The sequence below is a fragment of the Triticum aestivum genome, chromosome 7A (genome assembly GCF_018294505.1).
Source record: "Triticum aestivum cultivar Chinese Spring chromosome 7A, IWGSC CS RefSeq v2.1, whole genome shotgun sequence".
In the NCBI taxonomy this organism is placed as follows: Eukaryota; Viridiplantae; Streptophyta; class Magnoliopsida; order Poales; family Poaceae; genus Triticum; species Triticum aestivum.
Window position 1 is genome coordinate 456,166,252 of NC_057812.1, and position 144,179 is coordinate 456,310,430.

Below are 144,179 nucleotides of genomic sequence, written 5' to 3' on the forward strand. Positions count from 1 at the left end.
CTCACTCGAGTCCTTATGGACAGCGGCAACAGCCTGAACCTGCTTTATTAGGATATAGTGCGAAAAATGGGTATCGATCCCTCGAGGATCAAACCCGGCAAAACCACCTTTAAAGGCGTCATCCCAGGTGTAGAGGCCCATTGCACAGGCTCAATCACACTGGAAGTGGTCTTCAGATCACCGGACAACTTCCGAAGCGAAGAGTTAATTTCGACATCGTCCCGTTTCGCAGTGGCTATCATGCACTGCCCGGACGGACATCATTTGCAAAATTCAATGCAGTGCCGCATTACGCATACCTCAAGCTCAAGATGCCAGGACCTCACGGGGTCATAACAGTAAATTGAAACACAGAACGCTTGCTTCGTACGAAAGAGCACACTGTGGCCCTTGCAGAAGAAGCACAAAGCAGCCTGTTTACGCAGACCACTCATTCGGCGTCACAGCCCCCGGACACCTTCAAGCGAGTCCAGAACAAGCTACAACAGGATCGCCTGGCACGATCAGAGCTCGCCTAGAAATTCGGCCCCCGTCCCAGTCCTAGTGAAGAGGCAAAATCCGTGCCGCGCGTACATAACTACGCATTAAAAATACCATGGACATAGGCGGGGGCACGATGAGGACACGCCCCGCATTGTGGCTTAACCGCACTAGGGGCTGTATACCTTTGTCATTCCTTTTATCTTTCAGGGCCTAACTCTCTGGAAGCCCTTTCCGGCAGTATGATTGCCAGACACATTCCGGAAGCAACAACCAAGGCGGCAAGAAGCTAAGACGAACACGGGAACCGCCACGTGGTCTCTAGTAATAATTGATATACCTGCTTTTCACTATTTATGCATACCTTGCCCTGGAATAGGACATTTCAAATTGTCCTACTTTATGCTTATTGCACTACTTGTACCAAGTATGCTTCGACGTATTATTTAAATAACAATGCATATCATTAATCTGTCATTGCATTGTTTAAGTTTTTCTCTTTCTCTTATATGTCCATTTATGACAATCCGCACCCGCACGTTCGGGTACGGTCAGTTCGCCAGGGGTTCTCGTTTACCCCATAATACGACGCAAGAAGTCCGAAAACTTTCGACAGTGCGGCACCCCAAACTTATAGCATTATATGCATCAGCTCCGAATCATGTCTTTGGTCAAATGTTGGGTTGCCCGGCTCCCATGCTTTGGTACCTTACATTCCGCTATATCGGCTAAGGTAGCGGTGGGAGAACTACTGCGATTGTGTCCCGGATCTTCCGGATGAGCACCTCAGTAGAGAAAGCCAAAAACTGACTGTCATGATAAGGCGAGAGACTGGTCGCTATTCGAGAGGTCTCAAGTCCTTAAAGACTTTTTTCGCTTTGGGCGAGGAGTCGGCCTTGTCCGGCTTAGGAGTGTATAGCGCCCCAAATTCGGCCCTCCGAATACCAGGGGCTTCGCCAAAATTTAAAATCATAGACTTCTATGGCTAAGTGAGAGTGATAAAGCATTATAGTCCGATTGCCTGGTTCGTTGCGCTGAACACCTCCCTTGAAGGACCCAAAATTGGGGTAAAGAGTGTTCAGGTTTATCCCGAACACCCCAGTACTAGTTACATGGGGATAGAAGCCGATGACTGGCCAACTCTCAGATTTTATAAATGGCAGCACAGAAGGTAATATTTTAAATTAAGAAAGCGTCGCATGGCGCAAATGAACTTGTTTCATATTATAGGATCACATGAGCATGTTCATTCAAAAATTACATCCTTGGCACACTCATCTGCCACTAGGCGGGAACCCTTCAGGACACTCTCATAATAATTCTCGGGGCAGCGATGCCCCTTGCCCTCCGGCGGCCCCTCCTTCACCAGCTTCACGGCGTCCAGCTTCGCCCAGTGCACCTTCGCCCGGGCAAAAGCCCTGCGTGCACCCTCGATGCAGATGGACCGCTTGATGACTTCAAGCCGTGGACAGGCTTCCACAAGTCGCCTCACCAGACCGAAGTAGCTGCCGGATAGGGGCTCGCCAGGCCACATCTGGACTATAAGGCCCCTCATGGCCTGTTCGGCCTCCTTGTGAAGCTCGACCAACTGCTTCAGCTAGTCTCTCAAGGGCACGGGGTGTTCGGTCCTAGTATACTGAGACCAAAACAACTTCTCCGTCGAGCTCCCCTCCTTAGCCCGGTAAAACTCAGCGGCATCTAGTACACTGCGGGGAAGATCTGCAGGCACTCCTGGAGAGCTCCGAACTCGGGTAAGAAAAAGAAAAGTCTCCTTCACGTGCTTGCTTTGCATAATGAATGCCTTACCCGCTACTATCTTCTTCACCGCATCAATCTCCTGGAGGGCCTTGTGTGCTTCAGCCTTGGCGCTCCGGACGCTTTCAAGCGCCTGCGCGGGCTCGGACTCTTGCGTCTTAGAGTCAAGCTCCAAGGACTCATGCTTTTTTTGCGAGAGCCGCGAGCTCTTGCTGCACCTCGCCTACTCGGGCTTCTTGCTTCTCCCGCTCAATACGCTCCTTGGCTACTTTGTCTTCGGCCTTGGACAGCGCTTTCCTCAGGGTCGCCACTTCAGTCGTGGCCCCTGGAAAACGCATGATGATCCTATTATTTTATAACTGAATTTCTTTTTAACTATATAGACAGGGGTATTTCTTACCTTTGCTCTCTTCAAGCTGCCTCTTGGTAAGGCCGAGCTCGTCCTTGAACCGCTTTAGGTCCTGCTTCAGTGCAGAGACCTCCATAGTACGTGCGGCAGTGGCCAGCAGTGAAGCCTGCACATACACATAGACATACTCTAATTAGACTCCTGAGTTACCATTTGATCCTCTATTCGGATTTTCTTCGCGAACGCCGAACAGAGCATCAGGGGCTACTATCTATGCGGTAATATTTTCTTATATTTTGATTTCTTACCTCAAAGCCTGTTAGGAGGCTGGCGCAAGCTTCGGTCAGTCCGTTTTTGGCGGCCTGAACCTTCTCGACCACCGCACTCATGATAGTGCGGTGCTCTTCATTGATGGAAGCGCTGCGAAGCGCTTCCAGCAAGTTGTCCGGTGCCTCTGGGTGGACAGAGGACACCGGCACGGATGGTTGGCCCCCCTTAATGGGGGACCTCCTACCGGAGTCTGGAACCATCGAAGGTCCTGGCATAGTGTTCGGCTGAGGGCCGAACTCGGAGCCCGTAGGAGCCTCCCTCCCTTGGTACCCAGGGTCCGGGAAGTCACCTCGAGGCGCCCCCAGGACCACCTCCCCTTGGCTCGGTGCCTTTTGAGACAACACCTCGGTGTTGCCCGTAGGGCGAGGGGTGGTAGCGGTCGGGAGAGAACCGCTGTTCATATCCGACGAGTCTAGAGAGTCGCTCGACGAGGATACATCGAGACGAGCTCGGGAAGGACTGCATAATCATGTTCGGCATGAGGAGATGCAGTGTAATAAAGCATACCATGAAGTACTGTGGTGCCCGGACACTTACGATTTTGCCAGGGGCTTGACCCTGGGTAGCCACTTGTCGCCGCAGTCAGCGGCTGTCGTGGCGCAGTCCGGAGGGAGGGTCCTTCCCTTCTTGGACCCTTCGGCCTCCCTGGTTTGGTCGGCCTTCCTTTTCTTGTCTCCCCCGGCTGGGGGGTGGGGGAGAACTTTCCTCTTCCTCCTCCTCGTCTTCATGGGAGGAGTGCGCGTCGGAGTCATCAAACGATGAGTCCGATACAACCTTGCGCCGGAGACCCTTTCGGGTCCCCGGAGCCTTCTTCTTCATCTTCTTCACCGGCACCTTGTAAGGTGCCGGAGTCAGCATCTCCGTTAGGAGAGCGCCTGCAGGATCTTCGGGCAGGGGGGCTGGGCAATCAAGCCGCTCCGCTGTCTTTATCCAGTCATGTTAATGTCATAGAAGCTTAGATCCTGCATATGACTAAACCAGGGCAAATAAATACCCTGAGAGATATAAAAACTTACCGGATTGGCGCAACATTTTGCGCTGAGTCCGCGGTCCTTGGTGAGGGAAGGAGGAATCTTGGCGCCCTTGAGCAGCACCCTCCAGACATCCTCGTGCGTCGTGTCATAGACCTCTTGCAGCGTCTGGTGCTTGGCCGAGTCGAACTCCCACAAATCGAATGCCCGTCGTTGACATGGGAGGATCCGGCAGAAGAGCATGACCTGGACCATGTTGACGAGCTTGATTTTCTTGCTCGTAATGTTTCGGATACAGGTCTGGAGTCCGGTCAACTCTACCGAAGAACCCCAGGACAGGCCCTTCTCTTTCCAGGAGGTGAGTCGCGTGGGGATTCCAGATCAAAATTTGGGGGCCGCCACCCAGTTGGAGTCGCGCGGATCGGTGATGTAGAACCACCCCGATTGCCACCCTTTATGTTATCCACATAGGTACCCTCGAGCCAGGTGACATTAGGCATCTTGCCCACCATGGCGCCTCCGCACTCTACTTGCTGGCCACCCACCACCTTCGGCTTCACATTGAAGGTTTTCAGCCATAGGCCGAAGTGGGGCCTGATGCGGAGGAAGGCCTCGCACACGATGATAAACGCCGAGATGTTGAGGATGAAATTGGGGGCCAGATCATGAAAATCCATCCCATAGTAGAACATGAGCCCGTGGACAAACGGGTGCAGGGGAAATCCCAGTCCGCGGACAAAATGGGTAAGAAAAACTACCCTCTCATGGGGTTCGGGCGTTGGGATGATCTGCTGTAACACCCACGATGCGGCTATATCTCCCACGTGTCGGAGCATGACTTAGAGGCATAACCTCATTGTAGGCATGTCGCAAGAGGGGTAATCTTTACACATCCCATGTACTGAATAAGAAAGATGTATAGAGTTGGCTTACAATCGCCACTTCACACAATACATAAATATAACATTACATCATCCAGATACAATCAAGGTCCGACTACGAAACAAAAATAAAGACAACCCCAAATGCATAAGATCCCCGATCGCCCCAACTGGGCTCCTCTACTAATCGTCTGGAAAGGAAACGTAGTAACGTCCTGAGTCCTTGTCGAACTCCCACTTGAGTTCAGTCGCATCTCCTGGAATGACATCATCGGCACCTGCATCTGGTTTTGGAAGTAATATGTGAGTCACGGGGACTCAGCAATCTCACACCCTCGCGATCAAGACTATTTAATTCATGGGTCGGAAAAGGTATGAGGTGGAGCTGCAGCAAGCACTAGCATATATGGTGGCTAACTTACACAAATGAGAGCGAGAAGAGAAGGCAAAGCACGTTCGAGAATCTATGATCAAGAAGTGATCCTAGAACTACTTACGTTCAAACATAACACGAGACTGTGTTCTCTTCCCAGACTCCGCCGAAAAGAGACCATCACGGCTACACACGGGTTGATTCATTTTAGTTAAGTTAAGTTTCAGGTTCTCTACACCCGGACATTAACAAATTCCCATCTGTCCATAACTGCGGGCACGGCTTTCGAAAGTTCAAGTCCCTGCAGGGGTGGCCCAACTTAGCCCATCACAAGCTCTCATGGTCGACGAAGGATATTCCTTCTCCCAGGACGACCCGATCAGACTCGGAATCCCGGTTACAAGACATTTCGACAATGGTAAAACAAGACCAGCAAAGCCACCCGAATGTGCCGACAAATCCCAATAGGAGCTGCACATATCTCGTTCTCAGGGCACACCAGATGGGCAAGACGTCGGGTTGGCATAGACCCTGGTTGCCCAGGGGGCACCGGACATCACCCAGTTTGGACCAACACTTTGAGAAGCACTGGCCGGGGGGGGGGGGGAGGTTAAAATAAAGATGACCCTTGAGTCCATGAAACCCAAGGGAAAAAGGCTAGGTGGCAAATAGTAAAACCAAGGTTGGGCCTTGCTGGAGGAGTTTTATTCAAGGCGAACTGTCAAGGGGTTCCCATTATAACCCAACCGCGTAAGGAACGCAATATCAAGGAACATAACACCGGTATGACGGAAACTAGGGCGACAAGAGTGGAACAAAACACCAGGCATAAGGCCGAGCCTTCCACCCTTTATCAAGTATATAGGTGCATTAAAGAAAACAAGATATAATAATGATATCCCAACAATAAACATGTTCCAACAAGGAACAAACTCTAATCTTCACCTGCAACTAGCAACGCTTAAGAGGGGCTGAGCAAAGCGGTAACATAGCCAAACAACGGTTTGCTAGGACAAGGTGGGTTAGAGCTTTGACATGGCAATATGGGAGGCATGATATAGCAAGTGGTAGGTATCGCGGCATAGGCATAGCAATAGAGCGAGCAACTAGCATGGGAAAGATAGAAGTGATTTCGAGGGTATGGTCATCTTGCCTGCAAAGTTCTCCGAGTTGACGTAAGCTTGATCCTCGTAAGCGTACTCAACGGGTTCCTCGATCACGTACTTATCTCCCGGCTCTAACCAAAGCAAGAACACAAGCAAAGGGAACCACAATCAACCATGGTGCAATGCGCAAGCAACATGATGCAAAACATGGCATGATATGCGAGGTGTAAAATGCAATGCATATGCGTGCTCCAGAAGGAAAAGATTGAACCGGGCCTCAACTTGTCAAACCAAGAGCGCTGCTGGAAAGATTAGTTGATTTCGGTCAAAATCGATATAAAGATCACCGGCATCGGATGCACCGTTTGCAAATGGCAAGCGAAACAATAATGGCACTATTTTGCGATTAACAGCACGATGCCATCTAGAATGCAACAAGAAACTAAGCTACTGCACTCCAACATAGCAACAAAGCACATGGCAGTGATCTACTCGAGATGCTTGACAAAAGATGAACACTGAGCTATGGCTAAATCACATAATAGCAGGTTCAAACAAGCATGGCAAAAGTGCAAAAGATATCAGGTACTCAGACTTAGTGAAAATAACAACATGCCAGGAATTAACATCAGGAAGCAATGTTTAGAGCAAGATAACAACATGCTACAGGAAACTATCATGGCAAATCAAGGCATGACATGCAACTACTCAAAGCATATAACAAAAGTCCCTTACTGACAATAAGCCATAAGGGATCAGAAGATATGATGGCACCCATGTAAACATAGCAAGTTTCGTTAACAGATTCAGACTTAGCAGAAAACTGGACATGTCAAAAACAGAGTTACGTAGGCATGTTTGCGAGCTCGATGCACTCACCACAAGGAATTGCATGACAAACTAAGCCTACACACAGCAAGAAGACATGATCAAGTAGCTAACCATGGCAAGAACAATCTCATAGCATGCATGGATCAACTATAACAACCTTGGCAAAATTGAATAACATGTAAACAATCTACCAGGAACATTTTATAGCAAAAGTAGAGACAGATTGAGTCATGCTAGTGTACTCCATAATTGCAAACAAAGACATGGATGTATACAACATAACAATATCTCAAAATCAGCTTACTGAACATGCTCAAAAGAGGCATGGATCACTCTGTAGCAACATGAATGCATGGCATAAAAATAACATCAGGGAAATGACTTAGAATAATTCTAAGTCCCTGAAATCAGCAACATCACGAGGGCTACTTTGCAGGCATGTGCTAGTCACAACATTTATCACACGAATACATGGCATACACCCCTGTAAAGATGGCATGACATAGCCCGAAACACATGTAGGGCTCAAGTTCATAGGAGGCACACATTAAACATGGCAAAAATGACAAATGTCCATAACCTGTTAAGAAACAGAAACTAACATTCTATAGCACTCTTGCGACAACATTTTAGGCATCAAGATGAACTCAAACAAGCATGGTGCAATGGAATGAAATGAAGACGACATCCAGACGAACAATTTGATATATCACACGCGCAAAACAGAGCTACGGATGATGAGATATGATGCAATGAACAATGCTGGAAAAAATACCACAAAAAGACTTGGAGGGGAAAACAGGGGTCAACCCTCTCTGGATCTGGATCTGGGCACGGTTCCCGAAGTTCACCGGAGTTGCGGTCAGTCGGAGAGGAAGAAGGAGAGGCCGGACGGAGGAGCTCGCCGGCGAGGAGGCGCGTGCGGTGGCCGGCGGAGCTGCGGTGGCGCGCACGGTGGCCGGCGGAGCTTCAGGCAGCAGCGCGGTGGAGCTCGCGGCGAGGGAGTGTGAGCGGCGCGGCCAGACGGCGGTGAGGCAGCACAGGCGACGAGGCGGAGCGGCGATGGCGGCGGGGCTGACGCGGGGCTGCACGGGGCGCGAGCCCGGTCGGTGGAGCGGGAGGGCTGGCCGTGGGCTCGCAGGCCGGCGCGGCGGGTGGAGGCGGCGGCGACACATGGCAGGCGGCGATTGGTCGGGCGCGGCGGCGGACCTGTCCGGCCAGATCCGGACGTGTCCGGCAGCGCGAGGAGAGGGGGAGCTAGGGTTTCGCCCGAAAATTTCGGAGGGGGCCTATATTTATAGATAGATGGAGCTAGGCGAGTCCAAATGAGGTGCGGTTTCCAGCCACGCGATCATGATCGAACGACCGAGAGGATGGAGGGAGTTTGGATGGGTTTTGGGCCACTTTGGAGGGGTGTTGGGCTGCAACACACACGAGGCCTTTACGGTTCCTCGGTTAACCGTTGGAGTATCAAACGAAGTCCAAATGGCACGAAACTTGACAGGCGGTCTACAGGCAGTGAACCAAGGCCGCTTGGCAAGTCTCGGTCCAATCCGGGAACGTTTAACACCTGCACACGAAAAGAGGCAAAAGGACGCGCCGGAGGACATAGGAGTGCCGGAATGCAAAACGGACAACGGGGAAAATGCTCGGATGCATGAGGCGAACATGTATGCAAATACGATGCACATGATGACATGATATGAGATGCATGACATGGACAAAATGAAAAATGAAGACAAAAGCCAACCATGAGGGAATATCATAACTTAGTGCCGAAAATGGCAAGAGTTGGAATACAAATATGGCAAGTTACATACGGCGCGTTACAACACTCCACCACTACGAAAGGATCTCGTCCTGAGATCTAGGACTGGAAAAACTCCGGATATTCGGAACGGAGGTGGTCCTCGCATTCCCAGGTGGCTTCACGGTCGGAATGATGTGACCACTTCACTTTCAGGAATTTGATAGCCTTGTTGCGAGTCTTGCGCTCAGTTTCTTCAAGAATAGCAACGAGATGCTCATGATAAGACATGTCTTCTTGGAGATCAATCTCTTCGAAGTTGATGGTGTGGTCAGGAGTCTTGAAACACTTGCGAAGCTGAGACACGTGAAACACGTCATGCACGTTTGCAAAGTTGGATGGAAGCTCAAGTTGATAGGCGAGATCGCCTCTTTTGCCAATGATCTTGTAAGGACCCACGTATCTAGGGGCAAGCTTCCCTTTGATACCGAAGCGACGAGTACCTTTCATTGAAGAGACACGGAGGTAGACATGGTCTTCGATCTTGAAAGCCAAGTCACGATGCTTGATATCATAGTAACTCTTCTGGCGTGATTGCGCGGCTTTGATATTTTCACGAATGACTTTGCACATTTCTTCAGCCTCTGTGATCAAGTCATTGCCAAGAAGTTGGCGTTCACCGGTCTCTGACCAATTAAGAGGAGTACGGCACTTTCTTCATAGAGAATCTCAAATGGGGCCTTGCCCGAACTCGCTTGGAAGCTGTTGTTGTAGGAGAACTCGGCATATGGAAGACAATCTTCCCACTTCATACCGAAAGAAATGACACAAGCCCTGAGCATATCTTCAAGAATTTGGTTTACTCGCTCGACTTGTCCACTAGTTTGAGGATGAAAGGCTATGCTGAAGCGAATGTTGGTGCCCATGGCCTTCTGGAAGGAATCCCAAAACTTAGAAGTGAAGATGCTTCCACGATCTGAAGATATCAACTACGGAATGCCGTGCAAGGAGACAATCCTAGAGGTATATAGCTTTGCCAACTGAGCTGCTGTGATAGATTCTTTGATAGGAAGAAAATGAGCCACTTTAGTGAGCTTGTCGATGACAACATAGATAGCATCATTGCCATGCTTGGACTTGGGAAATCCCGTCACGAAGTCCATCTCAATATGGTCAAACTTCCATTCTGGAATGGCAAGAGGTTGTAGGAGACCAGCTAGCTGTTGGTGTTCTGCTTTCACTCTTCTGCAGACATCACATTCATTCACGAACTGAGCAATCTCGCGCTTCATTCGAGTCCACCAATACGACTGATTGAGGTCATGGTACATCTTTGTACTTCCAGGATGAATAGAAAGGAGTGAATTGTGAGCCTCGTTCATAATGACTTTACAAAGGTCACCCTTAGGAACAACAATGCGATCCTCGAAAAATAGAGTATCTTTGTCATCAAGGCGACATCACTTGTACTTGGGTTGGCTCTTGGCAATCCCAATCTTCACCTTTTTCACCATTGCATCAAGAAGTTGAGCCTCGCGAATCTGATCTTCCAAAGTAGGAGAGACTTGGAGGTTGGCAAGGATTCCTTGAGGAACAACTTGGAGATTAAGTTCGCGGAAAGCTTCACAAAGATCCGGTTGGAAGGGCTTGAGAATCAAACTGTTGCAGTAAGCCTTCCTGCTCAAAGCGTCAGCAATGACATTGGCCTTGCCTGGAGTATATTCAATACTCGGATTATAATCTTGAATTATTTCGACCCAACGAGTTTGCCTGAGGTTGAGGTTGGGCTGAGTGAAGATGTACTTGAGACTCTTATGATCAGTGAAGATGTCCACTTTCCTTCCCAACAATATATGTCTCCATGTTAAAAGAGCATGGACAACTGCCGCCAACTCGAGGTCATGAGTGGGGTAGTTCTTTTTGTTGGGCTTCAACTGGCGAGAGGTATATGCCACAACTTTCTTCTCTTGCATTAACACAGCACCGAGACCTTGAAGGGAAGCATCACAGAAAATCTCGAATGGTTTGGATTCATCAGGAGGAGTCAGAACTGGAGCGGTGAAGAACTTCTCTTTGAGGGTGTTGAAAGCGATGTCACATTCAGGCGTCCAGACATACTTCACATGCTTCTGGAGGAGGTTGGAAAGAGGCTTCGTGATCTTAGAGAAATTCTCAATGAATATTTGAGAATAGCTTGTGAGCCCAAGGAAGCTGTGGGGTTGCTTCACATTCTGAGGCGGTTCAAAATTCACAATTGCAGACACCTTCTCAGGATTAACAGCTATGCCCTTGGCGGAGATGATATGCCCAAGGTAGAGAACCTCATCGAGCCAAAACTCGCACTTTGAAAAACTTCGCATAGAACTGATGTTCTCTGAGTTTGTCCAACACCAATCTCAAGTGCTTGGCATGATCCTCTTTGTTCTTGGAAAAGACCAAAATGTCATCGAGATAGACCAAAACAAAGTCATTTGTGTAAGGGTTGAAGATGAAGTTCATCATGCGAGAGAATGTTGGAGGAGCGTTGACAAGGCCGAAAGACATGACAGTGTATTCATAGGAACCACAGCTTGTTCTGAATGTTGTCTTGGGGATATCTTGTTCACGAATGCGAATCTGATGATAGCCCATACATAGGTCAAGCTTGGTGAATACTTGAGCACCTTTGAGTTGTTTGAAAAGCTCATTGATGTTGGGAAGTGGGTACTTGTTCTTTATGGTCTTCTTGTTCAATGGACGGTAGTCGACACAAAGTCGGTCCATGCGATCCTTCTTCTTGACAAAAAGAACACCACAACCCCAAGGAGAAGAACTCGGTCGGATCAGACCCATACGCTCTTGTTCATCGAGTTGTTTCTTCAGCTCCTTCAACTCTTTCGGTCCAAGCTTGTAAGGATGTTTACAAATAGGTTCTGTGCCAGGCTCAAGATCGATGACGAATTCAACTGGCCGGTGAGGAGGCATTCCTGGAAGCTCTTCTGGAAAGACGTCTTGATATTCACAAAGGACTGGAATCTGAGAGATGGCATCCAACTCGCCCTTCTTGTTGAGAGAAAACAGTCGAATGGTCTCGTCACGAGCTGCATAGATGATCACATCCTCAGACGAGTGTGTCAATTGAATCTGCCTAGCAGCACAATCAAGTTGAGCCTTGTGCTTAGAAAGCCAGTCCATGCCGAGAATTAGATCAATATCCGAGTTACCAAGGACCAATGGAGAGGACAGAAATTTATAGTCACCCATCGTGATAGAAACATCCGGAGCCATCATTTTGGTGTTCATGAACAATCCCGGAGAGGAAACAGCTATCGGCTTAGGCAAATCGACAGTATGCAAATCGTGCATGGATGCAAAAGGCTTCGATATGAATGACAAAGATGCACCAATATAAAAAGGACTCTTGCAGGAATATCATTAATAGGAAGGTTACCCATGATCACTTCAGAAGAGTCCTCTGCCTGAGCTGCGTTCATCATGTTAACCTTTGCAGACTTGGGATTATGCTTGACCACTGCATTGCTGGCAGATCTCACAGGAGGAGGAGGCGGAAGACGCCTCTGCTTGAAGCATTTGTTTGCGTAGTGACCCTTCTGCTGACACTTGTTGCACGTAACCTCTGAGAGCGGCCGGTGATACAGAGCACTTGACCTTGGAGCATGAGACGAAGCTTTGTTCTGAAAGCCTGGGTTGGGTGGGTGGGAAGATCCATTGCCACCTTTGCTCTTCTGCTAATAAGGCTGACTGAATGGAGGAGGAGGAGGCAACCAGTACTTTTGCTGCTTAGCTGCCACTTGAGTTGAAGAAGAAGAAGGACTTGCATCCCTGACTCTCTTCTTGGAAGCATCGCACTTGAGCTGAGCAGCCTCTTTCTTTAATGCCATGTTGTAAAACTCATCATTCTTTTCGGCTCAAAAAGCATAAGAGCTAGTTGCAGATCTTCTCTGAGGCCACCTCTGAATTGATAAATCATGCTCTTCTCATCAGGGACGTCTTGCTTGGCAAAGCGAGCGAGCGTCTGGAACATGATGTTGTATTGGTAAACAGACAAGCTGCTTTGCTTCAGATTGCAGAACTCCTCACGCTTACTCTCAACAACACTCTGAGGAATGTGGTGAGCTTTGAAGTCTCGGCGGAAGTCATCCCAGGTAATCACACGACCTCCTCTGGAATCTTTGTATTGTTTATACCACTCAGCAGCTTGGTCTTTGAGTTGGAACGAAGCAAACTTGACAAAGTCCTCAGGCCTGATGTTGCTACACTCAAAATGTTTGTAGATATCCACGAGCCAATCGTCAGTGTCTGTGGCCTCGACACAGTTACTAAAGGTCTTCGGCTGGTTTGCGAGGAACTGGTAGAGGGTAGCAAACTGAGTTTGAGTGTTGCCATGGCCTTGATTTCCTTGGTTGTGCTCTTGCAAGAGTTGCATAATCAACTCCGTGTTGGCGTTGGTAGTGGCCATCACAGCTTGCCATACCTCCGGAGGTGGAGGTGGTGGTGGTGGTTCTGGATTCTGACGCGTTGGAGGAGCCATCCTAAAGAGGGTGACATCCGTCAGCATCTTGAAAGACATATATTCAAGCTGAATCAAATGGATCGAAATTGCAACATATAGCCTTAACATTCGAACAGGAATGAACAAAGGAATTCCAAATTAAATGATCACACTTCCATAATGTCAGGACCCCGATTCCAAGTCACATCGATCTAGCCGGTAACACATCATATCACTTTGCGGCCTCACGCACGGTATCCAACGGGCGTCGCCTTACCATGGCCCGGGACCGTTTGCGCCTTTTGGCTCACGTATAAGATAGTGTCGCTAGCATCTATATGACAGAGAACCCGGGCCGACATGGCTAGTCGTGAACCCAAAGCGGCACAGACCTATGGAGACAGGCATACATGAATCACATCGAGCATGTCGGTCATCAGCGAGTGATTCCGGGCTGTAGCACTGGGCTAACAGGACTCCGGGGAACCCGGGCTGTAGCAGGCTAGGCAGGACTCCAGATATCATCGCGTGACATTTCCCCGAAGGGACAAACATAGGAACGAAGTGAAACACATGCCGGCCAGTCAAGTGTCCTGAGCGGTAGTTCTGGGCTAACAGGACTCCGGTGAACCGGGCTGTAGCGGACTACTATGGCTCGAGGAACACTAGACTACATTTCCCCATAAGAAAGGCTGCCAAGGATAAATAACTAGATTGTCGGATCCCACTCATACCAGGCATTTCAATCATACACACAATATGCCCGATATGAGTACATACAACATGGCATCACAACAAAACCCTACAACTCAAGTACTTTATTTAAAGGCTCCAGAGAGCCATACATAACAAGTTCATACAGATAGGGGTCACATGACCCGACACTCAAGTCATACAATCGTACAAGCACATGCGGAAGCAACTAGTCTGAGTATAGACTCTAGAAAGAAAGAAGGCTTCTCAAAGCCTGTCTATCTACATAGGGCCCTCCATGGCCAGGATCACCACCTGGGTGGCTAGTCACTCATTGACGTCAAGGTCTACGTAGAACCCATCGGAGGGGGCGGTGTTGTCGTCTGAAAACAGTAATTAAGAAAACATGAGTACAAAGGTACTCAGCAAGTCTTACATCAGAACCTACTATACATGCTTATTCCCAAGAAGGTGGTGGGGTTAATGCAGCAAGCCAGCTTTGACTCTTGGCTAAGCTATCCTATGGAACTTCACCAGTAAAATAGTTTTCGCACACGAGTCCACTACTCACCAACACAATACTCCACCGGGGATCCTCCCTCATCATCCTACGAGAGGGCCATCCTCGGTACTCACACTTAACTTGAGTCTTTTAGTAGTAACCATTAACTTGTCTATGAACTGTATAGGCAACCAAGTAGTCCTTTACCGCGGACGCGGCTATTCGAATAGTTTTATACCCTACAGGGGTGTACTTCTTCATACACGCTTTCACCACTTACCACCGTTTACACGACATGTACTCGGCAACCTTCAAGCGGAAGCCTAGCAAGGGTGTCGACCATGGCCTACCTAAACACTTAAGTCTCTAGTCCAGGTTCATTGCCTATCCAGGTTCCATCCGCAGGGAGTCCGGCCGAGGTTTCCACATACGGCCCCGAACAATGTGAACAGGGTCCCGAGACGCCTATCGGGTGCCCGGCATACCCGACCACGGTGTATCTACCGCAACATAGCCCACCCCTAGGGTCAGGGCTACACACGGCCGCCAACACATAATCTACAAACAGCAGAAACTAGTTGCAACTCCTGGACAGAGTACTAGGGTGACTAAGAAGCCGAGAGGGTCCATTGGTTTCGGGCCCAATGTACGGTAGTAACTGCATCTTAAATCACACATACAGATCTCAGTTCTTAGGGACGGCCTCAATGAAACAACCCACCATGTACTCCTACATGGCCTCTCATCGATACCTTTACCAAAACATGTTCAACACATCCCTCACATTACCGGCATAAGCATTTCACTCTGGCCCATCTCCCAGATGAACCAGACCTGACACAACTCTAAGCATAGCAGGCATAGCAAGGTAGGAATCACATACATGGCTCAATCAACTCCTACACATGCTAGTGGGTTTCATCTAGTTATTGTGGCAATGACAAGTCATGCAGAGGATAAGGGTTCAACTACCGTAGCACACAGCAGTTTGAATCGTGTTGTCTTAATGTAGTAAACAAGAGCAGAAGCGAGAACATGGGTTGTATCGGAATGATCAATGGTTGCTTGCCTGATGGAGTGGTAGTGGGATACTGCCCTTCAGTTGGATACTCGTGAATATCCTCAGAGGCAGAACCTACCACGAAGAACACATCGGAACACAATCAACACATGACGATATGCAACAATATGATGCATGCTATGACATGTCAATATGAATGTGTCTTGGCCTAATGCAAGCTATAACAGAAAGGAATGAACTCATTTGAATCAAAGATTCAAATATTAGCTCATTAAACATGGCCTTAATAGTGCATTTCCTTATTCTGCTTAAACAGCAAGGTAAACTTGTTTTGTCATGCATGAAACCATTACAGATCAATAGATTGATTTTTTCTGATCATTTTTCATATATAAATCTTTGCATTTGGAGCTATGGTTGATTTTCTATGATTTTTAGAAGTTTTAACTATTTTCTGGAAATTCCTGGATAAAAATAAATCCAGAAAATGCATTACTGCGTCAGCATTGAGTCATGCTGACCTCAGCAGGTCAAAGGCGCTAGCCCAGGTCAAACCTGACTGGTGGGCCCCTTCTGTCAGCCTCTCAGCTAATTAACAGGATTAGATTAACACTAATTAGCTGTCAGTGGGGCCTGGACCCACATGTCAGTGACTAATTTAACTAAAATTAATTAAAACTAATCCTAAATTAGTTAGCAGACCGGCCCCACCTGTCATAGACTCAGGGGGGTCTACCTGGGCCCACCCAGGAGTCAAACTGGGTCAAACTCGCCGGCGACTCGACGCCGGCGAGGCCCGAGACGGCGGAGGGCTTCGGATTTGGTCCTCCGGTGATCAAGTCGACGGCGGAGACGTGCTACGCGTAGCTGGGGAGCTGCCGCATCCAGTGGTGCAAGTGGTTGGACACGGGGACACCAGAAACGACGCCGGCGGCGACCTTGGCGGTCGCCGGAGTTCGGCCGTGGACGGATTCGACGCTACGGTGCACGGGAGAAGGAGCTGGTGGTGGCTACGGGTTCCTGGTGCTGCGCTGAGCACAACGGCGAGCTTGGCCTCGAGCCACTGTGGCTCTAGCCACGATGGCGCCATGGTCGGCGGCGGGGAGCTCTCGGGTGCGGTAGGAATGGCGGCTACGGAGGCCGACCGAGCACGGAAGCTAGGGAGAAAGGAAGAGGAGCTCACAGTGGGGTCGGAGAGGGGGTCAGCGAGCTCGGGGAGGACTTGAGGCCGGCGAATTGAACGACGGCGTCTGGCGGCCATGGACGGGGGAGAAGGGCACCACGTCATCTTGGGGTCGTCCGAGCTTGCGTGGGTCGACGGAGAGGTCCAGGGTGACGGGGCGGAGCGATTGGGCTCGTCGGAGGGGCGAGGGAGTGGCTTTGGTGGCAACTACGACGGTCGGCAGCGAGGGACGCGCTCGGCCATCGCGGGAGAGAGTGAGGGAGACGAGGGGGAGAGTGAGCGAGGATGAGAGGGGGACGTGGGGGTCGCGTGGCACCCCTAGGCGTCTCCAGGCGTCGGCGGAAGCAGGAGGTGGCCGGCGTGTGGCCGCGGGCGCCGGCCACGCGCTCCGCGTCCTTCTGGCGCGAGGAGGACGACGACTGGGAGGGCCAGTCGGCTGGGCCGAGCCAGGTGGGCTGGCCAGCACAGGTAAGGCCCAGGTGGGCTTCCTCTCTCTTTTTTTTATTTGTTTCTGTTTTTCTATTTAACTGCTACTGTTGGGCTTTATTAAAAATACTAAAACGTTTCCAAAAATCCTGAAAATAATTGTGGGCTCTTTTTAGAATATTTCCAACATCAAACATTTATTTCCAGAATTATTTGAGCATTTAATTTATTTTATAGCATTTAAATGCCCAAATTCAAATACTTATGATTTAATTCAATGACCTTCTGTTGACCTAGAAAATTGTGCACCAATTTTTCCAGAGGTTTTAACCCAAGACAAAGAGGGTGAACTTTTTAGAAGGGCATTTCAGGTTCATTGAAAATAATTTTAGTAAACCCTAGTTGTTTCCAGGGGGGTGTTGGGGTTTCTGCCTTCCCCATTTCAAATTTAAGAGAAATTTAAACATGATGCACACTCTAATGCTTGAACTAGCTAGGGTGTGACAACTCACCCCCACTCAAAAGAATCTCGTCCCGAGATTTAGGATCCTCCGGGAAGAAGGTGGGGTACTCAAGTCAAAGACGATCCTGCCTTTCCCAAGTGGCTTCTTTCTCGGAATGGTGTGACCATTGAACCTTGAGAAACTTGATATTCTGACGTCGAGTGGTACGCTCGGCTTGATCAAGGATACGAACGGGATATTCCCGATAGGAGAGGTTATCTTGTAGATCAAGCGTTTCGTGGTCCACTCCACGGATAGGATCCGCGAAGCAACGCCTGAGTTGTGAAACGTGGAAGACATCGTGAACTCTGGAAAGATGCGGAGGTAGTTCCAATTGGTAGGCAACATCTCCTCGTTTGGCAAGAATGCGAAAGGGTCCAATGTAACGAGGGGCCAATTTGCCTTTGATACCAAAACGATGGGTTCCCTTTAACGGAGTAACCCGAAGGTAAGCCTTCTCGTCGACTTCATAAGTCATAGGCTTATGTTTACGATCATATTGACTCTTTTGACGAGATTGGGCTGTTTTCAATTTCTCACGAATAACGCGAACCTGCTCTTCTGCTTCCTGAATCATATCTGGGCCAAAGAGTTGTCTTTCCCCGGTTTCTGACCAGTTAAGAGGCGTTCGGCATTTTCGTCCATAGAGAACTTCAAAAGGAGCCTTGCCCAAGCTGGCTTGATAACTATTGTTATAAGCAAACTCCGCGAATGGAAGGCATTTCTCCCAACTCATTCCGAACGAGATGACAGAAGCTCGGAGCATATCTTCCAGAATTTGATTGACTCGCTCTACTTGACCACTTGATTGAGGATGGAAGGCAGTACTAAAAGAGAGACGAGTTCCCATAGCATTTTGGAAACTTTCCCAAAATCGAGAGGTGAAGAGACTCCCACGGTCTGAGTTAATTTCAAATGGAACACCATGAAGAGACACTATTCGGGAGATGTATAAATCGGCTAGCTGGCTAGCGGTGATACTCTCATGAACAGGTAGAAAGTGGGCTACTTTGGAAAGGCGGTCGATCACAACGAAGATGGCATTATTCCCTCTCTTGGTCCTGGGAAACCTAGTGATGAAATCCATACTGATTTTATCCCATTTCCATTCGGGAATAGCCAAAGGTTGAAGGGTGCCAGCAGGCCGTTGATGCTCTGCTTTAACACGACGACAAACATCGCAATTAGCAATGTATTGAGCGATCTCTCTTCATCCTAGTCCACCAAAACCTCTGGCATAGTTCTTGATACATTTTAGTACTACCGGGATGAATGGTGAGAGGGGATTCATGAGCTTCCTTAAGGATCAGCCGCCTTAGGTTTCGTGCCTTTGGAACCACTAGGCAATTCCCAAAGTATACGACACCTTGATCATCAATGGAGAAACAATTCGCGACTCCTTTCTTAATGTTTCTCTTAATACAGGAGATTCCCGGATCTACCTTCTGTGCCTTGATGATCTGATCCATAAGGGTAGGTTTCGCCACCAGGGTGGATAGGAATCCTCGAGGAACAATGTGAAGATTAAGCTTATGAAATTCCTCATGGAGAAGTGGTTGACTTTGTTGTAACATCAGGTTGTTACAATAGGACTTACGGCTTAGCGCATCAGCCATGACATTGGCTTTGCCCGGGGTGTAAGTTATTCCTAAGTCGTAATCCAAGATCAACTCAACCCAACGTCTTTGCCTGAGATTCAAGTCTGGTTAGGTGAAGATATATTTCAAACTTTGGTGATCGGTGAAGATCTCGCAACGATTACCGAGAAGGTAATGTCGCCAAGTTTTAAGTGCATGGACTACAGCTGCAAGCTCTAGATCACGTGTGGGATAATTTTCCTCATGTGGGTGTAATTGCCATGAAGCATAGGCAATTACCTGATGATCCTGCATGAGTATGCAACCTAGTCCTTGTCGCGAGGCATCGCAATAGATAATAAAGTCCTTGGAGAAATCTGGTGGTACCAGTATGGGAGCAGATGTCAGGCGTCTTTTCAGTTCTTGAAAGCTGAACTCGCACTGTGGAGTCCACTCGAACCTTTTATCTTTCTTGAGGAGTTCAGTTAGAGGTTTAGCAACCTTGGAGAAATTCTCGACGAAGCGGCGGCAATAGCTCGCTAAGCCAAGGAAGCTCCGAACTTGCTTGACCGTCTCAGGTGGAGTCCAATCAAGGACGGCTTGAACTCACTCGGGATTGATAGCAATACCCTTACCAGAGATTACATGGCCTAGATAGGTCACTTCTGGCAACCAAAATTCACACTTGGAGAATTTGGCATAAAGGCGATGCTCTCGAAGTTTCATCAATACCAGCCTTAGATGTTCGGCATGTTCCTCTTCATTCTTGGAGTAGATGAGTATGTCATCGAGGTATACTATGACGAATTTATCCAAGTACTCCATGAAAACCGAGTTCATTAACCGGGAGAAGGTGGCTGGGGCATTGGTTAAACCGAAGGACATCACGGTGTACTCGTATTGGCCATAACGAGTAACAAAGGCCGTTTTGGGAATGTCCCTGTTTCTGATTTTGATTTGATGGTAGCCCAACCTCAAATCCATCTTGGAAATGACTGAGGATCCAGTGAGCTGATCATACATATCGTTAATCCTGGGAAGCGGGTATTTGTTCTTGATGGTGACCTGGTTGACAGGGTGGTAATCCACAATCATTCGATCCGTTCCATCCTTCTTCTTAACTAAGAGGATGGGGCAAGCCCAAGGAGAGGAACTAGGACGGATGAAACCCTTTTTCAAGGACTCATCGAGTTGGTTCTTAAGCTCGGCTAGTTCTAAGGGTGCCATCTTGTAGGGTCTTCTAGAAATTGGAACGGTTCCTGGAACAAGGTCTATCACAAACTCGACATCCCTGTCAGGTGGAACACCTGGCAATTCTTCTGGAAAGACATCCGGAAAGTCTCGGACTACCGGAACATCCTCAAGGTCTGGAAGGGGGTTGGCATTTAAGGAGTAAAGCTGGCGCTTGGCCACTTGAGTTAAGACATTGACTGTCTTGCCCGATGGGTGAGTAAGTTGAACGGTTCTAGTGGCACAATCGATCTTAGCATAATGAGCTGACATCCAGTCCATACCCAAGATGATGTTTATGTCCGAGGACTTGAGAGCTATTAAGGATGCAAGGAAGACAAGTCTATCGACAAGGATTTCGTTCCCATGGCTTACTCTAGAAGTTTGCCATCTAGAGCCAGGAGTTTGAATTTCCATGGTAGAGGGCATGTCACAGAATGTCGTGTTGTGCAATCGAGTATAGTTCTCGGATATGAATGAATGAGATGCTCCAGTATCGAAAAGAACAGATGCCAGATGGCAGTTAACAAGGAGCGTACCAAGGACGACGTTGGGATCCTCATGAGCCTCCTCGGCTGAAACATAGTTGACATGGCCACATGCAGTGGTGGACGGCTTGGCGTAGAATGTTTTTCCCATGGGCTTACCACGGCCAATGGACTTTCCAGTTTGATTGGGGTTGTTGTTCTGGGGACACTCTCGGCTATAGTGACCCGGCTCTCCACACTTAAAGCATGTCACCACATTGGGGCGTGGAGCAGCATTAGCAGCGGGGCCACCATAGGGCTTGGGCGGTGCAAATTGCTGGTTGGGACGAGGCGCCTCAAAGGATGGCCTCGGGATGAACCTGGGTGGCAGTGCCGTGCTTGGGATCCACACCCGGCGCTTCTGAGCTCCAGAGCCGGATGAAGAGCCAAAGTCATGGGAGTGCTTGCGTGAAGCGTCATAATCAGTCTGGCCTGTCTCAGCACTGATGGCTTTATTGACCAACTTCTAAAAGGAGGTGCACTCGTGCAGACGAAGATAGCGGTGAAGCTCAGGGCTAAGTCCCTTGTGGAACCTTGCTTGCTTCTTAGCGTCATTAGATACCTCTTCGGGAGCATAGCGTGCCAGATTTCCAAATTCACGACTATAAGCATCCACAGTCAGTCTTCCTTGGGTGAAGTTGCAGAACTCCTCCCTCTTGTGATCCATGAGACCTTCCGGAATGTGATGCTCGCGGAAAGCCTCACTAAACTCAGCCCAAGTAGTAACTTGGCCGGCCGGGCGCATAGCTTCGAAGTTTTCCGACCAAAGGCTAGCAGGGCCTTCGAGGTGATAGGCAGCATAGGTAACCTTGTCGGCTTTGGCTACGTTGGCACAACGTAGCTTGTGAGTGATGCTGCGAAGCCAATCATCCGCGTCGAGGGGTTCGACGGAATGGTTAAACTTTGGTGGGTACAGCTTGATAAAGTCATTGATTGACACCAAGTCATTTCGTGGTTGGTGTGCAGTGTTCTGCTCAATCCGCTCTAGCAGGCGGTTAGTCTCACGCTTGTTTCTTTCCGCCTCCAGCATTACTTCGGCCAGAGAAGGCGGGTGAGGCAGATTTTCACCTCTAGCTGCACTGGCTTCCCCCTGCTCCGAGGCAGCAGGGTTGCTGCGGGTGTTGACCATCCTAGGAGAAAACAAGACAATGGTTTAGATAAGGATGGCTCAAACTTAGCAAGGAAGTGCAGAATGTAATGGATAACATGGAATGCAGAGATGTTCATCCGTATGTCATGGTAATATAAAACTGCCATATATATATACCAATGGTCATACACATCATACATATTTTAGTACAAGCCCATGCTACAGTACAACTATGATGAAAGACATTACAACTCATCGGAAGCATTCCAAGCTCCTATACATTATTTGTCTACACCTCCGGAATTGACTACACACTGAGTCGTATTCCACGAGTCACGCCAGACAGTGAAGATACAACTACTACAATACTAGTGGTACTACTACTAACTCAGACAGCTCCGTAGTAGTCCTCATAGAAGTCACCTCCGTAGCCTGGAAGTTCAACATGCCCATCCGGAAACAGACGGTCCTGAGGAGCCTGTGAACCAAAGGGGCTAGGATGAGGTCTTGGACCAACAAACGGTGGCCTGCGGGGACCACGGGGTGGGGTGATGCCTCCCACATCACGCCAATCCACCATGTCTGGCAGAGCTGATCTCACAGGATACAGATCCCTTGTATCCATACATCCAGCTTGAATCGCAGGTGCAAACCGAGTCAATGTGGCCCAATGATCAGCACGCGTATTGAAAATCTCCAGCTTCAAGGCCCGATTCTCTCGGTCCTTATCTTCGAACATCTCGGCAGTGGTACGAGTTAATGAGTCCTCCTGAGTGGAGTCAGCATAGATAGCCTGAAGATACCCTTGCGCTCCTGGAAGTGAAGCTGGCATGTAACAGAAGTCGGTGTTCCAAAGCAGGCCAGTCCGGACTCGCAAGATGGTCATCATGGAATAGGCAGCATCCTGCACAGCCATCTCAACACTAACCCCGAGTCCATAGGAACAGTGAAGGGGCTCGGTAGATCCAGGATAAGAAGGAAATATCCTGACGGTGCAGAGATATTGGCTTTGATTAAAGTCGCGGAACTGCTCTTCGACGGTGTATTCGGGATACCAACGGTAGCCCATCTCGATCATTACCCGGACTAACATAGCAGTATGACCGGGCACGTCGAGGCACCGGGTCAGGCGAACTACTTGGTTTTGAACACGAGTGGCCATCTGAAAGCACAACCACAATGCAAAGACATCAGAATTTCTAGGGAAAATTGGACAGCATAACAGCTGTAATTGCTCAGAAAAAGATTTGAGACATCCACAACAGTTCGCAATACCACTCAACATCATCATATCAAGGTTATGATCCAATTAGCAACATACTAAGAATAGTAGAAACTGAACTAGGACTTGTAACAACAATCCTATAAGCTACTATGGATTAGTAACACGTGAACCTGATAGAAGAAGAGAGCCTAATCCTTAACCCACGTTGAATGAGAAGAGAATGACTCAGATCAGAGACATAGGGTAAAGGAGTAAAAGAGCCTTACGTTCCCTCCCACAATCAATTCCCCTACATATAACTAAAGCATTTCTAGACTCGACATCGACCAGTTTGGCTCAACGAACCTACAGGCAGTCCAGCTCTGATACCAACGCTATCAGGACCCCGATTCCAAGTCACATCGATCTAGCCGGTAACACATCATATCACTTTGCGGCCTCACGCACGGTATCCCACGGGTGTCGCCTTACCATGGCCCGGGACCGTTTGCGCCTTTTGGCTCACATATATGATAGTGTCGCTAGCATCTATATGACAGAGAACCCGGGCCGACATGGCTAGTCGTGAACCCAAAGCGGCACAGACCTATGGAGACAGGCATACATGAATCACATCGAGCATGTCGGTCATCAGCGAGTGATTCCGGGCTGTAGCACTGGGCTAACAGGACTCCAGGGAACCCGGGCTGTAGCAGGCTAGGCAGGACTCTGGATATCACTGCGTGACATTTTCCCGAAGGGACAGACATAGGAACGAAGTGAAACACATTCCGGCCAGTCAAGTGTCCTGAGCGGTAGTGCTGGGCTAACAGGACTCCGGTGAACCGGGCTATAGCGGACTACTATGGCTCGAGGAACACTAGACTGCATTTCCCCATAAGAAAGGCTGCCAAGGATAAACAACTAGATTGTCGGATCCCACTCATACCAGGCATTTCAATCATACACACAATATGCCCGATATGAGTACATACAACATGGCATCACAACAAAACCCTACAACTCAAGTACTTTATTTAAAGGCTCCAGAGAGCCATACATAACAAGTTCAGACAGATAGGGGTCACATGACCCGACACTCAAGTCATACAATCGTACAAGCACATGCGGAAGCAACTAGTCTGAGTACAGACTCTAGAAAGAAAGAAGGCTTCTCGAAGCCTGTCTATCTACATAGGGCCCTCCATGGCCAGGATCACCACCTGGGTGGCTAGTCACTCGTCGACGTCAAGGTCTACGTAGAACCCATCGGAGGGGGCGGTGTTGTCGTCTAAAAACAGTAATTAAGCAAACATGAGTACAAAGGTACTCAGCAAGTCTTACATCAGAACCTACTATACATGCTTATTCCCAAGAAGGTGGTGGGGTTAATGCAGCAAGCCAGCTTTGACTCTTGGCTAAGCTATCCTATGGAACTTCACCAGTAAAATAGTTTTCGCACACGAGTCCACTACTCACCAACACAATACTCCACCGGGGATCCTCCCTCGTCATCCTACGAGAGGGCCATCCTCGGTACTCACACTTAACTTGAGTCTTTTAGTAGTAACCATTAACTTGTCTATGAACTGTATAGGCAACCAAGTAGTCCTTTACCGCGGACGTGGCTATTCGAATAGTTTTATACCCTGCATGGGTGTACTTCTTCATACACGCTTTAACCACTTACCGCCGTTTACACGACATGTACTCGACAACTTTCAAGCGGAAGCCCAGCGAGGGTGTCGGCCACGGCCTACATAAACACTTAAGTCTCTAGTCCAGGTTCATCGCCTATCCAGGTTCCATCCGCAGGGAGTCCGGCCGAGGTTTCCACATACGGCCCCGAACGATGTGAACAGGGTCCCGAGATGCCTATCGGGCACCCGGCATACCCGGCCACGGTGTATCTACCGCAACATAGCCCACCCCTAGGGTCAGCGCTACGCACGGCCGCCAACACATAATCTACAAACACCAAAAACTAGTTGCAACTCCTGGACAGAGTACTAGGCTGACTAAGAAGCCGAGAGGGTCCATTGGTTTTGGGCCCAATGTACGGTAGTAACTGCATCTTAAATCACACATACAGATCTCAGTTCTTAGGTATGGCCTCAATGAAACAACCCACCATGTACTCCTACATGGCCTCTCATCGATACCTTTACCAAAACATGTTCAACACATCCCTCACATTACCAGCATAAGCATTTCACTCTGGCCCATCTCCCAGATGAACCAGACCTGACACAACTCTAAGCATAGCAGGCATAGCAAGGTAGGAATCACATACATGGCTCAATCAACTCCTACACATGCTAGTGGGTTTCATCTAGTTACTGTGGCAATGACAGGTCATGCAGAGGATAAGGGTTTAACTACCGTAGCACACAGCAGTTTGAATCGTGTTGTCTTAATGCAGTAAACAAGAGCAGAAGCGAGAACATGGGTTGTATCGGAATGATCAATGGTTGCTTGCCTAATGGAGTGGTAGTGGGATACTGCCCTTTAGTTGGATACTCGTGATGATCCTCGGAGGCAGAACCTACCACGAAGAACACATCTGAACACAATCAACACATGACGATATGCAACAATATGATGCATGCTATGACATGGCAATATGAATGTGTCTTGGCCTAATGCAAGCTATAACAGAAAGGAATGAACTCATTTGAATCAAAGATTCAAATATTAGCTCATTAAACATGGCCTTAATAGTGCATTTCCTTATTCTGCTTAAACAGCACGGTAAACTTGTTTTGTCATGCACGAAACCATTACAGATGGATAGATTGAATTTTTCTGATCATTTTTCATATATAAATCTTTGCATTTGGAGCTATGGTTGATTTTCAATGATTTTTAGAAGTTTTAACTATTTTCTGGAAATTCCTGGATAAAAATAAATCCAGAAAATGCATTACTGCGTCAGCATTGAGTCATGCTGACCTCAGCAGATCAAAGGCGCCAGCCCAGGTCAAACCTGACTGGTGGGGCCCTTTTGTCAGCCTCTCAGCTAATTAACAGGATTAGATTAACACTAATTAGCTGTCAGTGGGGCCTGGACCCACATGTCAGTGACTGATTTAATTAAAATTATTAAAACTAATCCTAAATTAGTTAGCAGACCGGCCCCACCTGTCATAGACTCAGGGGGGTCTACCTGGGCCCACCTAGGAGTCAAACTGGGTCAAACTCGCCGGCGACTCGACACCGGCGAGGCCCGAGACGGCGGAGGGCTTCAGATTTGGTCCTCCAGTGACCAAGTCGACGGTAGAGACGTGCTACGCGTAGCTGGGGAGCTGCCGCATCTAGTGGTGCAAGTGGTTGGACACGGGGACGCCGGAAACGACGCCGGCGACGACCTTGGCGGTCGCCGGAGTTCGGGCATGGACGGATTCAACGCTACGGTACACGGGAGAAGGAGCTGGTGGTGGCTACGGGTTCCTGGTGCTGCGCTGAGCACAACGGCGAGCTTGGCCTCGAGCCACTGTGGCTCTAGCCATGACAGCGCCATGGTCGACGGCGGGGAGCTCTCGGGTGCGGTGGGAATGGCAGCTACGGAGGCCGAACGAGCACGAAAGCTAGGGAGAAAGGAAGAGGAGCTCACAGCGGGGTCGGAGAGGGGGTCAGCGAGCTCGGGGAGGACTTGAGGCCGGCGAATTGAACGAAGGCGTCCGGCGGCCGTGGACGAGGGAGAAGGGCACCACGTCGTCTTGGGGTCGTCCGAGCTTGCGTGGGTCGACGGAGAGGTCCAGGGTGACGGGGCGGAGCGATTGGGCTCGTCGGAGGGGCGAGGGAGTGGCTCTGGTGGCAACTACGGTGATCGGCGGCGAGGGACGCGCTCGGCCATCGCGGGAGAGAGTGAGGGAGACGAGGGGGAGAGTGAGCGAGGATGAGAGGGGTACGTGGGGGTCGCGTGGCACCCCTAGGCGTCTCCAGGCGTCGGCGGAAGCGGGAGGTTGCCGGCGTGTGGCCGCGGGCGCCGGCCACGCGCTCCGCGTCCTTCTGGCGTGAGGAGGAGGACGACTGGCGGGTCCAGTCGACTGGGCTGAGCCAGGTGGGCTGGCCAGCACAGGTAAGGCCCAGGTGGGCTTCCCTCTCTCTTTTTTTTATTTGTTTCTGTTTTTCTATTTAACTGCTACTGTTGGGCTTTATTAAAAATACTAAAACGTTTCCAAAAATCCTAAAAATAATTGTGGGCTCTTTTTAGAATATTTCCAACAGCAAACATTTATTTCCAGAATTATTTGAGCATTTAATTTATTTTATAGCATTTAAATGCCCAAATTCAAATACTTATGATTTAATTCAATGACCTTCTGTTGACCTAGAAAATTGTGCACCAATTTTGCCAGAGGTTTTAACCCAAGACAAAGAGGGTGAACTTTTTAGAAGGGCATTTCAAGTTCATTGAAAATAATTTTAGTAAACCCTAGTTGTTTCCAGGGGGTGTTGGGGTTTCTGCCTTCCCCATTTCAAATTTAAGAGAAATTTAAACATGATGCACACTCTAATGCTTGAACTAGCTAGGGTGTGACACATAAATTGAGAAGCCACTTAGATAGAGGTAGATGAATAAAACAACAAGGTACGAACATGAACAAATACTTGGTAAGAATTACCCAATCACGAACCAAATATCTGCGGAAGAAATACTAGAGCTACATGAATTCCCACCTATGAAACAACCGAAACTTTCCAGTTATGCAATCAGGTGTTGGGGATACAGGGGAAGCATAATATCTCACCCAAAACTAGCAAATCCTACATCCATCTGTATCCATCCTTCTACACATAACCAAGAAACCTTCGGAAATAATTTACCTCAACCTTTGAAAAGCATCCGTTATACGAGTTATGGCAATACTCCCGAACTCCCGCCCCAGTACTGGGTGGCGTCGAGGTTATCTCACCAACAACTGCATAAAAGAGATTTTCGATGTCGGCGAAACTCAGGTATTCCAGAACTGCAACGATAAAATTGTGACGACAACACCTCGGAGCTCAACTCCCCGGGACACTGCCACAACCCCTAAATGTCAAGAGGCACCAAGAACAATGTTCTCGTCACAAAACCATCGGAATGATTCCAGGATACCCGCATGATCCTAATTTTTTTAGTGAAATTTGAGAAGAGAAGAGTCAAAACTCTACGTCAGGATGCCTCACCAGAGCGACGAAGGGACTGAGGAGTAAAAAGAATCCTACTCTCCAATATATATAATCCTATACAACTCAAAACATTTTTGTAGACTCAACAACGCCAGCGATTCGATCAAGCAGGGGGCTCCTAAGTCAGGGAAGGCTCTGATTACCAACTTGTAACACCCACGATGCGGCTATATCTCCCATGTGTCGGAGCACGACATAGAGGCATAACCGCATTGTAGGCATGTCGCAAGAGGGGTAATCTTTATACATCCCATGTACTGAATAAGAAAGAGGTACATAGTTGGCTTACAATCGCCACTTCACACAATACATAAATATAGCATTACATCATCCAGATACAGTCAAGGTCCGACTAAGGAACCAAAATAAAGACAACGCCAAATGCATAAGATCCCCGATCACCCCAACTGGGCTCCTCTACTGATCGTCTGGAAAGGAAACGTAGTAACGTCCTGAGTCCTCGTCAAACTCCCACTTGAGTTCAGTCGCATCTCCTAGAATGACATCATCGGCACCTGCATCTGGTTTTGGAAGTAATCTGTGAGTCACGGGGACTCAGCAGTCTCACACCCTCGCGATCAAGACTATTTAAGCTCATGGGTAGGAAAAGGTATGAGGTGGAGCTGCAGCAAGCACTAGCATATATGGTGGCTAACTTACGCAAATGAGAGAGAGAAGAGAAGGCAAAGCACGTTCGAGAATCTATGATCAAGAAGTGATCCTAGAACTACTTACGTTCAAACATAACACGAGACCGTGTTCTCTTCCCGAACTCCGCCGAAAAGAGACCATCACGGCTACACACGTGGTTGATTCATTTTAGTTAAGTTAAGTTTCAGGTTCTCTACAACCGGACATTAACAAATTCCCATCTACCCATAACCGCGGGCACGGCTTCCAAAAGTTCAAATCTCTACAGGGGTGTCCCAACTTAGCCCATCACAAGCTCTCACGGTCAACGAAGGATATTCCTTCTCCCAGGACGACCCGATCAGACTCGGAATCCCGGTTACAAGACATTTCGACAATGGTAAAACAAGACTAGAAAAGCCACCCGAATGTGCCGACAAATACCGATAGGAGCTGCACATATCTCGTTCTCAGGGCACACCGGATGGGCAAGACGTCGGGTTGGCATAGACCCTGGTTGGCCAGGGGGCGCCGGACATCGCCCAGTTCGGACCGACACTTAGAGAAGCACTGGCCTGGGGGGGGGGGGTTAAAATAAAGATGACCCTTGAGTCCGCGAAACCCAATGGAAAAAGGCTAGGTGGCAAATGGTAAAACCAAGGTTGGGCCTTGCTGGAGGAGTTTTATTCAAGGCGAACTGTCAAGGGGTTCCCATTATAACCCAACCGCGTAAGGAACGCAAAATCAAGGAACATAACACCGGTATGACGGAAACTAGGGCGGCAAGAGTGGAACAAAACACCAGGCATAAGGCCTAGCCTTCCACCCTTTACCTAGTATATAGGTGCATTAAACTAAATAAGATATAATAATGATATCCCAACACTAAACATGTTCCAACAAGAAACAAACTCCAATCTTCACCTGCAACTAGCAACACTATAAGAGGGGCCGAGCAAAACGGTAACATAGCCAAACAACGGTTTGCTAGGACAAGGTGGGTTAGAGGTTTAACATGGCAATATGGGAGGCATGATATATCAAGTTGTTGGGGATATTACTACCAGTATGACCCGCCCAGGAGGGGTCGGGTCAACCCTAATGGCGGGTTACATAAGAAGCCCAATATACATTCAAGATGATAGTTTATTAAACATATAGAAGGCCCAAAGGCCTGGGGCTGGCTTAAGGCCCGATATTGTAAACCGCCGTATGTGAGGAAAGACCTGTAAAGAAAGGCATGTAAAGGAAGTCACCGAGCCGGACACGGTTATGAGCCGGCCGGGACTCTGTAGGCCACCAGGCATCAACCCATGTATATAAGGGGACGACCCGGTGGCGGCTTAGGGCAAGAAACAACCAAATCGATAACCAAGCCGGCGAGTTGAGCCCCTTGGAGATCGAAACTTCAGCAATACCAATCCCAACTAGACGTAGGCTTTTACCTTCATCGTAAGGGGCCAAACTAGTATAAAAACTCTCTCGTGTGTCCCTTGTCCCGATTAACCCCTTTAAGATTCCTAGTGCGATGGCCCTACGACTAAGTCCTTGCTCTAGGACATCTGCCGTGTAAACTCCATGACAGTTGGCGCCCACCGTGGGGCCAGCGCACGGTGGATTTGAGTTCTTGAAGGGCAACTTCGAAGGGCTCAAGGGATACGCTGTGGGCCGGATGACCAAGAGTCGTCGCGAAAAGCTTTACATCGACGACGAAGGCTGGGGCCCCGAGGCCGGCTCAATCGAGTACGGGTACCGGGTCCCCTTCAGCGGAATTCATGTCTTCATCGGTCGGGTCAGCGAGTCAGGCCCTGAGCTGGACGTCCACACCAACCTCATCGAAACGGCTCAGCGCGCCAGGACCGCCTGTGTTCAATCTGTCGTGAAACATGCCTTCGTAGGCTGCATCCACGACGGTGAATACTCCAAAGGATTGATGGAGGTGGGGAGACGGCCATCTGCTCTGATACTGCATCATCAACAGGTGAGACGGACTCGTTGTTCCAGCTGCAAGACGGCATGCTCGGGGGCTGTTCTAATGGCAGCAGTATTCCGGACCCCATTGAGCCACCGAATTGGGCCGGAGTCTTCATGGCGGGGATGCAGCTCGGGCAGAATTCTACCGCATCAGCAGCAACAGCTACTGGGTCGGCAGCAGCCGGGTCAGGAGACCTCGCGTGCCCCCGGCTCAGATTTTAATGGACCTCATGGATCGGCTGACGACTCTATTAACCGCTGCGGTAGAGCCGGCGGATAAAGCCCGGCACGACGCAGAAGTGGCATGCATGCGGGAGGAGATGGTGCAAGCTAAAGAAAATCTAGCCGCGGAGGAAACCCGGATGGCAGCAGAACGAGTAGCTCTGGACGCTCGCACTCAGCAACTTCAAGCAGAAACTTTCCGACTCTTGGTGGATCTTAACGCATCAAACAAGGTCATGAGGAGGAGGCATCAGAAAACTCAGTCGCGTCTGCCGCTAACGCTGGATCCGAGGAACCTGTTCCATACACCTGGGGCTGGGGGGAGGCACCCGCCGGAGGCAAACCGGGTCACAACACCCGGTGCACCAGTTGAGCCACGCGCCATGGAGCCACCTCGTGTAAATACATCTCCTCCTCGTTATGTGTCAACACCTCCGGGTCACTTCTCCAACCCCCTGGAAAACCTCATTGCAGCGTCGGCTCGTTTGGCGGCTCTCCCAATGGAAGGCGACTCGCCAGCAGCAATTGAAACCCGGAGGGTGAGAGAACTACTTCAGACAGCTCTGGCCCAGCAGGACACATACTCCTACAGTCGAGACAGGATTCATTCAACTCCTCGCCCAAGCCGAAGCCCGAGTTACAGTAGGCACATGGAGTCTGCAGAGATGTCAAGTAATGTTCAACGCCACAACCGGCCATATAGGCATGAGCCAGTGCGGGCTAGAGCCCTTAACTTGGCGGATCAAGAGAGGATTCGTCAAGAGGCAGAACGAGCGGCTCAAATAGCAGAAGAGCAGGCAGCTCATCAAACCTTTCCGTCTTATCCAGCAACATCGGTTGAGGCAGGAGTGGCCACAAGAACCGAAGGCGTGCCTTGCTTGGTACCGGCCATACGCAATGAGCAGTTGCCAAAAGATTTCAAGGGGCCTCGTAAGGTGCCTAATTATACGACTGACCTACAGACGGGGGCTTGGATTGAGAGTTATGAGATGGCTATGGAGTTGTTGGAGTTTAGCGATGCTGCAATGGCCAAGTATTTTACCATGATGTTGGATGGAACTGCTCGGAACTGGTTGAAAGGATTGCCACCCAATTCAATCGGCTCATGGGCAGAGTTGAAAGCGCGGTTCATCTAGAACTTTAAGGACACGTGTAAGCAACCAATGTCGATTGTGGACCCGATCAATTGCAAGCAAGAGTATGGTGAATCTACAACCCATTGGGTGCGCCGGGTCAAGGAGATAATACATTCATCTGATAATATGGATGCCGGCTCAACAGTTTTGATGTTGGAGAAAAATTGCCGTTTTGAACCTCTGAAGTAGAAGCTGGGGCGGCTTAAACGTGACTATAATGACATGGGAACGTTGATGGCGGCTCTTTTCAAGTATGCTGATTCTGATACCACCAAGTACCCGGTGTCTGACAAAGAAAAGGCAACGAATGGAAAGAAGAACGGCAATGGTAAGGGTCACCGGCATAACCAGGCGAATCAGGGAGGTAATAAACATAAGGCTAATGAGTTTGTTGCTAATACTAATGCGCGTGGTGGTAATCAGCAGCGCAAGGGCAGACAACCCCCTCGATCGGGCGGGTCAGGCCCCACCCTTGAGCAGTTGTTGAATGAACCTTGTCCAAAACACGGCACCCGGGAGAAACAAGCCACCCACTTGTGGAAGGATTGCACGATCATGAAAGCATTTAAAAATTCAAATGCATTTGATGGGGGTCACGGCCCAGGTGGCGGTTCAGGTGGAGGCGGCTTTCAGGGCCCAGGCGCCGGTTCAGGCGCAGGAGGTTTTCACGGTCAAGGTTATCCTGGTCACCAAGGAGGATATAATCAGGAACACGGCCAAGGGAATCAGCAGCAGCAATCCGGTTATCCGAGCAACCCGAAGCAGTTGAGTAGCGGACAGTATCATGTCTTTACTACCAGTTTATGTAAGAGGGACCAGAAACTTCACAAGAGGGCCGTCAATGCCGTTGAGCCGACAATTCCACGTTATCGACGTTGGTCGGAGCAGCCTATTGTGTGGAGCAGAGAGGATCACCCACCCCGGGTTGATAATCCTGGTCACTTGGCTTTGGTAGTGGCGCCTCAGGTTGGTGGATACAAGTTTACTAAGGTGCTCATGGATGGAGGTAGCAGCATCAACATCCTCTACTATGAGACGTTCCCCCAGATGGGATTGACGGATAAAAATCTTAAACAATCCAACACTATTTTTCACGGTGTGGTACCTGGTAAATCGGCATACCCAATTGGTAGGATTGAGTTGGAAGTAGCCTTTGGGGATGAGTATGACTCCAGAGCGAAAAAATTAACCTTTGAGGTGGTTAAGATCAAAATCCCATATCATGCTCTATTTGGGCGGCCGGCTTATGCCAAGTTCATGGCTCGTCCGTGTTACATATATTTGCAGCTCAAGATGCCGGGTCATAAAGGCACCATTACAACACATGGGAGCCGGAAGATAGCCTTGGAATGTGAATAAGGTGATGCTTCCTATGCTGAATCTATTTGTGCAACAGAAGAGTTTAAATTTTACAAGGATCATGTTGACCCGGCAGACATGACGTCATTAAAGAAACCAACAACAGAGCATGAGCCGGAGTTGAAATTCAAATCAGCTGATGACACTAAGATGGTTGACTTTGTACCTGGCGACTCATCCAAATAGTTCATCATCAGCGCAAACTTGGATCCGAAATAGGAAAGCACGCTCATTGAGTTCATCCATGAGAACCGGGACATCTTTGCATGGAAACCTTCAGACATGCCGGGTGTCCCGAGGGAACTCACTGAGCACACTCTTAATATCAATCCAAAGTTCAAACCTGTCAGACAGTTTCTCCGACGGTTCAATGAAGAAAGGCGCAAGGCCATTGGGGAAGAGGTGGCCCGACTCTTGGTAGCCGGGTTCATTGTGGAGGTCTTTCACCCTGAATGGTTAGCTAACCCGGTGCTTGGACTAAAAAAGAATGGCACCTGGCGTATGTGTGTCGATTACACAGATCTGAACAAGGCTTATCCGGCTGATCCTTTTGCTCTCCCCCGTATTGATCAGATCATTGATGCTACGGCGGGTTGCGCACGGTTGAGTTTCTTGGATGCTTATTCCGGTTATCATCAGATCAAGATGGCAGTCAAGGATCAAGAGAAGATAGCTTTTATAACTCCTTTTGGAGCTTTCTGCTATGTGTCTATGCCTTTTGGGCTTAAGAGTGCTCAGGCGACTTACCAGCGGTGTGTGCAGAATTGTCTTCACAATCAAATTGGGCCCAATGTTCATGCTTATGTGGATGATATAGTGGTGAAATCCAGGGAAGAGGAAACCTTGGTCACATACCTGAAACAGACTTTTGATAATCTCCGAGTTTACAAAATGATGCTTAACCCGGCCAAGTGTGTTTTTGGAGTGCCAGCCGGCAAGCTCTTGGGTTTTTTGGTGTCTAACCGAGGTATTGAAGCTAACCCGGAGAAAATCAAGGCAATTACATACCTAGCCAAACCAACCTGCGTCAATGATGTTCAGCAGCTGGCGGGTTGTGTGGCTGCTTTGAGCCGGTTCATAAGCCGGTTAGGGGAAAAGGCTATGCCTCTATATCAGTTGATGAAGAAAACTGATGTTTTTGTGTGGAGCAATGCTGCGAACGCTGCTTTTGAGGATCTGAAGGCACAGCTGGCTGAGCCGCCGGTCCTGGCTGCTCCAATTGAGAAAGAGCCGCTATTGTTATACGTGGCTGCCAAGTCATGGGCTGTTAGTGTGGCTATTGTGGTAGAACGCAAGGAGGCTGGCAAAGAACGTCCAGTTCAGCGGCCGGTTTATTATGTCAGTGAAGTGCTAATTGAGTCTAAGCAACGATATCCACATTGGTAGAAGCTTGTTTATGGGGTGTTCATGGCGAGCCGGAAGCTTAAGCATTACTTTCAGGGACATCCAATCACTGTGGTTAGCTCTGCTCCTTTGGGAGACATTATTCAAAACAGAGAAGCCACGGGGCGAGTCGCCAAGTGGGCAATTGAGCTTGGGTCTCATGGGTTGAAGTATGTTCCACGTACTGCAATTAAGTCTCAAGCCCTGGTTGACTTCATCAATGACTGGACAGAGATGCAGATACCAGAAGAGAAGCCAGCCAACACATATTGGACTATTCATTTTGATGGATCCAGGCAATTGGAAGGCTCGGGGGCTGGAGTCGTGCTAACTTCCCCACGAGGTGACAGATTTTGTTATGTGTTACGGTTGATGTTTCCTTGCACTAACAACGCGACAGAGTATGAAGCCTTGCTCCATGGTCTTCGAGTGGCAAAAGAGATGAGCTTGAGCCGGGTAAGATGTCTTGGTGACTCGGATCTAGTGGCTCAACAGGTATTTGGCAAGTGGGATTCCAAGGACCCTCTCATGGCGGCTTATCACCGAGAGGTTGATGCTGTTGCAGGATATTTTAAAGGTTATCAGGTGGAACACATTGACCGTCGAAAGAACGAAGCAGTTGATGCTTTAAGCCGGCTGGGGTCTCAGCGTAAGCTGGTGCCACCTAACACCTTTTTGGATGTTTTGCATAACCCCTCTGTCAAGCTGCCCACAGAAGAAAATTTAGCTGTTCCTGAACCGGAGGCGCAGTTGGTAGCGGCTCTTCATGTCATCCCAGATTGGACGGTGCCATTCTTGGCTTACATGACCCGGGTAGAGTTGCCAGCGGATGAGACCCTGGCTCGACAGATAACCCGGCGATCCAAGTCCATGACGATTTCGGATGGAGAGTTATATCATCGCAGTGTTTCCGGAGCATTTCAGCGGTGTGTTTCCCCCGAAGAAGGTCAAGAAATCCTTCGTGAGATCCATGAAGGGATTGTGGTCATCACGCCGGGTTAAAATCTTTAGTAGCCAAGGCATTTCGTCACGGCTTTTACTGGTTGACGGCTCATGCTGATGCAGAAGATCTGGTCAATAGATGTGATGGATGTCAAAAATTTGCACGACGAGCGCATGTGCCGGCTCAAGAGATCTGGATGATTCCAATCACTTGGCCGTTTGTGGCCTGGGGGCTTGACATGGTGGGACCTTTCAAAAGGTCTAAGGATAAAAAGACACATCTCCTGGTGGCAGTTGATAAATTCACCAAGTGGGTTGAGGCAGAGCCTGTGAGTAAATGTGCCGCAGCCACGTCGGTTCAGTTCATGAAAAAAGTGATTTTCCGTTTCGGGTTTCCACACAGTATTATCAACGAGAACACATCTGGCTTGATGTTTCTTGTGTAGCTCACCCTCAATCCAATGGTCAAGCTGAGAGAGCCAATCAGGAAATTTTGAAAGGGCTCAAACCCCGGCTTATGGTTCCTTTACAACGAACGCCGGGTTGTTGGGTAGAGGAATTACCCTCGGTATTATGGAGTATCAATACTACGCCCAATAGGTCTACGGGTTACACACCTTTCTTCATGGTTTATGGAGCAGAAGCAGTATTGCCTAGTGACATCCGTAATGACTCGCCCCGTGTGGCGGCTTATGTTGAAGCTAATAATGAACAAGCCAGACAGGATGCACTTGACTTATTGGATGAATAAAGAGACTTAGCAGCGGCCCGGTCAGCAATTTATCAACAGGACCTGCGTCGTTATCACAGCCACCGGGTTAAGTCCAGGACATTTCAGGAAGGTGACTTGGTGCTCCGGCTCATCCAGGATCTTTCAGATGCACACAAGTTATCCCCACCTTGTGAAGGACCCTTTGTGGTCAGTAAAAATTTAAACAATGGGTCATACTACCTCATTGACGTTCGAGATCATGCAGACTCACGTAAGTCGGAAGAGGAGACCCGCCGGCCATGGAACATTGCTCAACTTCGGCCATATTACACCTAAGCCACCGACTCTCATCATGTACATACGTTCACGTTGTATATATTATGATAAGCAATAAAGTAAGACCATCGATCTCTTTTCTTTTTACAGACTATGCATCTTTATTATTTCTTATTTACAAATGACTATTAAGGAGCTGATCATATTTGAATCAAGTTTAAACCTTTTTGGTCCAGCTTATGATCGTATCCGAATCTAGCTACAAATCTCATGGTCACTTGGGGGCTTCCTGTTCAAACATAGGTCGTATTCGAACCAAAGAGAACATAGCTATCGTAACCCTCTTGATCGGCTCAAGGCCAAAACTCACTAGGGGCTTCTTGATCGTATCCGAATCATAGCTTAACCCCTTTGAGTCCGACTTGGATCATATTCGAATCAGGGTCGTTAAAAACCTCTCAAGGTCATTTGGGGGCTTCCTGTTCAAACATAGGTCGTATTCGAACCAAAGAGAACATAGCTGTCGGTACCCTCTTGATCGGCGCAACGCCGGAGCCACTGGGGGCTATATGGTTGTATTCGAACCTTAGCTTAACCCCTTTGGTCCAGTTTACTGGTTGTATTCGAATCAGAAACCCCCAACTTTTTGAATACAAGATTAATATTATGCTTGTTACCTATTGCTTGCCTTTTAGTTTGTTGTTGTTTCAATATTACAAATAAATTAGCCTGGTCTTCTTCACCGGCTCAATTATTGGACAACACAGCCGCTCGAGTCATTCAAGCCGGCGGTTCAAGGATCAAAAGGTATGAGCTACTAAGGTATAATGATCATTGAGTATTCAAGAAGCATTAGCTTTTCATGAATATTGAGTTATCAAATTCAATCACCCGGATTATTTAAACCGGCGATCTAAGGATCAAAAGGGATAAGGTATGATCATTACTTATACACGCTTACCTGCTGCATTAACTAAAAAAGTTCGAATTTATATTTCTCTCTGTTTTTATCGAGGTAAATATATTAGCTCTACATTAGGTGTTTAAACCCGTTTGGTTCTAAACCACCATGCCAGTCTTTTCTTTGTATTTACAGGAATAGAGTTCAAACATTGCAGAGACAAGCATTAAACGATGCATAAGCAAGCATTAAACGATGCATAAGCAAGCATTAAACATTGGCATCTGGAAACACAGATTCACATATAAGTATTTTATGCGTGATGGCATAAGCAAGCATGCGGTGTTTTAACAGCTAAGTTATTACAAGGCTTTATAAGCCCATGAAGATGATCATTGTCCCTCCCTCGCCGGTTCACCATCTTGAGTCTGCTGGAAGTTGGGCTTTGACCAATCAAAGCCGTTCATGGCGACAAATTCGGCTTCGTCGTTAATCAGGCCGACCGGGTCAAACTCCGGGGCAAATGTATCTTCTCTCACTGGTGGGATCAAGTCTGTTACTTTATATGAGGGAGGGGCCATCTTCTTATTCTCATTATCCAAACCCGGCTGGTACTTGTCCACATTGGTGTCATCTCCAAGACTAGTCGCCTGAGGCTGGACTTCGCAGACGCAGGCTATGAGGTCATCCTAATCAAAAGGAGTCCCATCCTCCTTCACGGTAGGATAGCTCCTTGCTACATCCGTCGGGTCTAGGTCTCGCACCCAAGCCTTGGAGCGGCTTAGGGCAGTCAAAGCTCCGGCTCACGCACAGGAGCGTTTTACTTCTTGGAACCTGGCAGGAAGGATGGACAGCTTCTTCAGGATGTCGCTGAGCCGGTTTGGTCCTTGATTAGCAGGAGAGATGGCAGCTAGAGCCCGTTGTGCGCCGATATACAATTGTTCAACTAAAGTGTATACTGCCTTCAGCTCAATCAACGGGTCTTGGCTCAGATTCTTACTTCACGGACCTGCATATATTTTTAACAGAGTCAGTTGGAGGTTTATACTCTGGTTTGGCAAGAAATATACGAAAGGTCAAATCAGGCAGCTTACCAAAGATAGAAGCAACCATCTGAGACACCCGGCCCTTTAAACCGTTCAGCTCTGTTGAAATTTCTTTCAGAGCTGTTTCGGCTGTCTCAGCTCGTCGGGTCAGAAGTGTTTTCTCATTTTCCCAAGTCTTCTCCTTGGCAGCAAAGCTGGTCTTCAAATTTTCCGTTGCAGAAAGGCTTATTTGCAGTTTGGAGGTGGAAGATTTTATTTCTGACTCCTGACTCGCTAGCCGGGTCTTTGCGTCAGTCAATTGAGAGTTCAATTCAGAGAAGGCATTCTGTGAAACGTTTAGATAAGTCAAGACTTGGTTTCAAATATCCAAATTCAAGATTCAAGTCTCAAGTACTTTACGAATAAACCACTTGACACTTGGGGGCTAATGTATGCCAAATCAAATTTTTACGACTCTACAAACATATTTAAAGTCCCAAGTCCCTTACAAAGTAACAACACTTGGCACTTGGGGGCTAATGTATGCAGTTCAACAAGTTTATCAAGGTTAAGCCGGAGTGTTAAGTACTTTGAAGACAGTTTTAAATTCTAAAGTACCGATTCATTAATGATCAAAATGAACCTGTCCTTGGGGACTATAGGTGAAGTTTTGTTCTATCAATATCAGGCAAAGATTCAGAGGTAAAAGTCTCGGCCTATATTTTAAGTCTACAAGTTATTCCATTTCTCTCATAATATAAAGACTTGGGGGCTGAAGGAATATTAGTAAACCAGAAAGAATGTACCTCATACAGCAACTCAAGCTGCTTGACCATCTCGATCTCAGACTCATGACTGGAGTGTACATGACTGAGATAATCGGAAAAGATATCACTGGCATTGAGACAGTCATAGTTGGCAACATCAAAGCGAACCTTCTGCCTCTCCAATGCTTCTTGCTTTGCTGTGCACCGAGCCAGCATCGTTGTGTTCCTCGGCTCAACAAAGCGGCTCCCAGTAATTTGAACATCTTGAGCAGGTGGAGACGGCGGGTTGGTTGATCTTGACGGTCCAGCTGTAGAAGGATTCACAATGGCTTCGTCAAAAGTCGGCTCAGGAGGGTTTGCCTCATTGTCAATAGGCGGGTGTTCTGGAGCGTTAGCCAATGGAGAAGGCGGCCTAGCCGGTTCAGATGCTAGCACTGGCGGGTCTTCCGCCGGTTTAGCCGCCTTCGTCTTCTTGGATTTAGCCTGGCCACTAAGGAAAAATATTGCAGGATTGTCAGCATAAAGATACAATTGAGCAAACCCATAAGAAAGGAGGATTTCTGATTACCCAGGAGCAGTCTTGAAAGCCAGAAATTGTGTTTGTGATGAGTCGCCTGGAGAACGAGACACCTCCTGAAAGGATAAAAGAAAAGAGTTAAAAGAAATACAAGGAGAAGGATTCATTAAAACGAGTTAAAGACAACAATAAGTAAACCTCGTTCGGGCGTTTCCGAGGGGTCTGTTGAAGGACGACAACCGGTTCATCTTCAATCCCAACTTGACGACAGCTTTCATGTTGCTGCTTTTTCAAATGAATGTTGGGATCCAAGTGAGCTAAGGGGTTAGAAAACCTTACTTTACGGATCACTCGTCGAACTTTGTGTCTTGGGAAGGGCTCTGAGTCAGAGGAAATGATAGTTACCTCTGCTTCCCCGGCCTGACTAGCCCCAGTGTCATCCTGGTAAGGATCAGTGTCAATAAGATTGTTAAAAAATTCGCCAAGGGAATCAAGGGCTACCTCCGAGTCAGACGTGTCATCAAGTTTCATTAAATCTTTAGCAGTGGTCTTATTTTTCTTCTTCGATCTCCGGGTCGATTTCTTGGCGTTCATGGCGGCGAGTTTCGCCTTCTTGGCAGCTTCGTGATCATATTTCACTTTCCAAAAGTCAGAGTTGGCCTACAAAGACAAGAGGAAGGACCAGTGATAAACAATACGGCTGGATAAAATACCAAGGAAAAAAGATCAGAATATCCTTACTTCTGGTACCGGGTTAAGTTTACAGAAGGGATTTAACCCAACAATACTGCAATCTTCATTGAGACAATGTCTTCCTCGGTTAGTTGAACCGGGGTATGACGGAGAGAGTCGTTCGGGCCTCCACCATATTCATACATCAATTTTGAACAACGGCTTAATGGAATAACCCACCATGAGATCCAGCAGTGGGTTAGATCGACTCCGTTAAACCGTTCCCCAACAAAGCGTTGATTCTTCTGATAGATGGAAGCAGCTTCTTGCGTTCAACAACGGTAAATTTATCTGGCAGTGCGAACTTGGAGTCAAGACGATCAGAGCGGTAACCCAGCAGTGGCTTCTCATTGGCGGGTGAGATGTCCTGACAGTAAAACCAAGTTTGGTTCCAGTCCTTTGGGTGACTTGGTAAAACTATGAGAGGGAAGATAGCACCCTGCCGGCGCTGAATTGAGATGCCTCCAAGCTCTAAGCTAAGGCCGTTGGTGCACTCGTTCTGCCGGTTCAGGTAGAAGTATTCTCTAAATAGCTCCACAGTCGGCTCTTGCTGAAGATATACCTCACAGAGCAGTTGGAAGTTACAAATATTGGATATGGAAATGGGCCTAATATCCTGAGGATGGAGTTTGAAAAAGTGAAGAACTTCTCTGAAAAACTTTGAACCGGGCGGTGAGAAGCCACGGTTCATGTGGTCAGTAAAGACGATCACTTTGCCGTCTTTTGGATTGGGTCGTTCTTCTTTCGGGTCAGGAGCACGATAAGACATGATGCTTTTTGAGGGCAGAAACCCAATGAGGAAGAACTCTTTTAAATGATCCTCAGTTATGGTTGAGGGGACCCAATTACTGATGGTGGGTGTCTTTGACGGCATGATGTGCAAGGAACTGAAAAAGAAATAACAACATGCCGGCTCAGTTTATGGTCAGGATAACAGTTAAAGGCTGAATATGTAAAACAAGTAATAGCGGCTTAACTAAGGGCTAATGACATATAAGGAAAAGAAAGCCGGAGAGGTAAGCCGCCATGACTATAGATTTTTTCAGAAAGCAGATTCAGCTAAGTATTGGCATAAACAAGTTTTACCAAGCTGTCATTATTATTTTGGATCAAATGGCCATTCTGAAAAGAAAAATATTATAGACCTAAAAATCTAGTACAGATGGGTTCGTCAGCTATAACGAAGCATCTATACAGGAAAAAGGGATCTACTGCTATCAAAAATGGATGCAAAACAACTACCGCGCAAGTTATATCTCCTCTTTGGATCAAGAGAGGCCGCAGAGGAAGAACTACCAAAAAGGTTCATGAAGAACGGTGAAGAACACCGATGAACTCGCAAGCCCTAATGCAGATCTAAAAAGTTTGAGAAGGCAAGACTTACGGATGCAGATTCGCTGCGGAGGGTCGTCGCCGTTTATCTGGGAAGTTCAGGGTGATGCAGCGGCCAAGCTCAAGGACGACGATGAGCGTTGCGGAGGCGGCGGAGCTCGAGCAGTAGCGGAGATTGCGAGAGGAAGAAGATGAAGAAGAGGGGAGAATGAGAAAAACCGGCCGCTTGCCTATTTATAAGGGCAGATGCGAACAGACATGCACGAAAATCAAGGGAGAACCAAATAATAGTTATCTAGCTATATGGACACCTCGATTCTCGGGAAGCATTAAAGATAAAAGGTCCATTGGAAGATGACGTCATGAAAGTTTTTTGTGTTTTCAAAAGATGACGTCACGGCGGGTTACAGAGTTTTTCAGACAAAGGATGGATTTCATCTAAGTATTGAAGATTGACAAAGAACAAAGTTCAAAGTCAACCTGGGGCCTAATGTTGGGGATATTACTACCAGTATGACCCGCCCAGGAGGGGCCGTGTCAACCCTAATGGTGGGTTACATAAGAAGCCCAATATACATTCAAGATGATAGTTTATTAAACATATAGAAGGACCAAAGGCCTAGGGCCGGCTTAAGGCCCGATATTGTAAACCGCCATATGTAAGGAAAGACCTATAAAGAAAGGCATGTAAAGGAAGTCACCGAGCCGGACATGGTTATGAGCCGGCCGGGACTCTGTAGGCCACCAAGCGTCAACCCATGTATATTAGGGGACGACCCGGTGGCGACTTAGGGCAAGAAACAACCAAATTGATAACCAAGCCGGCGAGTTGAGCCCCTTGGAGATCGAAACTTTAGCAATACCAATCCCAACTAGACGTAGGCTTTTACCTTCATCGTAAGGGGCCGAACTAGTATAAGAACTCTCTCGTGTGTCCCTTGTCCCGATTAACCCCTTTAAGCTTCCTAGTGCGATGGCCCTATGACTAAGTCCTTGCTCTAGGACATCTGCCGTGTCAACTCCACGACACAAGTGGTAGGTATCGCGGCATAGGCATAACAATAGTGCGAGCAACTAGCAAGCAAAGATAGAAGTGATTTCGAATGTATGGTCATCTTGCCTGCAAAGTTCTCCGAGTTGACGTAAGCTTGATCCTCGTAAGCGTACTCAACGGGTTCCTCGATCACGTACTCGTCTCCCGGCTCTACCCAAAGCAAGAACACAAGCAAAGGGAACCACGATCAACCACGATGCAATGCGCAAGCAACATGATGCAAAACATGGCATGCTATGCAGGATGTAAAATGCAATGCATATGCGTGCTCCGGAAGGAAAAGATTGAACCAGGCCTCAACTTGGCAAACCAAGAGCGCCGCTGGAAAGATGAGTTGATTTCGGTCGAAATCGATATAAAGATCACCTGAATCAGATGCACGGTTTGCAAATGGCAAGCACAACAATAATGGCACTATTCTAAGATTAACAGCACGATGCCATCTAGAATGCAACAAGAAACTAAGCTACTGCACTCCCACATAGCAACAAAGCACATGGCAGTGATCTACTCAAGATGCTTGACAAAAGATGAACACTGAGCTACGGCTAAATCACATAATAGCAGGTTCAAACAAGCATGGCAAAAGTGCAAAAGATATCAGGTATTCAGACTTAGTGAAAATAACAACATGCCAGGAATTAACATCAGGAAGCAATGTTTAGAGCAAGATAACAACATGCTACAGGAACATATCATGGAAAAGCAAGGCATGGCATGCAACTACTCAGAGCATATAACAAAAGTCCCTTACTGACAATAAGCCAAAAGGGATTAGAAGATATGATGGCACTGAGGGAGTCCTGGATTAGGGGGTGTCCGGATAGCCGGACTATACCTTCGGCCGGACTCCTGGACTATGAAGATACAAGATTGAAGACTTCGTCCCGTGTCCAGAAGGGACTTTCCTTGGCGTGGAAGGCAAGCTTGGCGATACGGATATGTAGATCTCCTACCATTGTAACCGACTATGTGTAACCCTAGCCCTCTCCGGTGTCTATATAAACCGGAGGGTTTTAGTCCATTGGACGAACAACAATCATACCATAGGCTAGCTTCTAGGGTTTAGCCTCTCTGATCTCGTGGTAGATCTACTCTTGTACTACCCATATCATGAATATTAATCAAGCAGGACGTAAGGTTTTACCTCCATCAAGAGGGCCCGAACCTGGGTAAAACATCGTGTCCCCTACCTCCTGTTACCATCCGGCTTAGACACACAGTTCGGGACCCCCTACCCGAGATCCGCCAGTTTTGACACCAACATTGGTGCTTTCATTGAGATTTCCTCTGTGCCATCACCATCAGGAAGGATGCCTCATCCCGTCTTTAAAGACGGCACCATTGCTAAAGGAGCTTTGGCTGTCGGCCAGACTCTCAGGCTAGGTGGTTTCCTTATGACCACCCATTCGGCTGCTGCACCGACGATGACCTCTCGGGTCATCAAAAGCAATCTTCACGTCAGCTCGGAATTCGCCGAGCAGCTAGATCAAATGGAGCTCTCTTCCCTAAACGAGCTCTTGGATCGCTTTGCCGCCCTGGGAGTCGCTACGGATTACGACCAGATTGGGTCTAAACCCGATCTGAGAGATATTAACTCCCCCAGGTCACCCATCACGTTGCCATGGTAGAGGGACAGTGCGGCGACCCTTCATCTATCTTAAGGACTAGATATGTCCGGATTCCCGATCCCTCCAAGTCGGATACCCACGGAGGGGAGGACATCACTCAAGACCTGAACTTAAAGTCAGGTGACGGTCTAGATTCATTGGACAACATCCAAGAATCCAAACTTCCGAGTTCAGAAACTCCTTGGCCCCTGGGTCTCAGATTGGGTGAGGTTTCGGATTTGATTCCGCCCACCCACCTGTACATAAGCGATCTATCCCAAATTAGGCAAGAGCCCGAAGAAACAGTACATCATTACTGGACCAGATTCCTCCTGGTTATGAACAGGATAAAGGACTGTCGCGAGGAAGACGCAATTTCATTCTTCTACAATAATTGCACGGATAAGGGAATCCTCAACGCCATAAGTCGCCGTGATATTACACGCTTTGCTGACTTGGCGTCCATAGTACGAAAGTACTGTGCGATGGAAAGCGCCTGGAAAACCGAAACAAAATTTTGGGACAATCCGGCCTTGAATACAAACCCGGTCCGAAATAAAAGGGTGCATCATCGTCAGACACCCGGGTTCAATACCAAAAAGAAAAAGCCCTCTATAGGGCACGGAACCGTACTGGAAGGATGGTTTGATGGACCCTGTAAAATTCATAGTGCAGAGGGCGCCACACCAACTCACAGCCTTAGAGCATGTTGGATACTCCGGCAGGTGGCAAAAATTGGCAAAGATCTTCTAATTCCAGAAGCTAGAGAAAGCCACCCCAGAGAAACCAGTATGGTATTAACAGTCTTCGAGACTTTCACATCAAATAATATGTGAAAAAGAACACTGCGGCCTTGCCGAAGTCTACCAAGTAGCAACAATAAACCCATGGAGTGACACGGCTATTACTTTTAACGCTAGTGATGAACCTAAATTCCGAACAGCCCGAGCACCAGCTGCATTGGTCCTCAGTCAAATAGTGGACGGCTTTCGTCTTACCAAGGTACTCATGGATGGCGGCAGCGGATTGAACCTCATTTATGAGGAAACCCTTAAAAAACGGAAATAGACTGGAACCGCGTTGAGCGAAGCAGCACAACCTTTAGAGGAATAATCCCCAGTCGGGAAGCGCGCTGTACAGGAAAAATCACACTAGATGTGGTGTTCGGCACGCCGGATAATTACAGGTCCGAAGAGGTCACATTCTAGGTGGCCCCATTCAGTAGCGGATATCACGCTCTGCTAGGGCGGGAAGCATTTACAGTCTTCCAAGCAATACCCCATTACGGGTAAATGAAGCTCAAGATGCACGGGCCTAATGGAATCATCACTCTCGTTAGTGATACGAACATAGCACTCCGCACCGAAAACAAGACAGCCGCACTGGCCCTCGAGGTGCTATCCGAAGCCCTAGCGGCTGAGGAACTGACTGCGCTGTGCTCCATGGTGAATAGGGACAATGTGATACTCGATAAAAGATTCCTTTAAACCGACGGACGAAATAGTCAAATTCCAGGTCCATCCAATGGACCCCAATAAAACAGCTTCCATCGGGGCACAGTTAAACCCTGATGTAGACGCCGCACTATGAGAGTTCCTACGAGAGAACTGGGACATTTTCGCCTGGCACCCTTCAGACATGCCAGGAATCCCACGCAGGCTGGCCGAAACACAGCTTAAATATCCTAAAAGGATTCAAGCCAGTCAAACAGGCTCTTCGGCGTTTTTCCGAACCTAAGAGACAGGCCATGGGAGAGGAACTAGCCAAGCTATTGGAGGCCGGATTCATCAAAGATATAAAACATCCGGACTGGCTAGCAAACCTAGTGATGGTACCAAAGAAGGACAAATCCTGGCACCTGTGCGTTGATTTCAAAGAACTTAACAAGGCTTGCCCAAAGGATCCCTTCCCTCTCCCCCGCATCGATCAAATTATCGACGCTACCGCAGGACACGATTCGTTGTGTTTCCTCGATGCATACTCCGGCTACCATCAAATAAAGATGGCAGAGTCAGACCAAGCCGCAACAGCATACATCACACCATACGGCCCATTCTGCTTCAACACAATGCCCTTCGGGCTCAAAAACGCCGGCACAACATATCAGCGCATGATTCAGACATGTCTGGCAAACCAGATCGGCAAAACAGTGGAGGCATACATAGATGATGTGGTCATTAAAACAAGACATGTCGAATATCTAGTAGACGACTTGAGGCTAACATTCGATAACCACCGAACATACGACATCAAGCTCAACCCGGAAAAATGCGTTTTCGGTGTTCCAGCCAGAAAGCTCTTGGGCTTCATTGTATCCGGTAGAGGAATTGAAGCAAATCCAGCCAAGATCCGAGCTCTGTCACAATTGGATATCCCGAAGGACCTCAAACAAATACAAAATTTAACCGGATGCGTGGCGGCTCTAAGCCGCTTTATCTCCCGCTTAGGAGAAAAGGCCCTTTCCCTTTACCGCCTCCTTCGGCGCACCGAACACTTCGAGTGGACGGATGCAGCCACGGCCGGACTCGACGAAATAAAAGCCATCTTGGCAACAAACCCAGTCCTGGCCACGCCAAACATTGGCGAACCAATGCTATTATACATTGCAGCAACCCATCAGGTCATAAGCGCAGTGCTCGCCATCGAACGAGAAACGGACGGACACAAATTCCCCCTTCAAAAGCCGGTCTATTATGTGTCCACTGTCCTTACTCTGTGCAAGTCACGGTACCCGCATTATCAAATGATTGCGTACACGGTATTTATGGCATCCCGAAAGCTGCGACACTACTTTCAAGAGTGTTCAATAACAGTAGCCTCGGAAGTGCCACTTAACGATATTATAAACAACCGCGACGCAACGGGCCAGATTGCAAAATGGGCCATTGAGCTCCTCCCGTTCGACATAACTTACAAGCCACGATGAGCTATCAAGTCGCAAGTTTTGGCCGACTTCGTCGCAGAATGGACGGAGGCCGAACTCCCTAAAGAGTACGGCACATATTCAAACTGGGTCATGCACTTCGACAACTCCAAAATGTTGGCTGGTCTAGGGGATGGCGTCGTTTTGACGTCCCCCACAGGAGACATAGTTCAATATGTACTCCAGATAATGTACACAGACTCCAACAACGTAGCCGAATATGAGGCCCCTTTACATGGTCTCCGGATGGCAGTATCCATGGGCATTCAACGCCTAGAGGTTCGCGGGGACTCGAACCTCGCAATATCCCAAATAAATGGAGACTTTGATGCCAAGGATGCAAAAATGGCAGCTTATCGCAACGCCGTCCTAAAAATGTCAGGTCGGTTCAAAGGCCTCGAATTTCACCATATAGCCCAGGAAAATAATCAGGTGGCAGATGTCTTGGCACGCATCGGTGCAAAACGCGATGTAGTCCCCCCCAACATCTTCTTGGAAAGGATGTTCAAGCCGTCCGTAGTATGAGAAGGGGAACCTGGCAATAACAGCCCGGACCCAACCGCACTGCTCGACACCAAACACTCTGACATAATTGGAGGCCCTACCAATGAAATAACACCTTCAGCCCACGTAATAATGGCCATCATCACCCCGTGGACAGAACCATTCCTCGCCTACCTTACCAGGCAGGAACTCCCTAAGGACCAAAATGAGGCACGCTGCATAGTGTGGCGATCTAAAGCCTATAAAGTCCATGAGGGAGAGCTTTATAAGAAAAGCACTACCGGAGTCCTTGAAAGGTGCATCTCCGAAGAGGAAGGGCGAAACCTCTGGCTGAAATTCATGCCGGACTCGGTGGACATCACGCTGCAGCTCGGTCCCTTGTAAGCAAGGCCTTCCGTACATGCTTTTATTGGCCGACGGCCCGGGCAAACGCCCATGACTTAGTTCAATGATGCGTCGGTTGCCAGCTTTTTGCAAACCAAAGCCATATGCCACCCACCGCCCTCCAAACTATCCCCATCACCTAGCCCTTCGCGGTCTGGGGGCTTGACATGGTTGGACCCCTTAAAGGCAGAACCCACAAGAAAAAATACTTACTGGTCGTGGTGGCACTACTAGGGAAAACCTTATACACAGAATCTTAGCAGCAGCGCGGCATAAAAACAAGCGCTGCTGCTAAGTAGTAGCAGCGCGGCTACGGAAAGCTCGCTACTGGTGCAAACTTAGCAGTAGCGCGTGACGCTTAAACCGCGCTGCTACAAAAATCCACCGACAGTACACAACGACATAAGTTTACCAGTAGCGCGGTGCCAGGGAGCGCGTTGCTGCTAATGCCATAGTAGCAGCGCGCTTTTTTGTCACCTCACTGCTGCTAATTTTGAAAATGTGCACAGGGTTGGCCCGTTTAGCAGTAGCGCGTGACAGGAAAGCGCGCTGTTGCTACGCTCTTAGCAGCAGCGCGCTTTCTCTCCCGCGCTACTGCTAAGACGCAGGACCCACCACCTTTTCCACCTCCCCCTCCCCATCTCCTCTCCTCCCTTTCCCCTACCCTCCCACATCCTCCCTCTCTCACTCTTCTTCTTCCTCAATACTTCTCCCCCATTACTCTCCCTCTTCTACCTACCTTTCTCTCTCTTCATTACTCCTAGCTATAACTACACCACCTCCATTAATTCATCTCCTTTCTCTTTTTCCTCCCCCCTCCACTAGTTGAAGTTGTCTCCTCCCAAATTAGCTAGCTAGGTAGATGTAGCATTTAGTTAAGTGACCTATTTGCCCCCTAACTAGATCTTTCTTTGTCAAGAAGAGCTTTGTGCACTTTTGACCTCCCTACATCATCATCTCCACCGTGTGCTCGATCTCGAGATAGAGGTGTGATTAATATTTCATGCTTTTGCAAAATGGAAATATGTTTATGCATGTGTGTGTGATATTTTTATGGAAATTGTGTGTGTGGCATGAGTTGACGCCAAATTGTGCATTTGAGTTGCCTATGTTTTGCCGAAATGTCGATTTATTTCCGTTTCGGCGAATTCCGGGCAAACTCTAGATCTATATATGTCCTACTTTTAAGGAAGGTCATGCCGAATTTTTGTATGACTTTGATGAATGCACGCATTTTTATAATCAATTTGTTTATTATTACCGTGCAGAGTTCACGATGGTCAGTGGAACGATGGTGGACAGGTGGTTGCGGTCGGCGGTGCAGGACATGAAGGAAAATAACCTGACAGAGGTTTTATGTCCGTGTCGAAAATGCAAAGGAATAGTTTGGCTTGACCCCCATGTCGATGGTCGTGTCGAAGCGCACCTGCTCATGACTGGTTTCATGGATGGCTATACTCGGTGGATAACTGAAGATGAGGATGACGATGTTGAGGATGCCGACGGGGCAGGCAATGATGACACGGGGCAAGACGAAGAGATGATCGATAATGGCGGCGGGGAAGAGGCCGGACATGGCGGCGGAGAAGGGGCCGGACATGGCGGCGGAGAGAACGACATGGACTCCACGCAGCAGAGTTCGTCGGTACTAAGTTCAATCGTGCGGGACCCTCATGTTCAAGCATTGCTTCGCAAGGAGACGAGTACTGAGAGAGCTGCTTCTAGAGAGGAGGCTAAGCTGGAGCAACTGGTGGTAGACTCGAACACTCCATTGTATGATGGTTGCAATCCTGAGGTGACCCGCTTGAGTTTCACGCTCCAAGTGCTGAAGACGAAGGCTAAAAACAAATGGACCGACACTAGCCTCGATGAGCATCTCAAGTACCTAAAGGATGTTCTTCCCGAGGGTAATCTATGTCCTAGTAGTGTTGATGAGGCCAAGAAGATCGTGTGCCCTCTTGATCTGCCACACGTTAGATACCATGCATGCATCAACGATTGCATAATTTATCGGAAGGAGCACGCGGAAAAAACAAGTTGTCCGGTGTGCAATGCTTCTCGATACAAGAAGGCCGGGAAGAAATGTCCCCAGAAAGTGGTATGGTACTTACCGATCACTCCCCGTCTCCAGAGGTATTTTGTAGATCCCAAGGAAGCAAAGCTAATGCGCTGGCACGCGGAGAGGAAGAAGCCCGACGATGGAGATGATCCGAAGCTGAGACACGTCAAGGATGGAAGCCAGTGGAGAGCGTTGAACAGCTTCTATCGGTATTTTGAATGTGATGCAAGGAACATCGTGCTCGGCGCGTGTACCGATGGCATGAATCCGTTTGGCAACCAGAGCACCAACCATAGCACATGGCCCGTGTTTGTATGGATGTACAACCTCCCCCCTGGTTGTGCATGAAATCGAAGTACATTCACATGAGCATGCTTATTCAAGGGCCGAAACAACCAGGAAATAATATTAATTTGTATCTGGGGCTACTTCAGGAGGAGTTAGACACGTTATGGAAAACACCGGCCAAGACATGGGACGCCAGCAAAGGCGAGTATTTCAACATGAGAGCCGCGCTGATCACGACAGTGCACGACTATCTTGGTTACGGATATGTGGCAGGCCAGGTGTGCCATGGATATTGCGGATGCACGCGGTGCATGGATGATACGACGTCTCAGCAGCTAACGTCAAGGAAAGATGGCGGGTCTGGGAAAATCGTGTACATGGGGCATCGAAGATGGCTCGAACAAGACGACCCATGGAGAAACCGTGGAGATCTATTCAATGGTCGCGCTGAGCATCGAGGACCTCCACGTAAGCGGAGCGGTGCCGAAATCGATGAGCTGTTGAAAAACTGGAAGGAGTGCCCCGCGCCGGGAAAGACGATGAGAAAGGCGCCGGAGCCGCTGCTGAAGGTATGGAAGACGAGGTCTGTGTTCTGGGACTTGGAGTACTGGCACAAACTCGATACACCTCATTGCCTTGATCAAATGCATATATGTAAGAATGTCCTTGAGAGCTTGCTCGCAACACTGATGAACATGCCGGATAAGACCAAGGATGGGCCGAAGGCAAGAAAAGACTTGCAAGATTTGGAAATCAGGGAAGATCTGCACATGCCGCCACGTAAAATGTCAGACGAGACAGAGACGGAGACAGAGGCACGGGAGAAGAAGGGCAAGAAAATAAAGAATGAGGATTATTGCCCCCCTTCTTGCTTCACCTTAAGTCAGGCTGAGATCAATCAATTCTTTAAGTGCCTTACCGGAGTCAAAGTTAGTTCCGGTTACTGTGGCAAGATAAGTAGATATCTAGACACGGACAAGAAAAGGTTCAGCGGGATGAAGTCTCATGACTGTCATGTGATGATGACGCAGATATTACCTGTTGCCCTTAGAGGGATAATGGACAAGCACGTCCGTGACACGCTTATTGGTCTCTGCAACTTTTTCGACGTCATCTCTCGAAAGTCGATCAGTGTGAAGCAGCTCCGAAGGCTACAGGAAGAGATCGTTGTGATACTGAATGAGCTTGAGATGTACTTCCCGCCCGCGTTCTTTGACGTGATGGTGCATCTGTGTGTCCATATTGTGGATGACATAATAGACCTGGGGCCGTCATTCCTGCACAACATGATGCCGTTTGAGAGGATGAATGGGATCATCAAAGGATTCGTTCGTAACATGTCCCGTCCGGATGGAAGCATCGTCCAGGGCTATTTGACACAAGAGTGCATCTCTTTCTGTGAGAATTTTCTATATGGCGCAGACCAGCCGCCTGGTGTTAGTGTTGGTTTGCCCGTTAACAAGCACGATGGGAGGCTCGAAGGAGAAGGTCACTGCAACGGTCGCAGGGAACTGCACGTGGCATACTCAGATCGACGCAGCGACTTTGACAGAGCAAACTTGGTAGTGCTACAACACCTAGACGAGGTAGATCCTTTCGTGGCACTGCACAAAGAAATTATCGCAAAGAAGTATCGTGACCGGGGGTATGCAGGACGGACGCCGAAGTTACTAGAGAGCACAACTCCACTTTCCTGCATTGGTTCAAAGAGCATATTATTGCTAATCCCCCGGAGGAGGGCTCTAAGGACGGATTGCTCATATACGCCTTAGCACATGGCCCCTCGCCCAACCTCGTAACCTATCAGGCATATGATATCAACGGATACACGTTCTACACGGAGGCCAAAGATATGGACAGTGATGAATATCAGAACTCAGGGGTGACGATGGAATGCATGACCGGCAGCGACAACGGCGCAACTGAACGATTTTATGGAAGGGTCGAGGAGATCTGGGAGCTTGACTACTCTGGACTGCACAACACGACGATGTTCCGTGTCAGATGGGCTAAGAATGTCGAAAGAGAAAGCCGGATTTTCACTACCATGACTATACCCGACGCCAAGAGCGCTACCGTGAACGCTATCGCAAAAAACGAGCCATGGGTACACGCTAAGCACGTGACACAATGCTTCTTCATAACCGACCCATGCAATCCCAGTCGTGTTGTCGTGAGGAAAGGCAAAAGAAACATCATTGGAATGGATGGAGTCGCCAACGAGGAAGACTATGATCAGTACGGCAACCCAATGAGGGAAGATGACGATGATGATGAAGTATACGTCAAAAGAAGAATCAATACTACATTACCAAAGAAAAATCGTACTCCATGGAAAAGGCAAAGTCACAATGAGGGGCTCAATTATTCTTCGACGAACAAGAAGGGAAAGAAGCTGACTCAAAAACGAAAACGTCAGCGCTGAGGAATCGGTCAAATGATGTAATATATATATATATATATATATATATATATATATATATATTCCTATTTTGTATACACACTTAATTAGCCATTATTATGCATGGGTCCAATGATGTAATATATATATGTTCGTATTTTGTATACACACTTAGCCATTATTATGAAAGGGTCCAATGATGTAATATATATGTTCCTATTATGCTGAGGAAAAGAAAAAAGGGAAACTGGTTATAGCAGCAGCGCTTTAGTGAAAAAGAGCTACAACTAGTCAAGGTAGCAGTAGCGGTTTCTGCAGAAAATCGCTACAGCTAGTCAAGGTAGCAGTAGCGGTTTCTGCAGAAAACCGCTACAGCTAGTCAAGGTAGTAGTAGCGCGTTTCGTGTAAATGCACTACTGCTACGTCCACTTAACCCAAAATTCTCCCTCTCCCTGCTTCATCCCGCCTCTTTTCCCCCAAATCCCCACTCTCTCTTCCCCGGCCCCGTCGCACCACCGCGCCCGCCCCCGACCTCGGCGCGCTCGCCCCCGACCCCGGCGCGCCCGACCCCGCCGCCCCGACCCCGGCGCGCTGCCCCGACCCCGCCGCCCCCGACCCCGCCGCCCTCGACCCAGGCGCGCTCGCCCTCGGCGCCGGCGCTCGCCCCTGACCCGTCGGCCCTCGCCTCCCTCCTCTGCTTCCTCCCCTCCCAACCTCGGCCGTCGTCGGGCCTGCCTCCTCGCCCTGCACCCTCTGTAAACCACCCCCCCTCTCTCTCTGCTAGCTAGGGTTAATTTACTTAGGTTTTAGTTATGTTAATTAGGTTATCTATTTAGTTATGAATTTAGATAGGTTTCAAAATTTGCTGAATTTATATGCAAATTTGAACTGGACATGTGATATGTGGATATGTCATGTTTTGGACATGTCATGTTTTGGTAAATGATCCGAGTTGCCTATGTTACTCCGGAATGTTGATTCATTTCCGTTCCGGTGAATTTCAGGTGCTCGATATGTCCATTTTTTAGCAAAGGTCATGCCGAAATTTCCCGTGAATAAAGGCATGATTTGTGCTACATAGTTGGCATATCGAGTGCTGGCACATAGATTTCTTTTTTATCTCATTTCTCATTTATTCATACTTTTAGAAATAAATGAGGACACTTAATCATAGGAAACATGTCGAACAACGAAGAAACTGGGCCTTCTGACCAAGATGCAGACGAGATGGATTATGAGGGTGAACAAGACTACCTCGACTTTTTGACTGCTAAGCAAGGTTTGCAGGTCCGCCTCGATGATGGTACTGACGCCGACACCGACACCGACGGCGCCGGCACCGATGGCGGCGCCGAGACCGGTGGGGAAGGTACCGCCGGGGAAGATACCGGCGCCGATGCCGGTACCGAAAAGAGGCATAAGAAGCAGAGGATACGAAAACCTAACAAACTAGGGATTGGACGACTTGTGATCACAAAGATGGCACCTGGCAAGTTTGAGCCGTTAGAGCCGGAAGAACCTCGCAAGTGCTATGGGAACCAAGTAGGATGCATCCTACGGGAATGCGCGAGCATCAATGACGATGACTTAAGGAGTAAAGAACATTTGACGCAGTTGCTCCTAACGAAGTTGCACAAGAGATTCAAGTTCCCCGATCGGGATGATAACATAGAACAACCGTGGGATGATCCGAAGATGAAAAAGATTAACAATCACGCCATGGGCATGTTCAGCAATGATTTGGCCTCCTGGAAATCGAGGGTGAAACGAGCTATTGAGGCTGAGGAACCCCTGTCCAAGATTCTGGAGGAAAATCCGACACTTACGGAAGAGGAGTTCGAAAAGTTCAAGGACACTTGCGCTACCGAGGACGCCAAGGCTAAGGCTGCGAAATTCAAGAGCCTTCAGCAAAGGAACACGGGGAAGCATCGCCTCGGAAGCCGTGGCTACCTCGGTAAAAGGCCCATATGGGATAAGGAGGACGCGGAACGTGAAGCCGCGGGTCTCCCAGACCCCTTCGCGAAGTTCACCAACCCCTTGGAGCATGACTTCATCAGGGCCCGCTACAAGTGGGACAAGGAGAAAAAGGTTTTTTACACGGACAAGATCACGAGGAAATTGATTAGACTACTGGAGAAGCAACACCAGCTTGCAGCCGAAAACCCTACTTCTCCGATGAGGCCCAAGTGGGACACCCCTCTCAACCGGGCCTTGAACGAACTTAAGGGACTCCCTTTGGGCCAGCGGCCGCAATATGGTCGTGTGCACGGCGCTGGAGATGGCGCCACGTGGAAGGTGTTTTACAACGAGGGCCCGGAGGCCAAGAAGCAGAAAAAGAAGTTTAGTCAGGCGGACATCGACGCGAAGGTGAAGCTTGCGGTCGAGAAAAAAGCAGCTGAGGACGCGAAAAAAGCAGCCGAGGACAAATATGAGTTGCTACAGCAGGCAGACAATGCAGCTGTAACTGCCTGCAGAAATGATTTTGCTACTAACTTGGTTCCAGTTATCATCAACTGGACGAAGGAAAATCCAGACAAGACGGTACATGATTTCCCGTTGCCCAGTTTCGTCGGGAGCAACTCCATGAACAACAACACCATCGCACCATCACTTGCTCACGCAACTGGGCCTCCTCTCGCAGCCGCTCCCGCTCATAGCAGCCGTCCTCAGTCTCTGGCGCGCTTGGTGGGCCTTCGTCTTTGGTTGAGCTCGACGCCGTCACGGTAATTACATGTCGCACCAACATATATATATATATATAATATTCCATTTTTGTTGCCTTTCGGATGTTTTACGCCACAGACATATGTGTTTGCAGGCGAAAGAAACCCCGTGCACCATACTCTACTTGATCAAAGGCCAGAAGGTGGACGTGGGAAAGGGGATGATAATGGACCCCTTGCAACCCACGTTCCACAACCAGCCGATCCCTGCTGGGCATTCAGGGTTAGCTTGTCCAGTGTGAAATCGGGGCACGAGGATTTGCCTCCTCCAGTACAGCATGTGGGAGCGGACGACGAGACCCCGCCACGGATTGGAAGCTGCAAGGGTTGGGTGCTGCTATGGCCGAAGAATCTTATTCGTCTGGAGCCGGCCGAGAGCACACCAATAACCACACATCAACAAGCATGTGCGGAGACCACCACCCCGCCTACGCAATTACCAGCTCCTGTAGTGCCGGGTGAGAGCGGCGGACGACATGATGAAGGGGGTGCAATAGTGCTGGCTGATGTAATTTGTCCTGTAGAACAGAGAATGGATGATGAGACGGAGGTCGACCCTATGGATTTCCTCAATACAAACGCGTATGACTGTGACATAGAATTGATGAGTCAACCATATGACGAATCGGGCTATCAGCTTGCTAATGAGGATATGGATGATATGCCCGGGCAGGAAGGTCGTAGCAGGGATTGCAAAAAGTCTCTCTTCATGAAATCCTCACAGGACACGCCTGAAGATGCCGCCTCAACACAGGCTCAACTATCCCAGCGCGAGGGTCGTACAGTACTTAGCCCGGGAACACTGGGGCAGGGGTTAAGGAAGGGTCTAGAAGGTGTGCCCAAGAAAAAGGAGAGAAAGAGATCGGGGAAGATAGCTGCCTCCAAACAAGCCAGAGCACATAGCAGCCAAACGATGCATTCTGAAGAGCGTGTACCCGTGAAAGGTGCGGCCATGTTCCATCTCACGGGCGAGCCGATGCTACCGCCGAAACCACTGGAGGCACTATCAGGGGATCTCAGGAGACTGCACGACCATGTGCTGTCGACTGAGAAAAGCCTACTAGCCTCAAAGGATCCAGGATATCCGACATACGCGGCTCGTGTGCCTGAGGGGAAGTGCTACGTCGAGACACGGCCCGCGGAGGTGTTCTTCCTGCGGTTTGACCATATCTTTGAGATGTTTCTGACAAGGCGGCTCGATTTTACAATCGTCCGCCTTTTTGCGCTACATATGAGCTCTGTCATGAACAGTGAAGAAGTCTCGCAAATCTGTGTGGCGGATCCGTACTACATGCACGAGTCTTTCTTGAGTCTCGGCGACTTTGAGCGTGAAACTGCTAGGGACTACCTCCAAAACTTCATGGTACAGAATAAGGACCGGGAAATTGTCCTCGTGCCTTATCATCCAAAGTAAGTCAGTTTCGAACAACCCTTTCATACATTTCAATCATTCCTTCTCTCTCTATGGGGAATAATTTGAGGTGTCTTTTCCCCGCAGCAACGGGCGCGCCGTCCTTATCGTTCTTTATCCGCAAGTCTCCCACGCCGTGTATTTTGACCCTTCCAGAGACTACGAGAAAAAAGACTACACCCACATAATGAATATTCTAGATGATGCTCTCCAAGGCTTCAGCTTTAGAGGTGGCCACATGCAGATCAGGAAACAAAGGAACAAGAAGATGGGTTTCGCGCATAAAACTAACTTCTCCTGCATCCAAGTCCCAAAACCAAGCAAGAAGGATGGATTGTACATCCTCCATCTCATGAATCAGTTCAACACGGATCACCAAAAGCTTCGCATGAGAAGCAGAAATGATGATCATATCCACAAGTGGCTAGAATCTCATGGAGAAGCGGATTATAAACTTAGAGATGACTTCTTTCGCATCCAAAGCGACATTGCGACGATCATCATGAAAGAAGTCGTCGATGAGAAGGGGATGTTCCACCACGGCCCTATATCGCGAGCTGACGTCCGAACTCGCATAGGCATGCAACGTCTAGACCTCACGCCGTTCAAGAAGCTAGGGTCCATCCTCGATGATATGGAAGGATGGAACTTCTAGTGATTTATGATGCCGATGATGATGATATGTGTCGGTTGAACTTGTATACTATTTGTAGTGATGCAACTTTGTGATGTCCACGATCCCTGCCGAACTTGCGTAACGCTACTTTGTTAGTTTGCGTACGATGACCTGCGTACCTCTAGTTAATTAATTTGCATACTGTATGTTGCATCTAGTTGCTAACCCTTTCTTTTTCGGTGTTCTCTAGTATATTTTGTTGCATATATATGATTGTACATCCTCTTCATGAACATGCATCTCTAACAGGTACCTAGTTTCTTGATGGCGAGATGGAACTGCTATGTCGTGTACAAAGGGAAGGTTCCGGGGGTGTACAACGAGTGGCATGAGTGTCAGGCGCAAGTGAATGGGTTCTCGGACGCCAGCCATAAAGGCTTCAAAAGCAGACAAGAAGGAGAAGCTAGTTACTTGAGGTTCACGCTAGCGCGAGAGAGGACTCGTAACCGCCATCTCATGTACTGCATAGTTCCGCTCTCACTCATAGTGATACCTTTGTTTAGATGGATGACGTTGTAGTTGCAAGTATTCGAGACTTGCATGTATCCCTATTTTCGAGATGATGACAAGATACCACTTTGTGTTGGATGATGATTATGACGAGACTATTTGTATGTATATGCTATGATTACATTTGTGGTCTCGCAGGCATTTGTATGTGTATCATGATGATATTTGTATGTGCTAAAGATTCTTCTATAAAGCCTGTTCAAATACAAAACAAATATGCCGAAAAAAACTACTAAAATTAGCAGTAGCGAGTGGAGAAAAGTTAGCAGCAGCGCGGTTGTGGCAGTAGCGCGCACAGGGGAAGCGCGCTATAGCTATTAGCAGCAGCGAGGTTCCTTTAAGCGCACTGCTGCAACACTTGTGTAGCAGTAGCGCGGCTGGACCAGCACTACTGCTATACGTTAGCTGTAGCGCCTTATTGGTAGCGTGGGTACCCGCGCTGCTGATAGGCCTAAAACCCGCACTACTGCTAGCCTTTTCCCTAGTAGTTTGGATAAGTTCACCAAATGGATAGAAGCCAAGCCTGTTAAGACGGCCGAATTCGGACCGGTGATAGACTTTATATCCGGGGTTGTACACCGTTACGGCGTCCCCCACAGCATCATCACTGATAACAGCATGAACTTTACGGCCGATGAGGTAAAACTATGGTGCAAAAACATGGGCATCAAGCCCGATTATGCTTTCGTCTATCACCCACAAACCAACGACCAGGTCGAACATGCAAATGGTCTTATCATGAGCGGCATCAAACCCAGATTAGTGTGGTCCCTCAAGGAATCTAATACGCACTGGGTAGAGGAGCTCGACTCCGTACTCTGGGGGCTGTGGACCACGTCGAATCGCACCACCGGATACACATCATTCTTCATGGTGTACGGCATAGAGGCAGTTTTGCCCTGTGACATAATTCATGACTCACCTCGAGTGTGCATGTACGAAGAAAGAGAAGCCGAGCTCGATCCGCAGGACAGTTTGGATGCCTTGGAGGAAGAGCGAGACGTGGCAAAAGCCCGTTCCGCATTCTATCAACAGTAGGCTCGAAGATACCAAAGCAGAGAAGTATGGGCCAAAAATTACAACGTTGGCGAATTAGTTCTACGCCTGCCAGACAAGAAAAAGGACAAACTCAAGCCCAAGTGGGAAGGTCCCTTCATAATTGACCAAGTCCTGACTGGTGGAGCGTACCGCCTGCGAGATGCATCGGGTAACTGACTCGAGCCGAACCCATGGAACGCAGCCCGTCTCCGAAGATTCTATGCCTAGCGCCGGACTCTGTGTTCGTCTCCTTCCTCTGTCCATTTTTTACATACTTTCTGTCTTACATTTCTCTCCTTCTCCTCTCTCTCTCTTATAGCCTTTAAAGGCTCATAAAATGACATGCTATCCTCACTCATTAAACCTGGGGGCTTCTTTAAACAGAAGCTTATTTATACGGGCTTCATGCCCAACACATGTGTCACAGTTCCGCATGTACCTTTTATTCGCCATGATATGCATCGATATGACTTAAGTTTTGGCCAAGCTGGGTTGCCTGGCTCTTGTGCTTACCCCTACGTTCCCGATTGTTCAGCTAGGTGGTAAAGGGAGCACCTCTGCGATTGTTACTGCTGGGTCAGCCGGATGTGTACCTTAGACTGGGTGAAGCCGAAAGCTAGCATTCTTAAGGGAATATTCGGTCGGTGAACTAAAGATGATCTTTTTTTATCTATATGCCCCCAAATGTTTTTCCTGCGCCTCTTTTCGCAGAATGGACATGCACTTTAGGGCATGCCTCCCAGGGAAAGGAACCCCTAATGGAACTATTCTCCCTGGAAGATGTTCCTTACTAACCATGTAATATAACATAACTAGTTGGGAACTTGTCTGTTCAAGCACTAATGACCCCTACGCCTAGTCTCCATGCATACCCCGGTTCTTATATAACCGCGAGGGTATTCGGACACACTCCGGACCGTCAGGTCCCGAGGTTGAAGCGAAAAGGTCGGCCATGACAAACGATCTACAATCCGGCTAGAAGGCATTACACATGTCAATTAAAATTACATAGTCAATTTGACTGATTGTATTCCTCTTCAATACCATCTAACAGGCTATCTAGTTTACAGTCCTGTTGGGAATACTTTGCGGCCAACTCTACTTGGCCGTATACTAAGCTCACAGGGATCTCCTTCCCATCGGGCCCTACGGGTCCGACCTCGGCCATGTGGTTTGGGTCAGCCTTTGTGTACCACGTCTTCACCATGGCCCAGGCCTCCCTGGCGCCTTGACGGCAGGCCGACATCTTCCATAATCGGAAGCGTCGCCACGCTCCCTTCAGCTTCTCTACAAGCTCTCCAAGGCCTTCAGGCATGGATACAGATGGCCACAAAGCCTGGGCGACGCCTTGCATCACCTGTCGAACTCGCTCGTGCAGTTGTGAGAGCTCAGGAAGAAGGTCACCTGTAGAACCGTGCATTTCCTCTGCAGGACGACCTGTTAGCATACCTACAGACATTACTCTATTAGTCGACTTCCTCGCCGAACTCTTTTTTCAAAGTTCATTTAAGCACTTACTACATATGCCGCGTCGAAGCCACTGATTCTCCTTCACGGAGTCCAACAACTGGGCACGAACGTCCTTCAGTTCAACGCCCAGCTTGGTGTTGGCATCTTGGAGATCGTTCTTCTCCCGCCTCACCTTTGTCAGCACGCTCTCACCAGCCTTCAGCTGGCGTCGGAGTTGTTGCACTTTGGATTTAATCCGGCGCCATCTGCAATTTCATTTGTCAGATTTGCACCCACGCTGCACTTCGCAAAATACTTACCTTTTGAAGCGTATATTACCAAAGGGGGTCTCCTTGGGCTCCCCTGTCGCGGCTAGTGCAGCCTCAAGTTGGGCTTTGCACTCTTCCAGCTCCTGGGATAGCAGGGTATTCTTTTCTGTAATAACCTGCATAACAGATGATCCTTAAATCAGTTATTCTAACTGTTTCAAGTCTCGGGGGCTACTGGTACATATATATAATTACCAAAATTTGCTTACCCGTGGCTCTGGCTAGACCATTTTGAGCGGCACGGAGGTATGCCTCTCCCAAATTGAAGGCATCCAATGCCTCTTGGGAGAAACAAGCGTCGCGAAGAACTGTCCGGCGACGCCTGTGGTTCATGGCACTCTCCACCTCGGAATTGGTGGCAGACAGCCTGCCCGCATCCTCCGTTGGAGGAGCATCCGGTGCGCGCCTCGTGTTCGCCTCCGCTTCCGGACTAGGCTTTGGAGCCTGGCTGGTGGAGGCACGATTGGAAGCCTCTCCGGATATAGTCCGGCGAGGTCTCTTCATCCTGAAGAGAGCACGAGCGTTAATATGCCCCGAAGGAATAACACATGGGAATAAGGTGGCGCGCTATACCTTTGCGCCGGTGCCTCAGTCCGGACCACACTTCTTTTCAGCTCGCGGGGCCTTGCCGCCCCTCGTTGGCTAGTCGCCGCAGGCTCGGCCTCCCGTCTCAAGGACCTCCCCTAAAAACACGGTTGTCATACGACAATCGAAAAAACGCGAGGACAGATCCCTTTTCAAAGTGCTGGGACTCCGGTCTTAGTTACCTGTGAGGCTGGGAGTAGCCCTGGATAATTGGCCGTAATGGCCACCAAGGCGTTGTCCTTGCTTAATTGATGAAACACTCCATCAATCAGCTCCACAGATAAGTCCGAATCCTCTTGAGAGGCTGGGTCGAGGGACCGTCCCGGATCCTCGGGTTGTGGAGGAGGGCTGTTTATTTCTTTAACAGCCTGGCGCAGTTCCTGCGTTCAAGTCGTTAGACTGAAAATTTAACAATGGGAATATAAAACAGATGGGCAAGTAAAAGTGTCCACTTACCCAACTTGGGGGATTGTACATAAAAAATCCACCCCGTGGGTTGACGCGGAGAAATTCCTCCTCTTCTCCCTTGTACAAAGCGGACAAGGTCTTTATTAGAGCGGCAGCCGAATCCGGCCCCTTACGACCGTAGCGGGTGGCGTCGTCCTCCCCATTGAAGTCCCACATGGGTCGGCCTCTATACTGAAGAGGCTGCACCCCTCACATGATGCATGCGGCCATGACCCCGATCATGGTCGGTCCGGAATGAGCTAACAACCTTATCCGGCCCATCAGGTAAATAACGTCCCTGTCACATTCCCTCTGAGGGCTCCATGGACGCCAGCTTAGGCGCTTCTTTAGGGGAGCACTGTCGAACACAGGGAGGCCGATCCGGACAGGATCCGGCAGCGGGACGTCCTCTATATAAAACCATTCCAAAGGCCAGTCCTCGGACGCCTTCTTTGGGGTTCCGGATAGATATCTGGTCCCGGCGATGTGCCATACTTCGGCTCCGCCCACCTGATATATTGACCCCTCCTTAGAGCGGGGCACAAGGCAGAATAGCCTTTTCCATAGCGTGAAATGAGCCTCGCAGCCCAAGAAAAGCTCGCAAAGGGCTACGAAGCCCGCGATATGCAATATGGAGGCGGGCATGAGGTTGTGAAGCTGGAGGCCATAGAACTCCAGAAGCCCCCGGAGAAACGGATGAATTGGAAACCCGAGCCCTCTTATTAAGTAAGGGGCAAGGCATACCCGCTCTCCTTTGGAGGGATTGGGGGCGCTCTCCGCCATTATAGGTGGCAAGTCCGGCTCGAACCGGGACCATATAGGCCGGGGGGAGAGATCCCTTGGTCTGGAGCGTCACTAGCTCGCTGTGCGGGATGGAGCACCTCTTCCAATCTCCAGGCTGAGGGCTGGAAGGGCGAGAGGAGGAGCTGCGGCGGCCGGCCATGATGGAATGGACCTCTGTCGGATACGCTCTGATGAATACTCGCGGAAGGGAGAAGGTGTGGTTTGGATCTAAATCCTCGTCCCCTTAAATAGGCGGCTCATTCACGCGACTAGGGGTGTAAATATAAAAAACACCCTAACTTTTCATATTCGTTTGACACGTGGAAAACGGCCATTATTGGGCGTACAAGCCAAGGAGCACTACATTTACAAGAAACCGAACACTGTTCAACAAGTACATAGAATTTGGAGAAGAACCCGCCTTGCAATGCCAAAGACAATTTGCACGCCGGACTCGTCGTCATTGAAGCCTGGTTCGGGGGCTACTGAGGGAGTCCTGGATTAGGGGGTGTCCGGATAGCCGGACTATACCTTCGGCCGGACTCCTGGACTATGAAGATACAACATTGAAGACTTCATCCCGTGTCCGGTAGGGACTTTCCTTGGCGTGGAAGGCAAGCTTGGCGATACGGATATGTAGATCTCCTATCATTGTAACTGACTCTGTGTAACCCTAGCCCTCTCCGGTGTCTATATAAACCGGAGGGTTTTAGTCCATAGGACGAACAACAATCATACCATAGGCTAGCTTCTAGGGTTTAGCCTCTCTGATCTCGTGGTAGATCTACTCTTGTACTACCCATATCATCAATATTAATCAAGCAGGACGTAGGGTTTTACCTCCATCAAGAGGGCCCGAACCTGGGTAAAACATTGTGTCCCCTGCCTCCTGTTACCATCCGGCCTAGACGCACAGTTCGGGACCCCCTACCCGAGATCCGCCGGTTTTGACACCGACATAACAACCTTGGCAAAATTGAATAACATGTAAACAATCTGCCAGGAACATTTTATAGCAAAAGTAGATCAAGATTGAGTCACTCTAGGGTACTCCATAATTACAAACAAAGACATGGATGGATATAACATAACAATATCTCAAAATCATCCTTACTGAACATGCTCAAAAGAGGCATGGATCACTCTGTAGCAACATGAATACATGGCATAAAAATAACATCAGGGAAATGACTTAGAATAATTCTAAGTCCCTGAAATCAGCAACATAACGAGGGCTACTTTGCATGCATGTGCTAGTCGCCACATTTATCACACAAATACATGGCATACACCCCTGTAAAGATGGCATGACATAGCCCAAAACACATGTAGGGCTCAAGTTCATAGGAGGCACACATTAAACATGGCAAAATGACAAATGTCCATAATCTGTGAAGAAACAGAAACTAACATTATATAGCACTCTTGTGACAGCATTTTAGGCATCAAGATGAACTCAAACAAGCATGGTGCAATGGAATGAAATGAAGAGGACATCCAGACGAAAAATTTGATATATCACACACGCAAAACGGAGCTACGGATGATGAGATATGATGCAATGAAAAATGCTTGAAAAAATTCCAGAAAAAGACTTAGAGGGGAAAACATGGGTCAACCCTCTCTGGATCAGGACCTGGGCACGGTTCCCGAAGTTCGCCGGAGTCGCGGTCGGTCGGAGAGGAAGAAGGAGAGGCCGGGCGGAGGAGCTCGTCGGCGAGGAGGCGCGTGCGGTGGCCGGCGAAGCTGCAGTGGCGCGCACTGTGGCCGGCGGAGCTTCAGGCGGCGGCGTGGTGGAGCTCGCGGCGAGGGAGTGTGGGCGGCGCGGCGAGACGACGATGAGGCGGCGCACGGGCGGCGGGGCCGGCGCGGGGCGGCGCGGTGCGCGGGCCCGGTCGGTGGAGCGGGAGGGCCGGCCGTGGGGTCCCGGGCCGGCGCGGCGGGTGGAGGCGGCGGCGATACGTGGCAGGCGGCGATTGGTCAGGCGCGGCGGCGGATGCGTCCGGCGGCGCGAGGAGAGGGGGAGCTAGGGTTTCGCCCGAAAATTTCGAAGGGGGCTTATATTTATAGATATCAGGAGCTAGGAGAGTCCAAATGAGGTGCGGTTTTCGGCCACGCGATCGTGATCGAACAACCGAGAGGATGGAGCGGGTTTGGATGGGTTTTGGGCCACTTTGGAGGGGTGTTGAGCTGCAACACACACGAGGCCTTTACGGTTCCTTGGTTAACCTTTGGAGTATCAAACGAAGTCCAAATGGCACGAAACTTGACAGACAGTCTACCGGTAGTGAACCAAGGCCTCTTGGGAAGTCTCGGTCCAATCCGAGAACGTTTAACACCCGGACACGAAAAGAGGCAAAAGGAAGCGCCGGAGGACATAGGAGTGCCGGAATGCAAAACGGACAACGGGGAAAATGCTCGGATGCATGAGACGAACACGTATGCAAATGCGATGCACATGATGACATGATATGTGATGCATGACATGGACAAAATGCAAAACGAAGACAAAATCCAACCATGAGGAAATATCATAACTTAGTGCCGAAAATGGCATGAGTTGGAATACAAATATAGCAAGTTACATACAGGGCATTACATATGCCCCGCATTTGGTAGCCGGTGCGTGATATCCGCGGCCAGATATCCATCTTCTCGTAACTTTTTGATGTTCTCCTCCGTGACGGAGGAGACCATCCACTTGCCTCCTGCTCCAGACATGCTTGGAGTGGTTTGAGAAGAGGAACGCGAGCTTGGGCGCTAGAGCTCGAGTGTGCGGGAATGGGTATGCAAGGAGGAAGAAGGCGTGGGTAAAAAGAGTGAATCCTTGTCTAAGGGCAGAACATGTGATGCGTCTCCCCACTTTCCTGGTAAAACCGCTTATTCCTAGGTGCCGTAATTGATGGCGCGGTTGGGTTACCCACATCCATATTGATGAGAATCCCGTAATAAGGGGGACACGATCTCTGCTTTGACAAGACGTGTCGAGAAAACCGCCCCATGTTATGTGCGGTGTTGGTTGAGAAAAATGGTTCGAATAATGACCGAGCCATGACATAACAATGTGCTGTCAGAAAACGCCAGCACATTAGATTTGTGCAAATATTATTCTCTCTATGGTAGTATGTGGAACTTGTTTTGCAGAGCCGGACACTATTCTGGTGTTCAAAATCTTCTATGGAGTGTTCGGAGGAGGAACCCGCCTTGCAATGCCGAAGAAAATACTGCGCGCCGGACTCATCGTTATTGAAGCCTGGTTCAGGGGCTACTAAGGGAGTCCTGGATTAGGGGGTCTCCAGACAGCCGGACTATATCCTTTGGCCGGACTGTTGGACTATGAAGATACGAGATTGAAGACTTCGTCCCGTGTCCAGATGGGACTCTACTTGGCGTGGAAGGCAAGCTAGGAAATACAGATATGTGTATCTCCTCCTTTGTAACCGACCTTGTGTAACCCTAGCCCCCTCTGGTGTCTATATAAACCGGAAGGTTTAGTCCGTAGGACAACAGACAATCATACCATAGGCTAGCTTCTAAGGTTTAGCCTCTCTGATCTCGTTGTAGATCAACTCTTGTAATACTCATATCATCAAGAACAATCAAGCAGGACGTAGGGTATTACCTCCATCAAGAGGGCCCGAACCTGGGTAAAGATCGTGTCCCCTGCCTCCTGTTACCATCCGCCTTAGATGCACAGATCGGGACCCCCTACCCGAGATCCGCCGGTTTTGACACCGACAAGATGAATTTAGAGAGATGCATAAAAAGTGGACTACAAGAGATAAACTAAGTTGGTAATAGTAAACGATCGATGGTATTGATTAATAATGGAAATTAAGGACAAGAATACAATACTAGACTCAAACTTATAGTAGAACACACACAATAATAGAAGTCCTGGTCATGATAGATCGACTGGGTCACTCAAAACTCAAAAGTAGTAGTAGCTAGCATAAATATATAGAACTTGGCTCCATGCATGTGGGATGTGTCTTGCAGCAATTGAAGGGAGAGCCAAGGCAAGGACCTAATCTAGGCGCCCGGGCTTGTGCCCCTGATGGTCCAGAGGTTGGATGGGCATCGGGGGGGGGGGGGGCGTTGGCAAGGTGGATGTGCTCCTGAACGAGCTTCGCCAAAGCTTGCATGTGGTCGAAGTAGGCCGCCATGCTGGCCTCGTGGACGGTGCTCCAGGTGTCCTCGTAAACGATCTGTCCGTAGATATGGCTGAACTTGTTGATGTCATCATGCATGATGAGGCGCTGTGTGGTGAGAGCGACCTCCAGGTGGTCCTCCGGCGGTGCGTCGACCGGGATCTGTAGGGCCATCAGCGCGCGGAAGAGATCGTTCCCATGAAGGCCGACGAGCCGGGCCGCGGAAGCCGAGGCGGAGGCGGGGCCTTTACGGTGGCGACGCATGGACTAGAGGCGAGCAGTCAGGTCCTTCACCTTGCTGTTGGCGAAGCTAAACTTATGGATGAAGTCTTCCAGTGCACCCTTGAGCCAGGCGGCGAAGCTGGCGTCGAAGAAGGAACGCGCCGTGGCGGACATAAGAAGCCGCTGGAGGCGCTACAGTGCGTTAGGCTGCGGGTTGCTCTCCCTGACCACCTCAATAAGACGTACGACAGTCTCCTGAATCGCCTCCATGGCCGATCTCTCACCGTCTCACTCTTGCTCTGGTGGCCAGGTAGTTGGATCTGAGTAGAAGAAGATGGAGGGTGAGCCGTGGTGAGAGAGTTGCGTGCTTTATACACGAGGATGTCGCTAGCTACAACACAGACAAAGCAGAGTAATATGCGAAGCTAGCGACATCACACTTTTAAAAAAAGCACAAGCATAGTGGTTCCATGACAAGCACGTCTCGATTTGCAGAAAGAGCACTGTCATGGTTCTACAAGACGCTATGTTCTGGACTATGCAGCATGTTTCCACCCAAACGTTCACCATAGAGTCACGGACTTACACAGAGGAAGTGTTGTGCGGTGATAACAGACGCACAATTTTATGGGTACAAGAGGAACGAGCGCCTCTCTATTTTAAAATAGTTCAGCTAACACATTATTTGGAGAGGCATGGCCGTCACATCACATGTGAGTGTGTGTTCCAGATGTTTTCAGTCGCCCGCTCTATTAACAAAAGGAAATCCAAACTTATAGATGATGCACAAAACATGAAAACTTGATGGTTTTTTGAACTTGTGAGTTGCTTCACAGCTAAAGGGCACAAAAACAAGTTCCTGACAAGCTTACAGACAGTGCATAAAGTACAAGCTGGAAATCCAAACTAGAAAGCACGCAACAACACCTATCTCTGTCAGCCGGATAACCGTTTTCAACATTCACAAGACAATGGATCCGGCAAATCCATGATTGGACACTGGTTTGTCTAGATGTGTACTTTTTAATCCAAGTTCATATGCCTACAATACCCTGACAATATAAGTTGAGCACGCCTAGAAGCCTTGTTGCCCCATTGAAGCACCTCTTCTTGATGTTCATAAAATCCTTTAGTGATGTTGTCTGGGGGAGAGAGAAACTTAAGCCTCATAGTCTCTAACTTCTTTGCATTCAGAATAAAGAACGTTGCAAATTCAATGTTTTTCTTGCAGTGTACATATTTTTCCAGTGTTACTATCTTCAGACAAATGTCATGCTGTTTGAGAAACACCCAGTGCTTGTGGAGCCACTTGTTTGTTACACCTTCCTCACGGCAGACTCCTCCCTGAAAATGCATGAAGAGTGAGAATACTCGAGGACTACAAGGGAAAAGAGAGGCCTCCAATATAGTACACTATGCATTGTATGTGCTTTCAATGCGTTTGGAAACCATTACCTCGATAAACAAGTTCTCTAGGCTAGGAAAGCATCGCATCAAGGGAACAACCTTGTTCAGATTTAATGAGATGTGGATAAGCAGGGTCTTCACAGATTGAACCGCCATTGATAGGCTGACTATAGACAAAGCCTGCACCAAGCACATATCATAAAACTAGATGGATAAAAGTTTGCATGACATGAAACTTGGGCAGTGGAACGAATGCAACTAAAGAGTATAGTGCAAAAGGTGAGTACCTCGATAACTGTAGAGCCAAAAACAATCTTGGATTCAGGAAATCCTTTGTAAAAATTGCCCAAACACTCAAGTTTAGGTGCAGAGAAGACAATTATCCGCAACTGTCAGCTCTGAATATCATGAATCAGCCGTTTAAGTGAGGGCGCATCCTCAACAACGAGTTCACCATTCTCACAAAGGATACATATGAGTTCAACTTTGGCTGAGTTTATTCTGATGCAGTGGTTCAGGTTATTGCAAACAAGCAGGAGCCACTCGAGGGTAGGGCAACCATGGTTGATTATGCTTTGCAGTGAGACGTCTGATATATCAACGTCCAAAAACGAAAGCCTCTTAAGCAGTGTATGTTTGAATGATTGTGCATAGTTATCAGGTATCTGGCAAAGAGCAAATGTGATGGTGTGCAACGAGGAGGAAAACAGCAGCGTGGAAGTCAGTGGTGAGGGCACAGATGAAGAGAATTTGTGTGTTAGTGTGATGGTTTTTCCCACGAAACGTGGGAACATGTAGTAGAACTCGAGAACCTGGAGATTCTTAAGTCTTGGGGATCGAAGCTAGGCGTCGACTGTAGAGGGTCTGCAGTGGAGGTAGCACGCCGGAATGCAGAGGCGATGAACTTCCCCCCTTGGCCGGAGAGGATGGCTTCCGGAAGGCACGAACCATCAACGTCAGGTTGAAAACTGCACCGAGTTCCAAAATATCTAATGCGAATGACATCCTTGCTGGGGAGCATCGAGGCTACATCGATATGAACTGTTTCTAGGGGCTTAAAAAGACGACCTCCAGGGATCTCACTATACTTGAGATTCAGAGGAGCAGTGCGTCATAAAGGACGCCACCGACGTGCGAGGATTTGAGTGCGGCTGCCCTCCTTAGTGGACAGACGGGAAATGATCTCATCGAGGACACCGTCCGGGAGGTCACTGATGCGGTCCGGGAAAGACTCCTGCTTCTCCGAACCATTGAGCCAGCCCGCGCCACTTCTGGCCGCTACCGCCATGCCGCCAGAGGACGGCGAGGCCGGTGGTGCGAACCTCGCCTTCTTGTTGCTCGGGGCACCTGTCCTGATCTCCATCTCCGTCTTTGTTGCTGGGTTCGCACCACCTGCGAGCACCGCTATATGTGGCGTGGATCTAGAAAAACGGCTAGGTCTTCACGGCGAGCGGATCCCGCGTGTGAGGAAGGGAGGGGAGGGGACGTCAGCCAGTTGGACGACAACTATAAATTATCTTTTTTCCTTCACTATTGCGAAAGAAAACAAAGCATGGTCTTTTTCCTTCACTATTGCTGAAGGAAACAAAGCACGGTCTTTTAGATACAGAACGCACTATCCTACATGCATCGGACGCACGCAAGTCGACCAGAGAGAAAAGAGCATGACTCTGCTTTACATCGCCGTTCTCTGTACTGTAAACAGTTACGGCTTAAACTGAGTCTCCCCGAATTCAAGAATTTTCCACTAACACGAGCACTCCGTGAGCAGTGCCATTGAGAATAAACGAACTAGACGCACGACACTGCCTCTATGATCCAAATGTTTTTCCACGAACATCATGTCTACTTTGTGAGGCAGGGCTCTGAAGCTAGCCTGGGCACGGTTTTAAATAAAGCACATGCACGGTGCTTACACCACAAGCACGTCTCAATTTCCAGTAACAGCACTGTAATGAATCTATAGGACGCACAGAAAACCTAACCGTCTTTATGACCACTCGCGTCTGCTCTCTTCCTCGCTTATCTTTAACTCTCACTTGGATCCGCCTGTAATGAAGACCTAGCCATCTTTCCAGATCCATGCCACAAATAGTGGCGCTCGCAGGCAGTGCGAACCCAGGAATGGAGATGGAGATAGAGGTCCACTCCGGTGCGCCATGTGAGGGAGTCCTGGACTAAGGGGTCCTCGGGCATCCGACCTATTAGACATGGGCCGGACTGATCGGATGTGAAGGTACAAAGACCGAAGACTCTACCCATGTCCGGATGGGACTCTCCTTGACATGGAAGGCAAGCTTGGCGTCCGAATATGAAGATTCCTTTCTCTGTAACCGACCTCATGTAACCCTAGATCCCTCCCGTGTCAATATAAACTGGAGGGCTAGGTCCGTAGGCATATATCCTCATAATCATAGTCAGACAGGCTAGACTTTTAGGGTTTAGGCATTACGATCTCATGGTAAATCAACTCTTGTAATACTCATATTCATCAAGATCAATCAAGCAGGAAGTAGGGTATTACCTCCATGGAGAGGGCCCGAACCTGGGTAAACATTGTGTCCCCTGTCTCCTATTACCATCGACCTTAGATACATAGTTCGGGACCCCCTACCCGAGATCCGCCGGTTTTGACACCGACATTGGTGCTTTCATTGAGAGTTCCATTGTGCTATCGTCAAAAGGCTTGATGGCTCCTTCAATCATCTACAACAATGGTACCCAAGGGGAAACCTTCCTCACTGGACAGATCTTTGTATTCGGCGGCTTCGCACTGTGGGCCAACTCGCTTGGCCATCTGGAGCAGATCGAAAGCTACGGCCTGGCCATCAGGTCAGATTTGGAAGCTTGAACTACGTTGCGGATATCCGGGGAGAGTTGATCTTCGATGGATTCGAGACCACGGCAGCCTCTCCCTGCCACCATGACGAACATGATGTAAATCTTTCATCGAACCATACCCAGGAGATAGTACCTGTAGCTGCTCTGGCTCTAGATCCAGAGCAGATCGCGCCATCCGAAGACGGGAAGCTCAATCCTGCCGCGGAAGCCGCAGACTCAGCGGCATTGGAGCCGCACATAGACCTAACTTCAAGTGACATCTGTGTCACTGGAACCATGGACTCGTCTCCGGCTACAGGTTCCGAACCTTGTGCGTCTGCGTACGTCGAACTTGATCGGTCATCGATCGTCAAATTCAGCTCTGTGGACATCTTTCGGCACTCACCTTTGGGCGACATGTTAAACTCATTAAGAGCACTATCCTTAGCACAGGGCTCACAGCCGAACTATATCCGGTACGATCTGGAGGCTGATGACAGAGAATTTCTCTTCCCACCCACCACCCACTTCATAGCCACTATCGAAGACTTAACCGACACGCTCGATTACGGCTCCGAAGACATAGACGGTATGGATGACGATGCCAATGAGGAGCAGGGCCAAAACCCATCATTTACCAGATGCTAGACGGCCACCTCTTCTTACGACGTGTACATGGTGGATACACCTAAAAGAACTAACGATGATGACAAAGAAGAATCAGTTGAGGACGAACCTCCTGTGATAGCCAATGCAAGGACCCTGAAAAATAAGCAGCAGTAGCTTCAAGCTGACCAAGATCTGCTCAATGATAGATGGACCGATGTCTTAGCAGCCGAAGAATACGGCCTCAAGCGCCCAGCCAAAATCTACCAAAGCACAAATTGCTACCTTAGTTCGACGACGAGGCACCGGAGCCCGTACCATCATTGCGCAATGCGGCTGACTGACCGCCACGTGGTCGGGATAAAGTAGCAACTCAAGCTGAACACCAGCCCGCCCCGCCTCATCGTAAAGGCAGAGATAAAACAGGTCGTGGTTATACATATGACCTTCGGCAGGACCTGGACAATAGAGCAGGACATACCAGAAGAACTATGGATCGCGAGGACGTGCCTTGACACGTGACGACGGCTCTCTATTCGGACGTGACAAGCTTAGTCATGCGCGGGCCGAAAACCGCAGACGGACTCCATCAGAGCTACGTCGCGATGTGGCCTGATATAGAGGTGCCACACACCCTCTTTGCTTCACTGACGAAGTAATGGAGCATGAATTCCCAGAAGAGTTTAAACCCGTGAGTATTGAATCATACGATGGAACAACTGATCCCGATGTGTGGATTGAGGATTTTCTTCTCCATATCCATATGGCCCGCGGAGATGACCTCCACGCCATCAAATATCTTCCGTTAAAACTCAAAGGGACAGCTCGACATTGGTTAAACAGTCTGCCTGAAAACTGTATTGGCAGCTGGGAGGATTTGCAAGACGCCTTCCGCGACAACTTCCAAGGTACATATGTCCGGCCACCAGATGCCGATGACTTAAGCCATATAGTTCAACAGCCTGGAGAGTCAGCCAGGAAATTCTGGACTAGGTTTCTAACCAAAAAGAGCGAAATCGTCGACTCTTCGGATGCCGAAGCCCTAACGTCCTTTAAACATAGCATCCGCGTCAAATGGCTCTCCTGCCACCTCGGCCAAGAAAAGCCGAAGTCCATGGCAGCCCTCACGGCACTCATGACTTGCTTTTGTGCAGGTGAAGATAGTTGGCTGGCCCGTAGCAAAAACAATGCAAGCAACGCCGGCACCTCTGAAGCCAGAAATAGCAATGACAAGTCCCGACGCAACAGACACAAGCATCGAAACAACAGTGATAACACCGTTGATACAGCGGTCAATGCCGGATTCAGTGGCTCTAAGTCTGGTCAGCAGAAGAAGCCGTTCAAAAAGAACAATTCGGGCTCATCCATCTTGGACCGCATACTCGATCGTCCGTGCCAGATCCATGGCACCCCAGACAAACCACCCAATCATACCAACAGAGATTGTTGAGTTTTTAAACATGCCGGCAAGTTAAATGCCGAAAGCAAGGAGAAGGGATCGCAAAGCGAGGACGACGACGAGGAGCCCCGGCCACCGAACACAGGGAGACAGAAGATGTTTCACCCTCAGGTCAAAACGGTGAACATGATATACTCTACCCACATCCCTAAGAGGGAGCGCAAGCGCGCGCTCAGGGACATCTACGCGATAGAGCTAATCGCCCCAAAATTTAATCCATGGTCGTCATGCCCGATCACTTTCCATCGTCGGGACCATCTGACCAGTATCCATCACAGCGGTTCAGCCGCCCTGGTCCTGGACCAAATAATTGATGTGTTCCACCTGACGCGAGTGCTGATGGACAGTGGCAGCAGCCTCAACCTGCTCTATCGGGATACAGTGCGCAAAATGGGCATTAATCCATCACGGATCAAGCCCACAAAGACTACCTTTAAAGGAGTCATACTAGGTGTAAAGGCCCGCTGTACGGGCTCAATCACACTAGAGGTTGTCTTCGGATCTCCGGACAACTTCCGAAGCGAGTAGTTAACCTTCGATATCGTCCCTTTTCGCAGTGGTTATCATGCACTACTTGGATGAACCGCATTTGCCTGATTCAACGCGGTGCCACACTACGCTTATCTCAAGGTCAAGATGCCTGGACCACGCAGTGTCATAATAGTTAATGGAAACACGGAATGCTCCCTCCGCACCGGGGAGCACACCGCTGCCTTAGCAGCAGAAGTACAGAGTGGTATTTTCAAGCAGAACCTTAATTCGGCGGCCGAGCTCTCGGACACTGTCAAGAGAGTCCGGACTATTCTGCAGCAGGACAGCTCGGCTCGTCAAGAGCTCGACTAGCAATTCAGCCTCCATCCCAGTCCCGACCAAGTGGCGGCAATTGTACCGCGCGTACATAACTACACACTCAAAATACCATGGGCATGGATGGAGGCATAACTAGCTTGTGCTCCACAATACGGCTCGACCGCCCCGGACACACATACTTTCACTATTTCCTTTTTTTCTCCTTTTCAGGTTTCTTTTTCACAGGCCTTCCCTGACGGCTTGACCATCGGTTCTTTTCGAAGGATAAATACACCAAGACGATAAGAAGCATGGACGTACTGGGGAATTTTTAGGTGGTTTCTTTAACGATCCCTTTACCTGTTTTTAGGACCCACACACAGCTCTCCCTTGGTTAAGGCATATCAAATAGCCTTCTGCTTATTGCACTATTTGTATAAATGCGCTTTAACGCACTAATGAAATGATAATGGAAACAGTTTGCGGCCCAAATTTTATGGCTTTAGCTTACTACCCTTTCTTCTTTTTCTTTCCTGATAACTTTATCAAATAGCACCCGTACACTCTGGTACGTTTCAATTTGCCAGGGGCTTCATAGCGCCCACAACACGGCAACAAAGTCCGAACACTTCGTACGGTATAGTTCGGCACCCCGAATTTAGCACTATATGCATTGGCTCCGAATCATGTCTTTGGTCAATAGTTGGGTTGCCCGGCTCCTATGCTTGCTACCTTACATTCTGTTATATCGGCTAGGGTAGTAAACGGAGAACTACTGCGATTGTGCCCTGGTTTACCCGGAGGAGCACCTCAGTAGAGAAAGCCGAAAACTGACTGTCATGATGTAGCGAGAGCCGGTCAGCTCTTCAGAGGTCTCAAATCTTTAGAGATTTTTTCCGCATTACGCGAGGGATCAGTACTTACCCGATCAGGTGTTTACAGCATCCTAGTTCGGATACTAGGGGTTGCGCCTATATTTTTATTGTCAAACTCCTATGGCTAAGTGAGGGTGCTAAAGCCGCATAGTCCGATTGACTGGTTCGTCGCGCTAAACACCTCCTTCAAGGACCAAACAATTGGATCAATATTGTTTAGATTACATCCCGAACACCCCCGTACTACCTACGTGGGGGCAGAATCGACGACTGGCCAACTCTTAGATTTCATACAACACGGCCGCACAGGAGGTGAACTTTTTTAAATAACAAACATTATATAACATAATGACTTTGTTTCATCATACAAGGCAGAGACAACATGAATCTATTCATTCGAAAATAATGTCTTGCGCACATTGCGTTGCCACAATATGAGACCCCTCCAGGATGTCTTCAAAATACCGCCCGGGCGTGTGGTGCTCCTTGCCCTCTGGCGGTCCCCAGGTCGTAAGCTTGACGGTGTCCATCTTCGCCCACCACACGCGGGCAAAGGCCATGCGCGCGCCCTCGATGCAGACCGACCACTTGACGACGTCCAGCCGAGGGCAGGCATTCACCAGCCGCTTCACGAGCCCGAAGTAGCTGCCGGGTATAGCTTCGACGGGCCACAACCAGATTTTTAAATCCTTCATGGCCAGTTCGGCCACCCTATGCAGCTCGACCAGCTGTTTTAGCTGATCACTAAAGGGCATTGGATGTTCGAGCGCAAGATATTGCGACCAGAACAGCTTCTCCGTAGAGCTCCCTTCTTCGGCTCAGAAGAACTCCGTAGAGTCAGACAGACTGCACGGCAGATCCGCAAACACCCCTGGAGAACTCTGAATCTGGGTTAGTAAGAGATACTTCTTCTTCACATATTTGCTTTGCATACTAAACGCCTTACCTGCCGTGATTTTCTTGGCCTCTTGGATCTCCCGGAGGGCGCCCTGGGCCTTAATCCGGGCCTCTTCCGCACTTTGGCGGGCTGTAGCGAGTTCGGTCTCTCGAGCCGAAACATCATGCTCCAAGGATTCACATTTCTTCACTGCATCCTAGAGCTCTTGCTGGACCTCATCAAGCCAGGCCTCGTGCTTCTCACAGGTGGCTTTTTGCTTGGCAGCTTTCTCCTCGGCCTGGGCCAAGGCCTATTTAAGGACCTCGACCTCAGTCACCGCTCCTACACATATCATGCCACTACGGTCAATACGCATTGTTTATTCTTTCCAAATATACAGCTAGTCAGTACGTACCTTGCTTGTCTTCTAGCTGCTTCCTCGCTTGGCCGAGCTCCTCCTCGGCCGGCTCCACTCTCTACTTTAGTCTGGAGACTTCGGCAGTGTGTGAGGTCGTGGCCAGCAACGACGCCTGCTTATTCATATAAGACATATTTAGTTAGTTTCTCGAGAAAATAAATTGATCCTCTATCCGGCTCTTCTTTCCGAACACCGACAATGTCTCAGGGGCTACTGTCTATATTGGGATTTTCTCTTTTGCGTCGCTTACCTCAAAACCTGTCAGTAGGCTGCTGAAGGCTTCGGTTAGTCTGCTCTTGACGGACCGAACCCTCTCAATAATTGTACCCATGAGGATAAGGTGTTCATCCACAATGGAAGCGCCTCATGGCGCTTCCACCAAATTATCGGTGCCTCCGGTAGGACAGAGGTCACCGGCGGAATAGGCACACCCACTTCTTTCGAAGGAGGTTCCTCACCGGATTCCGGAGCCATATAGGCCTCCGGACTTGTATTCGGCTGGGGGCCGAACTGAGCAAAGCCCCCATCCCCAGTCGGCATGACGGTCTGCTCCCCCATGTGTCCGGCAGCTGAGGTTTCGCCCTCTGGCGTCAGCCAGGCGACCTCTTGAACCTCTCCCTGGTCTGGGAAGGTCCTTTGGGACAACACCTCATCGTTGCCCTTGGTCGTGGGAGAGTGAGCGGCCGACGGTGATTCGCTGGCCATCGCCTTCAAATCCAACGATCCTCTTCATGAGGATCGCAGGGAGCTGTCGTGGGCCGGACTGCAATGGCATAAATTAACATATTAATATCATGAAGCAAGAGAGGCTGGATGCGTGGACATATGCGGGTTTTTAGTATTTACGACGCGGCCAAAGGCTTGTTCGGGGGCGTCACTCCGGGCTGCTGTCGACGTCCCACGCGGAGTTATCCGCAAGGGGACCCTTCCCCCTCTTGGGCACCTCCGGCTCCAGATTTGTGGAGCCCGCCCTCTTCTTCCTCCCCCATGAGGGGGAGAGGTGCTTTCTTCCTCCTCCTCGTCATCGTCTTCGGCGGCGGAGGAGTGAGTATTGTCTTCGGACAACACGTCCGAAGCTCCCTTGCGGCGGGGCCACTCCGGATCCCCTTGGCCTTCTTCTTCGACGCCTTATAGGGCGCCAGCACCAGCATCTTCGCCAGGAGCGGGATGACTGGTTCCTCGGGCAGCGGAGCCGAACATTGAATCCGCTCCACCCTCTTCGTACATACCTGAACAAAAATAAAGTTTAGATATCCTTCTTGAAACAAGTAAGTAGAGGATGCGTCTCGAGACGTGAAAGGCTTACCGCATTGGCAGAATGGGTAATATCGTGCCCCCGGTCCGAGTCTATGGCTGGCGGCGTCTCGTTGCCCTTAAAGAGAAACTTACAGGAATCTTCGTGAGTGGTTCCGAAGAGCCTTTCCAAGGTTTGGTGCTTCTTCGGGTCGAACTCCCATAACGGGCAGCTTCAGCTTTGGCATGGGATGATCCGGCAAACCAGCATCACCTGGATTACATCGACGAGCTTGATGTTTTTATCCACCATGCTTTGAATGCGCGTTTGCAGCGCTATCAGCTCGTCCGACGAAGACCAATTTGGGCCCTTCTCTATCCAGGAGGTGAGCCACATTGGAGCTCCAGACTTGAATTCGGAGGCCATAGCAAAGGTGGCGTCGCGGGGCTCTGTGATAGAGAACCACAATTTCTACCACTCCTTGACAGTCTGCACAAAAGTACCCTTGGGCCATGTGACATTGGGTAGCTTGCTCACCATGGCGCCTCCGCACTCCGCGTGCTGGCCATCCACCACCTTCGGCTTCATGTTGAAAATCTTGAGCCATAGTCCAAAGTGGGGTTGGATGCGGAGGAAGGCCTCACACACGACAATGAATGCCGATATGTTGAGGAAAGAATTCGGTGCTAGGTCATGGAAGTCTATCCCATCATAGAACATAAGCCCACAGACGAAAGGGTGGAGAGGAAACCCTAACCCGCGGACAAAATGAGGGATGAACACCACTCTCTCATTGGGCTTCGGGGTGGGGACGATTTGCCCCTTGGCTGGAAGCCGGTGGGCGATTTCTTTCACCAGATACCCGGCCTCCTGAAGCCTAGTGATGTCCTTCTCCCTAACGGAGGAGGCCATCCACTTGCCTTGCCCTCCAGATCCGGACATGGTTGAGTGCTTCCTTGAGGCGGAAAGAATGAGGACTTGGGCATTGGAGCTCGAGAATGGAAGGGCAAAGAAAGAGAGAAGGCGTGGGTGAAGAAGAGGGAATCATTATCTCCTTATAAAGGCAGTGAATATCAAGCGCAACCCCACTCGCCTTAAAACTCGTGTGTTCCCAAGGGCTGTGTAAACGGAATGATTAGATTACCCATGTCCGTATTGATGAGAATCCCACAATAAGGGGACACGATCTCTGCTTCGACAAGACGTGCCTAAGAAAACCGCGTCTCGAAACGTGGAACGACAGACAGAAAATGGATCGAAATGATGACCAAGCAGACGCGATGTCACATTACAAAACGTTGTCAGCGGATTGGACTCATGCAATATTATATTCTCTGCGGTTGTGTGTGGTACTTGTGTTGCAGATCCGGACACGTTCATTGCGTCCGAATACTATCTTGGAGTATTCGGAAAGGGGAACCCACATTGCAATGCCGAAGACAATTTGCGCGCCGGACACCTCGTCATTGAAGCCTGGTTCAGGGGCTACTGAGGGAGTCCTGGACTAAGGGGTCCTCGGGCATCCGTCCTATTAGACATGGGCCGGACTGATGGGCTCTGAAGGTACAAAGACTGAAGACTCTACCCGTGTCCGGATGGGACTCTCCTTGACATGGAAGGCAAGCTTGGCGTCCGAATATGAAGATTTCTTTCTCTGTAACCGACCTCATGTAACCCTAGATCCCTCCGTGTCTATATAAACCGGAGGGCTAGGTCCATAGACATATATCCTCATAATCATAGTCAGACAGGCTAGACTTTTAGGGTTTAGCCATTACGATCTTGTGGTAGATCAACTCTTGTAATACTCATATTCATTAAGATCAGTCAAGCAGGAAGTAGGGTATTACCTCCATAGAAAGGGCCCAAACCTGGGTAAACATTGCGTCACTGTCTCCTATTACCATCGACCTTAGATGCACAGTTCGTACCTTCCAGAGGCCATCCGCATAACATACACCGGAACTTTTTTTAGAGAAGAACATGTCGGTGAAGATGATTCGTACCTTCCAAAGGCCATGCTCTCTGGTCGTGAGAGCACAGTTCACCGCCTCTACATTCCGGCGAGCTACCTCCACTGCAGACACTCCACAGTTGACGCCTGGCTTTGATCCCCAAGACTGAACAATCTCCATCTGCTCGAGTTTTACTGCCTGTTTCCACCATGTTTGAGGCAACATGACATAGTGCCATTCTCATGCCCTTTGCTCATGCCATCACCACCAGCATTCAACCCTCAGATTTCCTCCTCTCTCCAAACCATCGCCTTTGCTCTTTGCAAGTTACCAGACAATTATGTACGGGCGCGTAAACTACCTCTGCTCACGAGACTCTCGCTAGTGGATGTTGATGTATCAGACGTCTCATTACAAAGCATCATCAGCTCTAGTTCTCCTACACTCGAGTCTCTACTCCTTGTTTGGACAGTCAGGCACCATTGTATCAGAATAAACTCACCTAACCTTATAAGCATTGGCATTTGTGGTTACTATGGGAAAGTTGTTATAGAGGATGCCTCCTCACTTCAACGGTTGCTTTGTGATGAACATAGCAAGAACTTGCGGATAGTTATCACCTCTGCACCTAAACTGCGGGTCATGGGCAATTTTTTTTATATTTTTTGTGAAACCAGCATTGCAAATGACCATATAATTATTCAGGTACCGACTTTCAAAAATATTTTCACCTCCATTCGTTCGTACAAACAAGTTCCATGTAATCCAACCTTTATTCTAATAGTATTATGTTTTATTCTACATGAAGTGTTTGCCGACAGTCAGCACATCCACAGCGGTTCATTCTATCAAGACGTTATCTATCATCCTGGATTATGACGTCCATGCAGTCTTTACCTTGGTGCAACGCTTCTGAAGCTTGGAGAACTTGTATATCAAGGTGATGCTTCTCACACAAATTGTAAACACATACCATGCATGGTGTAGAACTCCATTCATAAAAAAAACATCACTTACATTTGTATGTAATGGACAAAGTTGTATATGGTCATGGACCGGTATTAGGCACATATGTGTGTAGACAAAACTAAAAAAAGCTTTTATCACCACGGAGGTTATAGAATTATTCCTTCACTTGCTCTCCCAACAGAATCACTCTCTATGGAGCCTAACCATTTCAAATCTTCATGTATATTTATGAAAGAGCCTCTAATGAAGAAAGTCTTATGAACGACTGTTCTTGTAAGCACCATCACGACATTCGTTTGAAGTCACTGATGCTAGAAAGCTATGTACAATACGAGGAATGCATTCGATTTGTGACATTCTTTATTCTCAACGCAACACAGCTGGAGACTATCAGGATCAAGTTTCTTATTCAAGAAGACTTCATGGAACAATTCTACAAATAGCAACAAGAGGTGCTTCAGTGGGACAAAAAGGCTTCTAAACATGCTTGCCTTAGGTTGTCGCCAAGTTGCAAGCACAGGAACTTGGATCTAAGGCACGCATGCGTTGAGCACCTGGATTTAAAGGATCCATTCACTTGTCAGTGCTGAAAACAGTGCTGGAGTGAGATGTTGCCGCCACTTTCTGGTTTGGGTTTTACGTAGGTGTGGTGACACAATGCCCATACCTTTTTGCTCGATATGTAAACCTTGCCAACAGCAAACACGGTATTTCGGTCTCTGGCTAAACGGTCTTTTGCTCAACCCGTACATTTCATTAGCTAAACGGGCTTGAAGTCTCTGCAGCCACAGCTATGTACATTTGTGACTTTCTGTGATTCAGTGATAAGGGTCACAGGCACGGGCGCCAAAACTGCAAAGGCATCGTGTGGTATTATATAGAGTCATGTTCACCTGTATCTGTTTTCCGAATGATTCCGTCAACTCGTTTAGACGGAGAGGCACGGACGAGAAGCCCATGGAGGCATACTTTAGTATTAGGCAGAGTCACGTTCATGCATTTATTGTGCAAGCCATACATTTCATTAGCTAAACGGACTTCAAGTCTCTGCAGCCATGGCTATGTACGTTTGTGACTTTCTGTGCTTCAGTGATAATGGTCACAGGCACGAGCGCCAAATCCACAAAGGCGTCGTGTGGTATTATATAGTCATGTTCACTTGTGTCTGTTTTCCAAATGATTCCATCGACTCATTTAGACGGAGAGGCACGGACGAGAAGCCCATGGAGGCATAATTTAGTATTAGGCAGAGTCACGTTCATGCGTTTATTGCGCAAGCCATACATTTCATTAGCTAAATGGACTTCAAGTCTCTACAGCCATGGCTATGTACGTTTGTGACTTTCTGTGCTTCAGTGATAAGGGTCACATGCACGGGCGCCAAATCTTCAAATGCATCGTGTAGTATTATATAGAGTCATGCTCGCTTGTGTCTGTTTTCCGAATGATCCCGTCGACTCGTTTAGACGGAGAGGCACGGACGAGAATCCCATGGAGGCATACTTTAGTATTAGGCAGAGTCACATTCATGCATTTATTGTGCAAACCGAACAGAATTGGGTTCTGATATGAACACTCACTGTTTACTTTGTGAGGCAATGAGTGGCAGATTTGAGAGACGCTGTTTTTGAAGCGCTCAAAAGGCATGGTCGATGGTATTACATAGAGTCATGCTCACGGAGAGGGACAAACATTTAGCCCACGGAGCTGAACCTTTGTCTTACGCACAGCCACGGGCGTTTACTCTGTGAGGCATGGAATAGCCTATGTGAGATACACTGTATTTAAAAGCTTATTTCCTTGTATTTAAAACCACGGATGTGAACTCCCTACGGACACTGTTCCTTATTGAGTTGCGTCACGCTTCTTTCATGATGTTACGTATATTATTCGATATAAAAGGCATGGACATTCATGGCAGCCTGTGTTTCATTGTTAAGGGTCACAAGCACGGACATAAATCCCTTGAAGGCATGGCATGCTATTATACAGAGTCACGCACAGAGGTTTTCTGCTTGTATTCCGAATGAGTCGGTGGAAACGGTCAGAAGGATAGGCATGCACGTGACTGCCACGGTGACATGGTTTGTTCTTACCCGGAGTCACGTTTGTGCATTTATTATGGAACCCTAACAGAATTGGGTTCAGATGTCAACACTTTCTGTTTTCTCTATGAGGCACGTAATGGCCAATTGGAGAGACAGAAAGAGGCTCACGTTTATTGGCGCATTTCCACATGACTGGCGACTACGACATAAAGTAGCATAAACACAAAAAGACATGAAGGTAGATTGATTTCATCAGTTCCTTCATGGCTGCACACAGCACAAAGACAAACAAAGCCCACAGACAGTGGAAAGAGTACAACGGTTGTTTGACAATATTTACACAAAATGCAAACACAAAAAGTTCACAACAACAAATAACTCCCAAGAAATTGACAAACCAACTCAAGACCTATTTTCAGCATGCACATCCGAGTGGATCCGTCAAATCCAGATATTCGACACTTCTGCTTTCTAATTTCAGAAAAGCGGGCCTACAACTTGATGATAACCTAAGACGAGCACATTTAGAAGCCTTTTTGGCCCACTTGAGAACCCTTTGATGCTCTCTGTAAAATACTTCTGTGAACTCTGCAGGAGGCGAGCGAAACTTAATGCTAATGGTATGAAGCTCCTTTGACTCAGAACAAAGAACCTGGCAAATTCAATGTTACTCAGCAAGGTATCATAATCTTCCAGCGTTACTGTCTTCACGCAAATGTCGTGATGTTTTAGAACCTGCCCATGCTTAACACGCCATTTTTTTCACCATGACAAATGCATCCTACCTAAAAATATACATGAAAGCAACAAATACCTGACATGTATAAAAAGAGATAGCCCATCGAAAGACCGACTGAAACAATTAATTCTACCAACTCCGTCCTGAAAATCTTGTCATACACTTGTCAAGATACGTGTGTAACGATTCCAGTCAAATGTAATACAAGCTTTTTAGAGACAGAAGCAGTACTATAGTACGAACATTTATGAAGATAATCACCTGGACAAACAAGTTCTGGAGATTTGGAAACAACTGCAACAAGGGAACAACCAAGTCGACTATATAAGGCATGAGGATAAATAAGGTATTGACAGAATGCCACAATCGTGTTAGCCCGAATGCCCCCAAACCCTTCATGAAAATTAACAGAAGATGGATCAAAAAACTAATATAAGAAAGGTTGGATCACATAAAACTTGTTTGCAGCTACAAGTATTAGGAAAACTCAGTACCGCAAGGCATGACACACCCCAAGCATCCGTGAATTTATCCAGTACAGTTGCAGAGACACCGATTTTCACCAAGTCCTCCATCTCTATGAAGCATAAAACATAGATCATCAGATTAAATAGAAACAAAGACCCGAACAAGTACAGCTGAAAGTATCGTGGAAATTCAGTACCTCAATAAATTTACTGACTTTCACAAACACAAATTGACCCAGCGTCTCCAGTTTAGGTGCAGCGACGACGGTTATCACCGAGTCGTCGACCTGAATATCGTGGATCAACTGTCAAAGCAAAGGGGCATCCTGAATAATGAGTTCGCCATGTGCATAACGAACGCGAGTGCTTACAAGGTTAGACGAGTTTATTGTGATCCGACAACCTCCTCTACTGCAAACAAGTAGCAGAGACTCAAGTGTAGGGCAACTAGAGTGGATTATGCTTTCCAGCAAGACGTCTGATATATTAACCTCCACAAGCGAGAGTCTTTTCACCAGTGGTAGCTTAAGCATCCCTACGTAATTGTCTGGTTGTTGGCAAAGAGCAAAGGCGGGGGTGTGAAGTGAGGAGGACAACCGAAACACGGACTTGGGTGCTGAGGGCGTACATGAATTGCATACATCCAATAGTGTGACCTCTTTTGCCAGGAATCCTGGGAACAGGTAGTAGAACTCAACAACCCGGATATTGCTGAGCTTTGAAGATTTGAGCTAGGCATCAACGATGGAGGATCTGCACTGCAGGTAGCATGCCGGGATAGAGAGGCGGCTAACTGAGCAGCATGACTGGACAGGATGCATTCTGGAAGATTGACAACATCAACGAAACATTTTAGAGAGCGTCGAGTTCCGAAATAGCATTTATAGACGCACTCATCGGTGAAGGCGGACAACCTAGACGTGGTCTCAATATGAACTATTTCTCCATCGTTAAAAAGATGAAAGACAGGGATCTCGCGGCAGTCGAGACTCATAGGAGCGGTGGGCCATAAAGGACGCCACCGATGAGCGAGGATTCGAGTACGGATGCCCTCCTTGATGGGGATACGAGAGATGATCTCACCTAGGACGGCGTCGGCGAGATCGCTGATGCGGTCTGCACGACATCCCTCTTCTTCCTCCTTGGATCGAGAGGGAGCACGGTCGCCGCTTCCATCCCCTCCGACCACCAGCACACCACCAGAACGCGGCGTCTCCGTTGGCGCCACTCTCGACCTCTTGATGCTACGAGCAGCGCTTTCCATCTCCACCTCTGTTGCTGGGGTGGCACCGCCCACGACCAGTGCTCACTGAGGTGGATCTAGAGAAACAGATTACATCTTGTCGACCCACGGAACGACTTAAATACCAACGACGAGGAGCGGAGGGGTCCACATTAATTACCTCTTTTTTTGCGCGAGGGTCTGGATTAATTACTACTCGTAACAAGTAAATGGTAGGTGGCTGCTTGAAACATTAAATAGAGCCATGGCTTTCAAGGTACGAGATGCACGGTTGAACACACGGACTAGGCACGGGCGTGCCCCTCCGTGTTTTAATTATTTACCACACACATTACTTTGAAGAATCTATTCGACGCCGGAAGCACAATTCTACACTCATCTTGCCTTTGTAAGTTGCAAAGATCATTTCAAAGTTAAGTAGATTCAAGGCCGTGCCTCTGCCTTGCAGATGATTCTGCCGAAAAGCTCACAGACAAAAGCAATCAAGTGAAGTGATGGCAGAGCCACGGTTTGTCAGCAACCACACACACGATCATGCCTTCGTAGGAAAGTGATAGGAGACGCACTGTTCTACCTGTCACACAGGCACGACCATGGCAAACGCACGGTTTTCCATGTACCACACAACGGTCGTGAAGTGATACGACGTGCACTGTTCTACATGCCACACAGGCAGGACCATGATTCCACATGCTTCAGTAGCATGCAGAGACGTGATTCTCTCATAAGAAACACCGTGAACCTACTGCCAGGCACTATATCCATTTGTGAAAAAGAAACACAAATACAACTGTGACCCATTGTGTTTGTAATCTTTGCATCACAGAAGCACGGCGTGAAGGCACATGAGGCACGGTTGGACACGCATCGCAAGCACGGTTATGTGCTCTATATTTCAATTACTTACAGACAAGCATTGATTGCAGACCTGTGAGAACACATGAGTCTGTAATTGCTTCAATTATATTCGTAATCAAATGGTCATTAAGTCCTGTAGAGTGACGAGTGACTGTCTGTGTTACAATTGTTTTCGTTGGGAGATTTTAAGTCAAATGCACAAAGGCGACTTTCTTTGTTTAGTAGCATCACGGTCCTTCACACATGAAGGTGAATTTTTGTGTCTCAGTGTTTCAGGTCACAGGCACGGTTGTCAGGCCCACTAACGCATTGACCTGTTATTATCCAGATTCATGTTCGTGTCTCTTTGTGTTCCAAATGATTCCGTTGACTCTATCACCAGGAGAGGCACAGTCGGGAGGCCTAGGAAGGCATGCTTGCGTTTTACACGGAGCCACGCTTGTGCGTTTATTACGGAACCCAACGGCTCGACGGGCATCTCCTCATTTTCGGGTGTGAACGCCACATGGCGCCACCTAGGGAACCCAAGGCTTCGACGGGTGTCTCCTCCGATGGCTCTAGCTCTTCTCCCGAGGCCAGGCTCCGGCTATTTAAGCTGGACGGAATCTCGAAACTCTAGCCACACACTCATCCCCCTCTGCCCACCGCCAGGCCATCCATTCCTCTTGCTGCTCTCCATCCTGACCCTCTCTGCCATGGCTGAGTAGGAGGAGACTACTACGGAACCCCGTGTCCAGACACTGCAGGAGATCCAGGCTGGCAAGGGTTCCTCATCTGTATGTCCACTCTGCTTCCGCTTCATTCGTTTTTCCTTTCCTTCGGCTACTTGATTTAGTTGTGAAACATGAGGAAGCCAGGCGGAGGCTTGAAACCCTAGCCACATCCCTTCCTCCTTTTGTCCGTCTCCAGGCTATCCAGTCATCTTGTTGTTCTGTATCCCGACACTCCCAGCCATGGCTGTGCAGAAAGAGACTACTCTGAAACGCCATGTCTAGTCGCAGGAGGAGATCTCGGCTGCCGATGCTTACTCAGCTGTAAGTTCACTCTGCTTCGGCTTCATTTGTTTTTTCTTTCTTTTGGCTACTTGATTTAGTTGTGAAACATGGATTATTGTCGTGAGCTTCCTCCTAAGTTGACGGGGGTGTGTCTTGCCATCAATCTGACACCTTCTCCTTTGTCTAGATGAAGAACCTGTTCAAGACTGTGGAAGCTCACCTCTCCAACCTCATGGAGATAAACACAAAGTTGAACGACAAGAATGAAGCCATCATTGCATGTCTTATGGATGAGAAGGCGCATATCAAACTTCAGCGTGACAAGCTGAAGCTGGAATCATACGTTACGAAAAAACAGATCGAGGAACTTCGCACCGAGCAACCAAAAAAGAAGTCTCCCCGGACTAAGTAGATAGCAGCGACCCTGATCATCGTATCTGAAGCTATTAAGCAGTGCACTAAAAGTTTCTTATTTTGTCTTGCATTACCTTGTGTTTTCATTAACTTTGATAACAAATGTGTTTTGGTTTCCTGGGTCACGTTCATTCCAAGTTTATGGGTACAGATGTGAACATTAATGTAATGACCGATTCGAGAGACGTTGTTTTTAAAAGCACGGGCGTGAAGTCTCTGCAGTCAAGGTTCTTTGAACCAACTAGACTCATGTCTTGTGCACCGATGAAGGCATCGACGTTCCTGCATTTCTTTGTTTCAGTTTAAAATTATTCTCACACTTCTTCTCTTACGCATAGCCACGGGTGTTTACTCTGTGAGGCACCGAATGGCCTATGTGAGAGATGCTATTTTTAAAAGCTTATTTCCTTGTATTTAAAAGCACAGACGTGGACCCCATACGGACACAGTTCCGTACTGAGTTGCGTCACACTTCTTTCTTGATTCTACGTATATTATTCGATAAATGCGTGGACGTTCGTGGCTGTCTGTGTTTCATAGTTAAGGGTCACAAGCACGAGCATACAATCTTCAAAGGAATGGCGTGCTATTATATAGAGTCATGCACAAAGGTTTTCTGATTGTATTCCGAATGAGTCGGTGGACTCGGTCAGAATGAGGGGCACGCACCTAACGCCCACGGAGGCATGGTTTTTTCTTACCCAGAGTCACGTATGTGCGTTTATTACGGAAACCTAATAGAATCGGGTTTAGATGCCAACACTTCCTGTTTACTCTGTGAGGCACGTAACGGCCAATTCGAGAGACAGAAAGAGGCAAACATTTATTGGCGCAATTCCACATGACTGGCGACTATGACATAAAGTAGCATAAACATAAAAAGACATGAAGGTAGATTGATTTCATCAGTTGGAAGCTCCTTCGTGGCTGCACGCACCACAAAAACAAACAAAGCCTACAGACAGTGCAAATAGAAAAACAATTGTTTGAAAGTTTACACAAAAAGCGAACTCATAAAGTTCACGACAACAAATAACTCCCAAGAACAAGAGCAACCATCTCAAGACCTATTTTTCAAGCATGCACTTATGAAATGGATCCGTCAAATCCAGATATTCAACACTCCTATCTCTTAAATACTGACGCACGTGGGTGCAACTTGGTGATAATCGAAGACGAGCGTGTTTAGAAGCCTTTTTGTGCCACTTCAGAAGCCTTTGTTGCTCTTCGTAAAATACTTGAGTGAACTCCGGGGGAGTGTAGACAAACTTAATGTTGATGCTCTCCAGATGCTTTGCATATATAAAAAAGAACGTCACAATTTCTTCATTACCCCGGCAAGGAATATAATCTTCTAGCGTTACTATCTTCAGACAAATGTCGTGATGTTTGAGAAACTGCTGGTGCCTACGACGCCATATGTTTTTTTCACAACGACACCTCAACCGTCCCTAAAATACGACCAATGCTCAGTGAAGTGTTTCTGGAAAAATGGATTATGTCCTGTTGACCCACAAAATGACTTAAATACTAAGGGGCATGAGAGGGGTACAGATTAATTACCTCTCCTTTGTTTTTTCTGTAAATGGTAGATGCCTTCTTGAAACATTAAATAAAGTCATGGCTTTGATTATACAAGATGCACTGTTGAACACGCAAACCAGTCACGGGCGAGCCCCTCCATGTTTTAATTTTGTACGGCACACATACATTAAAAGAATCTGATCCACGCCGGAAGCACGGTCCTACAATCATCTTATCTCTATGATATATGAAGTCAATGGAATTTGATTCAGATACATTCATATTCATATTGATTCAGAGAAGCACAGAAAGATCCGGAGTAGCATACATAGAGATATTCATAAATAATTTCATAGTAGCACATAGTACCATACACATTGATTCTCATTCAGATCTTACAAAGAACACCACTTATACATAGATAGGAAGATAGATAAATAGATATATAGATACATAGAAAAAACAGATCAGTCATAACGCTGGAAGAAATGATCCCACTTTCCCCGAATAGCTGGATGAGGAGCCATGACTGCTCTTCTCCTCGCCCAAGCAACAATCTGCATGAAGCTCCTTCCGCTTCCGTCACGGAAAACAAGCTCGAGCTCTTCATCGCTGCACTTCCACAACACCTTATCAGAGAGCCGATGGTTGTACTCTTGCTCCCTCTCATCCTGTGTGGCCACCTCTTCCCTCTGCCCGTGCCTCCTCCTCCACCTCCTCCTCCTCCAATGTTTTGCTGCCGGAGGCCTCATCTCCATGGCCTCTCCCTCCTCCTGTGTTACATCTCCCAAATTAGGATCAGGATCCATCTCTAGGGTTTGATGTGGGTGGCGGCTGATGGAGTGGCTGGGGAAGGATGGCTGGTGTGGGGAGGCATTTATATTGACACAGGTGAAGGGATGCAATGACCCATTCCAGAGACGCTATTCTTAAAAGCAAGGGCGTGAACTCTCTACATCCACGGTTTTCAATCAGGTAGCCTCATGACTTGTGGACTAACGATATCGTGGACGTTCATGGTTGCCTGGCGTTCTGTGTTTCAGTGTTTCGGCTCACTAGCACGTGTGGAAAGCCCACAAAGGCATGGTCATGTTCGCTTGGGTTTGTGTTCTGAATGATTTCGTTGACTCATTCAGACGGAGAGGCATGGACGTGAACCCGTGGAGTCATGGTGTGGTATTACATAAAGTCATGTTCGTGCATTTACTGCAGAAACATAACAGAATTGGATTCAGATGTGAACCCTCACTGTTTACTTTGTGAGGCAATGAATGGCCGATCAGAGAGACACTGTGTCTACAACCACGGTTTTGTACCAAGGAGCCACTATCAAACGCATGGAAGTCAAGCAACAAGGGCCACACTTTTAGTAGTAGAAAAAGCACTTTATCAGCTGGTGTTACTCCTTTGTTAGGCGCATAGTAGGATCGCTGTGGAAGGCACGTTTTTCAAGCAGAGAACGATCATCACGATGCCACGACAAGGTCAAAAGCATGGTTGTGAGTCTGCAGTGTCACGGCTAGAATCCTCGAGATGCATTTGGGTGTGACCTATTGAGTAGAAACTCGATTGTGCGGTCACCAGAGGCACTACATAACGCCCCGCAAAACACGTTTGGTTGACCATTGTGGTGGCTGTCTATGCTTTTAGCTCTTTTCATCTCTCTTGTGTCGCAGCAGAGACGCATGGTTGTATTCTTACACCATCCAACTTCATAAAGAAATGGCTGCAAAAATTTACAAGCAAACCTACCGCCCTTATAATATTTTCTTAGCTGAGTAATAAAAATACCTAAACAAGCAAAATCTGTTCTGCTTAAATCTGTTTTGTTTCTACAACTGCACCAAATAAACTTACAAGCCGTTTTTATAACCACAGTACGAGGAGCAAAAATAGTGCAGCGGCTCAAATGCAGCTCCATCAGTGCAAGGCTCAACTGCAGATCCTCGGCGTGTATGGGAGGTACATACGAGAAGCACTGCTCTACCTGCAACACATGCACGGTTGTGCATGCATTCTGTGCATGATAGGTACATATGACAGCCACTGTCGTACATACAACATAGGCACGGTTACACATACAAGGTGCATCTCTCCACTGAAAAATTAAACCTACTTTATATCTTTTAGCCTTGGCGCCACATCATTTTATAGCCCTTCGGCCCGTACAAAGCCACAAAATCCCACATTTCCTTCATGGCTGCACGCAACACAAAAACAGACAAGCCTACACACGGCGCAAAGACTACAACAGTTGTATGATAAAGTTTACATAAAAACCAAGCTCAAAAGAATGCAACAACAAATAACTCCATACACCTGGACAACTAACAGAAGGCCTTACTTTAGCATCCACACCAGAACGGAACCATCAAATCTAGATATTCAACACTCCTCTTTCTTAAAAGCGAACGCGCGTGGCTGCAACTTGATGATAATCTAAGACGAGCACGTTTAGAAGCCCTTCTATGACACTCCAGAACCCTTTGTTGCTTTTCGTAAAATACTCTCGTGAACTCTACGGGAGGGGAGGTAAACTTAATGGTGATGGTCTCCAGATCCTTTGCACTAAGAACAAAGAACGTCGCAAATTTAGTGTAACTCCCGGAGCGAACATAATCTTCCAGCGATACTGTCTTCAGACAAACGTCGTGATGTTTGAGAAACTGCCCGTGCTTACGACGCCATTTGTTTTTTTCACCACGACAAATCAACGATCCCTAAAATATAAATGATAGGTTGAAAATACTTAGCGTCTATAAAAAGAGATACAGACCATCGAAAAACCAAATGAAACAGTTAGTTCTACCACCTCCGCAGCAAGAAGTTAGACATAGACTTGTCTATATATGGATGTATCCAACAATAAAGCATTTGTAGATACGGGTGCATCAATTCCAGTCAAACTAAGACAAGCATTTTGAAATGGAACGAGTACTACAGTATGCACATTTCTAAAGATCATCACCTCGACAAACAACTTCTCCAGTTTTGGAAAGCATTGCAGCAATTCAACGACGATGTCCACTTTATAATACATGTAGATAAGCAAGGTCTTGACAGATTGACGCATTGTTGTTAGACTGCCTGCCTCCAAACCCTTGATGAAAATCAACAGAAGTTGGATCACCAAACTAATAGAATAAAGGTTGGATTAAATAAAAATTGTTTCCACACAAACAAAGTGAAGCTGGAAGTATCGTGAAAACTCAATACCTCAAGACACGTGAGACGACATGGATACAGTTCAGGCGCAGAGACATCAGTTACCTCCAAGTCCTGACTCTGCATGAAGAATAGAACATAAACCATCAAATTAATAGAAAAAACATCAGAACAAGTGCAGCTCTATTCCAGTATGAAGGAAAGTCAGTACCTCAAGACACATCGAGGGAGACATGAACATGAATTCACCCAATGTCTCTAGTTTAGGTGTAGAGACGACGGTTATCGAAACAGTCGTTGACCAGACAATCAGCAATAAATCATCAAAGCGAAGGGGCATCCTCAATAATGAGTTCTCCGTGTGGACAAAAAATTCTGATGCTTACAAGGTTAGACGAGTTTATTGTGATGCAACGACCTCCTCTATTGCAAACAAGCAGGAGAGACTCAAGTGCAGGGCAACTAGAGTGGATTATGCTTTGCAGCAAGGCATCTGATATATCAAGTTCCACAAGCGAGAGTCTTTTCACCAACGTTAGCTTAAGCATCGCTACGTAATTGTCTGGTATTTGGCAAAGAGCAAAGGCGAGGGTGTGGAGAGAGGAGGAAAACCGAAACACGGACTCCGGTGCCGAGGGCGTAGATGAAGTGCATAGATCTAGTAGTGTTACCTCTTGTGTTAGAAATCCTGGGAAGAGGTGGTAGAACTCAAGAACCTGGATATTGTTCAGCTTCCAGGATCGGAGCCAGGCATCAATGATGGAGGGTCTGCACTGTAGGTAGCACGCCAGGATAGAGAGGCGGCTAACCGAGCCAGCATGGCCGGACAGAATGGATTCCGGAAGACTGACAACATTACCGACAGGATTTCAACAGAGCCGCATCCCGGAATAGCATTTGCGAACGCGCTCCTTGCTGAAGGCGAACAATTGAGATATGGTCTCGATATGAATTGTTACTGCAACGTTAAAAAGACGTGAGACAGAGATCTCACGGTAGTCGAGATTCAGAGGAGCGATGGGCCACAAAGGATGCCATCGACGTGCGAGGATTCGAGTATGGATGCCCTCCTTGATGGGGAGACGAGAGATGATCTCACGTAGGACGGCATCGGCGAGATCGCTGATGCGGTCCGCACGACACCCCTCTTCTTCCTCCTCGGATCGAGAGGGAGCACGGTCGCCGCTTCTATTCCCTCCGATGACTAGCACACCACGAGAAGGCGGCGTCGCCAGTGGCGCCACTCTCGACCTCTTGGTGCTACGAGCAGCGCATTCCATCTCCACCTCCATTGCTGGGGTGGCGCTGCCCACGACCAGTGCTCAGTGAGGTCGATCCGGAAAAATGGATTATAGCCTGTCAATCCACAAAATGACTTAAATATCCACGACAGGGAGCAGAGGGGTCCACATTGATTACCTGTTTTTTTGACGCGAGGGTCTGGGTTAATTACTACTCGTAACAAGTAAATGGTAGGTGGCTGCTTGAAACATTAAATAGAGCCACATCTTTCAAGGTACGAGATGCACGGTTGAACACGCAGACCAGGCACAGGCATGCCCTTCTGTGTTTTAATTATTTATGGCACACATTCAATAGAAGAATCTGTTCAACGCCGGAAACACGGTTCTATAGTCATCTTGCCTCTGCGAGCGGCAAAATTTTCCACGGGCACGTTGACAATTAAGACACTAGAAGATTCAAGGTCGTGGCTCTGCTTTGCAGATGATTCTGCTGAAACGCTCTCGGACAAAACCAAGGAAACGAAGTGATGGCAGAGGCACGGCTTGTATGTACCAGACACACGGTCCTGCCTTCGGCATTGCAATGCACTGTTCTACCTGCCACACAGGCACGACCATGATTACATGTGCTTCAGTAGCTCGTAAAGACGTGATTCTCTCACAGGAAATGTCGTGAACCTACTGCCAGGCACTATATCCATTTGTGAAACAGAAACACAAACACAACAGTGACCCATTGTGTTTGAAATCTTTGCATCACAGAAGCATGGCGTGAAGGCACTTGAGGCACAGTTGGATACACATCGCAAGCACGGTTATGTGCTCTATATTTCAATTACTTATAGACATGCATTCATAACAAAAGAAAAGCGTGAAACAGGCGAGGCACCATTACCACGAAAGCCACGGTTATGCAGCCCTAGAAGCACGATCCAGATTCTGTGCTTAAAAATGTTTTTGTTCCATAACGGCGGGCATGACCATGCAACCACGAGAGTCACGGTTGAACAATCACCAATGGCATGGCCGTGGCTGCATGTGCCCTTCAGTTATTTTTATCTCTATGTAATGCAGAAGAGAAGCATGCGTGTATGCTTACAACACCCACATTCAGAAACCGACGCGGCTGCGGAAAATAACAAGGAAACCCGTGCCTCAGATATTTTTTCCGCCGAGTAAAAATACATAAAGAAGCAAAACGCGTTTTTATTTAAATTTGTTTTGTTTCTATAACTGCAAAAAATTAACTTACAAGCCGTTCTTGTAACCACAACACGAAAAAAAACTAAACAACCGACACCCGCCCGCCCTCCTCACCGATCGCTTGCTATTTCATCGCTCCACGTGCGGCCTTGTTTTTGAATGTTCCGTGATCCATTCTTCCTTCTTCACCCTTGTGCAACCCCACCCTTGTGCGTAGCTATTCAACCTATTTACCTGTAAAATTAATATACATACATAAAAACAAAGCGAAAGATTGCGGTCATCACTGTTTTTTGCTTACGTCCTATTTAAACTACATTATTACCTTTTAATTTTTCTATTCGTACTGTTCTCCGGTACCAAAAAGTCTCCACTCAGATATTTCCTTTCTGGAAATGGATTGCGCAGATTCCGTGCCTTGTCCCGGGCTTCCCTGCACGCATTCTGTGTGCTTGGCTTGTGTGATGTTCGATTATGGCGTAGATGCAAGACTTTGGTAAATGCTCCCTGTTGTCAGTGGGATCATTGGAGTTGCTGGCGTCTGACGTCTTCCTCCTGGGCTTGGAGTGCATTCTCCTGAGCCGTTTGATGTCCTCGATGGTGTTGTCGACCATTTCATTGACCTTGCCCTCTTCTCCTGCTGCGATTTCCTCTTCTCCTCTTCAATCCTCATCCTCTCCTGGACTTCTGGGTTTCCCGGGCAGTTTGTTTTCCTGTGACCCTTTACTCCACAACGACTGCACTTGGATGCAGCTTTGTTGCCTTTTCCTTTCTTCTCAGAACCAGCTTTGATTCGATCTCCTTTTTTTGTGCCCTTTGAGACACTCATGGGAGGGTTCTCGAGAGTTTCGGCAAGAATCCTGAGTCTGGTTCCTCAGCAAGTGCCGCCATGACTTTTATTTTCATATCTAGCGTACACTCATGCAGCACACTATATGCCTTCTCTTCTCTGCAAGCATTTGAACAGATATCCGACAACTCAGCGTAAGAGAGGCCAAATCTCATAGTTTCATCGTCTTGTGCGGTATGCTATCACCTTGACTTGTAGACAGAACTTTCAGACTCTCTGATAGATTCCTGGTCCATTTGGGGATGATGAAGGATTTTGGAAGTTGATCGATCATGCATGTTTGGTCCATCACCTTAAGCACATGGCAGCATTGAATGCCATCCCTACTCATTTTCTTGCAGCTGCAACTGTATATTTCCTTTTGCTCATCCACATCTACCTTGAACTCACACCTGTCAAATTCCTCGCCCAAATATGGTTTCCACTCTCTTGTTCCATGCTCGACAATCCTTTTAAAAAAATAGAGCCTCCCCTTTGCTAGGTCAGAGCACTTGTAGTATGTTCCGTTTCGTAGCTCCAGCTGGAATTTCCTGAAAATTTCGTTCGTGTATACTTCACTTGCTTGTCTCTCAATCGGAAAACCCGTCTCTAGTGAAGGCATCTTCTCGACAGTTCGGTGTCTTTTCTTGTCAAGCGTCGCGAGGCAATTTTGCTGAATCATGTGATACGCACCAACAAACCTTTTTATAGTGTCCTTATGGCCGACGTAATTCTTCCACATTGAATTTGTGCTCTCTCTGGGAGTGGTTGTTGATGAGATAGGATAGAAGTAGTCCTTGAAGTAGGCCGGCACCTAGAAATTTTAGAGTTCCCATACCATGTTTAGGTGTTTGTTGCCTTCCGCCTTGTGCACAAAAATTGCTGCTTTCTAGGAACACTCAAACTCGTAGGCCGGCACCTAGAAATTTTAGAGTTCCCATACCATGTTTAGGAGTTTTTCACGATTCGTAAATAAATCACCAAACATCCCTGGGTGCTGCGCAAACACTACTGCGTTATTTTCCTTCATGTTCTTCCTACTATGCCACCAGCAGAACCTGTGCCTCGTTCTTGGAAGAGCTTCCTTTATTGCAATCTTCATCGCTTGGTCCTGGTCTCTTATTATGTATTTCGGCTATTTTCCTCCCATTGCCTCGATAAACGTGCTTAGGAGCCACTTGAATGAACCTATTTTCTCATCCTTCAAAAGGCCTACTGCAAACAGGATGGTCGACCCATGGTTGTCGACACCTATAATTGGTGCAAATGGCAAGCCATATATATTGTTAGAGAATGTCGTGTCAAAAGACACGAAATCTCCATATAGCTCATAATTCATCTTGCACAAGGAGTCTGTCCAGAACAGGCTCCGCACTACATTGTTCTCTGTCTCTTCCACATGGTGGAATCCCGGACTCCGCCTCTGCATATCGGCAAACAGTTTCATGGTGTCCTCAATATCAGTACCGCGCTCTCCAGCCCTGTCTCGGCATGCAATGTTGGTTATATCAATCGTGTCAAACATAATTTCTCACCTCGGTTTCCCCATGGTAGTAAAAATCTGCATAACCTTCCTTGGTTCTAACCTCGCCTTCTGGAACACTTGTATAAAGAATTTCTCCTGAGGTGTCATCTTCTTATAGCATCTCATGAACTTCAGCATCCAATCAAATGGGTGAAGTTGGTGGTTGTGCTCTAGGCGCATGTTCTTTAGATACCATTTCCTCCTATCTATATCCCTCTTGGCTGTTATTTGGACCGGGCATCTTGTACGGATCAAGCAGTTGCTCCTTCTTTCCTTAACATGTCTCTCAATTGTCTTATTCTGCCCTTCCTTGTGCACTGGAACAGCTGCTTATCAAGCTGCCCATCATATGTCAATCTTCTGCTCGTTGATCGCTTAGTAGCAAAGCCGACCCTTCTCGCATATCTGCAGAAAAAGAAAAAGCACTCATCCAATGATCCGAATACCATACCACCCTCTGGTTCTAGTGCTTCGGTGACCTCCTGAATCGTCGGGTATATGCCTTCTTTGAACATGTCATCCATTTCTTTCTCTACAATCGTCGGCGGTGCCATGATGATTCTGTCTACCGTGTCTTCATTCGTCTAATCGCATTCACTTCTGACGACATCAGTTTCATCGCCAGCCACATGTCCACTTACAACAGAGTTGTTGCTGCTTTGTTGTTTGTCACATGCAGCAGCGTCGTTTCTGCATGGCACGGTCAAATCCATAAATGATTCTGCTTCTCCACTGTCACATTCTCCGGCACTCGTGCATCCAAGAGAGTGTGCTGCTTCTACCATGCAATCTGTGCTACCGTTGTACACTACTTGTTGCGGTGAACGTTGTGTTCCCTTCATGATGGATGGAGGACTATGATATTTCTTTGCCTCATCTGTTATCCCCTCCGCCAAGTCCTGAACCATGGCACGAAACAAAATTAGATGTCTAGAGCAGCATATGCATTTTTTTAATTTCTAAACAAAAGATTTATATGATTTATCAGGGCTCGTCTGATATACCAAAATGAGACCCATGCCTTTTCACCAAGTATAAGTGGTATACCAGAGGCACTGTTCAAATTATACCCAGCAGCATGGATGTGACTATGCTACACATACATCTGGACCAGAGGCACGGTTGTGCTTCTGTTTGCACCATACAACAAGAGAGGCACAACAATAGTGCTTCTTGTAGCATCCTATACAGGAGAACAACTGCACATACATCCATACCAGACGGACAGCCGTCCCCTATTTTGCACTTTACCCTGCCCTTCCATAAAACTCTCTGTGTGTTGAACTAAAAAAGCATAGTTCCGACATCACCTTTGTTTTCCCATGCCTCTCTTGTCCAGGAAAACTTGGCGACAACCTCCGTGCATTGGTGATTTCGCTGACGATTCTGAATGCCATTAGAGATCCTTTGGAAGGACCCCTCATGTTGAACGCCACAAGAGATCCTTTCAAAGGCCCATGCCTTATGTTTTCATTGAACCGTGGACTACCGTGATACTTGCTTCCTTGCTCATACACTTGCATGTGCAAGATACTATAATTTAAATACACCGGGCAAAAACAAAGAAAAAATAGCTCACAAAAAATATACATTTGCTTTAAATGTTGTTGCGCGTTCGTATTTGTTGTCATCTGTATTGCTTTCTGGTGCTGTTGTACTGTAAGGTTTATTCCTCCTATGTTTGATTTTGTCGTTGGGCTCTTCTTGTTTGTGCAAACCGTACCGAATCCTTGAACACCAATTCTTTTGTTGCCAATCATCCTTCTGCTTGCATCAAAGGAAATTTTGTTACCTTGTATCTCTTCATTATGACTGCCTTCAAATGTTGGGTCGTCACAGCACCCGCTCTGCGCCTTTGTGGACATCTATGTCTTGAAACAAAAAATAATAATTAGAGGAACATGCGAGTATAATGAAGAATTAGCACGTAAAACTTCCACCAACGTTCAAAATCCGCGTTTCAAGTTTTCACCGTTACCTACATAGTCTACTTAGTGGAGTCTCTGATGCTTACAATACTCCTCTTCGCAGGTGTCTGTTGAACACCATGCTCCTGGTTGGGACGTTTGCCAAGAACTTGCATCCCACTCTTGACTCCAATTATTCCAGCCCGCAGTGTGCCTGTTGGACGGCATCTGCATCCTTGATCTTCTTCTTGTTTTGTACTAATTTTTTCTTCCACCTCTTGATACTCAACTGTAGAGTAGATGCACAGGATAAACAGATATTACAACATTCATCTAGGAGATATTAATCATTTTTTTGTTAATGATCTACTCTTTGGTGCTCAGTGGTGGCATCTTGACAGCAAACGTTCCAGAAATGAAAGACCAAATAACCACAAATGCTAATGTTCAACTGACTTACTATTACCTTCCTCCCATAATCCTTGCCAATATCGTTCAAAGATCAACCACTCCTATTGTCCTGATCAGATGATGCAGTCATGAACATCTGCCGAAAAAATAGACGTAATAAAAATAAAGGTTACACACCTGCAGCCTCAGTGTTGAAACTTTTCCAAGTCGATCTCAATCGTTCTTACTAACCTTTCACACTTACCACATAATAGCTATATATTTTAGTTCTATATAAATGAGATATATAAATATATACATATATTAATTTTTAATTAAACTGCAACCTCAACCAAAGTGAGGTCCTCTGATGCTAGTTTGCTTGTGCAACACTTAACACAAAGATAACCATGAATCCCGACCACAACGAATTCATCAACATCGTACACCCAAGTAGTTCTGTACTATGCATTCCAACCTCGGATATTTCATCAGCACCATCAAAGTGATTCCAAGAAATAACAGCTAGCGAACAGAATTTGTATCTGCAGCTTCCTGAGGACCAACTTAGGCAGTAACATCGTAATACTTTTCAACAGAAGCGCAATGTTGAATTAAGAACCACACTACCTACCACCGGAAAAGAACGACTCGGAAACTGAAAAACCATCCAGCATGTAGCATGACAACAAATATATAATGAAGTGACGTTTCGACATAGACCCAAAACCAGCATCGCTCAAATTTAATCTTGTGTATCAGGATTTTTTTTACTAATCTTTGATTGTCGAATCTAATGCGCTAATTGTTCGGAAGTCACACCTTTCGAAATTGTGGGGGGATCTACTGCCCTGCAGTCTGTCGCAATCTCCTTGGATAATTTTGAATCTCGGAGAGAGAGAGAAGAGAGAGAGGGAGAGGGAGAGAAGGAGAGAGAATGAAAGAGCTTGCTTCGATTTTTTGCGTGCAAGAAAAGACTCACCTGATAGGTTGGGTAAGTTGACGCATGAGAGATGCACATGTTTTTCGGTGTGACGAGATGTGGTAGGTCGACTTCACTTGACCGTCGAACTGACAAGTGGGCTCTCAATTACTATTTCCTCTAAGTCCCTCACTAACTTGTGGGGGCGGTCGTATTGAGTCCTAGGAGGAGTACCTCCATCTCGCGTGAGAAGATGTGGTAGGTGGACTTCATAGTCGTACTGACATGTGGGCTCTCATATAGTTCCTCTAAGTATTTAACTAACTTGTGGGGTCGTCCGCAGATGAGTTCCAGATCTCTCTCCATCTAGCATCGGTGGCGACAGGCAAAGCATATTCTAGCTCTCCAAAGGAAAACCTACAGTCTCGTCCTGATCCCTCCACAGAGCTCGCTCATCACTGAAAATTATCGGTCTCCCTCATCTCACTCCCCGTGGATCTCCTGTTCAGGTAATCCATTGCTTCCTCACCATCATTATGCCACCGATCCAATGTTTGAACAAAAAAATTACCGGTGCTAGCAATTCCGTGGGCTGCGTACACCCCGCATGTGCGCAACACAACAGGTGGGGCGTGATTTAAATATCGGTTCCAGATCTAATTATCTTCAGCTGGTCCGTGCTCAAACTGTTGCGCCGTCTTAATGGGAGAAGGGTTATGGATTTAAAATTAGGACTCAACTGACCTCACTTTAATCATGCCAACTGCATGCTTGCGCCATGGTTTTGCTAAGTTGATTTATATCTCCAGCCATGCAAAACTTAAGCACTCTCGTGACCACAGATTATATTAGTTGTAGAGGTCAATGAAATTGCAGTCAAAATTCACTATCCTAATCCCTAACATGAGGTCACAGGTCAAATGATTGTATAGATCCGCAATCTATAGCGGGTATCCAAAGGACTTACGTTCATTTTTGCAAAGCAGTTACTAACTCAGAGTTAGAATCCGTCTTAGCTAACCAAGCTATTGATGATGGTCTCACATGGACTGCTAACAACTATCTTACATAGCTGACCTGGTAACGATGATGTCTCATGACCTCTTATGTAGATTTCGATGAGATGGACTCCACCGCACAGCTGTCGGAGACTCAGTCTCAGTCTGTCGATGGCACAGAGATTGTCACCCAAGATTTCATGGTTCATGACCAACTAGAGACAGCGAGACTAAGGGTCGAGTTAAAACGTGTAGCGCACAAAAAGCTTGTTGAGGAGTACATGACAAAGAAGCATCTTGCTGCCTCGAAGTAGGTGTTTTTTATCATGCATCTCGCGTGTGTCGATGAAATTTCTTTGGAAATCAATGCCTCTCATTCTAGCTGCATTTTTAATCACGGCTTAAATATTTGTCTCTATTTTGCTGACTCGGCGTTTATATGTAAGCTTCTCCCAGAAAAGCATGTGGTTCAATAATACATTTGTTAAAGGTCATTCCTTATCTTTGTCCACGGACCTGTTACAATGGGTAAATATGAAGAAGAGTTCAGCACAAAACATAGCTTCTAGAAATTCATTACTGTCTGTGAGAAGCTAACAAAACCACAGAAGCAGCTTGTCAGAGATATTGGTTTTGGATACCTTCTAGATCTGTGCTGTCGCGAGCTTCCAAGGTGTTTTGTTCGCTGGCTTGTTCGCTATTTTGATTGCCCTTCCACGTGTTTCATACTGCCTAGAGGATACATATTCCTTATCAACTCATACACCGTGCACCGGATATTAGGAATTCCACTGGGCGGGCAGATTATCCCTAGAAAATGCTCAAAAGCTTTCAGATGTCAGGTTAAGTCTGAAACTCGGTGTGCTGGGCACGCTCCAAACATCAGAGAGTTAACTGATCTCATAACCCCGGAGCTGACAGAAGAAGTGTTTCAACGGGTGTTCGTGATGTTTGCAACAACAGTATTTCTACCAACAACATATGATTGTGTTAGCCCCGACTACTTAGCCGCTCTGGAAGGACCAGCAAGTAACATATCATCATATGATTGGTCCAATGCTGTCACAGAGAAACTGCTGGCATCACTCCGGACCTTCAAGGACAAAGGATTCGCAAGCGCCCTGTGTGGCTGCCTCCTGATTCTAGTGGTTCATTCACTAACTTGTACATTTCTTCATTTTTACCTCTTCCCCCTTGCAGATAACGTATTTTGAGTACCTGGATACGAAGATTATGGACCTGGAACCTGACACTCATGCAAGACTTGTCATGTGGGACATAAAGGCCATTAAGAATTATGCTAACATAGACAGCCTGTCAACAGAGGACATAATTTTTGGAAAACACACGGTGAGTCAACTTTTCATCATTTTCCTTTGGCGAAGTTTTTGACTCAACATAATGACTTAGCTACCATGTATAAATTTGACATGATTGTAATTGTTTCCTTCCTCATGCCAGCTGAAAGACATTAGGCGCACGCCTTTCCAACCACCGCCTGGCTTTCAGGCGCCATTTTTCCAAATGAGTCCCAGACTAGAGGCCTACATAGAAGAATTTGTGCCTCAAGAAAAACTTTCTTCCGTAAGTGATTTCCAGCTTCTGCACTTGATTTTATGTTTGAAATGATGTTCCCTAAGTTTTTACGAAACAAATACAATGTCCTCCCTGCATTAGCTAATGTGTGTTGCCATGATGCTTTAAACCTCCACTTCACTACGGCGGGTTACAAATACTTCACAAAGTAGGTTACGAGTGTTCATCCAGACAGTTTCCTATAGTACATTTATTGTGCTTTTGTGTTAAAACTAGAAGTGCTTCCTATAGTATGTTTGTTGTGCTTTTGTGTTAAAACTAGAAGTGCTTCCTATAGTACGTTTTGTGTGCCTTTGTGTTAAATATAGAAGTGCTTCCTATAGTCCGTTAGCTGTGCTTTCGTGTTAAAACTAAAAGTGCTTCCTATAGGACGTTAGCTGTGCTTTTGTGTTAAAACTAGAAGTGCTTCCCATAGTACGTTACATGTGCTTTTGTGTTAAAACTAGAAGTGCTTCCCATAGTACATTAGTTGTGCTTTTGTGATAAACTAGAAGTGCTTCCTATAGGACATTAGCTAAGCTTTTGTATTAAAACTAGAAGTGCTTCCTATAGGACGTTAGCTGTGCTTTTGTGTTAAAACTAGAAGTGCTTCCCATAGTACGTTAGATGTTCTTTTGTGTTAAAACTAGAAGTGCTTCCTATAGCATGTTAGTTGTGCTTTTGTGTTAAATATAGAAGTGCTTCATATAGTACGTTAGCTGTGCTTTTGTGTTAAAACTAGAAGTACTTACTATAGGACGTTAGCTGTACTTTTGTGTTAAATATAACACTGCTTCCCTGCGGCAATAGGTCAACCATGCTTCGTACAGTACGTCGGGTGTGCTCTTTCAAGGAATGTGTTGACCATGATTCATGGACTTTGTTAGCCACGCTTCCCGCAAAACATCATGTGTGACTCTGCGCACATTATTCCATGCCTTTTCTGTGATTCTTGACAAAACGTACAGTAGGTCACAATATACTTTTCATTTTCGGTATTAATAACTCTGTTTCATTTTTGGTATTAAAAATTTCTGATATTTTTTTCAATTCTAGGCCAAGGTGAAAATTGCCAAAGTTATCAATGAAATATACATAGAACTTTTCTCGCAGTTTCAACCAGTTCTCGAGCAGATATTGGAGAAGCTCCTTTCACTTGGTAGGGATCTTAGTGCAAAAGAAACCAAGACCTACGACCGGGGCGTTTATTGTAACTTGCAACAGGACAACTCAAATGAAAAAGAAACTTTTCCATCACTCCCTTCAACATATTCTACGCTTCCAAGTTCTAGCACGACAATCAATCAAAGTTCTTCCAGTAGTGGCTCGACCAGCATCATACTCCCTGGAAAATTTAAAGGGTTGCTGCGATACCCCTAACCCAGACTCCCAGAATCCATACGACAAAGAGCAGACCCAAATTTATCTATCTTCATGCCTAAAATCATCAACTCAGATTAAGTTGCTACTGGAGGTGAATGAGATCGACCGCAACAAAGAGGACATTGATGAACAAGCCAAGATTCATCTGGACAAAGTGCATAACCATCTGCACAACTGCCTTGATGGCTTGTCGGTTCATGAGCCCTTCATGCCAACATCTGAGATGCTGGAGAGCAGGGTAATTATAATGATAGGTGAAAATTAGTCTGAGTGTTTGGTACCGACTGAAACCCAAAATTCTGCTGGAAGATCTGCAGACCACAACTCTCTGACAAACCCACTGGAAAAACTCTTGGAGGAAACAACAAAACCTACTGCAACAGAAACATCAACCTCGCCCTTTGCGGTTCACAAACAACTACTGACTGGTCCAATCTCAACCGATACACTTGGAGCACCTGTTTATCACATTGGGAAAACGTCACCAACTACTGCACAGTCCAGTGGTTCTGATAGCGCTCACAACAACTCTTCAATCAACACAAAGAGCGTCATTGTATCCCAACCTGCACAAAAGTTAAAAAATGTCACTGGACAACGTTCTTCTTCGCTGCCAGAAGCTAAGGTCCATCTTGTTTCAACTTTGAGTGATGAGAAGAACATTGCTGAAACAGAACGCACAAGAGCTACTTCCTCCCTTGCTCCTACAGTAGAAGTTCCCAGTGATTCTGCCAGCGGTTCTGGCTCAGTACTGGACACGGGAAAAGCAAATCCATCCACTAGTGATGATCCATTGGTTGCTGCCGCATCTATCAATGCGGAAGACAATAACATTGCAAAAGAACATGAACAATGTACTAAGAAACCATGTATTGATCCCATAGACAGCGTCCCTATTACCACAAGCGCAGATCTGCCAGAACCAGAAGCACAAATGGCAGCTCACAAGAGGTCCTTACAGCAGTCAGAAGATCCAGGAAAAGAGAGTACGACGCCTCCTATGAAAAGAGTTAGGATACTAGAGCCTCCTCATAATTCAACAGAAACTGCAACCAATCAGTCTCTACATGCTGACAACTAAAGAGCCCTCCTTGATTGTGGATTCATTGATGATGATGAAATATGGTCCGACCCATCTATCTATGAACAACTTGACAGAGTCATTGAAGAAAAGAAGAAGCAAAACTTTCATAACCAAGTAGCATCCCAACAATGCCAACTTGATACAGTCTCACTTGGCCAAGAATTCAAGCTCGTCAGCAAGATCTTCACTTTCTAACTATCCAGAGCCACCTATACCCAGCAGATCAGGATCAATGTCAGGCGGTAGCCACCTCTCACAGGTTTTGATACGTCATACTCTATAGGTTTAACTCAAACCATCTTGTCCCAAAGTTTGCCAGCAACTCCTTTGTCCCAACACTACCACCAATGAGTTCCTAGTCTCAAAACCACTTCTACCGACCTCGTGGTGCTTAGAATAACAGTGGTTCAAATAGCAGCCAGCGCTCACCTTATGCAATGAACAACCAAAGTCACAAGCAGTACCAGCAACAAACCTCTGTACCTAATGCCCACTACCCCCAACACAATGATGTTCAGAATAACAACACTCCACGATGCCAACAACGCCAACACCAAGAGCAGAACCATCAGCAACCACGCCGAGGCGAGTCTCATGCACAAAGTTATAGTGCCTTGCAACAATAGTTCAATAGCAAGCGGTATTCCAGCCATCCTCTGTAGCATTTTCCAACAGGTATTCCTTCGAGCTCAACTGGTGATCCAACCGTCAGAACATTAGAACTGCGCATGCAGCACCAACCACAAGGCGTAATGGTCCAAAGAAACAACAATTATAATGAGGGTCATCTGCAACTTAGTAATGGTCAAATGAACTCTAGTGGTCATGTCTTATAGCCTCATCAACATCATTCTCAACTAGAGCGAACTCGATTCACTCACCAAGGGAATGACCATGAAGATCATTGCCAACTTTTGGAAATAAGAGATTCTACAATGGAGGAGAAAGAAGTGTATGAAACAATCGTCGACAATATGCCAGGCGTCAGTCAAAATGATAGGTAATGAATTGGTTGTTCCTGTTACAGTAAAGTTTTGGTCTCTTCTTTTACCACTGTAATGTATTCTGCCTGAAGCTCTCATATTCAAGTGTTTCGGCTCGATTCTTCTACTATTGTAATTGAATACTGATCACCTCTAATGTTAAATAAGAAAATCATATGATTTAAAATGCATTTATTTTTTTGGCAGCAAGAAGATATTCTTCGTCAAACGATGTTGGGCCAATCATCGAGCTTTAGGTTTGTCAATGAAGGTATACGGATATATCAACTCATTCGTGGTTGATGCTTACTCAGCGTTGCTGATGAAAGAACAATTCTACGCACCGCCAACATTTGTGCACAAGCATATAATGTATAGGCATGCTTCTGTCAGTTCTTGCTTCTCATAAATAATAATAACAAACCACATTTACTACTACTACCACGCTGAGTGACACAGCTTCAATTTTCTGCAGGATAAATTTCAAGTTCTAGGAGCAAGCACTGAACTAATCAAGGAACACATTGTGGAAAAAACTATTGGGTACAGGCTGCCCAACAAATGTAACATCGTGAGTTCACCCTACTCACTCTAGCTGTCCAGTGTTCGTCTTCAATTCTACCAGTTTTTCTTGTTACAATGATATTATTCCCTGTTAATTCTTTTAGGTCTTAATACCTGTGAGAAAGAAACTACATTTTATCTTCCTCGTCATCGTGAATCTTGCAATGCGTCACTTCGAAATTCTGTGTCCTTATATGAATTGCGACGGTATAAAGTGTCAGATCACGAGTTCCGGCAAAACCCTTAAGGTTCAACCTATGCGGTGCACACGAAGATCTCCCCCCTACCGATCGACGTCCTAGCTCGGCTAAGATCTTACGGACTAACTTGAAGAACTCGCAACACAAAGGACACAAGATTTATACTAGTTCAGGCCACCATTGTGGTGTAATACCCTACTCAAGTGTGGTGGTGGTGGATTGCCTCTCGGGCTGAGGATGAACAGTACAAGGGGATGAACGGCCTCCGGAGGAGAGGTGTTCTTGTGCTCGGTGAACTTGTGGGTTTTCTGGTCTCTCTTGATCTCACCCCCTACCTATGTTGGTGGCTAGTACTATTTATAGTGGCCTTGGTCCTCTTCCCAAATATTGAGCGGGAAGGGATCCCACAACGGCCAATTCGAAGGGGGACAGCTAGTACAAGCTATCCTAAGAAAAGCAGTCTTCACCTGCCAAAGGTTCTGGTGGTGACGCCCTCTTGGGATCCACGGTGACCTCCGTCTTGCCGTCCTTCTGGTCTTGGTCTTGTTGCACTGATATGGAAACCTTTGCTTGACGCAATGGTACTCCGTGCCTGCGCCTGCTTCCTTAGCACCGAAGAGGAAACAAGGACACTGCGCATGCTGGCGCCCGCCTGGTGCCCGCCTAGCCTTGGTCGTCATGGCTCACATCACTAGAACCTCGCGAGGTTTGCCTGGCCTTGAACTCTCCACCCCTCGTGAGCCTTCCTGGCGAGGCCGCTCCTGAGGAGGTCTTGCATCGTCCGCCTCGTGAGGCTTGGCCCCTCGCCAGGGCCTTGGGTGCTTGATGGTGAAGATGGGCCGTATGGGCCAACTCGCAGAGCCATGCCGTGGGCCGCAGGCAGGCAAGTCTGGGGACCCCCATTCCCAGAACGCCGACAGTAGCCCCCGGGCCCAAGGCGCGCTCGGGCTTGGCTTCGAGGCGAAGCCAAGGGTCAAGTACGGAGCGCCACGGGCCCAAATATCCTGCAGCCTTGGTCGATGCATGGTGGTTGATTGTACGTAGGCGTCTCCGCTTCCCCATGCCGCCTCGGCAAGTGCTCGACTTGACAAGTCCCTGTGACATGCAAGGAAAACCATCATTACCTGTGATCGTTGGGGGTGCTGGTTGGCCTTCTCCTGGTATAAATGAGGAGGGGGGCAGAGCCCACGTCGCCCATCTTTCCTCTGCCTCTCCTGCTTCTTCTCCTTCCTAGCTCCACTCCTTGCTTGTGCAGACATGGCGCTGATCCGGAGGTTCTCGGCCGCAGAGAAGGGCAACGCTCCCCTCACTAAGCCCGAGCTGCTCCTGCTGAAGAAGAGGAGGCCCCATCACCATGAGATGGTAGTGACGCCGATGGTGTCACGGCCTTGGTACGAAAGGCCGTCTCCTAGGTACCCGCTGCCCTTATATGCTCATGCCGACAAGTTCGGAGGGAGGAGCGGTGAGCGGCGCCGCCCGTGCCAGGGCCGTGGTCGCCGCACTGCAGAGGCGCACGCCATCGCCCAGGGGTCCACGCGACGAACTCCTCGCGCGAGTTTGTGCTGTGGGCGGCGATGCCCCCGAGCACTTGGATTTGCCTCCCATAGTTCTTCGCCGCCGAGATGCCGCCCAGGGGCCTTCGCGAGATTTGGCTGCAACACGCCGACTGTGATGCCCCAGCGACTGGAGCGGAGATTGGAGTCGTTGCCTCCGGGAAGATCTTCATGACCTGAGGCTGGGCGAGATTGCCCGAGTCTTCCGCGCGAAGGGCGCCCTCGCGATCCACTTCGAGTACGACGACGCCTCTATGCTGTTCTTCAAGGTCCTCGATGAGGAAGGCCGCTTCCTGGAGTGCTACCCTGAAGGAGGTCACCAGTACGACACTGCGGCGGGTGCTGGGCCCGTCGCAGGCCTCGCCTGCAGCTCCTCCAGCGACAGGGGCGACTCCCGGTGGTCCAGCGACTCTCCTGAGCTCGTGGAGTCTCCGGAGACAAGCGATGACAGCTACGTGCCCCCGAGCTCCCGCCGAGCCCGGAGCAGGACTGCGGCATCCAGCTGCTGTCGCCGCTGATCGGGATGGGGTTGGCACCGGCTTCACATGGACCACTGTTGATGATGGCGTCAGCGACATCTGGTGCGTGTAGATAGAACTCCTAGGAATTCCTTCCCTTTTGTTCCCTGCGAGGAATCAAGAAATGAACCCTGTGGGGGCGTGTAAAGCATTTGTAGTGCCTTTTGTCAACATAGCCCTCATTATGAAGATTTGCATGCGCATATCTTGCTGTGGCTCGGCCTCCCCTTTCCAATCCCGCGACAGCTTGGTGCTCTACGCTGACAGGTCCCAGTCCCCAGGCGGCTGCAACCATCACTGGTATGCCAGGTCGCGTGCCGTGGTCAAGGCCAGGAGGTGAGCGGCCCGAGGTCCAGTAAGAGATCCTAAGGCGCGATGCTCAAGAGGTCCCCTTTAGCGCGCAAGCAGCTGTCTTAGGATGGGAAAAGAAGAAAACGTCGCCACAGCAGGGCAGCAAAGGGAGCGAGCGAGGGTCTCGTGCCGTAGAGAATGGTGGATCCAGAGCAAGAACTTATCTTGGCTGTCCGGAGTCGGCTCCTCGAGTCATGCTGGACTCGGGCGTCGACCTCTGTAGTGTAGCTTGGTCAGGCCCGTGCAGGTCTCCTCCTCCCCTCCATGTTCTTCTTGGTGCTCTGCGTCCTCAGGTCCTGGCCCTCAAGCGAGCTCAGCCGCCGCTGGTATGCCAGGTCGCGTGCCATGGTCAAGGCCAGGGTGTGAGGGCTAGAGAGCCAGCAAGAGCTCCTGAGGTGCGATGCTCAGGAGCCCCCCTTTTAACGTGGAAGCGAATCGCATGAGAGAAGAGGGAGAGTCCGCGGTACCGCTTTCTGTGGCCCTCAGGAAGTTCCTGCAAGTTAGCGCGAGGAAGGGCATCGGTTGCCGTGGTGATTGCTAATTCGCTTCTGGTGCGTGAGAGGGGACTCCCTACTGTGGAGAGCCCCCGGAGCGTGTACAACCCCTCCCTGACATGTGGCTTGCACGGAAGGGCTAGACGAGGTGTGTATGGGCACTCGTGAGCCAGCGCGGGACTCACGAGGCCCTACCTCAAGGCGGGTTGCGCCTGGTCTTAGTTCTTGTTTGCTGTGTTGGTCCTTTGAGGTGGTTAGACAACCTGCGCCGAACGAATCTCCTGAGGTTATCGCGTGAGAAAAATAAGCACCAATGGCCCTAGGAGGTGACGTGAACGTGGTCGGCCCGCTAGACAGAGCTCAGCTGCTGGATTTATTGGCGCTGCAGGGATGGGCCCGAGCACAGAAGCCGTCCATAACTTACTCACGCGATGGGTCCTTGTCGGTGTCAAAACCGGCGGATCTCGGGTAGGGGGTCCCGAACTGTGCGTCTAGGCCGGATGGTAACAGGAGACAAGGGACATGAAGTTTTACCCAGGTTCGGGCCCTCTCGATGGAGGTAAAACCCTACGTCCCGCTCGATTAATATTGATGATATGGGTAGTACAAGAGTAGATCTACCACGAGATCGGAGAGGCTAAACCCTAGAAGCTAGCCTATGGTATGATTGTTGTTGTGTATGTTGTCCTACCGACTAAAACCCTCCGATTTATATAGACACCGGAGAGGGTTAGGGTTACACAAAGTCGGTTACAATGGTAGGAGATCTGCATATCCGTATCGCCAAGCTTGCCTTCCACGCCAAGGAAAGTCCCTTCCGGACACGGGACGAAGTCTTCAATCTTGTATCTTCATAGTCCAAGAGTCCGGTCGAAGGTATAGTCTGGCTATCCGGACACCCCCTAATCCAGGACTCCCTCAGTAGCCCCTGAACCAGGCTTCAATGACGACGAGTCCGGCGCGCAGATTGTCTTCGGCATTGCAAGGCGGGTTCCTCCTCCAAGTACTTCATAGAAGATTTTGAACACAAAGATAGTGTCCGGCTCTGCAATATAAGTTTCCACATATTGCCATAGAGAGAATAATGTTTACACAAATCTAATATGCTGATGTATTCCGTAGTGTGACACACCATGGCCAAGCCTTTATCCGAGTCGTTTCATTATCCCACCACAGCACGTCATGCGAGGCGGTTTCCTTGGCATGTCTTGTTAAAGCAGAGATCATGTCCCCTTATTCCGAGATTCTCATCAATACGGGCGTGGGTAACCCAACCGCTTCTAGGACTCCTAGATTATAGGCAAGTCCAAACGGACACGGAGAGGACACTTGATATTCACCCTCTTTATAAAGGGACAATGCTTTTATTTTTCCCTCCCGTGCTCAATCGAATCCTTCCCCCACCTCAAGCTCAAGCGCCCAAAGTTCAGGTCAGGTGCTCCAAACCTTCAGTCATGTCCGGGTCTAGCCTTCAAGGTCGATGGGTGCCTTCCTCCGTCACGGAAGAAGACATCAAAAAGTTGAGGGAGGCCAGATATCTGACCGCCGAGATTTTGCATCGGCTGCCTCCCCAAGGGCAGGCCGTCCCCACCCCCGAACCCAACGAGAACGTCGTGTTCGTCTCCCACTTCCTCCGAGGTCTAGGCCTTGCTCTTGATCCTTTTGTCAGGGGTTTGATGTTTTACTACGGGCTAGACTTCCATGATCTATCTCCGGACTCCTTTCTTCATATCATGACATTTATTGTCGTGTGCGAGGCCTTCCTCCGGGTTACCCCGCACTTTGGCCTATGGCTCAAGACCTTTGAAGTGAAGCCGAAGATGATCGAGGGGCAACATGCAGCGTGTGGAGGTGCCTCAATACGCAAGATAACGGGAGCTCCGTGGCCCAAAAGTTCCATCCCGGAGGTGTCTGAATTTTGGCAACAGGAGTGGTTCTACATCATGGCTCCTAGAAGTGCCAAGTGGGCGGCCCCTCCTATTTTCTGCTCGGGACCTCCACCACAGCTGATGTCATGGATCAGTAGAGGTCTGAGCTGGGGTCTAGCCAAGGACATGCCTATACTGCAAAGCCGCATTCGAGATCTCTTCAATGGAGATTTCAGTTTGGTTGCGGTAATACAAGTTATGCTGGTTCGTCAAGTCCAGCCCTGCAAACGCCGGCCTCTTCGCCTGTGGGAGTTCAATCCTGAGGGACCGCATGTCATTCAAAATTTTCTCGGCCTGACGCACGAGGAGATGTACAAGTCATTCTTCGGACCTCAGGTGGAGTGTCCGGAAATCACCGAGGACGTGGGCCTAAGTAGTAACCACGCCGCCGAACAGGTAAGGCATCTTTCGGCCGAACATACTATCTCTCCTTTGTTACGAAGTTATTTCTGAGAGTTTGCTTTTTGACCAGGACTGGCTAACAAAGGCGAAGTTGATTCGGTGTTCGGCCCCCCTCCCTGAGGGTCTGGAAAATCCGGTATTGGAAAAGATGCTCCAGACTGCACCTTTCCCGGAGCCCTTGAAGGAAGATACTGTGGAGGATAATGCGGGCGGACGCGGGCCCCCAACGCTGCCCATTCTAGCTGAGGGAGCGAGCATCTCCATGAAGGAAGACGACCAGAAGAGGAAAAGGACTGCGCCCGGGGATTCGAAAGCCGAAGCTTCCAAACGAGAGAAGAAGTCTCCCACAGAGGGTCCTACCTTGGGAGGCGCTGCTGCCGCACAAAGTCCGCGGGGGGGGGGGGGTCAATTCTCCCACGAGTCGTATGAATCGAAATACTTTAATAGTACAGATATGCCATCTTTTTCTTCTGAGAAAATTACCACCGCATATATTTTTGCAGTTCGGGCCTTAGCCCCTCTCAAATGAGCTCGTCTTCAGGGGATCTTCTTCTAGAGATGATGGAGAGCGAAACGCCTCCTCCGGACTCCTCCGCTCCGGAAGCGGGCGACCCTGAAGTGTCATCGCAGAGGGCCTCTCCGAGTCCGGTGAGACCAGAAGATAATCCCGTTGACCCCCGAAGCTCCCAGTGTCTGGCTCCCGAAGAGAGCAGACAAAAGAGTCCGGCACCGTATAGTGTGCGATCGGACGTTCTGAGGGAGTTGGTGGGGCGAGCGGCCATCTCAGATAAACACCATGTGCTGATGAATACGGTGATGGAGAGAATATCGTCCGCCGAAAGTGGATTGCATGAAGCTTTTATGAATCTACTGACAGGCTTTGAGGTACGTAAAAGAATGTATGATAGTCCTGCACATGCTAGGTGTGCCCTGTGTAGATAGTAGCCCCTGAGACTCTGGTTGTCGTCGGAAACGACGGCGAACAAAGGATCATATTCCCAGGTAATAACCATACTGCCTCTATGTGCAGGTGATGGAAGCTCCGGTGGCTAGCCGGACTAGCGAATTTGCCCATTTAGAACGGCAGTTGGATGTGGCAGACGCCGACATCGAGCTTGTTAACAAAAGGCTTGACGAGGCACAGGGTAAGTGTCATTATCTAGTAAATGCCACATAGGAAGAGCAGCATGATGCCAGTAGCTTTAATATGTTGTGACTGCAGATGGAGCTGCCACTGTTGAAGCCTTGCGGGCAGAACTTGCCCGAGCCAAGGAACAAGCGAGGTTGGGTAATGCGGCTGCTTTGAAGGCGGCCGAAGAGTTGCAAGCCGAGAAGGCCGCGCATGGCGAGAGCCTAGACAAGATGGCCAAGATGGCCATAGAATTAAAAGCCGCCGCCGACCGTTGCCGGGTTCTTGAAAAGGAAAACCAAGCGAAGTCATCGGACCTTGAGAAGGCTGCTGCGACGAAAAAGGACCTCCGCTCTGCTATGAGGGCAAAGAAGGAGGAGCTGCGGGAAGCCGGGGGTATTGTAGCTGGGAAATCCTTTATGTTGCGGAGGAAGTTCGGAGATCCACGGTATGCCCCTCTAGATCGGCTGTGGAGTTCGGAGGATGTATATATGGATTTGGCGGCGAGCGCTGCCGATGCGGCCAAGTATTTCCAGGGTCAGACGGACCGTGAAGTAGACCAGCTGTTTTGGAGACAATTCCATTCTCCCGAGCGTCCGCTTTCATTGACTGACCAATTAGCCGAATGGGCCGAACTAAATAGGTTGTCCGAACTCTCCATGAGGTCTATTGTGGATCAGCTATGGCCGGAAAGGTCAAAACCGAATAACTATTTCAGCTTGGTGCAGTAGTTCCTTGACGTGGTGCCACGCATTAATGCGATGAAGAGGTCGGCGTGCATAGAGGGCACACGGATGGCCTTTGCCCGTGTTAAAGCATACTGGGCGGAGATGGATGCTACCACTGTTGCAGCGCGGGATTCGGCATAGGTCGAAGGGCTGCTGAGCACTACTTTGAAGAAGTTCTTGAGGGTGCTCATTTTAGAGACCCAGTGCTCAAAAAATATTATGTTTGTGTGATATGTAATCTCATTGTAAGCGAAATGCTTTTATAAATTTTTATAAGGCTATTTTTATACTTTTGCCTGAAAGTAATATGATGCCTCCTGGGCGGCCGTTTATGTATACGTGTGTATAACCTGAAAGATTGCAGCCATCGGCTTCAACCCTCACACATATAATGCGGAGGTGCTCGCAAAAACATGTGTTCACACTTAACCCAGCGTCTTGGTCCTATTAAGGAGGTGATAGCGGAGGGAGCAAGGCAACCGGACTATAATGCTTTAGCACTTTCACTTAGCCATAGGAGTTTGACAGTGGGGCTACTAGATAGCCCCTGGTGGCTCCGCACTCTCCCGATCTCGGGGTGCGTACATGCCTGGCCGGAAAACGGCCCTTCGTTAAGGCGGAGGAATTCTAACATTCCCACAGGTCATCGAGTGGTTGACCAGTCTCACGCTATATCATGACAGTCAGTTTTCGGCTTTCTCTACTGAGGTGCTCGTCCAGATGAACCAGGGCACAATCGCAGTAGTTCTCCTGGTGCTACCTTAGCCGGTAAAGTGGAACGTAAGGCACCAAAACACAGGAGCCGGGCAAACCCAACATTTGACCAAAGACAATGATTCGGAGCTGATGCATATAGGGCCAAACTCGCGATGCCGAACACTCCCTAAGGTATTCGGTCTTTGTGGTATAAACCGGGCCTAAATAATGGCCTTTGTAAGAAGCCCCTTGTGTCCAGGCACGTGCATTGTTCTGGTGTGGCCACATGCCAAGACGTCAGCATCCTTCTCAACGGTGGATATGTATCAACAAGAGACAGTAAAAAAGGTTTACGCAGGGTCTTAATCTAAAAAGAATCCTTGGAGCGGGTCCCTGCTCCGAATTAAGGGTCGAAGCCGATGCGGGTGCGGTCTTCAGGGCACTGTTAGGCGACAGAGCTAGATCATGCTCGTCGTGGCAGTGCGACGCGCTCGACAGTGGCTCGAATCCGTCGAAGATCAAGTCCCCGTGGATGTTAGCCGTGTAGTTTAAACTTCCAATTTGACCTGACGGCCAGGGGCATAGCTTTCGATCTGCTCCAGATGGCCAAGTGAATTGGCCTGCAGTGCAAAGCCGCCGAAGACAGAGATCTGTCCGGGGAGACAAGTTTCACCCTGGACCGCATCACTATCGATGATCGTAGGAACCATCAAGCCTGACGGCGAAGACACGTAGGAACCATCAAGCCTGACGGCGACGACACAGAGGAACTCTCAATGAAAGCACCAATGTCGGTGTCAAAACCAGCGGATCTTGGGTAGGGGGTCCCGAACTGTGCATCTAGGCCGGATGGTAACATGAGGCAAGGGACACGAAGTTTTACCCAGGCTCGGGCCCTCTCAATGGAGGTAAAACCCTATGTCCTGCTCAATTAATATTGATGATATGGGTAGTACAAGAGTAGATCTACCACGAGATCGGAGAGGCAAAACCCTAGAAGCTAGCCTATGGTATGATTGTTGTTGTGTATGTTGTCGGACTAAAACCCTCCGATTTATATAGACACCGGAGAGGGTTAGGGTTACACAAAGTCGGTTACAATGGTAGGAGATCTGCATATCAGTATCGCCAAGCTTGCCTTCCACGCCAAGGAAAGTCCCTTTCGGACACGGGACGAAGTCTTCAATCTTGTATCTTCATAGTCCAGGAGTCCGGCCGAAGGTATAGTCCGGCTATCCGGACACCCCCTAATCCAGGACTCCCTCAGTCCTGAAGAAAGACAGCCGGCGTGCGTCTCCCATGGTGGGTGGCGATCGAGCAGGTGATAGTCATAGATAGATTAAGCATGAAGGGCAACCTAGCTCAGGTAAATGCATAACGATACGCGCCACTGGGTCCGGCCCAAGCAGCTTGGGGATGATGCAACTCGAGGGGCGCCCCCAACAAGGTAAGCTAAAGACATGAACGAGGAAAGATACATGCCACAGGGACGGACCCACGCGGCCTAGGAATCACGCAACCATGGGGGTGCTCCCAGCTGAATGAATTTGGAAATGTCACCTGGTTCTGTTGATGAAGGAGATTTGGGGCAGCTAAAGGTATGCGGCGAAGGGGCTACTCCTCGTGAGCCACCGGGGCCCTGAGCCTCAGGAGGCTCCATGGGTCCAAGTGGTTCCTTGAGGACCGTCTTCATCTCCGTCAGCACAGCGTGGTGCCTGGCCTCCTGAGCCGCTAGGATGCTCTGCAGGTTGCGTTGATAGGCGGTTGCCACACCCGGCAGGCCAAAAGGCATGCGAACATAACTGTGAGGTGGGCCCTCGCAGCGTCCCATGTGCTAAGGCCAGAAAAGCTCCTAAGAAGCGACCCGGTTGAGCCCTGGGACATCGATGCAGACGCACAGTCCGGCATACTCGCCTGGATGGGGAGCTGCGCCTGGTGAGTAGCTGCCGCCGCGCATGGCCTTTGCGTCTTGCAGTTCCTGAGTGGTCTTGGTGATGAACTCCTGAACGGTGGGCACTACTTTCCCTGTGTTCTCCTGAGGGAAACGTGCCGTGAAGCACGCCTCCAAGTGGTGCCCAAGCGCCTCCCTCGTGATGTTGGCAAAGTCTGAGGCCCTCTAGAAGAGAGCCCCCGAGCCCTGCCCGAGAGGGGCGCTGGGCGCGCTTTCCTATGCAATGGAGGGAGGCACCCCAGGCGCGGGTGATACATCTCCAACATATCTATAATTTTTGATTGCTCCATACTATATTATCTACTGTTTTGGACTATATTGGGCTTTATTTTCCACTTTTATATTATTTTTGGGACTAACCTATTAACTGGAGGCCCAGCCCAGAATTGCTAATTTTTGCCTATTTCGGTGTTTCGGAGAAACAGAATATCAAACGGAGTCCAAACGGAATAAAATCTTCGGGAATGTGATTTTCTCACCGAACGTGATCCAGGAAACTTGGACCCTACTTCAAGGGATCAAAGAGGAGGTCACGAGGGTGGGGGCGCCCCCCCTAGGGTGCGCCCCCTGCCTCGTGGGCCCCTCAGTGCTCCACCGACGTACTCCTTCCTCCTATATATACCTACGTACCCCCAAACGATCAGAACAGGAGCCAAAAACCTAATTCCACCACCGCAACTTTCTGTATCCACGAGAACCCATCTTGGGGCCTGTTCCGGAGCTCCGCCGGAAGAGGGCCGTCATCACGGAGGGCTTCTACATCATCCTAGCCCCTCCGATGAAGTGTGAGTAGTTTACCTCAGACCTTCGGGTCCATAGTTAGTAGCTAGATGGCTTCTTCTCTCTCTTTGAATCTCAATACAAAGTTCTCCCCCTCTCTTGTGGAGATCTATTCGATGTAATCTTCTTTTTGCGGTGTGTTTGTTGAGATCGATGAATAGTGGGTTTATGATCAAGTCTATCTATGAATAATATTTGAATCTTCTCTGAATTCTTTTATGTATGATTGGTTATCTTTGCAAGTCTCTTCGAATTGTCCGTTTGGTTTGGCCAACTAGATTGGTAGTTCTTGCCATGGGAGAAGTGCTTAGCTTTGGGTTCGATCTTGCGGTGTCCTTTCCTAGTGACAGAAGGGGAAGCAAGGCACGTATTGCATCGTTGCCATCGAGGATAACAAGATGGGGTTTATTTCATATTGCATGAATTTATCTCTCTACATCATGTCATCTTGCTTAAGGCGTTACTCTTTTTTTAACTTAATACTCTAGATGCATGCTGGATAGCGGTCTGTGAGTGGAGTAATAGTAGTAGATGCAGAATCGTTTCGGTCTACTTGTCATGGACGTGATGCCTATATACATGATCATGCCTAGATATTCTCGTAACTATGCTCAATTCTGTCAATTGCTCAACAGTAATTTGTTCACCCACCGTAGAATACTTATGCTCTTGAGAGAAGCCACTAGTGAAACCTATTGCCCCCGGGTCTATTCTCATCATATCAATCTCCATCACTTTAATCTTGCTTTGCTTTTTACTTTGCTTTTACTTTTTACTTTGCATCTTTATACCAAAAATACCAAAAATATTCTATCTATCAGATCTCACTCTCTTAAGTGACCGTGAAGGGATTGACAACCCCTACTCGCGTTGGTTGCGAGTAGCTATCGTTTTGTGCAGGTACGAGGGACTTGAGCGTGGCGTCCTACTGAATTAATACCTTGGTTCTCAAAAACTGAGGGAAATACTTACGCTACTCTGTTGCATCATCCCTTCCTCTTCGGGGAAAACCAATGCAAGCTCAAGACGTAGCAGCGGGCGCCGATCCTAACGAGGCGCCACATGCCTGAGGCCCTTCGTGGCACAACTGCTTCTTCTTCTTGGGGGTGGCCTTAGGAGGGCGCTTGCCCTGGCTGTCGGGGTCGTCGATTGCTGCAGTTGGAAGGCACGCTCGAGGGAGCACACTGCGTCTCTTTCCTCGCACGGGACTGTGATGATTCCGTCGCTTCCCGGCATCTTGAGGACATTGTAGCCGTGATGGGTCACCGCCATGAGCTTGGCCAGGGCTGGATACCCGAGGATGGTGTTGTATGGCAGGTGGATGTAGGCGACGTCGAAGTCGATGAGTTCGGTGCGGTAGTTGTTGCATTCTCCAAAGGTAACGGGGAGGCGGACCTGCCCGATCGGGGTAGTAGAGCCGTCGGTCACTCCTGAGAAAGGCTTGGTAGGCTGAAGCTGGTCATATGGCACTTGGAGGTTGTCGAACGTGTCGACGGACAGGACATTGAGCCCTGTGCTGCCGTCGATGAGGGTCTTGGTAACTTGCACGTTGCTAATGACTGGTGAACAAAGCATTGGGAGGACGCCTGCAGTAGCTGCACACTTGAGCTGATCTGCCGAACTGAACGTGATGGGGAACTTGGACCATCTAAGCGGGCGTGTGGCCTCGAGCTTGGGGAGGACTGCATTATCTTCACGATCAAACTGTTTGAAGATACGCTGCGACGCTGGGGCTTGAGCTCCGCCCAATATGCAGGCGATAGCGCACCGCTCCTGGAAGCCCCCCGCCCCCTCGTCTTGGTGGTGGTCATCATTCCTTCTAGGTGGTGGCACTAGTGGAGGAAGGCCAGCGTTGCCTTGAGGACAATCCTCATGAGGCTGGTCCCTCCAGGCGTCCTCGCGAGGCTGATCATGCTAGCGGTCCTCACGAGGCCGCGCCCCACTCCTGGCACGGGCCACGGTCGTCCCAACATCCGCCACCACGTCCTCCTCGGCCGTAGCCCTAGCCGCTGCGCTCGGGGCGTCGACCGAAGAATCCTTCTCGAATGGCTCTGAGCTCTTGATAGTCGCTGGTGTTGTGGGTATGCAGGTTATGGAAGGCGCAGAACGGTCGGCTTCTCTTGGATAACTCGAGAAGATCTCGGCCGCGCTTGGTGTTTGGCTCCGCTGCAAGCACGGCCACTCCTTTGCGCTTAACATCCTTGGCCTTGGTCTTCTTCTCCTCTGGGTCCGCAGCAGGGAGCTCGAGGAGGGAGAGGCGCCCCTCCTCAGCTCTTGCACACTTGGTCGCGATGTTGAACAGCTCCAAGGTCGTGTACAACTCCTCATGGATGGCGAGCTCTTCCTTCATCTTGACGTCGCAGACGCCGTCGAAGAACGCTGAGATGATGGCCTCGTCGGTCACCTTGGGGATCTTGATTCGCGCATTGTTGAAACGCTGGATGTACTTCTGCAGGGTCTCTCCTGGTTGTTGCTTGATGAGGCGAAGGTCACCCGCGACTGGGGGGTGGTCGCAAGTGCCCTGGACGTTGGCGATGAAGTGGTTGCGCATCTCGTCCTAGGAGGAAATCGAGCCTGTAGGCAGGTTCAGGAGCCAGGAGCGGGCGCTATCCTTGAGGGCCATGGGAAACCAGTTCGCCATGACTTCGTCGTCGCCGTTGGCCGCCTCGATACTCAGCTTGTAGAGCTGCAGGAACTCCGCGGGGTCAGGGGTGCCGTCGTAGCAAGGAGGCAGATCTAGCTTGAACTTGCCCAGCTAGGCGATGCTACGCAGCTCGGGGGTGAAGGCGCGGCAGCCGGCCATGGTCACCGGGGCCCGCCTTGGAGGTGGAGCTTGGTCTTGGCGCCCTCGCGCCTTTACGGCAAGTGGCGCGAGGCCTTGCCGCAGAAAATGATCCTGGTGCGATGGTGCGAGGAGTGGTGGAGCATTCTCTTGCGGTCGACGGACTTCTTGACAACTTCTTTCTTCATGCGCGGGCGCCGGACGCGGTGGGTCGCGTCGTGGAGCCGTGTGCCTTGGCGCTAGGGCACTGTCTTGGTGCAGAGGTGGTGGAGGTGCTTCGTGAGCTATGTCGCCCATGGCTGGCGGAGGGTGAGGTAGAGAGAGGGACGGTGCAGGGGACCCCCCTGCGGCGCGGACAAGCTCGGCGATGCGGTCAAGCCAGTCCTTGTAGAGGTCGTCAACTGGGCGGTAGCACAGGAGCTCGTGCGCCATGAGGAGCGTGGCCCGTGCGTCCGCGGGAACGCGACGAGCGTGAGACGACGAACCAGCGGGAGTCCGTGATGGAGCGGTGGTGCGGCCATCCTGTCGCCCCGAGGGGTGCAGCAAGGATGCTTGCTGCTCGTTCCCCGCCGGGCCGGTGGCGGCGTTGGCGGCAGGCGGCGGAGAGCGACGGGGTGGCCCGCCGACAGGGGCCGTCTGAGCAACATGGGTGGCGAGGGCAGCTCGGCGCTCGGCACAGGCGCGGCGTGCGTCCGCCATGGAGACGACGAAGCGACGGGACGCAGAGCGACGGAAGGGAAGATGGGCCGTATGGGTTCTGGGATCCGGCAAAACCCTTAAGGTTTGAACTCTGGGGTGCGCACGAAGATCTCCCCCTACCGATCCACGTCCTAGCTCGGCTAAGATCTTACGGACTAACTCGACGAACTCGTAACACAAAGGACACAAGATTTATACTGGTTCGGGCCACCGTTGTGGTGTAATACCCTACTCCAGTGTGGTGGTGGTGGATTGCCTCTCGGGCTGAGGATGAATAGTACAAGGGGAAGAATGGCCTCCTGACGAGAGGTGTTCTTGTGCTCGGTGAACTTGTGGTTGTTCTGGTCTCTCTTGATCTCACCCCCTAGCTATGGTGGTGGCTAGTCCTATTTATAGTGGCCTTGGTCCTCTTCCCAAATATTGAGCGAGAAGGGATCCCACAACGGCCAATTCGAGGGGGGACAACTAGTACAAGCTATCCTGACAAAAGCAGTCTTCGCCTGCCAAAGGCTCTGGTGGTGTCGCCGCCTTGGGCTCCACGGTGACCTCCGTCTTGCCATCCTTCTGCTCTTGGTCTTGTTGCAATGATATGGAAACCTTTGCTTGACGCCTCGGTACTCTGCGCCTGCGCCTGCTTCCTTAACACCAAAGAGGAAACAAGGACACTACACGCGCTGGCGCCCTCCTGGCCTTGGCCGTCATGGCTCATGTCACTAGAACCTCGCGAGGTTTGCCTGGCCTTGAACTCTCCGCCCCTCATGAGCCTACCTGGCGAGGCCGCTCCTGAGGAGGTCTTTCGTCGTCCGCCTCACAAGGCTTGGCCCTTCGCGAGGGTCTTGGGTGCTTGATGGTGAAGATGGGCCATACGGGTCCGCTTGAGGAGCCACGCCGTGGGCCGCAGGCAGGCAAGTCTGGGGACCCCCGTTCCGAGAACGCCAACATAAAGGAACACTTGGACATTGTCATCAAAAACGTCAAGAGATCTTACCATTCTGCTTACAACAACCATCCTCACACCATGACCTCCTTTCATGTCAAACCTGTGCAGAGTGTATGCAACTCAGACAGACAGTGAGTTTCTTTTAACTATATCTCTACCTCATTTAAACCATGCATTCTTTGTTCCACTACACATCCCATATCTAATGTTCTCCTTCTAATCACTAACATTAATGCTCTCAATTTTCAGGGATGATAGTGCTATTTACACGATGCATTTGGTGCCGCTAATTAATTTGAATAATAATTCATTTTTTATCAATAATGTAAGTTCACTCTCATTGACAAGACATCAACATACATTCATCCAAGCCAGCTAAACATTATGTTTTACAATAAATTTTATTAGTTTGTACGCTTATGTGTTTGCGGATCCATGTGAAACCGATGAGAGAACAACTAACTTTCAAAATGATAACATCCAACTACAACACATGCCATGTATTTGAGGCACTGAGCATCGTCCTTGACAAACACAATATCTAGCGCAAAAGAAGAAGAGTTGGAAGATGATGACTACTGCTTAACTGTGCCTTAATTTAGCCGGAGCCATCCGAACATTGTTTCAGCCATATCGACTCATGTAATCACTATAGTGTTTCAGCTATTTTTGTATCGGTCCAATATATCTGCAATGGATCCCATGAAACACAACTGTGCATTCAAATGTTCAAGTCTTCAAATCCAGAACAGCAAACATTAACAATAAAAATCGTATTTTTCCAAAAATTGTAAACATGATATTCAAAAGACATCACTTCCTTGCACTAGAACACCACTCACTTCGAGTAGTGGACATAATAAAAGAAACAATTGGAACACAGAGGAACAACACTATCTATTCGTAAGCATGTGACGAAGGAGTCGAATGACTCACCTCCAGTAATGCAGGTCACAGCGGCACGATAGTGCCTCTTATCCACATAGAACATGCCTCTCTTACCACAGACAACTAAGCTGACACACACGAGTGCGCCACCAGTTAACACAGGACCGTCCCCTCGATAGCTTAACACCGGTCCCTCTCCAAGCCAACGAGTCATGGAAGCACGACCGTGACTCAAGTTAACGAAAGAAGATCCATCCTCCGGGATAGACGACTAAACTGGAAAAATACCTCACAAGTTTCATCGACGAGCCTCTCTGAGAAAAGAAGTGAGAGCAAACATTTCGAAAGAAAAGGCACGACCGTGCCTTTGAATAACATCGTAGATGTGCCTCTCCGAGCGAACGTGTTAGAGGAAGCATTTGCGAACGACAGGCACAAGTCTGGCTCAACATAACATAGGACGTGCCTCCACTAACTAGACAGACGTGAGTTCACCAGCATACTAACTAGAAATATTACAGAACATACAACCATGACAGTGACTCATACTAACATAACGCAGTGCCTCCATGAATTTAGTACCAAAGGAAGGATAACGCCTCTATGAAACATATGACAATGCATCCAATACCTTCACGGCCATGCCTTTCCCAATAAAAGTACCACCACAATAATTGGAACACAGAAACGCAACCATCGCGAACACAATACTCCCACAACCACTCTCACACTGGATTACCGTCCCTAAAACAGACAACATATATTGAAATAGACATCATAGTGAGAAAATCTGAAGAATCTTAAACACACTCAAGATTTGCATAAAAACAATTCAAACACACAACCACAACCGTATATTCGATATAAAAACAACCATGCCAAACACAGTACAAACACAAAGTGAAAGTAAGGCCCCTGCCTATCCATCCGATTCAAAATAAAACCACCACATTTACAAATTCATCAGTCGATATAATATTACCCCATACAATAACTATCAAATAACCAATTCATCACACAATCCATCTTGGCAGCACTTCCACCTACACTCCTCCTCAGTAACGTCCTCGCCATCTAAGATCAGGAAGACACCGGCGATGCAGGATGTCCCTCATCGACAGAAACCGGCGGTATAGCTCATAGCTCACATACCCTTCCTGAAGGAAAAGCAAATGAAAACATAAATATACAAAAAAACATATTGTTCTTGCAACAAAGGCAGAAACTAACGAAAATGAAATCTTCACTTACGGTAGCTCCATATTTCAGGTGGTCAAAGTTAAGCAGCTTCCAATCCCAGTAGTGACGAAGAAGTTCTGGAAAAGAGGATTCCATCTTCGAGTAAGATTCATCAATGATGGCTCCTGCTAATTCCTCCATGGAGTCCCTTTCTTCGCCGCCTTTGATCATGAACTTCTCTTGGATGTCGATGTGGTACTCTTCTGGAATTCTGATGAAATCTTGAAAAAGAGCATCTCTAACATTCCTGACGCCCACACTAGAGAAAGTTATACCTCTATTCTCAAGGAAATCCTTCAAGGTAGGGCACTCCATCCTAGCCTTGCAGAAGTGATAGACCAAAACATGATTCCACATAGCCAGTTGCATGACGGCAACTTTTCTACGACCATAACAATCCTTTCGTGTGTACTACATGCCAAGACCAACAAACTTGTATTTCTCCTCCCGAAACCATTCCTCGTACAGGGCAATTGTCTCCTCAATCTTGCCAGGCTCGTTCATGTACCACACATCAAGCTTGGTGTTACCATCAGCAACTATCCGCTGGTACTCGGTGGTGTTCAAAAAGTCATCCATGGCAGAGAGCAGCAAGGTGCCAATGGAGATTCCTAAGACCCTACGACGAGGTTGGGGAGTGGTGAGGATGGTGGGAACTGCCTGATGTTCTGTGGCTACAATACGACGTGGAGACCTCAGAAACACAACCAGTATTTAACCTTGGCGAGGGACGTTTGAGTTACCATGCGCATTAACGTGTGAACTAGGAATAGCGAATAGACGGTTGTGCTTCTGCAGCTTGTGGAACCATGCACTTCCTAAAGTCACGACTGTGCAAAAATATTTGATGTCGTGGAGAAATCGAGGAGCCTCTAACTTTATTTTACGGTAACTGACACACTGAATAGTCACATCGAATAGTCGCCGCATCGGTCATCAATTCCTCCTTTGAACAAAGACCACCGATGGAAGAATCCAATGAAGCAAACGAATAGCATGCCGTACACCTTAGATCTGAAGGCCAAAACTCATCTGTGCCTCATCTAGCTAGATTCACACCACCCGTCCCTCGATAGTCAAGGCGGGTTTCACATGAGGCACGGCTAAGCACGCACATGACGCACATACGTGTCTATTCCACAGGCACGGGCGTAGGAATTTTGGAGACCTTGCTCGGTATCACCAAAGGAACGTAGAGTCATAGGCAGCGAGTCACCGGAAACATGTGAATGCAGGCAACGGAGGTACGGAAACATAGCCTCTACAGACACGTGGTTCCAGCTTCACGAGGCACGGATACGGCCTTGCAATTGACATTTTCGAGCCACGACTACAAACCCTCTAGGTGCACAAAAGTGTGGTGGCAGAGGTATCGATGAGAATACTCAGATGCAGAAGCACTGTTGAGAAGTCTCTAGAGGCACATACATGTGACACCTCAGGCCCAGGGAGAGTCATGACGTGTCTCATGTGAGACAAATGGATACAAGCAGTGAAGCCACGGGAGAAGTCAGAGAGCAACAGTTATACAGTATCCTAAGGCATGGGCGTGTAGCACCGCAAGCACAATGAGTCACAGGCAACATGACGCCCGAGACACGTGAACGCAGCCAGAGGGGGCATGGAACTGAAGCCTATACAGACATGGAATTGTGGCTTCTCGATGCACAGGTACGGTTTTGGAATTGGCATTCTCATGGCACGGGTACAAATCCTATGGATGCAAAAAAGAGAGGTGGCAGAGGCATCGGTGAGAACACTCTATTTGAGAGGCATGGTTGTGAACTCTCAAGAGGGACAGCTGTGTGACACCGCAGGCACATGGAATCATGGCGTGTATCACGTGAGATACATCAATGCAAGCAGCGAATCAACAGGAGAAGTCACAGAGCCACAGTTTTAAAGTATCACGAGGCACGAGTGTGTAGAACCACAAGCACGACGAGTCACAGCCACCACATCCCCTCACGGACAGGCATCTGGCACCACAGGCACGTAGAGTCACAGCCAGCGTGTTCCCTGAGACACGCCAATGTAGGTACATGAGACACAGAACTAAAGTGTATACAGGCATGGAAATGCGGCTTCTCGGCGCATAGGTATGGCTTTGGAATTGACGTTCTCGAGGCACGGGTACAAACAACCTGGATGCACAAAAGAGTGCTGGCAGATGCACGGTTGTGTAGTCTCAAGAGAAACTGTTGTGTGACACCACGACATAGAGACATCGCGTGTGTCACATGAGGTACATGAATAGAGGAAAAGACGCCAGGGGAGTGAAGCCTCCATAGACATGGATGCCGGGCTTCTCGAGGCACGGTCCCAAAGAACACAAAGACATGAAACTAAAAATGTTGCCTCGTACATTAGCAGACATGCCTCTCTTATGCGAATGTGTAAAACACAACAATACAAACACAAACAAACGGCGCCGAATATAAGCCAAACACAAAACACGCTTCTCCCAAACAATACATATGCGCCACTTCAACGGGTTCTATAAAATGTACATAAACTCGCGCAAACGTCAATAATGAACTTGTAACACAAAAAACATAAAAAAAATACATTCCCATAACATGAGACAAGCCAAACATGATACTATGAAAATAAAAAAACCAAAATCCCAAAGAAAAGGGAACTCCACAGGACTGAATTAAAAGTACTCATTAATTATACAAAAAAAGAAATGAAAGTCTTCCAGGAGTCCATTTTGCTCACAAACGTTGACACAAATGTCCACGGTGACCATTCTACTCAGTTGGAGTTCTCCTCAGAAACATCCGCGGCGTCCGCGGTCGGGAAGACAACGAGGATGCATCATGTCCTTCATCGACAGAACTGGGCAGTAGAGCTCGTAGCTGACATACCCATCCTAAGACAAAAAAGCGGATGAGAATGAATATATAGGTAAAGGGGAAAAAGTAATATTGTTGCAATACAACAAAAATATAAAGATAGAAAAAAACGAAATTTTCACTTATAATTGCCGCATATTTCAGGTGGTCAAGGGAAAGCGGCTTCCATTCCCAGTAGTCATGCTGACCTTTTGGAAAAGACGTCTTCATAGTCAAGTCAGATTTGTATATGACAGCTCCTGCCAAATCTGCCATGGAATCCCTTAGATCGCCACCTTTGATCATGAGCTCCTCCTGAAGGTCGATGTGACACTCTCTTGGGATTTTGAGGAAACTGTTTGCGAGAAGATCTCTATCGTTCCTGATGTCGACACTAGCGAAAATTATACCTTTGTTCCGAAGGAAATCCTTCAGAGCAACACACTCCGTCCTAGCCTTGCACAAGTGATAGACAAGAACATGCTTGCGCAGCACCAGTTGCATGACGGCGACTTTTCTGCTCCGATCAAAATAATCCTCTCGTGCGTACTCCAGATCAAGACCAACAAACTTGTACCATTCCTCACGCAGCCATTCCTCATAAAGAGAAAGAATCTCCTCCACCTTGTAGGGCTCGTTGGTGTACAACACCTCGAGCTTGGTATTACTGTTGGCATCTATAAAGAGACGCTCAGTAGTGTTCCTGAAGTCGTCGATGGAAAAGAGGGTGAGAGTGTCAATGGAGTTTGACTGTCCTTCTCCGGCGTCACTCGTACGTGGCAAGGATGATGAGAGCTACCTCCACTTCTCTGATGAGAATAACACACGATAACCTCCTGGAATAGACCACTTTTTAACCTTGGAGAGAGACGACTCAGTTACCACGCGCCCATTAAATTGCATCAGGAACGATGAATGTACGGTTGTGCTTCTGCAGCTTGTGAAACCATGCACTTCAAAAGTCACGGCTGCCACGCTGTAATCGAGGAGCCTTTAGGTTAACTCTAGCACGATATCTAGCACAATGAATATTAAGAATAAATAGCCATCCCATCGGTCACCAACACATCTTTTGACCGAGAGAAGAATGCAAGGAGGCAAACGATGACCCTGTCGTCCAACCTAGATCTCTGGAGTACAAATACTACATGGGGAGTGAACAAAAATATAATCACGGTTCGGCTAGCACAAAAGCCACACGCGTGCCTCCACTTTGTTAAAGACAAACCTCTATGTCTGCGTACCACCAAAAACATTGCCAATACAAAAGCACGTCCATGCTTCTGGCATACATATAACCGTGGGCTATCATACATATTCCCGCCTGAACCCAACATACATAAAAACAATGGCTCTCTGGGTCAACGACTGCCTGAAAAAATTGCAATCGCAGAGTCACAAACCATGACTCCATTTCAGATGCAAAAGTACATCTCATTAGGAACAATCATGCCTCCCGTCAATTTGCCTCCCCCGATGTATCAACCATGCCTCTCCTGCTTCAACGACCATGCATCTAATAAAATTATTATTGTTCCTCTCCTAAAGACACAACCAACCATATCTGATTAAACATGTGATTAAAAAATTAAATCATAGAAGCACGAGTATGCTTTTCAACATGTATAACCATGCCTCACAAAAAGTCCGTGAGGCATGATAGGCACGTAGAAGAGTCCGCTAGGAGGCAGCACAGCTGGACAACTAAAATGGGAGGCAGCTGGACGAGTGAAACGTCTCGTGTCACCATAACACCTCGGAATGCACGCACACCATCTACAACCAGCATTCATTCCATTTCGCGGAATAAAAAATAAAACAAGAAGCACTCATTACTACACTTGCTCTCTCCCGTCTCCTTTATATTTCAATAAGCTCTGACTCCCTCAGCCACATCACAACTCTTCTGCCTTCTCTATCGCATATTCTAGGGTTCGTGCTTCTTCCCGGCACACAATCTGATTTCAAACAAGTTATTGTAGAGTTTTTATTGGGTCTCTCGATTAATTCCTAAGCCGTGCTTCTCTCACAGATTGCTGGCCGTGGGTGCTTGCCCTAAGCTTCCCATCACAACCCATCTGCCTTATCCGCCCACCTACTTCTAGGGTTCGTGCTTCTTCCTTGCACACAATCTCATTTCAAACAAGTTATTATAGAGTTTTTATTGGGCCTCTCAATTAAATTCTAAGCCGTGCTTCTCCCGTAGATTGCTGGCAGTGGGTGCTTGCCCTAAGCTTCCCCTACCCCAATCTCTGTTTGTCGATGCCCGTTCTTCTTCTCTCCCAGGTAAAAAGCATATGCGTAAGCAGCATGCTTCGATCCGTATTTACGTTTTGAAAACGATAATTAAATTATTACTGTTTTACGTTTAGGTTTTTCATTTGGTAGTTATTGACGCATCAGATTCGGTACAACGACCCTATTCTCTAAAGGAATATAAAAACCATTTGAAAATCTAAACAAGTGATCTAAAGTCTTTCATATTGCTTTTCTGGAAGGAGTAGATGAGAAGATTTCTGGTAAATTTGTAGTTGTTGTCTGCCTTCATATGGATATTTTTAATATGGCTAACATAGTTGAAGCTAGTCGTTGTCTACCTTCAACGTTGAAGCTTGTTTTAAATTGTTATGATATTCTTGTTTTCTTAACATAGTTGTTGTGAATTATTTAGGTATGATTTGCGAACCACACCCTCCAGTTCTCCAGCTGTTTGAGGTTATTCTTGATGAAAATTGCTGGAGCCGCATGGTTAGTAAGCATTACTAACATATTAGTTGCTTACAACACAGTAGAAATCATCACTGTTACTCATACCCCCTTGCACCTACACAAGTTTGCATGCTGTCACTTCTTTGCACTTGTCTTGTGTTTTCATTTTCCATTAGTTTGCTTGTGTATGCCTTGATTACTATAGTACATCTTCAGTTCTAATTAAAATTAGTCAACATATGTGTCGGCGTTCTGGGAACGGGGGTCCCCAGACTTGCCTACCTGCGGCCCACAGCGTGGCTCCACCAGCGGCCCTGTATGGCCCATCTTCACCAGCAAACACTCAAGACCCTCGCGAGGGGCCAAGCCTCGCGAGGCGGACGACGCAAGACCTCCTCAGGGGTGGCTCACCAGACTCGCTCGCGAGGCGCGGAGAGATCAAGGCAAGGGACACCTCGCGAGGTTTACGTGACGTAGCCATGACGACTGGAGCCAGGCGGGCACCAGCGTGTGTAGTGTCCTCGTTTCCTCTTTGGTGCTAAAGAGGCAAGCGCAGGCGAGGAGTCCTGAGGCAGCAGGCAAACGTTTCAATATCGGTGCAACAAGACCAAGACCAGCAGGATGGAGGTCACCATGGAGCCCAAGACGGCGTCACCACCAGAGCCTTTGGCAGGCGAAGACTATTTTTGTCAGGATAACTTGTACTAGTTGTCTCCCTTCGAATTTGGCCGTTGTGGGATCCCTTCCCGCTCAATATTTGGGAAGAGGACCAGGGCCTCTATAAATAGGATTAGCCACCACCATAGAAAAGGGAGAGATCTAATCAGACCTGGATCATCCCAAACCACACCAGCTCACCAAGCACAAGAACACCTCTCCTCAGGAGGTTGTTCTTCCCTTGTAACTGTTCATCCTCAGCCCAAGAGGCAATCCACCACACTACACTGGAGTAGGGTATTACACCACAACGGTGGCCCGAACCAGTATAAATATTATGTCTCTCGTTCTTTGGGTTCGTCGAGCTAGGCCGTGAGATCGTGGAGTGTGCAAGCTAGAGAGGAGGGAGATCTTTGTGCGCACCCTAGTGTTCGAACCTCAAGGGTTTTGCCGGAACCCAAAATCCGACATTTGGCGCGCCAGGTAGGGGTGCGCCGAAGCCTTGCCCCCCCCCCCGACGGCCTCGCTTCTCTGACCTACTCCCATGGACACTGCCTCTTCTCCGACTGGATCGACAGGCACCCTCTACAGCGCCGGGGGGCTCCGGGCCTTCACCCCCTCCCTGCGGCGGGTGTGGTGGCCGCACAAGTTCAAGCCGGAGATGCCGCCCCGTTACGATGGTACGGTGGATCCGGCGGCCTTTTTGCTGGCATACGAGGAGGCCGTCTAAGAGGCCTGGGGCGATGATAAAGTCATGGCCAACTGGCTCCCAATGGCCCTCGCTGGCGTGTTGCGCGCCTGGCTCCTCCATCTGCCGGAATCTTCTGTGGCCTCCTGGGAGGAGCTACGCGGCCTCTTCATTGTGCGCTTCAGGGGACCCGTACCCCCGGTCATCGCGGCTCTCCTCGGTGGCTCGCAGGCGCCGCCCTCAGACCGTCACGCCAAGCCGTTCTTTTGCCAGATCGGCGTCGCCTCCATGCGACAGGGGGCTCCCCCGGGTTGGGCGACGCCCAAGGCTGACTTGATCTTCGACTCAAGGGATCACCCAGTCATCATCGCCGGTTCAGGCGTGCTTCCGATGCTTTGAACTCCCAACATCTGTAGAGTAGTGATACGTCTCCAACGTATCTACTTTTCCAAACACTTTTTCCCTTGTTTTGGACTCTAACTTGCATGATTTGAATGGAACTAACCCGGACTGACGCTGTTTTCAACAGAATTACCATGGTGTTATTTATGTGCAGGAGCAAACGTTCTCGGAATGACCTGAAACTTCACGGAGCCACTTTTCAGAAAATAAGAAAAATACATGGCAAAGATGAAGGCCAGGGGCCCACCGTCTCTCCACAAGGGTGGGGGCGCGCCCCCTACCTCGTGGGGCCCCTGTTGCCTCTCCGACTCCAACTCCACCTCCATATATTGCGTTTCGGGGAGAAAAAAATCAGAGAGAAGAAATCATCGCGTTTTACAATACGGAGCCGCCGCCAAGCCCAAAAACCTCTCGGGAGGGCTGATCTGGAGTCTGTTCGGGGCTCCGGACAGGGGAATCCGTCGCCATCGTCATCATCAACTATCCTCCATCACCAATTTCATGATGCTCACCGCCGTGCGTGAGTAATTCCATCGTAGGCTTGCTGGACGGTGATGGGTTGGATGGGATCTATCATGTAATCGAGTTAGGTTTGTTAGGGTTTGATCCCTAGTGTCCACTATGTTCTGAGATTGATGTTGCTATGACTTTGCTATGCTTAATGCTTGTCACTAGGGCCCGAGTGCCATGATTTCGAATCTGAACCTATTATGTTTTCATCAATATATGAGTGTTCTTGATCCTATCTTGCAAGTCTATAGTCAGCATGTTATTGATGATGCCACTTCTGCTATGCATGATACTTATGATGAAACAACCTCTATGCCTGATACTACTGTGCCACTTAGTGATTTTCTTGATGAACAACTTGCTAGAGCTAGAGAAATTGAAAATATTGAATCTGATGATACTTATGAAAGTGATGATGAAGAATCACTTGTTATTCCTAAGGGTTATGTTTTTGATCAAGAAGCTTCTTTAGCTATTTTAGCTTGCAAAAATAGAAATGAACTCAAAAGGCTATTAGCTAAATGGATTAAGCAATCTCTAAATGCTAGAATGAAACCTGACCCTGCTTTTGCTACTTCACCTATCTTTGTTACTGATAAGGATTATGAATTCTCTATTGATCCTGATATAATTACTTTGGTTGAATCTGATCCTTTTCATGGTTATGAATCTGAAACTCTTGTGGCACATCTTACTAAATTGAATGATATAGCCACTCTGTTCACTAAAGATGAGAGAACTCGTTACTTTTACATCCTTAAAATATTTCCTTTCTCATTGAAGGGTGATGCTAAGATATGGTTTAATTCTCTTGATCCTGGTTGTGTGCGTAGTCCCAAGGATATGATTTATTACTTCTCTGCTAAATATTTCCCTGCTCATAAGAAACAAGCTGCTTTAAGGGATATATATAATTTTGTGCAAATTGAAGAAGAGAGTCTCCCACAAGCATGGGGGAGGCTTCTCCAATTACTTAATGCTTTGCCTGATCATCCTCTTAAGAAAAATGAAATACTTGATATCTTTTATAATGGAGTAACCGATGCCTCCACAGATTACCTGGATAGTTGTGCTGGTTCTGTTTTCAGGGAAAGAACACCGGATGAAGCTAAAATTCTATTGAATAATATGTTGACAAATGAAAATAATTGGACACCTCCGGAGCCAATTCCTGAGCCTATTCCTAAACCAACTCCGAAGAAGAGGGGTATTCTATTTCTCAGTCCTGAAGATATGCAAGAGGCAAAGAAATCTATGAAAGAAAAAGGTATTAAAGCTGAAGATGTTAAGAATTTACCTCCTATTGAAGAAATACATGGCCTTAATTTACCGCTTGTTGAAGAAACATATAATCTTAATCCATTACCTATTGAAGAAACTCATGGTCTTGATAACACGACACAGATAGTAAAGCTAAATTCTCTCTATAGATATGATAAAGCTGAAATCCCATTTACTAAATTTGCTAGCCCATGCTTAGATGAGTTTGATAAATTTATGGCTAAGCAAGAAGACTTTAATGCTTATTTTGGTAGATAATTAAAATACAATTCAAATATGCTTGAACACTTGGGTGATTATATGGCTAATGTCAACGGTGAACTTAAACTTATTAGTAAACATGCTTCTATGGTTACCACCCAAGTAGAACAAGTACTTAAAGCGCAAAATGATTTGCTCAATGAATTGAATAGTAAAGATAATGATAATGTTGTTAGAGTTATGACTAGAGGTGGTAAAATGACTCAGGAACCTTTGTATCCCGAAGGCCATCCTAAGAGAATTGAGCAAGATTCTCAGAGAAATAATATAGATGTACCTAGTTCTTCTAAAAAGAAGAAAAAGAAAAAATGATAGGACTTCGCATGCTTCTAGTGAACCTATCACTGAAAACACCTGAGAATCCAAATGATATTTCTATTTATGATGCTGAAACACAATCTGGTAATGATCCTGAAACTAGTGATAATGTTAACAACAATGTTCATGATGATGCTCAACCTAGTAATGATAATGACATAGAAATTGAACCTGCTGTTGATCTTGATAACCCACAATCAAAGAATCAATGTTATGATAAGAAAGACTTTGTTGCTAGGAAACATGGTAAAGAAAGAGAACCTTGGGTTCAGAAACCCATGCCTTTTCCTCCCAAACCATCCAAGAAAAAGGATGATGAGGATTTTGAGTGCTTTGCTGAAATGATTAGACCTATCTTTTTGCGTATGCGATTAACTGATATGCTCAAAATGAATCCTTATGCTAAGTATATGAAAGAAATTGTTACAAATAAAAGAAAAATACCGGAAGCTGAAATTTCCACCATGCTTGCTAATTATACTTTTCAGGGTGGAATACCAAAGAAACTTGGAGATCCAGGAGTACCCACTATACCATGCTTCATTAAAAGAAACTATGTTAAAACTGCTTTATGTGATCTTGGAGCTGGTGTTAGTGTTATGCCTCTCTCTTTATATCGTAGACTTGATTTGAATAAGTTGACACCTACTGAAATATCTTTGCAAATGGCTGATAAATCAACTGCTATACCTGTCGGTATTTGTGAGGACGTGCCTGTTGTAGTTGCAAACATTACTATTTTAACGGACTTTGTTATTCTTGATATTCCCGAGGACGATAGTATGTCTATTATTCTTGGAAGACCCTTTTTGAATACTGCAGGGGCTATTATTGATTGCAGTAAAGGCAATGTCACTTTTCATGTTAATGGTAATGAGCATATGGTACACTTTCCGAGGAAACAACCTCAAGTTCATAGTATCAACTCTATTGGAAAAATTCCATCGATTATATTTGGAGGTTTTGAATTTCCTCTTCCTACTGTCAAGAAGAAATATGATATTCTTATTATTGGGGATGTCGGATTTCGGGTTCCGGCAGACCCTTGAGGTTCGAACACTGGGGTGCGCACGGAGATTTCGCCTCCTACCTACCTCCACCCCTCCGCCACGCAAAGATCTAAACTATGGAAAGAACAACACGAGAGACACAGGGTATATACTGGTTCGGGCCACCGTTGTGGTGTAATACCCTACTCCAGTGTGGTGTGTGGTGGATTGCCTCTTGGGCTGATGATGATGAACAATACAAGGAAGAACAGCCTCGTGAGGGTCTGTTCTTGGCTGGGGGGATGAACTACTGGGAGGAGTTCGGTCACCCTTCTCTCTTTCTCTCTCTCAATTGTGCTCTCTCTGATTTCGATCTCCAGCCGATCGATCGACCCCCCCTCTTCTTGATTGTCCTCCTCTTGCGGGTGGCTGGTCCTATTTATAGAGGCCCTGGTCCTCTTCCCAAATATCAAGCGGGAAGGGAGCCAACAATGGCGGGCTAATCTGAAAGGGGACAGCTAGTACCAGTTATCCTGACAAAAGTAGTCTCCGCCTGCACAAAGCTCTGGTGGTGACGCCGTCTTGGGCTCCACAATGACCTCCGTCTTGCAGTCCTCTTGGTCTTGGTCTTGTTGCACCGAAATGGCAACCTTTGCCTGATGCCTCGGTACTCCACGGCTGCGCTTGCCCCCTTTGCACCAAAGGGGAAAGAAGGACACTGCGCGGACTGGCGCCCGCCTGGCGCCCTTGGTCGTCATGGCTTGCGTCACGGGCACCTCGTGAGGTACCCCGCCTTGATCTCTCCGCCTCCTCGCGAGCCAGCCTGATGAGGCCGTGCCTGAGGAAGCTCCGCGTCATCCGCCCCGCGAGGCTTGGCCCCTCGCGAGGCTCTTGAGTCTGTGTTGGTGAAGATGGGCCGTGCTGGGCCCCCCTTTAAGCCACGCCGCAGGCCGCAGGCGGGCAAGTCTGGGGACCCCCGTTCCCCGAACGCTGACAGTAGCCCCCGGGCCCAAGGCGCGTCCGGACTTGGCCGTGCAGGGAGGCGGAAAGGCAAGAGCGAAGCGCCGCGGGCCCTAACACCCTGCGGCCTCGGGTGCCGTGTGGCGGTTGATTGGACGTGGGCGCCTCCACTTCCCCATCGCGCCTCGGCAACTGCCCGGACTGGACAAGTCCCTGCATGCAAAGCGGGTCACGATTACCTGCAATCGTGGAGGTCGGCGGTTGGCCTTCACCGGCCATAAGTATGGAACAGCGCGCGCCCTTCCAGTCCATCCCTCCTTTCTTCCCCTTCTTCCCGGTCCTTTCTCTGTCTTGCTGCGATGGCTCCGATCCGCCGGTTCTCAACGGCAGAGAAGGGAAAGGCTCCCCGAGAGGAACCAGACCCGCTCCCGCCGAAGAAACGGCTCGTCCTCCGTGGCCCGGATGAGGGGGCCCATCAGGTGGTGTCGAGGCCTTGGTGCGAGCGGGCACCGCCGGGGTTCCCGCTTCCCTTGTACGCCCACATCGAGGGCCCTGAAGGAGCTGATGCTGATCGCCACGGGCGGTGCCACCATCGGCGCCGACGAGTCACGAAGGTGTGGGTCGTCCCCCTGGGGTCCACACCGAGGGCTCCTCCCGAGAGTTCCTGCTCCATGTCGCCATGCCTCCTCAGTCTTGGATTCGCCTTCCTCCCTTCTTCGCCTCCATCATCCCGCAGGGAGAACTCCTGGAGCTTTGGCTGCAGCACGCCGGCTGCAGCACCCTCGCGACCGAGGCAGAGGTCGCGGTCGTTGCCCCGGGCGAGGTCTTCATGACTCGGGGCTGGAGCGAGATCGCCCGGGTTTGCAGGACAAGAGGCGCCCTCGCGATCCACTTGGAGTACGACGGTGCTTCGGTGATGTTCTTCAAGGTCTTCGATGCGAACGGGCGCCGGCTGGAGTGCTGCCCCGGGAGAGGTGGCCAGGACCCTGCTGCGGCGAGGACTGGGCCCGCCAACCGCTCCTTTGGCGGCTCCTCAGGCGGTGGAGGCGTCGGAGGTTCCAGTGACTCCGGCGAGCTCTTCGCGACTCCGGAGACGAGCGACGACAGCTACGAGCCCCCGAGCCGGCGCCGCTCCTGGAGCAGGGCGGGCTCGTCAGGCCGCCGCCGACTCTGATCTGGATGGGGTTGGCGCCGGTGCTTGACGGCCCACTGTTGATGATGGCGTCTTTTGCAGGGGCGCGTGTAGTTAGTGTCCCTTTAGGATCTGTTCCCTGCGAGGAATCAAAGACGCGTCCCGTGGGGGTTTGTAAGGTGCCTGTGATCCTGTTTTGTTAATATAACCCTTGTCGTAGAACTGTGCGAGTTGCTCATTCCGTTTTAGCTCCGTCCTCCCTTTCGAACCTCACGAGGGCTTGGTGCTCTGCGCCGACAGGTCCCAGTCTCAAGGCGGCTTCAGCCGTCGCTGGTATGCCAGGTCGCGATGCCGTGGTCAAGGCCAGGAGGTGAGCGACCCGGAGTCCGGTAAGAGCCCCTGAGTCGCGATGCTCAGGAGGTCCCCTTTGGCGCTCAAGCAGCCGTCGTTCGATGAGAAAGGAGAGCGGCGTCGCTAACACGGGATTGCATTAGGTGCGGGGATGATGCCACGGTAGCTGGCGCTTCCGGGTGGTGACTTATCTCGAGAATCAGGGACCGCTCCCTGGTGTGTCGCCGGGTCCGTGCATCGGCTGGCATGAGGTTGCTTGGCGAGGTCCTCGCGTGTCCCTCCCCTCTCGCCTTTGCTCCCCTTTCTGCTCTACGTCCTCGGGTCCCGGCCCTCGAGCGAGTCTCAGCCGTCGCTGGTATGTCAGGTCGCGATGCCGTGGACAAGGCCAGAGGGTGAGGGCTGGAGAGCCAGTAGGAGCCCTAAGTCGCGATGCTTAGGCACCCCCCTTTAACGTGCAAGCGGTTCGCGCGGACAAGAGTGAAGGAGACACCGCAAGGGCCTCGCCTGACGCAGCTCCTTCAGGAGATCCTATAGATCCATCATAGAAAAAATGAGGGGGTTTCCGTGACAATTGACAGTCAGTCGTTGGCTGCTTCCGAGGGGTAATGAGGCACTGAAGGCTTAACGAGGTGGCGCCATGCGGGGCTGCCGCGGCCAGAGCTCAGCCATTCAGGTTTGTCGGTGTTGCAGGGACGGACCCGTGCGCAAGTATCGTGCCATTTGGGAGCAGTTCTGTCAGTTGAGTGGGCAACTAGGTCAAGCACATTAGCCGCGGAGGAGTGGATTCGTTTAAATAGATGCTGGGAAGGCAGACATCACTAGGTCCGGCCCGAGCGACTTGGGGATCATGTAGCCCGAGGGGCGCCCCCAACAAGGTAAGCTAACAACATGAAATAAAAGGGATACATGCCGTAGGGACGGACCCATGCGGCCTGGGAATAATGCAGCCCTCGGGGGGGCGCTCCCAGCTGGAAGTGAAACTTGAAAGATGTCACCTGATGACGTTAAGGACGAAGGGGTGTTGGTGTAGCAGACTTGGCGGGCTACGGAAGCCGATCCGTACGAGCCCCCGGGCCCAGGGGTCTCAGGAGGTTCCGGAGGCGTTGGCGGCTCCTTGCGGACCATCTCCATCCCCGCCAGGGCTGCGGAACGCCTGGCCTCTCGTGCTCCCATGATGCCCCTCGTGAGGCGCTGGTACGCGGCAGCCGTGTTCGGCAAGCCGTAAGGCATGCGAACGTAGCTGTGGGGTAGACCTCCGCAGCGCCCCACTCGCGAGGGCCAGAGGCGCTCCAGAGAGGCGACTCGGTTGAGCCCTGGTATGTCGATGTAGATGCACAGCCCACCATCCTCTCCTGGATGGGGAGCCACTGCTGGTAGGCGGCGGCCGCCTTTCATGGCTCTTGACTCCTGTAGCACTTGAATGGCCTTGCTGATGAACTCCTGAGGGTCTGGCTCTCCTTGCCTTGCTCCTTCTTGAGGGAAACGTGCTTCGAAACACGCCTCCATGTGGTGCCCAAGCGCCTCCCTCATGACCCTAGCTAGGTCGGTGGCCCTCCAGGGGAGAGCCCCCGAGCCCTGCCTGAGGAGGGCGCCGGGCGCGCTTTCCTATGCGATGGAAGGAGGTTCCCCCTGGGCAGGCACGGGCCCAGAGGGGCCTGCCTCCTGAGGGGCCGGGCCGGACGATGTCTTCTTCTTCTTGGGGGCGGTCTCGGGAAGCCTCCTGCTTCCGCGATCCGGGTCTTCCAGTGACGCGGCCTGAAAGGCTCGTTCCAGGGAACACACCGCGTCCTTCTCTTCACAGGGCACCGTGATGACTCCGCCACTTCCTGGCATCTTGAGGACGTTGTAGCCGTGGTGAGTTACGGCCATGAACTTGGCCAGCGCTGGGTACCCAAGGATGGCGTTGTACGGCAGGCGAATGTGAGCGACGTCGAAGTCGATGAGCTCGGTGCGGTAGTTGTCGCGTGCCTCGAAGGTGACAGGGAGGCGGACCTGCCCAATCGGGACCGTGGAGCCGTCGGTGATTCCGGAGAAAGGCTTGGTTGGCTGAAGCTGGCTGTAGGGCACTTGGAGATTGTTGAATGTTTCCACGGACAGGACGTTGAGCCCTGCCCCGCCATCGATGAGGGTCCTGGTGACCACCACGTTGCTGATGATTGGGGAACAAAGCATCGGGAGGACTCCGGCTGTAGCCGCACACTTGAGCTGATCTGCTGAGCTGAACGTGATGGCGCACGCCGACCACCTGAGAGGGCGCGTGGCTTCGAGCCTGGGGAGGACTGCATTCACTTCGCGGGCGAACTGCTTGAAGATGCGTTGAGAGGCTGGGGCTTGAGCCCCGCCCAGGATGCAGGCGATCGCGCGCGGCTCCTGGAAGCCCCCAGCCCCCTCGTCCTGGTGGCGGTCCTCGTTTCTCCTTGGCTGCGGCGGCAGCGGAGGGAGGCCTGCGTTGCCTTGCGGGCGATCCTCGCGAGGCTGATCCCTCCAGTCTCCCTCGCGAGGCGGGTCTTGCCAGCGATCCTCGCGAGGTTGATCGCGCCACCCTTGGCGCGGGCCACGGTCTTCCCAGCGTCCTGCGTTCCTTCCTCCTCCTCGACCGTAGCCCCGGTCACCGCGGTCAGGGCGACGGCCGATCCTTCCTTCTCGCACGGCTCGGAGCTCTTGACATTCGTTGGTGTTGTGGGTGTGGAGGTCGTGGTACACACAGTACCGGCTGCCCTTGGAAGGTTCGGGCTGATCTCTGCCCCGCTTGGTGTCTGGTTCTGCCGCGAGCACGGCAGCCCCCTTGCGCTTCACATCCTTGGCCTTGGGCTTCTTCTCTTCTGGGTCTGCGGCAGGCAGCTCGAGGAGGGAGAGACGCCCTTCCTCAGCCCTGGCACACTTGGTTGCCAAGTTGAACAGCTCCAAGGAAGTGCACAGGTCTTCATGCATCGCCAGCTCCTCCTTCATCTTGACATCGCGCACGCCGTCGGAGAAGGCTGAGATGATGGCCTCCTCAGTCACCTTGGGAATCTTGAGGCGTGCGTTGTTGAAGCGCTGGATGTACTTCTACAGGGTCTCCCCGGGTTGTTGCTTGATGCGGCGCATGTCGCTCACGGCGGGTGGCCGGTCGCGAGTACCTTGGAAGTTGGCGATGAAGCGGGTGCGCATCTCGTCCCAGGAGGAGATCGTGCCTGGAGCCAGGTTCAGGAGCCAGGTGCGGGCCCCGTCCTTGAGCGCCATGGGGAACCAGTTCGCCATGACCTTCTCGTCTCCGTTGGCGGCTTCGATGCCCAGCTCGTAGAGCTGGAGGAACTCCGTAGGGTCAGCCGTGCCGTCATAATGAGGAGGCAGGTCTGGCTTGAACTTGACGGGCCATGCGACGCTGCGTAGCTCGGTGGTGAAGGTGCGGCAGCCTGCTGTGACCACGGGAGGCCTTGGGTGGCGGAGAGCTTGGTCTTGCATGTCCCCTCGCGCTGCAGCTGGGAGCAGCGCGGGGTCTTGACGCGCGGGAGCAGGAGCATGGTCACGACGTGCTGGAGCAGGGAGCGCCCGGGAAGCTTCTTGTGGGCGAGGGACTTCTTGGCAGCTCTGCTCTTGCCGTGTTGGCACCTGACGAAGCGGGTTCCGCCCAGGGGCCACGCGCCTTGGAGCCATGGCGCCTTCCTGAGAAGGAGGCGGCCGGGGCACCGCCAGAGCTTCGTCGCCCGCGCGGGGCGGGGTGCGGTGCAGCGGAACGGACGGCGCAGGAGAGCCCCCTGCAGCGCGGACGAGCTCGGCGACACAGTCGAGCCATTCTTCGTAGATGTCATCGATGGGACGGTAGCGCAGGAACTCGTTTGCCGCGATGAGCGCAGCTCGAGCCTCCATGGGCGCGCGGAGCGCGCGGGACGAAGAACCAGCTGGGGTGAGCAAGGGAGTTGCGGTGCGGCCGTCTTGCCGCACGGACGGTGCTGAGACGATGCTTGCTGCTCGTCCCCCGCCGGGCCGGTGGCGGCGTTGACGGCAGGTGACGGGGAACGGCGAGGACGCCCGCCGACAGGGGCCGTCTGGGCGACGCGGGAAGCGAGAGCGGCCCGGCGCTCGGCGCGGGCCCGACGAGCGTCAAGCATGGGCGTGATGGTCGGAGGAGAACGGGGTGGTGGAAGAGGAATTCCGGCGCACCCCTACCTGACGCGCCAAATGTCGGATTTCAGGTTCCGGCAGACCCTTGAGGTTCGAACATTGGGGTGCGCGCGGAGATTTCGCCTCCTACCTACCTGCACCCCTTCGCCATGCAAAGATCTAAACTATGGAAAGAACAACACGAGAGACACATGGTTTATACTGGTCCGGGCCACCGTTGTGGTGTAATACCCTACTCCAGTGTGTGGTGTGGTGGATTGCCTCTTGGGATGATGATGATGAACAATACAAGGAAGAACAGCCTCGCGACGGTCTGTTCTTTGCTAGGGGGATGAACTACTGGGAGGAGTTCGGTCACCCTTCTCTCTTTCTCTCTCTCGATTGTGCTCTCTCTGATTTCGATCTCCAGCCGATCGATCGAACCCCCCCTCTTCTTGATTGTCCTCCTCTTGCGGGTGGCTGGTCCTATTTATAGAGGCCCTGGTCCTCTTCCCAAATATCGAGCGGGAAGGGAGCCAACAATGGCGGGCTAATTTGAAAGGGGACAGCTAGTACCAGTTATCCTGACAAAAGTAGTCTTCGCCTGCACAAAGCTCTGGTGGTGACGCCGTCTTGGGCTCCACAATGACCTCCGTCTTGCAGTCCTCTTGGTCTTGGTCTTGTTGCACCGAAATGGCAACCTTTGCCTGATGCCTCGGTACTCCGCGGTTGCACTTGCCCCCTTTGCACCAAAGGGGAAAGAAGGACATTACGCGGGCTGGCGCCCGCCTGGCGCCCTTGGTCGTCATGGCTTGCGTCAGGGGCACCTCGTGAGGTACCCCGCCTTGATCTCTCCGCCTCCTCGCGAGCCAGCCTGATGAGGCCGTGCCTGAGGAAGCTCCGCGTCGTCTGGCCCGAGAGGCTTGGCCCCTCGCGAGGGTCTTGAGTCTGTGTTGGTGAAGATGGGCCGTGCTGGGCCCCCCTTTGAGCCACGCCGCAGGCCACAGGCAGGCAAGTCTGGGGACCCCCGTTCCCAGAACACCGACAGGGGATGTGCATATCCCCTTGAGGTAACATAGTGTTATTCGAAATTTCTCCGGTTCCATGTTATTCGGAATGAGGTCGTTAACAAGACTTGATCAACCTTGTTAGTGGATTCCTTCTGATGATCTTGAGATGGATGAAACTAGAAGGCACAACCTTCTGTACCCTACTTTTACTTTCCGTTAAATAAAATAAAAATAAATATTTTTCTATCTGTTATCTGATTATCCGTGCAATATAAAAATACCTCGAAAATAAAAGTTCTCCAAATGCCCTGAAATTTAAATATGATTTTTTCTAGAATATTTGAGAATATTTGGCACTAAGAACACAACAAGGGGGTCAACCACCTGCCCACGAGGGTGGAGGGCGCGCCCCCCTGGGCACACCCCCCTGCCTCGTGGGCCCACGGTGGCCCTCCTCCACTTATCCTTTCACCCACACACTTCTTCTTCCTCCCAGAAACACGAATAACCAGCTCAAACCCGAGTCCAAGCTCGTTTTACTGCCATTTTCGATCTCCTTGCTCAAAGCACCTCACAAAACTGCTTGGGGAGATTATTCCTTGGTATGTGACTCCTCCATTGGTCCAATTAGTTTTTGTTCTAGTGCTTTATTCATTGCAAATTTTTGCTTCTTAGGTGACCCTGTTCTTGAGCTTGCATGTCAAATTTATATGGTTCCAAGTAGTTTTGATGCATGATATAGGCCCTAGGAACTTGTAGGAGTAGTTGCTACCAATATTATTGAGTTTGGTTTACCTTTATTTTGAAGTTACTAAAAATTTCAGAATTTTTCAGAAAATGATGAGGAGACTTTTGAGGGGCTCATCGAGCCAAAGCTCAAAGGAAAAGGCACCGAAGCCTAAGTATAATCTGCCTCGCACCGCGGAGGTTCGGGCGTGTGAATGGCCTTCCGATGATTTCTTGAGAGCAGCTGGGATTTATGAAGATTTTCATGAATTGGCTAAGAATGCAGGCCTTACCGCTTTCCTCCATGACTAATGCGATCAGTATCTCTTACTCACAAATATCTTTGTGCAAAACTTTCATTTCCATTCTAGGAGCTCACCACCTACGGTGGAGTTTTATTTATATGATGAAAATAAGGAGATGTCACTTTATAATTTTTGTCAGGTTTGTTTAGTCCCTTTTGAGGGCAAGACAAAAGAACCACATCGCGATGATGTGGAGGGGTTTATTGACACTATCACTATGGGGAAAACAAGGAAGGTTTCCGATGCACGAATCACTAGCATACATTTTCCTGTTTTACGTTATTTTGCATTATTTGCTAGTCGTTGCTT